Raw genomic sequence first — 144,179 nt, forward strand, 5'->3', positions numbered from 1 at the left:
TCCCCATGTTTCAAAATTGTTACTTTTGCTGCTTCAATGGGTCTCTGATGAACTCCCACACCCTTTTTTCATGTTCTCTCTATCTAAAATTCCCTCCCTGTCTCCCAGTTTTCCATGTCAAAGTCAGCTCATTCAAGTTGCACTATTGATTATACTTCTGTCATGTTGTGTTTTCTTTTTTCTTTTTTTAATATATTTTACTGATTTTTTCAGAGAGGAGGAGAGAGGGATAGAGAGCTAGAAACGTGTGCTGCAACCAATATACTGTACATGCCTTTAACTGGAATCAAACCTGGGACCTTTCAGTCCACAGACCGACGCTCTACCACTGAGCCAAACTGGTTTCGGCATGTTGTGTTTTCTTAATCAGCCAATATTCCACCTTTGAATCTTGTTTTATTTGCATTTTTATGTGGCATTTATGTTAATTGGCCCCAGGTTATATTTGAGTAATTTCCTCTATGTAACTAAGGACGCAAATCTTTAGTTTTTTATCTCCAAAATCTAAAAATACATAAGGAAGGATTTTAAGACATCAGAACGAGTCTCAATAAACTATGATTGAGAGATATTATGCATAATTCTTGAATTTAATGATGCATGAACATTTTGTGATTTCTCAATATCCAGCAACAAAATATGTTTTAGTACAAGAGAAAACAGAATATATACAAGGAGAGGTCTGTGGGAACAACAAGAGTCTCAGGGGGGTCAGAGGGGCACTAAGACAATAAACATGTCACCAGTGAACGGGTACAACATATGAAAGTAATCGCATGAGAAACAGATTCAAAGTCTCATTACCCTATTTGAACTCATGAGGATTTTCAGAGCTCTGTTCATTTTCAAAATAAAAGGCTATTTCCACCTTTAAGGATTAAGTATTCATGCCAGTGAGAGGATAGAGCAGCTTTGAACAAATTCAACCCCTTGTGGTTAACGGAGAGGATGCCCAGGTCTTGACCTAGCTTGCTTTGGGTTCCGTGTTCATTTAGGCTTCCAAACATTAAAAAAAAACACCCAGGAAAATTGTCAATTTGTGTATGTTTTAAAAATTAATTGATATCTGCCTCCTGAGATCAAATATTACTTTCAGTATTTTTCCAATCGTTCAATGTTTCACAGTTTTATCTTCAATGGGCTGTTTTTTAAGTTCTGTTAAACTTAATAATGTTCATTGTTTACAACAGTGCCATAACTCACATCTGGAGAGCTACAGGATGATGGAAGTCTTTAGAAACTGGTTGTTCTTTTAAAAAATCAAAACATGCAGCTGTGGTACTTACAGCACTATATTGTTCTTCTGAAACATGGGGGAAAAAACTGTTTAAAGTCATATGACAGGTTATTATTTTGGTTAATGTGAAATGTTCATTTGACAAGCTTATTGAGTTTTATTTGTGTACATAACCCCATAGCCAATCTATGGTTTATTTCATCCCCTTTCCCCTTGCAAACTGAAATCAACAAATGTGCCATCTAAAAACAAACCAAAATAACAACAACCACAACCACAATAGAAAAACACCTGGAGTATTAAAGTGTTTTAACCGGCATGATTTACGTTAATGGTGCAGAAGAGAATTTTTTTGGTTCTCAAAAACATAACATGCAATTGATGTGCCATATTGCAGTATGGTTTTAGCTATCAACATGTCAAGATTCAGTTTTGCTGTTAACATTTTACAATTTAGAAGGCTGTAAGAATATGTGCAGTGTAGCAACAACACAGGCTTCATTCCCTCAGCTATATTTATTGGGCTCTCATTCTTCCCACTTTCCCAGAAGAAATTGAAAAAAATAAAGAGAGCAGAAGAGACAGACAGGCATCCACTCACTATATTTCATTTTCTTTATTATGTCAAGTAATGAGAAATAAAGAGACAGAAAACCGAGTTCTTAATAGCCTATGCTCAGACCAAAGAAGATTCCAGACAGAGGAATCACAGTCTATTTTTATTGGTTTATTACCTCCAACAGATAATTTAACCATGTCAAAGAATATACCACTTGATCCCAGACCCTCATCAATTACGAATGCCCCAAGGTTAAGGATGTACTGTGCATGCTACTGGATTGAGAGTTGACAGTGATGTCACATATACAAGTAACAGTGAGTAAGATGTAGGGGAATATCACCAGAAGTCTCTAATATTGTTCTTTAAGCTTATTTTTAATAGATAATGGCTTCACATGACAGGACTAGGCTGCAGGAAGCATGGCTAAGTTGATGTATAAAGAATAAATGAACGTAAAATATTAATTGTACACAATCTGGACAATCTGTAAAGAACAAGCCTCTTTTGGTCATTATTTTCTGGCTCTAATCAGATAATGTACATTCAATATTGGTGATACTGAGAGCATTGTCAGTATCAATATTCATGTAACCATCAAAATTCAAGTTCAATAGCAGACACAAAGATTGAAATTGATATTATGTACACATATGCACTTCATGATCAAGTAAAATACTTTAGACTGAGCATACAGTTTTAAATGATCCTGCACAATGAGCCAGATGGAGCTATTTTTAAAATACTTCTATTTTACAGCTTTTTGAAAGGAAGGATTTTCCTTTTAAAATTGAATCAACTATTCATCATAAAGAGAGAACATTATGTTCTTGGCTTAGTTTTTCCATAAAGAACTCAACATAAACAGAAGAAAGAAACTCTAGAAGGTGTGTTTTATTTCCTGTTCATGCAAGGTTGGAATCATATAGACTTAAGAGAGAAAGAATACTTTTTAAAATAATGGGTATATACTATTAAATGGATCCTCCAATATAAAATTAATACCTTTCTTATCAGTAAAACCACCCACATTTTTTTAGTTCTTTACATCTTACTCTTTTGTAACATCTGCAAAATGCATGTTAGAGCATTTATTTTCAGGTAATTAAGTGGTGGCTATGTCAGTAATAATCACATCAGTCTCAAAAATAATCTAACAATAAGTATAAAAACATGTGCGTGTGTGTGTGTGAGAGAGAGAGAGAGAGAGAGAGAGAGAGAGAGAGAGAGAGAGAGAGAGAGAGAGAGAGAGATAGTGCTCTAATCATAGGGGGGTTAGGGAAAGAGAAAGGAAAAAGGGAAAGGGGGAGGACAAAAGAACACTAGGAAATGTTTGGAAGTGATAGATATGTTTAGTACCTTGGTTGTAGTGATGGTATCATGGGTATTTGAATATGTCTAAATTCATCAAGATATAAACATTAAAAATGTGAAATTTTATATAATAATTATACAATATCTCAATAAAAGTGAATGAAATATTTTCTCCAACACAGTGATCAGGATAAACAGGAGAGTGTCCACCTTTGGGACTAGGTCTATATAAGATAATAATATGAGGCTGAAACCGGTTTGACTCAGTGGATAGAACATCGGCCTGCAGACTGAAGGGTCCGGGGTTCGATTTCAGGTAAAGGGCATGTACCTTGGTTGCGGGCACGTCCCCAGTAGGGAATGTGCAAGAGGCAGCTGACTGATGACTCTCTCTCATTGATGTTTCTAACACTCTATCTCTCTCCCTTCCTCTATGTAAATAATAATGATGATAATAATAATAATAATAATAATAATATGAAACTAGAGCCGAGTATACAAAATTCATGCATGGGTAGGGTTTCTAGGCCTGGCCAGTGATCAGGGCTTTCCTTCCCCTGACAATCAGGCAGGCAGGCAGGCAGGCAGGCAAGCAGTTGGGAACCAGCTGTCCTGGATTGTGAAACAGATGTCCTACTGCTTGTTTATTGGGCCTAAACGGGCAGTTGGACATCCCTCAAGGGTTCCCAGATTAGAGAGGGTGCAGGCTGGGCTGAGAAACACCCCCACATGCACGAATTTTGTGCACTGGGCCTCTAGTAAATAAATAGTACACTGATATTACATGTTGTGATCAATTAAACATGATGCCAAATTATATAAAGTCCGTAAATAGTGACCCCAGGTTTTAAGACTACACACATACATGTACATATATAAACTCATACACACACACACACACACACACACACACACACACACACATTTATTTATATACATATATAAGACAAACTATAAAGTACGGAGATTAAATATATACCTGGAAGGAACTAACAATTCTGCCAAATGTCTCATACTACAGTACATAAAGCAGCTCATTGTTAAATTATTTACAAATAATAAGCCATTAGAAAACCAATGTGGCATAAAAATATTATTTCAATGAAAAACAAAATTCTTCAAAGTGTTAATATGAAAGGCGTAGAAGTAGCCATTTCATAAAATGAATTCTATCTACCAGCACAGCAGCCCATAAAATGAAATTATGTTCTCTCTGTATATGTCAGCACTGATGATATCTAATCAATAACTCTGGCCTGTCAAGCTCAGGTTGAATTTGTAGGGAGAAAAAATCATGTTATATAGTACATCTATATTATTTCATTAATAAACATTCATCTATTTAAAACTAAATATACTTGCAAAAAAGGTAAAGAGAGAGAGTTATATATGCTTTTAGGTGAGTTATACTTTCAGTAACTTGAAATGTTTTTAATATATCTTGAAATAAGCTGAATGGAGGATTGAAATATTTGCATTTATATTACACAACAGTTTAACCATCTTCCATTTACCTGGTTTGTAGCATCTACATAATAATAAAGAAAAAGTGGAGGAAGAAGTTCCAGTAACTATATAGTGATTATAGTCAACTAGAAATATCAATTCTGATATTTTTTAAAATTTGAGAGCAGTAATATTTTTTAAATTCATTGTCTTTAACTATATAGAATCAAATATTGTTAATGTTAATAATAATATTGCTATGTAGAGCTTGACAGTTTACATTGTTTATATAATTATAGCACTTATTCAGTCTTGCTAGTATCATAGGTATGTACTATTGTATTAGGAAACTGAGATTTTAAGACTTTGAGAATCTTGTTCAAAATTTTTAAAAAATATGAAGTGAGCTTCATAATTTGTACTTGGGTGTACCTTATCTTAAGACCCAATGCCCCCAAAACTTAATGGTACATTCCATGAATATTATTTCATTAATTCTGATGAAAATGATTCCCTGTAACTAAGACACATGTCCAAGTTATTGTTCTCCATATATTTTTAACTATTTTTATCCTTGAAGACCCAACAGAGTAATTTTGTTTTGTTAAGAAAATGACATGATGTCCCCAAATTCAAATGCTTTCTGGCTCTTTATCCATTTTGTCATGTGTTTTTCTTTTGCAGAACTTTCATAAGTCCATTTTTCAATTTTGTTTTTTGAATTATTATTTTTTGTTAATATCTCCCTAAAAGGTAACAGAAAACATACTTGACACTTAATTGCCTTGATACTTCTCAATTATAATTTCCTACATCACACTTATTTGAAGCCTTCCTCAACCACATGACACACATCCAAACAATTGAAGATATGAAAATACGCTGTAGAATGTCTCTTGAATATTCCCTGTAATCCTTCACCTGTCACTGCTTTAGTTCTACCAAATTGGTCAACTCCTTTCTGTTCAACTGCTGAAAGATTGCTATGAGAGTTCTAGCCTCGTTTTAACCTTCAATGTATTGTCCAAATTGATGCCAGATATATCACTGATAAATATCACATCTTGCTACCAACATTCAGTTGCGCTCTACTATTCTAAACAACAACAACAACAAAAACAAACAAACAAACAAACAAACAAAAACCCTTTAAGATCTCTATCTGAAATTGCATAAGAGGTCCTGGCCAGGTAGCTCAATTGATTAGATTATCATCCCAATATACCAAGGGTGGAAGTTCGATTCCTGATCAGAGCACATACGAGAATTAACCAGTGAAAGCATAAGGAAGTGGAATAACAAATCTCTCCCTGTGTCTCTATCTCTATAAAAGCAATACATAAAAAAATAAAAATATAATGGCATATGAAACCCTCTATAATATGACTCCTGTGTTGTTCATAGTCTTCCTTCCCTTCTTCTCTATATTCCTTTCTCTCTGTAGTCTGTGTACATATTAGGTCAAACACATCTGTGGCTTTTTAAATTGAATAGTTGTTTTCCAGAAAGAGCAGAGAAATAAATATAGCAATTTGAAGTGGTGCAGTGTGTGTAGATGAGTGCTGTGAGAATGTAAAAATATGAGGGTTGCCATGATATTGAGCCTTTCCTGATATTGGTCTGATAAAATTATCTATTTATTTGTATCATTAAAGGTGTCATATGATTTTTCATTTATTTATCTAGTAAAACTGAGCTTCCAGGGCTCAATTTACTTTATATTTGTTTTTGAAAAGACTAATGTGTATGACTTATTATAGGCACTTACTTGCTTTGTTCAACTATTAAACAGTTGAGAGATGATTCAAAAAATGTATTAATCCACTTCAGTATCTCAGATCTTTGAAATATTTTAGAAAAAAAGTCTTGATAAACTTTTATATATCACAAGGTGGTGTGCCCTGACATTTCAGGCATCATGAAATATTTTTACTGAACTTTGTGAACCCAGGGGTCACAGGAACAGGGATTTCAATAAATATTAACTTTTTAAAAGGGAAATTAAAATTAATTGCAAGCATCTATTCTCAGGTTGCTGTAGGAAATAACTAGAGGAGGAATCAGAGTCACTGGGCAGTCACAAAGAGAGGTGGGCCATTCCTGGTCCAAGGGCATTGGAGGCAGGGTACTATTATTTAGCTTAAGGAAGTGGAGAGCTTGTCATGGTAGAACAGAACATACATTAAAACACACAAAAAAAATTTTTTTTTAAAACAAAAAGCCAAAAACATTTGCTAGACATAGGAGTGCCTTATGGGGAAATCCAGTTAGACAATGGTTAAGCAACATTAGGGATGAAGAATAAGTAGGCACAGAAACAAAATCAAGAAATAGGCAGGAGTCAGGAAGTATACAGATAGTATATATCAAATGAGATGGATTCCTATACTTACGCTATAACCAAAGATTATAATTTGGAATAGTTTGCTAATATTCAAAATTTATACTTACAAATTTAAAAAATGAGGTAGATTTACATCCACTTGTAGGACATATATTCAAATTATTTTAATAGAAAATTTTACATTCTTGAATAGTTTCTAATCATAATTTTGAATAGTAATAATAGCTTTGCTTTTTTTGGATCATACTAAATTATGGCAAGTATTTACTTTATAGTGTAAATTACCTTTCCTTTCCAACAACTATCAAATTGTGTTTCGCCATTGTAAATATTATTATTAAATTAACACATCTTTCTCACCAGGCTGAGTTTTCATGTGAATAGGGAAAATTTCTCTTCTTCCTTATTGTTTTGAGGCAAGTGTCTTGCCTAATGCCTAGGGCAAGGGGAAACACAGTGTTTGCTAAATGAATACAGTATACACATAGCAAAAACTGAAATGAATACATTATAACAAAATCATATTAAAATCAACTATTTAATAAAGCCTCATTTTTTATATTATGCATTTCATCATTGTAAAATTTCAACATGCCTTTTGCAATGAACAAGTTATCAGAGAAATGCCAAGTAAGACAATGAGAAAGCATATGATATGAAGCATCTTTTCACATGCTTGACATCTGTATATATATTTTTTGGTTACATGTCTCTTAAGACCTTTGGCTCATTTTTTTTTTTAAAGTAGGTTGTTTATTTTTTTAATGTTGAGTCTTAAGAGTTCTTTGTGTATTTTTGGAAAACAGACCTTTATCAGATCTGTTTTTGCAAATGTTTCCTTCCAGTCTGTGGTTTTTCTTCATTGCTTTCAGTTTATTTTAAAATATTTTATTTAATTAGTGTAATTTAAAAAAAATTACGCTAATCTCAATTATATTAGTATACTCTGTATCATAAAAGGCCTGTGGTCCTGACGCTGTAACAGTGTCATGACCAAATGAGCAGTGGCTCTTTTGGTGGGTGGGGTGGTGGGAGGGGTGAGGTGGTGGGCAGGGTGGGGCCCCAGCAGTGTCTTCAGAGTATGCAAGGTATCACGGGGTAGCAGACATGGTCAGATGTCAAGCTAGGCCTAGAAGACCCTATACACGCTGGGCCTCTAGTTTTAAATAAATCAACTGTTTTCTGCTTTACTGTATGTCTTTCTATTCCCAATTGTGTTTCTTGGAACATTTATCTGTTCTGTTTCTTTTGCTAATTAGTTCTATATTTCTAAAGAAAATATTTTTTAATCCCAATATTTTAATTTTTGAAATTATCTATATTCTTATTTTGATACTTAAATATATAACATTACCTACATTCAATCCAATTATTAAATTTTAGTGGCTGGTGCATGAAATTCGTGCACAAGGTGGTGGTGGCGGGGGAGGGGGGGGGGGTTTGTTCCTCAGCCTGGCCTGCACCCTCTCCAATTTGAGACCCATTGAAGGATGTCCTACAGCCAGTTTATAGGGATCGGGCCTAAACTGGCAGTCAGACATCCATCTCACAATTTGGGAATGCTGGCTCCAGGTGCTCAACTGCCTCCCTGTCTGCCTGATTGCCCCTAACCACTCTGCCTGCCAGCTTGTTTGACCCCAACTGCTTCCTGAGCCAGCCTGCTCACCCTCAATTGCCCCCCATGCTGGCCTGTGCATCCCCATCTTCCCTCTCCACAGCTGAGAAGTAGTGAATCTAAGACATGAATTATTTATCTTCTATAATTGAAACTTTGTAGCCTTGAGTGGAGGCCAGGGCCCGCCAGGGTGGGCGGGAAATTTAGCTTCCTACTTCACCAGGGAAACCCAAGCCTCCTGCTTGATCCAGCTCTATGGCCGACCAATATCTTGGTTGGATTATTTTGCATACTCTTTCCTTATTGGTTGGTGAGCATGGCTTGTGGGTGTAGTGGAGTGATGGTTAATTGCATGTTTCTCTTTTATTTGTGTAGATAGGTGCTTCTATCTCTTTCTAAAGTGTTTGTTTCTGGGGAAACTCAAACTAACAAGACTTAAATCTAAAACTTGGATTTTTTTTTTCTAAGTGTGTTAGGAAGCAATTGAAGACCTTTTAAGCAAAGGAATATCATTACCTGAGTTACTTTTTAAATAAAAATTTAGCTGCTTTTTAGGGAATTGAGTTGAAAGGAAGGAGGAAGACCTGCTAGAAGAACATTCCAATATAATAAGTCCCATATGCAGGTATATCAAATTTGTTTAATTTGAGGAAAAAATATGATGAATTTATATGTCTTGAGAGCAAGTTGACAATATTTAAGGCTTACATTGGATAAAAGGGAAAGGGAGGTATCAAAAATTAATTTTAGATTTTAGGTTATTTGTTGTTTAAATGGGATGAGGAAGGCTGGGAAAAGGGCAAGTTTGGAGGTAAAATCAATATTTTTTGCCTATGTTAAGATTAAGATGTCAAGTATTAAGTCAAATATATTTCAAAGTGCATCTGAATTCCAGAGAAGTTGGTACTAGAGATCTAGTTTTTAGAGTTACTGGCATAAAGAAGTTATTTACAGTCATGGGTCGAAATGAGATCATGTGAAAGTATCTAGAAAAGGAAAAGGGTGATCTCTATAGAATATTGAATCCTTCAGAGGATGACATACCTCAGTGGAGACCAGGAAGAAGGGCTGTTGAGGTAAGAACACCACCAATGAAGTGCCAGAGGAAAACAGCTTTCAGTAAGGAATCTTGTTCAAGGGACATAAGTAGATGCTGGTAGATATTAGTTATCTTTTCAAGATCTGGCTCAATAAAGTGGGGAAGCCTGACTAAAGAGGATTGACAGATAAATAATATATGTGAGGTGGGAAATGGAAATGGGAATTATAAATATTTCTTTCAAGAGGAATTTGTTGTGAAGCAGAGTTGGGAAATGGGAGTGTGTGGTATGATATGGGGCAATCAGACTTGGAAGATTGCTGAGTGTTTATAGAAAATATGCAGTTTTTAGAAGTTTCTTCCTTCCATTTATTATTTTTCTGATGTTATGGACTGAGTGTTTGTTTCTCCATAAAATTTGATATAGTGAAACTCTTATCTCCCAATGTTAAGGTATTTGGAGGTTGGGTCTTTCAGAGATACAGTTAGATGATGGGTCTTGTACCTTAATAAGAGTCAACAGAAAGTTTGCTTCCTCTCTGCTCTCTACCATGGGAGGTGTCCCACCACTACCACTAAGACTGACCTTATCCTTCAACTCCATAATGGCTTATTGACATACTCCACTTGCACCATTAGTAAGCAAAGTGAATATACCACTTAGGTTTCTGATAAATGAATGAGGTAATAATGCAAGTTAAGAAAAATGCTCCCCCCTGCTATTCTGTCTCTTTAAGACAAGCCTTCCCCCTAATGACCAAGGAGTAACAAAAGTATATTGAAAAAAATTAATTTCTATAAACCATAAAAGACTAAGCTGTCCAATATTTATCAGGACTCACTATCTGGGCAGTGACCAAAGTCCCACCTCCCTCCATTTCTCCTCACAATCTACATTCCTGTTCTGTGTTTCATTTCTTCTGTGTCAGCTTTTCAAAATAAAAACTATTAATCTGTATAATTAATTTCTACCGAAGTGGTAGCAGTATTAATTCTGCCAGCATATTTGGCATTTTGTTAAGGGTTTTCAGGAGTGACAAATCTTTAACAAAAAGGGAGGCATCGCTAATGATAATGAAAAATACATTGTTACAGATTGGCAGTAAAGACATTACAGCTCCTCCAAAAATATTTTCTGAACACATGGGAGTTGGGTCAGGAGGATTTCTCAGCTGACACTTGAAAAGCATGCCGCATGATAATTAATACTTACATGTAAGCAGGCCCTGATTGAAGTAGCTACAAGTTGAACATTGCTAATTCATGTCTTACTTTGTTGGGACACCTGCTCTCCTCCTATGTTAAAATAACAACCATAACAATGACAATAAGCTTTTAAAAAGACAATAAAACTACCAACCATTAATAGAAGCATTCCATGCTGATAAAAATATGTTGATGGCAGGAGTCATACTTTGGATCACATTGTGGAGCACCTATGTGTAATTTGTGAAACACATTCCAGAGACAATAAATTGTAATTATGATGTTGGTTTTGAATTTCAACCTCTGATATAGGCTACTGATACCAAAAGACTAGGCCAGAATGGATTTGGAAATTGATATTAATGCAAAGTGGTTAAAAACAGTATATTGCCTGGCTGGTGTTGTTCAGCGTTTGAGTGTTGACCTAGATACCAGGAGGTCAGGGGTCGATTCCTGGTCAGGCCACATGCCTGGCTTGCAGGCTGGATCCCCAGTAGGGAGCGTGCAGGAGGAGCTGATCAATGATTCTCTCTCATCATTAATGTTTCTTTCTCTCTCCCTCACCCTTTCTCTCTCTGCAATTACAAAAATAAATAAATAAATAAATAAATAAATAAATAAATAAATAAATAAATAAAATAAAATAAAATAAAATAAAATAAACAACAAAAACAGCATCTTTATTGGGCCCACAGAGCTACCCAAATTTCTGGCCGAGGAATGAGGATGCTGGAGGAGGAGATCCTGGTGAAATTGCTGTAGCTGTGGACCAGACTGCTGCTTCACACCTTCAAAGTGCGCCAGCCCATCAGTGACACTGTGTGTGAGAGGCAGTGTCCACGCCCCCCTCAGAGGCCTTTGGGGGTGTAAGTGACTGCTGGTTCACTTCTATTTCTCCATTCCACATCTTGCACAAATATTTTCTATGGCGATCTCTAACCAGGAATCCTGCAGGGAAGGAAATTCTGGGGAAATGTAGTTGCAGCTTAGCTAAGCTGAAACAGTACAAAGCCACCACAATTGGTGGTAATGGAAATTTGTAAAGCTGCCCAAGATGTGCATTCTCCCATGTTTATGGAGCTGCTGTGCTGAGCAGTTGCTGAGTAATTAAAATCTCACCATCAGAGGTGTCATTATTAGAACCCTGTTGGTGCTCTCAGATGTGAAGTCAGGCATGGGCCTTCACTGCCGAGCATCCCCTGGATGCTTGCAGCTTATCAGCAGCCAGTGATTCTTTTGATGGCACAGTAATACAAACATACATTTTATAGCTATAAAATGAATAACATGCTTATGTCTGTAAAAGCTAATAACTCCTCACTCCTCCCATTTCTTTTCTATGCATGTGCACACACACATACACACACACACACACACACACACGGATACACACAGAACATAGCCTGAGGTAAAACCATACATTCCCTCAACATTAAAGAGAAAAAAATTATTCTGGGTGAGTGTATTTAAGAACCTGTGAATGTGCATAGAGAAGACACATCTGCAAATAAAATGGAAAGGAATTTGGTTTTGATCTAATGGCTTCATCGATTTTTCCTAAGCAGGATTGTAATTACCTGCACGGGAGCTTAAAATAATATGTGCAGTAACTTTCGGGAGTTATCTGATTAAATGAATATGTTATTTGTATTCTATATGGAAATGAGCTTGTGTGTTTTGACTTTATGCATGAGGCTTGGACCCCCTGGGTATCCTGTGGGGACCAGGCACAGCTGATTTCTTCATCTGCAAGGCAGAAAGCCTGACAGCCACAGATGTGAGCTCTCCAGCTTTAGGTGTGAAAGCTGCTTTGTGAAGCCAGAATTCAGGCAATTAAGCAAGTTCCCCTCCTGGTAAGCTGGTGGTTAGCCAGGCCACTGTCAGTGCGGCCCACACTGCTCCAGGCAGAGGGCTTGGAGAGATGGAACACTTGAAACTTCTTGCTGGAAAAGAACAAAGACTCAAAAAAGAAAATGTTAAGGACCTCCTTTTTAAAATTTCTTTAGCCTTTGGCTCTGTATTCTACCGACAGAAACAAATAAAAATAGAAAGAACCCAAGAAAATATAATATCATCAGTAATCATGAATAACTCCTTAGAGTTGCCAAGCACACAAGTTATGAATTGCCTATGGTTATATATTAATTATATATTATATTGTATCTAATGTAATTCTTGCAACAACCCTGTAAAGCCCATATCAGTATTGCTGGTTAGAGATTAGGAAACGGGCTCAGGTTGGTTCAGTGCCTTATTATCAGATATACAGACTGCAAATGACCACACCAGAACTGAAACACAGATTTCCCTAATATCAGTCCCAGCCAGGGTCCACTTTAAATCCTTTCTAAGCAGACAGGACACACATGAGTTAGTAAAATAAATAGCCAATTTCACTTGGCTCTCCAGCGCAGCTGTCTTATATTATGCCATGGCTTTAATGCATCATTTATAAAACCAGTTCTACCTTGTCTTTATTTATTCATTACTTTAAAAGTTACTAATATTGTGAATTGGCACATAGCCCTTTGCCAACATTTTGAAATAAATATTTAAATTGTGAATAATTTGTATCCTAGATGAGGAAGATGGAAAGGGAAGACGAAATTATAAGCAGCCACATAATCAGGACTTCTGCTAGGGGTTTATACCTTTGGCCACCAACAAGGAGACTGTTTTCTCCAACAATGAGGCATATACTGCCTGAAGAGGCGACCCGCGTCAAAGTTAAAGAACTTTTCCGAGGGACAAGGAGAAATTAAGTGGCTCTCCTGGGATTCGAACACGGGCCTCTCTGATTCTAAGGCATGGGCTCACTCAGTACTTCTCAAGCATTGTTTTCTAACTTTATAACAGCTCCATAAAGTCAGAAGCTATTCACCTTATTTTGCAAATGAGGAAAATGATACAAAATAACTTAAATTGCTTGAAATCCCAAGGATATTAATTGGCAGAGAAGGAAACCAAATGTCTGACTTCCATGCTTGTGCTCCTTCCACTAACAGATTTCCTCCAACTTGCTGAGTAGGCAGGAGGTCCTGAAAGATGCAGCCACACTGTAATAGCTGATAGCTCAATGTTGAAAAGGGAATGTATTTTAGCTGAAACCGGTTTGGCTCAGTGGATAGAGCATCAGCCTGCGGACTGAAAGGTCCCGGGTTTGATTCCAGTCAGGGGCACGTACCTTAGTTGCGGGCACATCCCCAGTGCGGGTGTGCAAGAGGCAGCTGGTTGATGTTTCTCTCTCATCGACGTTTCTAACTCTCTATCCCTCTCAATTCCTCTCTGTGTAAAATTAATAAAATAAAAAGAAAGGAAAAGAAATGTATTTTAATAAGCACTGCCTTGATAATTATTCAGAGCGCATGTGTGCATTTCTTTGGGACAACTTATATACATGGGAATATAAACAAACCATAGAAAATAAATTACTTTTTTAAGACAATGGAGTAGAAATAACTCATAGAGCTGTTATAGACTGCTGAGCCCTCCAGTACCTGCCACTAAAGCCTGACACAGTGTGGAGAGTTCTTTTTCTATTAAGCTTCAAAAAATACTGCATTTTGAGAGTTTTCATCTTTTTTTGCCCATATCCTCATAAACACAAGCTTAACTTTTCATTAGAAAAAAAATTTTTTTTGTAGTAAACAGAAAATATAGCTAGATGCAATGTACTATAAATTGCATGCTGTGTTACTTTAAGTGGAAAGAAAAGAACCGCAAGGACCATGAAATGAAATATACACGTCACTATCAAGAAAAACAAACAAACAATGGAACAGTAAGTTTACTTAAAATGTGTTTCATTTGAAAAAGTCTACACCGAATTTTAACCTCACTTAATCTTACCTAGAATTATGTCAGTTAATGTTTACCCCTTCAATTACTCCATGAGGACCAAAAATTGAAAAAGCAATATTAATTTAATACATTAATACTATTTTGGGTAATAATCATGGGAATAAAGTATCCGATGCCACCCTTTTAGAACTGAGTTGCTTTAATTTTAGTTGTCTTTCAGAAGCACTTTATGTAGCCACTGACCCAGGCATACACACATGCGCCAGGAGGTGGAGCTTAATTTCCTGCTGAGACAAACCTCTGCATCCCAGGCCACTGTCATCAGACTTGAGGATGGACTAGGTTCTCAACTCCTCACTTCCAAAGACCAGAGTAGGGTGTAGAGGGCCCCCTGGGAAGGCACATGGGCATTACTTAATTATTGTCAGCTGAACCAAGTGGTGTCAGCAAAGCCACGCCCTGAGAACACGCCTTGCCAAAAGGGCAAGGGTGTTGTCAGCTTGACCTTCATTTCCGCCCTTGGTGTCGGGAAAATGGGTTTGATATCTAAATCTAGCCTAATGCCAAGAATGCTCAGGGCCTACTCAAGAATGCAAATAATCTCCTTTGTCTTGACCTTTTGGTGAAACTTCCTGGTATTTGGGGGTATAAAATAAACACACTGCATTGGCTCTGAGTCACTGTCTTTCCATCAGAAGAGCGCAGGGGTTAACCCAGCCCAGCTTTTCTTCCTATTTCTGTGTGTCTTTTTTTTCTTTCTCTGTCCTCCCCCACCACCCCACTCCCCCACACACATCCCCCACCCCTGCCTCTATTCAGGAATTGGACCAGCTCTCTAGCCACGCTGGACGCGGAAAAGAGAGAAAATAGTTACACCTGGTGCCCAACAGTAGGGAAAGCAAAGAGTAACTGTGTAGTGTAAAACCTGTGAAAAACTATCCTAACAAGAGATGAAAAAGAAAGATAGTAAAACAGTGCAGTGACATGTTTCATGTGTACCAAAATAATGTGAACAGGGGGCAGTTCATCTCTACACTACTTCTTCCAAAAATCCACAGCCCTGGCTTAACCATGGAGAAAATATCAGACAACCCACATTGCAGAACTTTGCAGAGGAGAGTACTTCTAGACTCTCAAGGTCATGAAACAAAGGCAAATTGATACCAGAGACCAGGGGAGATGACAACTGAAAACCAATCACAGCTACGTCAAACACCCTGAATTAGATCCTCAAACAGAAAGAGACCATTATGGGAAAACTGGTACATCCAAAATAAAATCTCGAGTTTAGTTAATAGTAATGTGTCAATGTCAGATTTTTTTTTTTTGAGACGCACATCTCGCTTTGTATATCAACAGTACAGTGAAGCACCACGTTTACAGTAGTACTCCCCAATTGCATCTTTATTCATTTCATAGTAGTAAATATTAAAATACAATCTATAATATTTGTATGCATATTTTTATGCCTTTATTGAAACTGTAAGATTTTAAATAGTTTTATATTTCATTTCTTACTCTATAAAAATGGTATAAATTTCTACAACTTTATTTTGCACGGGGTATAGTATTAAAGCTTCATCTATACTTACATGAAAGCTTTCATCCATTTATTAAACTGTTTGTAATATTCCAGTATAATAATGTATTTTATTTCTCTATTTACCTATAAATGAATATTTTGGGTGTCTCTAATTTCCCACTATTTATAAACAATAATGCTTAGGCACAATCCTGTATAGATTTCCTCAGTTATGAGAGTTTCCCTAGAATGGAAAAAAGGGAAATACTAAATGTTTTAGGTTTTCCTTTCCAAGAGGCAACATCAAGACTATTATATAGGGACTTGAATAATGATTTAAAATAGTTCCACAACAAACAAGCAGAAAGGCCATAAACAAAGTGGTTAGATTTGGACTGGGACCAGTTTTTCTATTCTAGAATTGAATTGTTTTCTAAAATACATGGTGGGGCCAAAACCGGTTTGGCTCAGTGGTAGAGCATAGGTCTGCGGACTGAAAGGTCCCAGGTTCGATTCAGGTCAGGGGCATGTACGTTGGTTGCGGGCACATCCCCAATACGGGGTGTGCAAGAGGCAGCTGGTCGATGTTTCTCTCTCATCGACATTTCTAGCGCTCTCTCTCTCTCTCTCTCTCTCTCTCTCTCTCTCTCTCTCTCTCTCTCTCTCTCTCTCTCTCCCTTCCTCTCTGTAAAAAAATCAATAAAATAGCTGGGACTGGTTTGGCTCAGTGGATAGAGCGTTGGCCTGCGGAGTGAAAGGTCCCAGGTTCAATTCCGGGCAAGGGCATGTACCTTGGTTGCGGGCACATCCCCAGTAGGGGGTGTGCAAGAGGCAGCTGATCAATGATTCTCTCTCATTGATGTTTCTAACTCTATCTCTCTCTTCCTCTTTGTGAAAAATCAATAAAATATATATTTTAAAAATCAATAAAATATATTTAAAAAAATAAAATAAAATACATAGTGGGCATAGAATTTCATAGGTTATTTAAATATTCAACTACATAAAATATTACAAAGTAGATTAATGAATTTCCTATCCTCTTAGTATCAGATATAATTGTAGGTTGCTCTATAGTCTCCCCAGCATTTAATAATAGGAAAGTTGTCACTATGATTTTAATTTGCACTTCCCTCATTGCTATTAAGTCTAATTGTATTTATATGGTTAGTTGCCTTTGTGTTTCTCTCTATTGAAATTGTCTGGTTATATCTCTTGTCCATTTTTTTTTTCCTAAGGAGATGTTTCTCTTTTTCTTATTTATATGGAATTCTTTACATATTCCATATACTAATCATCTTTTTAGTATGTGTATATGAGCAGCAAACATCTTATCCCTATTTTCATCTTCTTCTTACATTTTATGTAAACCTTTATGCAGTTTTCAATTTTTATGTAAGTTAATAATCTTTCCTTGCCAGTGTCTTAACATTATTCATTATATAGTTTCCTAAATGTTTAAAGATTTACTTTTCATGTTTAGGATTCATCTACTCTTAATTACTTTATATGTATGGGATGAGGAAGAATATCATTTTATTTAATTTTATAATAAGTATAACCACTTTTTCTAGCACCATTTACAAGTTCATATTTCCTCACTAATGTGCAATGCCCACTGTATAATATATCAAGTTCTATAAATATACAGATGTTTTATTTTATTTATTCTGAGTTGTGGTCTTTCTGTTTATTTCGTAGCCAGTTTTACTATTTTATAAAAGTATTTGAAAAAAGTTTATAATTTTTTTCATGAAAGCCTTACGTGTATCTTTTGTCAATTCTTTTGCTATCTTAAATGGTATTTTAAAAGGTGCACTTTATAATTGTGGTTAGTGTTTAATACTACAACTAATTTTTGTATACTTATTTAGTGCATTAAATACTAACATACTTGTATTGTATAGAATACTAACTTCATTCAAATAATTATTATGATTTATTAGTATAGTTTTTTAGAATTTTCATACAGGGAATCATATTGACAATATTATTTTTTTCAATACTTCTATTTCTTATTTATCATCATCAATATTATCTAAATGGTTCTCAACTGGTAAAAAATTTACACCCAGGAACATCTGGAAATGTTTGATGATATATTTGCTAGTTACAATTGGGAAGTGGGCTACACTAAAAGAGTGGGTAGATGCTAAGGATGCTGCTAAACATCCTGCAGTTCACAACTCTCTAGGACAAGATGTCAAACTTGCAGTCCATGGGCTGCATGCAGTTCACAACGAATATTTGCAGCCCAGCCAATATGACAGAATGTAAGAAACATTTTAATAAAAATGTCATAGCTTAATTTTTGCAATATTCTGTTATATATAAACCTATATAATAAAAGGCTAATATGCAAATTGTCTCCTTGGGAGTTCAACTGGGAGACCAAGATCACTCACTATGACATGTGCTGGCCACCAGGGTGACAGTACAGAACATGGTGGGTGACTAGCGGTGATGGCGGGGCACCAAGGGAGCAAGGGAAGGAGGAGGCAGGGAACCTGATCGGCCCTGATCACTGGCCAGACCCACGAACCTACCTGTGCACTAATTTTGTGCACCGGGCTTCTAGTTATTAATAAAGAACTACAACATTCACTAATGACTAAGTACTATGATTGGTTGCATTTATTTCCCTTACGCACCTTACTCACAGGTGTACCATCTATCTCCACTAATACTAGCAGCAAATATTTTAGCAGCAGATTGCCATGTCATTAATCTTTGACTGACTTGTTTGATGTGTGCAACAGGAAATATTTCACTTTTGGAGAACAAGAAAAATAGATTTATTTGTGTTACCCTTATTCGTTTGTGCAGTTGTTCAGTGTCTGGTAAGTTAATGTTTAAGAAAAATACTAATTTTTATTAAAATGTTCTATTATTTTATGTTAATGATTGCTCATTTATTTTATTCCTTTGTATTCAGCATTTCTCTATTGAAATAAATCTAAGTTTCTATAAAAATTAAAGCTTTTACTTTTTTGTAGCCCTCATAAACTTAAACCTCATTTATTTAACCTGTGTTAGCCTTTGAGTTTAACATGCTTGTTCTAGGACAAAGAATTATCTGACGCAAAATGTTGGTAGAGATGAGATTGAAAAACCCTGATCTAAAATTTCCAGTACACACTTGAATGCAATCATTTTATGAAAAGGAAATGGGTGTTTTTCAATATCTTACAGCTAAATGCCATGTTTCTTTGGGTTTTTAAAAGATGTCATTTATTAGGAATGGTTGTTGACTTTCACAAATATTTACTCTATATTTATGAGATGTCACTTTTTAATATATTTATGTGGTGAATTGCATTAACTGATTTTCTAGTGGCTAAACTCCCCTTGCATGCCTGGAATAAACTCAACGGGATTATGATGTATTACATATTTAGTATATTTCTGTATATAGTTTGGCATTATTTTGCAAATATTTAGTAAGCCCTGTATGTAAACTGTCTCCACCTTATTATGTGCATTAATTATATCCTGTCTTTAAATGCATATTGACCTGGTCTTTAGGCAAATCCACAACCATCTATTTAATTGTTAATGTCCTGAAATGCAATTCTCAGCCAAAAGCATTAATTAAAATGGTGTTGAAACAAAGTCCATACTGAAACTATTGCTTGTGTAATGAGTAATTATGTGACTGTGTATAACAAAGGAGTAATTAGGGACTATTCTTATTCCACTTTTTTGTGTCCCATAGGTTAGATTCTCTGGAAGCAGATGTTAAAACAGAGTTTGTATATACCTATTTTAGTAGTGGTCAATAGCTATGAAAAGAAGAGAGAAAAACAGAATCTGGCATAGGAACAAAATTCAATGCAGGCCCAATAAAGCCTTGGCCTACCTGGAGGAAAGTGAATCCCGTCCATCTCCTGTGGAGTTAACATGGTTGAAGGACAGGCTCTCAGGAGAAGGGATATTTGCAATTGAAACAAACTCCAGGAGCTAAGAGCTGAAGGCTCTGGGTCAAACAAATTCCCTGGAACTGGAATACAAAATCCTCTCTTAAAGAACATTCTGTGAGGCTAATCTTCTGGTCTACCATACCTTTTATCCCTGAGAAGGAATTCACACACACACACACACACACACACACACGTGTATATAATTTAAATTATTGTTGAAGGTATTACATATATCTTTTCCCCCCATTAACCTCTCCCCAGCTGCTCCCACCCTGCAGCACATGCCCTTGCTCCTCTACTGTCTTTGTCCATTGGTTATGCTTATATGCTTGCATACAAGTCTTTTAGTTCATCTCTACTCCACCCAACACTCCCCTACTCCCTCTAAGGTTTGATGGTCTGTTCAATGCATCTATGTCTCTGGTTTTATTTTTGTTCATCAATTTATGTTGCTCATTATATTCCACAAATGAGTGAGATCATGTAATATTTATCTTTCTCTGACAGGCTTATTTTTCTTAGCATAGTACTTCTCAGCAGATGAGTGGTATTAAAAAACTGTGGTACCTCTACACAGTGAAATACTATGTTGCTGTTAAAAAGAAAGAAGTCTTACCATTTGCAACAGCATGGATGGACCTAGAGAGATTATACTAAGTAAAATAAGAAATTCTTGATATAAACAAAGGTTATGGAGATATAACAAAGGAGTTAAGTAAAGATTTATGATCTCAAATTTGGATCAAGGTGTGTCATATAAACTTGAAGTGTTTTACCTCTGGGAAGTAAATACACCTCTTAGATTACTCTCAAAATATAAAACTAAGAAAAGATTTTCTGTGGAAAATTGGTATTTATGTGAGAGTTTTTGGTAATTTTCATTAGTGTTATTTGTTTTTAAACAAACTTACTTGAAAAAGCATTTTGGATTAAAATAATTGTTATAGGGATATGACAGTAAGTTTTCTTATTCTCCACATCTAGTATGATGGATTAAATCATGTCCTCTCCAAAAATGTGATTTAGTCCTAACCCCTGGTACCTTTGAATATGACCTTACTTAGAAAAAAAGGTTTTTGGGCGGTGACCACGCTATACAATATACAGATGATGTATATTAGAATTGTACACCTGGTTGAGGAATTCATGAAAATGTCCTGACTTTTACAACATGTTCCTCCTATCTGTTCTCTTCAGAGGAAGCATTTCTTAATGAATGGTTTTAAAAAGTTCAGGAAAACAAATAAGTAGAAGAAAACAAAGTCTGCCCTAAAAGTTGAAGGGTCTACAATGAGGTTTTGGATTTAAAGGAAGCAGCATGCTATGTGCTGTGAGGCTCATTCACTATCATATTTCAGCCAGTTGATGCGCAGCATCTGGTACGTGACCTCTAATAAACCCTCAGGGCTCTGGGGTTGAGTATCGAGAGCTGCCCCTGCACAAGGCCCTCATTGTGGAGAGCCTGGAATTTCTGGAGGAGGTTGGAGATTGAGAAAGTTAGTAAACACTGTGATATTTTTGTGCTTGAACCCCCGAGTTCAACCAAATTTGAGAAAATCAGACTCTATCAGAAGCAAATTCAACTTATTTACAGTGTCTGCTTGGGGAGGGGAGTACATTGTTTAACGATTGTCTTCATACGCACAATCTGTGCTAATGAACACTTCAGAGACAAGCGTGGAGGTAAAGGAAACAATTTCTGGGACAATCTCTAACCACCATCCCTGCCAGAGGAACTCAGTTAAGACGAAAGAAGTTGAAGAATGATAGGAGTTGAAGAATGTGACCATCTACCCCTGAGGTTCAATGACTTGCTCCCATCTTTATGACCTCAAAGTTGCAGCTCTGAATCTCAGAAACTGAACTCTTACTAGAGTTCAGAGGTAATAACAATGCTCAGGACACCGCAGGAGTTCAATTGATATACATTTAATTAAATTAATGACAGAGTAGAACACAATGAAAAAATTATAAAAAGTCTCCATGTTCTACATTCTAGAATATGTACATTGAGCAGAAAATCATCCAGAAGTGTGTCCAGTATGAAATGTCAAAAATGCTTTTCTCATACCACTACTTTTTTTTTGTTTTTTCAGAAATTATGATCTAAGACTGTCTCTCTGCTTTATTTTAATTCAAAATTTAGACCTAGAGAGATTATACTAAGTAAAATAAGACTTTTGTTTTATGGTATACTAATACATAGGACTGTAATTGCATGTGCAAAGCTTCATCTTGGTTTCATTACTCTTTTAATTCATAGCTACCCATTTATATGACTCTCAATTTTCATAAGCATATTTATATACCAGAATTTTTGTTTGCAAAGACATGTCACAGAAAGAAATATTTGCCCTTAATTTAAGACTCAAAAAAATGCCAGTGCATTCAAATCTCTTATTTTAATTTTTAAAATAATTTAACATTTGTGGAAATATGATAGTAGGAAATTAATTCAAGTAAAGGTAGTTGTGTATGGTAGTTTATAGATTACTTAACAGAATCAATAAAAACAAAAGAAAGGAGATTAGAAATTTAACAAAAATACCAGTTGTAATTGTTCAGTATTATAAAGATAGAACTAAATGATTATTATGACGAGTTCATAAATATAAACCTAAAGGGTAAATGTTTTAAAATTGTTTAATGCTCACAATCATGTGTTTGAGGTTTAGGATAAAATATGTCGAAGAATGTCATATTTTAATTAAAATTAGCATATCTTTAATAATATGGTGACAGTGAACATAGCATTCTCTCAGGTGACTCAATAAATGAGATAATGATGACACCAATTTTTAAAATGTGAAGTATGGATACTATATGTCAGAATTAATAAATTATTTTATACAGAATGTGATTATAAAATAGGTGCATGTACCTAAATTTAAAAAGTCAACATATATAAAATCTGTCATAATTCTATCTATATCCTAAAATGTACATATTTAAATTGATCATCTCACTAGAAAAATAATGAAAGTCTTATGTCCATATACTAAGTGTACTGGTTAATAATGGCAGATTTTGTAATCAATTTAAACATGGTAATTTCAAGAGAAACATCAAAGTAATGTCCATCGCTAGCTACACATTTCCCCTATCTTTCAGGTAATTTGTGGAAACCATCCCAATAGAACTTTTTTTGTTTTGAGGCAAACTATTCAGAGATCCACTTCTTACATTTTTAAGTGCTGCTCAGAAAGTGTGTGTGCCATCAATCAGAACCCTTGGTAATCTGAAGGAGCAAGATCTGGTGAATAAACCCATGATTTTGTGCATTTGGGATTCTCAAAATAAATCCACTTGTTATGGCCAGTCACAATTCGATGCAAAAAAGACTTGCTTTCTTGCCATTTTACTGATGACTTTTCGGTTTTCCATTTGTCTTTCATTCAGTTGATGTGGCACCCATTTTCCTTCCTTTAAATCTTTCCCATTGCTTGTAAATGACCAGAAATTGTTTGCTGAGCAATGTTTAATCTTTCTGCAAGTTGTTTTTGAGTTTGTCATGCATATTCATCCAAAAATGCTTGTAATTGTTGGGTCTTCAAACTTTTTCAGTTGATCTGAACATTCTTTGTCTTTCACATTGAAATCATCACTTTGAAAGCATTTAAACCAGCGTTCACAAGTATCTTGAGATGGAGCATCTTCACCATAAGCTTCCCGAAGTATACGATAACTTTTTCTTCAAAATAATGATTTAAAACTTCCAGCAAATGCTCCTTTTTTTGGCACTGAAATTTGACATTTTTAAGCATAAAAATATCTATGATGTTAACACTTTCAGCAAATTTGACATATGAAGTTTTGAAGCTTGCTGTCAATACAACAAATTAGCATACATGTCAAATCACATATATATCAACATATGTGTAACTCCATCTATTGAAAAAAAATCTATTTATTAATTAGTACACCTAGTATTTGGAATACATCTTTGATTCTTTGTATTCCACTTTATACTGGATTGGAATACAATAAATGATGACATATTAAAATAAATATGAAAATTTAACTATCAACATTGTAGACACTTTCATAATATATACTATACCTTAGTGTTATATTGCAAGTTACTTAAATATTTGATGTGCAACTATATTGTTCTTGAACCATAAATTATGTTAATTTTATATGACTAATGTCATGTTCCACTGGAATGAGACTGAAATTCTAGTTCAAAGGCCACATATTTTATTTTGTTATGTAGCTGTTAATTTGGTGCATGAGAGTCAGAAGATCAAGCAATATTAAAAAATAAACAGCTAGTTTCTATGCATTTTATAAGAAGAGTTCATTTTTAAATAATATAAAACATTAAACATTTTAACTTATTACACATCTGTTTCTATATATCTCACAAAAATTGTTTTTGCAATCACTATAACAGACAAGGGTCATGACTGGGTCTCTTTTTTCTTCTCCCTCCCTTTCTTCTTTCCTTTTCCCCTTCTTCCATTCCAATGATTCAATAGTTAGGTCTCTCTCATTTCCTTTTCCTAAAGCAATGACATCAGGCTAGTGAAAATGATATGTTACAGCCAAAAGCATTTACTAGTATTTGTTAACATTTTCATTTTTATCAAAACATTTAGATCATCACTGTAAGTTTTAAAAGACCTGCTGACATGCCAAGGAAAACTTTGAATAGCCATTCTGCTGTATTTTCTCTATATTACTCAAAATTCTTGTTTGAAAATCTTTCCTTATTCCTCAGGATATTAAAAAACAAAAACAAAAACACACAACCGCAGTTTTTTTTTTTGGTTTTGATTTTAAAGAGCTCATCAATTCCTGCTTATTTTCCACTTGAAGTTTTAATCCTGTTTCAAATCTCACAATTGGTTGCCCTGGGGGTGATTAAAATGTCACAAGTATAGGATTATTGTAATTCTGGGCAGAGAATACCCCATACATGATTTTCTAAGGAACAAAGGTGTCATTTTCATGTAAATCTATCAAAGATTTCAAAGCAAGAAAAATGGAATGAAAGACTTAAATATGAGATCTAATAGTACCAATTATAAAAGAAATTGCTAAAGATAAAAATCACATATAAAATATTAATAGCCCTGAAAAATTCATATATACTTTTTGGGATTTTTTTTTTATTTCTTTGAATATATTTGCATGTGAATCTTCAAATTTAATGTGTGTATATATGGATATACCTTCCTTCAAAGATATTGTTGAATGATTAGGGTTGTAAGGGTTGGAAAAAAAGGAAAAGGAGGATGATATTTATGTTCCAAAGTAGGAAAAATAAATAGATGTGGTTTAGTAGGAGCAGATGAAGAATTTGGAACATATTAACTGTGAGTAACCTGTAAGATAACAAAACTCAGTAGGACACAATTATACAAACTGGGTGAATATCAAGAGAAAGGTTAGAATACATGATTTTCTAAGGAACAAAGGTGTCATTTTCATGTAAATCTATCAAAGATTTACATGATTGCCAAAATTGACCTTGAGCAATGAAGACCAATTCCTTGTTTGGATTGTAGAAAACAATGTAATGTTATAATTGTACTTTATATCCTCCCTTTTATTTAAAAGAATGGTATTTCAAATATTAGAATGCTTATGAAGTTGTATGTCCTACGTTGATTACATATTAGATGGGAGATTCTATTGATTTTTTAGTAAATAATTTAAATATGGAAGATTATTGAGCAGGCTCTCTCTCTCATAGTGAGTACTGGAAGGTGTTGCATAAGGCACAGAGTAGGATTTCACTTAATACTTATTACTGTATAATAGAGAACACTTTTCTCTCTGTAGAAAAATGCTGCCTTGACAAACTTTTGGACTGTTTTATTTAAAGAGATATTTTCACACTTCATGCTGTACCATTTTATATCTCTCCTGATGAGCACACAGCTCCATCTGGGGGTGAGGCTGGCTGGGAACATTTTCTGGGTGCCTATGGTAACTTGACTACCTGGCTGTCATCTGCGTGCATCAATTAACTAGCTTTCTGATTCAACAATACGGAGGTGCTCATGGAAGAGACTTTGGTAAATCCACCAAAAGTATCTCCAGTGAGTGCATTTCATGGGATTCCTTTCAGGTCACTGGTGACATCCTCATGGCCAATTCTAAAGGACACTGCTTAGGAATCCTAGAACCCTAGACCTCACAATCTGCCTGTCTTTTCCTCCTGTGTCCTGTTCCTGGACCATTTCTCTCCTCTCTTTTTCATTCTAACTCTTATTTCACCTCAAAATTCTAATTTACACATCATTTTGTCAGCTATCCCCAAATGATATTTTTAGCTAATTTTTTACTATAATTTTGTTTATAAAATTATGTCCACACTCATATCTTCAAGTACCTGCACTACTTTGATGACTATTAAGTCTCTATATAAAACCCTAACCTTTCTCTTGATATTCACCCAGTTTGTATAATTGTGTTCTACTGAGTTTTGTTTTGTTATCTTACAGGTTACTCACAGTTAATATGTTCCAAATTCTTCATCTGCTCCTACTAAACCACATCTATTTATTTTTCTTACTTTGGAACTTAAATATCATCCTCCTTTTTCTTTTTTTTTCAACCCTTCCAACCCTAATCAATCAACAACTACTGCCAATTCTAAGTCCTCAAATAGTCTCAAATCTGCCCTTTATCTTCACCACCATTACCATAGTTATGTTCTTATGTTTGACTGCCTGGAATACTGCAGCAATAACCAGTTCCTGATATTTAATATATCTTTTCAAATGCAGAGTAATTGTTCCAAGTAGGTAAGTCAGTTATATTATCTTCCTAAAATTATAAAGTCTTCCCCATTTCTGTTCCTCTGATCTGATTGAGTGGTTAATGTTATAACTTGGCTTCAATACTGGATTCTCCAGTGATTGATTGGTAAATTTGGTCAATATACAATACTTAACCCCTCCATGCCTCATTTCTCTTAAAATGATATTAATATTAGACTTATAGTACTAGGGAATAAAATTAATTTATATAAATCTGCAGCACAACTGTTGGCATATGGTAGTACATGATAAACATTAATTGTGGCTACATTATCACCACCATAATCAATATCATTATCATAATCGTAGGGGGAAAAAACAAAGGCATGGCATTTAAGACATTTTATATCTACTCTTTTGCCTTTTCAGCATATTCCCCCATAAATAAATCTTTAAAACCCTTAAAATGCTTGTTAACTCTCTCTTGTACTTGAAGACATTTCATTCAGTTCAAATGGGATGTATAGTCTTCCTTCTAATCTTCTTCCCTTTATTTGCCTATAAAAACTACAATTTATCCTCCAAGCCACTATTCATATTCATTTTGGGAAACCTTTTCTCATGCACACACAGGTAGTAAAGCACTCTTTTTTCCTCTCACACATATGTATATGGCAATACATATTTCTAATATTGGATTGATTCATACTTATTCCTTCCCTATCTTTCTTCTAGGGTTATGAAGGTGTTAAAAAACAGAAATTGAGCTTTATTCAGATCTCCAGGGTTTTGTAGAGTGTCTGGAATATCATAGGCACTTAAAATTATTTTTAAATAAATGGTATACACTCACTAGTTTTACATTATGAATTAATTGTTTGAAATAAGCATATTTTTTATTATAGCAGAAAATCTAGGTGAGCTTTAGCAAGAGCTTTGATTTAATATATGCCTTCTAAAATGCTCTCTTTCTCTCTTATAGTCATGCTCTGCTGATATTCTTCTTTATGACTCATGTTTGTTCAGTTATTAAATGTAGAGTCTGTCTAAAGTGCCTTGAAAATCTAGCGTTTTTTTCTTCATCCCAACTCATCAGTTTTCCCCAGCTGCTAATGTTATGTTCTTAAAAGGAAATCTGACACTGTCCTTCTTCTGCTTATAAATTCTTTAGAACAGGTGAAAATATACACAATCTACTGTAGTTCTGAATGCAAAGCAATCTATCTCCAGAAACTTTTATAATCCATCTATAGCAATGTTCTTCAGTCTTATTTCATCATTTAGCCTAAGCTACTCTCAACTCTTTGCATCTGATACTACTGGCTAAAGCCAAAGTATGTTACTCTTCTTCATCTTTGTATGCACTCTTACATTTGCCTAATTTCCCCTTCATTCACTTTGGGTATACGAGTTGTCCACACATCTCCAGTTCAAATAGTACTCATTAGTCACTCTTTAAATGCATGCATTGCACAAGAACTATCTTCAGTTCCTTGTGTTGGTACACCTCTTCATTTCTCCACATTTTTACCCTATCCTTCTCATCACAATACCCTCCCCACCATCATACCCAGGCCTACCTCACTCAGAAAATCCTGAGCCCATCTCTGTTTCCATCCTTAATTCTTCCCTCTAATCTTTTGTTTTGAAATTCATTTTCTCCTGCTCATCATGGACCACTCTATCAGCTATACTTTTTCTTTCCCATATTTTCAACTATATATTTTTTCTATTAAATGTTTCCAGGCAAAATAAAATATACATGTCTCTTACACTCTTAAGAAAACAAAAATTTAAAACCAAAATCTTTCTTCAATCCACAATGATCTATGTCTTTTTTTTTTTACTACCATAGTTCTTGAACTATCAGTCAACCTCAAAGTCTTCATTTCTTTCAACCCACCTAGTTCTTAATCCAGTGAAAAAAATCCACCTTGTCACTAAATCAACTTTCATCAAGACTGTCAAAATGTGTTTATTGTAAATACAATGGTTACTTATTTATCTTTAAAAAATTCATTTTATTTAGTTTATTAATATTGATGATTCTCTGTTGAAACCATTCATTTTCTCTTCCCCTTGGCTTCCAGAACTCAAGGTTCTCTTGGCTCTGTGATTGTATTTTGTTGTTGTTGTTGTTTTATTTCCTGAAGTCACATTCTTAACTTCTCTTTTATTATGTACTTATTCCACCTTAACTCATCTACATAGGTAGCTATTTACAACTGATTTATAAAATTTTTGCAAACCTTATCTCCTGCAATGACTTTTAAATGACCTATTGAGACTTTTACTTGCATAAGTTAAAGTACTTAAAGTTTAACATGATTGAAACAGAACTTAATATCTTTTTAACCCAAGCTTGCTCCTTTTTTTTATACTTTCTATTTTGGTGATTGATCTAATTATTCATTCTTCCTCCCAAGAGACTACTTGGAATTCAGCCTATATCCTATCATTCTCAGTATCCATATCCTGCTAATTTCCACATTCTGCTTATTCTAATTCTGTGTTACAAGCTATTTCTCCCCCTCTCCCCCTTGTCTTTTCTTTCTTTTCACCTGAGTTTAGACAATCATCTTTCTTTCTGGATACCATCAACAACACTTCAACTCATTTATCTGTCTGCAATATTTTATTTTGTTTTTTTATTTACTAAACAGTCAAAAACAATTCTTTTGAAAATCATTGTGTCACTTTCTTGAAAAAAAAGTTATCCTGCACCATAATTTTGCTTTAATCCCCTTAAATCTTTTAAACATTTATGGAGAAAGTGGTTGCTTCATGCACCCTCCTAAATTGTCCCTGTCAATACTTTCTCTACATCAAGTGCTTCTTTTGTGTTGTTCCCACCTATTTCCTGGTTCCCTCTATCTCTTGGTTGTACTTTCCTCCAGTTGACCTTCAGCAATAAGTCCATGTTACCAATAAGATAGCTTCTAGCAGGTCCTAGTCTAGAATATAATAAATTCAAACCCAGATTCTTCTTGGTAACATTTGTGCAAATGTTGTGGATCTCTGTATATGAATTAATTTTGTTCCTATGCCCATCCCTGAATCAACTAGTATAACTGGGCTGCTGGGATTATAGACCTGGATAATATGGTCACTATTGAAAGTCAGTCACTGTAGGTCATAGGATTTAATGCAGTGATTAGCTTAGCTGAAGGCACTATATATTCCTTTGGAGTTCAGATGGAGTACTTCTTAGACCAATGGTCGGCAAACTCATTAGTCAACAGAGACAATTATCAACAGTACAAAGATTGAATTTTCTTTTGAGAGCCGAAAACTGACTTCTGCACCTGGGCCACAAAGTCTCAATCACACTGTATGTGCGTTCCTCCCCGTGGTATTGTGTGGAAGAGCCACACTCAAGGGTCTGAAGAGCCGTATGTGGCTCTAGAGTCGCAGTTTGCTGACCACTGGCTTACACCATGGATTTATAGGGCAGGGAAGTGGATAAATTGAAGTGTTATTATGAGAGGAAGTAGAAATCTCTCAAACTAATCCTAATCTTGGATTGGTAAAACACAATTAACACATGTTTCTGATGCCTTTTTTGATCTCTGACTTCTATCTTGGGTTGGATGATCCAAATCTATGTCTCTACAATCTGTGCTCAGTTAGATATAATATGTTGTTGTTAGTTGTAAGCCACACTATTAATGGCAGAGGCCTTCTTGCAATAAATTTTGTATCTCTAGCACATGGTCCAGTGCCTATCATAAGTTTGGCACTCAATAAATGCTTGAGTAAGGTATGGAATAAATAAATGAATACCATAGTCCAGGCCTTATGTTAAGCTTCAAAGTAGAAGCCTCTCTAACTGCTTTAAAATTAGTTGTTCTATCATTTGTACAGATTTTTAAAGGGATTTATCTATATACCTACTAGTATGTATCACTGGAAGGTATTTTATTAATCTTTGAGCAAATATGCTTTGCTTGATAATGTTTGGTGAAAAATGAATGAATTTGTGGGTTAGGGAATAAATGAATGATGAATGGAGAGTAATTTACTTCCTCAGCTCTCCTGTGCCTCATTACACCCAATGGATTCAGACAGGAAAGATTAAGCAAGAATTCCATCATTGTGCAGTTGAGAAACTAGAAACCCTGGAAAAGCCAAATTACATTTGTCATGGAACTTTCTTCCTGACCTTGACAATGACAGAATAGAATTCAGGCCTCGGACTCTTCATGCAGAGTTACTTTTGCTGAGTTGCATTGTCTGAATTCATACTCAAGCATCTCAATTTTCACTTACACACTGGAAAATTTTGGCTGTTTTAAGTAAGAGAATCAGGGTACATAGTTGATTTCTTTAAAGGACATACAGTGTCTAATAAACTTCCCTCTAATTTCCTATTACATACCCTCAATTTAAAGGTAGAAAGAGAATTTTATTTGCTAGGCTCCAGTAGGACACATTTAATTTTTAATTATTTAGGTTTTAAGTTATATAAAAACTATTGTCTATGTGTCATATACTGCTTATTAAAAAGAGACAAATCCATGTGCAGAAATAGAAGACATAAATCAATACACAAACATTTGTTTTTATTTAAATGTCAACTCCAAAATCATCCGTTTCCTCAAGTTCTCACATAGTGAGAAATCATGACTATTTCTGGTTCCTTCCAGTAACACTTGTAATATTCCTAAATTCAAAAGACCAGGCAGCAAACACATGGGCTTGCACGTAATAAACACTTAATAAAGATTTGCTGGAATGAACTAAATATTAAATACTAAAATCCCTCCATCCTTTTTCTTCTTCTTTTAAACCTCACTTTTAACATCTTGTTTTTATCTTCACTTTTGAACTTCTTTTACTTTTGCTAGTTTGTGACCTTGGATAGGACCTTCCTTAATTAGTTTTAGAGTTAACTCTGTTAAATGGGGAAAATAATTTATTCCACATATTTGCGTATATAACTATACAATTCATTATAGGCATTATGGGATATCCATTAATGAGACAAATATAGCTATAACTACATTACATCTATGTCTATATCATCTATAATCATCTATATATTGCTTGATAGAGCAATCAATACTTATACAGAGATATGTATTTGTCCATCCAAAAAAAACTTTTCAGCCCATTGAGAAACGCAACCATTAATAATGTTATTTTATAAATTTAATACATTTAAAAAGAAGTGTGAAGTTTAATAGGAATATTTAACAAGGATGAGTAAACTAGCCTATAGGAAGCAAAAGCTTCCTTAAGAAATTGGTGGAAATGGGTAGTTTTTATTTTTCTGGACAATACCCCCAAGCATAACATTATGTTAAATTTTTTACTATGGCTGAAAATTTGGAGACTGGTTCTCTAAATTATCTGGATATGATAGAGAAGGACCCTTTTTGCTTTAGTTTTCATTTGATATTCAGAGTGTTTGTGTATGTGTATGTTTCCCTAATGCATATCTGCTCAAGTAATTCATATTTAGATTTTTATTTAAGTACTAATAGTGCTTATCTAAGACAGTTAAGTGAAATCAGTAGCTTATATTATCTAATTTCTGCTGATTTATAATTCAGTTTTCTGTGAAAATATAATTTTAATAATGTAGAATATACTAAGAAACATCTGTTACCTTCCACCTTTATTCTGAAGGAGCACTACATTTTAATCTACATATCATACATATATCTTTTTTTTAATATATATATATATATATATTTTAATATATTTTATTGATTTTATACAGAGAGGAAGGGAGAGAGATAGAGAGTTAGAAACATCGATGAGAGAGAGTCATCGATCAGCTGCCTCTTGCACACCCCCTACTGGGGATATGCCCGCAACCAAGGTACATGCCCTTGACCGGAATCGAACCCGGGACCCTTCTGTCCCCAAGCCGACGCTCTATCCATTGAGCCAAACCGGTCCTGGCTCATACATATATCTTAAATCCTAGAGGTCTTTGAGATAGTCTGCCTTCATCATATTGCTGGTATTTTTTTTTCTAATATTTTCTTGTGATATCATTCAGGCTCTAAAATTAACTTTAAAAAACTGTGGTCAGTCTTTAAAAATCTTTTTGTTTTGAAAATTTAATTTCTAAAATCTATTTTCAGGCTTAGAGAGTTTATATGACTTCCGTAAAGCTCTAAAACCCAAATGGTGGCTGGGATTCCAAACTGTGTCTTGGCTATTCAGTTACTTCCAGCGTAGTGTGTCCACAGCAGTGTTTCGCCTCCCCAGGTCCTAGATTCCCCCTTTGAAATAATTTTAAACAAAACAAGCTATAAAAAAATATAGAGAGAGGTTGTATTTACCTCCCATCCAGTTTTTCTCCAATGATTACATTTTATATAATTATACTAAATTATCAAAACCAGAAATTGGGATTGGCAAAATGGATATGTATGCTTGTATGCTATGTCATGTTCTCACATCTGTATATTTGTGTAGCCACCACCTTGTCAAAACACAGAACTATCCCATCACCACAAAGAACTCTGTCATGCTATACCTTTTATAGTCATTCATGAACTCTGGCAACCACTAATCTGTTTTCCATTTCTAATAATTGTGCCATTTTTACAATATTATATAAATGGAATCACACAGTGTCTGACCTTTTGGCATTGGCTTTTTTCACTTATGGCCTTTGAGATCCATCCAGATTTTTGCATGTGTCAGTAATTTGTTCCTTTTTAATATTGACTAGTATTTTATGGTATTTATTTGCCACAGTTTGTTTAACCAGCTACCAATTGAGGGATTCTTTTGTTGTTTCAAGATTTGGGCCATACAAAAATAAAACTTCCCTAGCTCCCTGTTTTAACTTAAACGCTTTAAAGGCTTTATTTATAAATTCATTCACATTCTGAGGTACTCAGGGTTAGGACTTCAACATATAAATTTGGGGAGACACAACAGCCCACACAGTCCTGGTTCCTATTCTAGCTTTATCTGATACCACCCAGCACAGGGGAGAAATATGCCTATGAGAGCCTGGCATCTAAGCTTTCCACTTAGCCTTTGCTGGTGGCATTGGGGCTGGAGGCCACAGTTTGCTGACGATGTTACACCATATTTTTGTCTGTACTTGTTGTGTTTTGGTCACCGACTTTACCAAATCCAAGTCTGGAACATTTGGGCTAAAGGAAACCTCAGGGAACTCCCTTGTGTTTTTCCTCTGTCCCTGAAGTCTTGGTCCGTCTTCCTTTTTCTATCCAACTTCCCAACTTCAGGTTTCTATGGCAGTTAATAGGAATAATGGGGGGAGAATTACTTATTCCATGTTTTCAAAAGTGGAACTGCAGTACTATTTTTAAATTATTTTTTTTTAAATCCTCACCCAAGGATATTTTTCCATTGATTTTTAGAGAGAGTGCAAGGGACAGGAACACAGAGAGAGAAGCATCATCTCACATCGATTGGTTGCCTCCAGCCCAGGATCATGCAAATAAGGAACAGATACCTTTGACCAGGATGGAACCCGGAACCCTTCAGTCCACAGGCCAATGCTCTATCCATTGAGCCAAATCAGCTAAGGCTATATACAGTCTTTTCAATGATAATTTTCTACAAAAATGTTTATTTGCAACTGAAGTATTTACTTATTTTCTATTTTGACATTGGAAAATAATTACACTATATTATTTATAGATTATTTTCTTAATACTATATAATTTATTTCATTTTGCATAAATTATTTTTATTATATTATTAAAGTTTAATATTGTTGATATTTTTAACAAAATAAAGATAAATTATAATGATTAAAATAATCCAAAGTAGGGTTAATAAGATATTCTAAAATATTATCCTAATAATATTTTAATAAAAACTTAATATACTAACTGGTCATCCAGTTAGTCATTCAACCAATCCAAGCATAATATGCTAATGATATGCCAAGGCTGCTCAACTTGCTATGATGTACACTGACAACTAGGGGGCAGACAGTTGACCAGTCGCTATAGCATGCACTGAACACCAGGGTTCTTATGCTCCAACTGATAGGTTAACTTGCTGGTGGGGTCTGGCCAATCAGGACTAAGCAAAATGGGTCAGACATGCCCTTTAGCCCTCCCAGGGTCCCTCCTGGCTGGCCAACCTCCCGCATCCCTCCCTGGCCCAATTGTGCACTAGTGGGGTCCCTCTGCATGGCCTGCAATCTCTCACAATCCAAGCTGAGGGACCCCCCTCAACGCAAGTATATGAATTTCATGCACCAGGCCTCTAGTTTATTTTTTTATTTTTTTCTTTCATTTTCTTTTATTAACATATTATATGTGTATATATCTTACCAAATCCAATATATGCCCCCCCTCCCCAAAGTTTTGCATCCATTGGTTATGCTTATATGCATGTATACAAGTCCTTCAGTTGATCTCTTATCTCCGCAATATCTCCCTCTCCTCCCCACTGTAATTTGACAGTCTGTTTGTTGCTTTACTGTCTCTGTATCTATCTTTTTGTTCATCAGTTTATAATGTTCCTTATTATCCATAAAGGAATGAGATCATGTGGTGTTTTGTTTTGTTTTTTATTGACTGCCTTATTTCACTCAGCATAACGTTCTCCAATTCCATCCAGGTTGCTGCATATGATAAGAATTCCTTCTTTTTTATAGCAGCATAGTGTTCCATTGTGTAGATGTACCATAGTTTTTTGATCCAATCATCTCCTGATGGGCACCTAGGCTGTTTCCAAATCCTAGCTAATGTAAACTGTGATGCTATGAACATAGGAGTGCATATATTCTTTTTGATTGGTGTTTCTAGTTTATTTATAATTTATATTTTCTCTTATCGCATAATTCTCATTATACACAAAGTTATCAATAAATATAAACAGAACAAATTCAGTAGAGAAATACTATTTAGATGATATAAGGAAAAGTCAGCATGAATAATATTTTGCTAGAGACTCTTCTACTACAACTTTGTCTAAGTTATATTTACAATGTTTGACTCTAATTGTAAACTATCAAATCTCATATTTGAGTACTTGGAGTGCTTTTCACAGTAGGTGTTCCATAATTATTTCCTCTGTTCCTTTCTTGAATATATACGATATTGTAAAAAATATACAGCTTTATATTTCTTCACTGTGTTGAAGTTGATACCATACCAAACATGCCATGTGGAATACATCAAGATAATATCAATAATTTTAGTTAAAAAAAATACTAAAGAAGGATATGAAAAGTAACCAGATTTTCCTGGAAGAATTTTACACTAATTATTTTATTAAATACCCACATCACTCTAATGTTAACTAAGACTGGTAGAGTGTTTTGCTATGATCTATTTCATTAGTTTTTTAGTAGCTAACATTCTTATCCTGGGATCGTTTGCTACCTACCTTATGCTTGCTCTTCCAGATTGCTTCCGCACCTCTTCCATCCATCCTGCCCTAGTACAGGGAGGTGATCATTATAAGTACAAAATCTTGGAAAGGCCTTTGACAGGATATTAGCGGATGGGAAGAGAATGATGCTGCATATTTATTCCCTTCCCTATGTTGCTGCACGTTTTTTATATATCTGTACTCATAACACAGCTCTGGTTGATTGGGCTTTGGGGCTTTTCCATACAAGTACATGTGCTAGAGTCTAGGAGTTCTTCTTTCCCTTTCCCCTTGAAGACGAGTATATCAGGTGCTTCCTATTGTTGCTACCCCATTTCTTATTGGTTTCATGTATAACTATACAAGATTACCTCTTTAATAAAATGTCCTGAGTTACCTCATTTGAGTGTGTCATCTAGATCAAAGTTTTTAAATACAGATTAATTTATATTTGTAATTTTAATGTTAATCCCTTATATTTACAGTTTCCAAAGTAAATTTCAATGTATATAGTTTATATTTTACAACTCCATGTAGAGTACTTTGCATTTCTCTCAATGTTCTAGAGAATATTCCACTTTTAAAATATTGTTATTAAGAATATAGTTTCCAAACATGGTTCATAGTGCAAACAGCTTCCTTGCCTTAATTCAAAGAATAGTGCTTTGAAATTCTGGACTCTAACCTTTTCATAAGTTTAGCCAATTGAAGCCAGCCTACTATGTTAAATATGACAAAGGTTGATAGTTAAATACACACAAACAAAGCAAAAAAAAATTAGGCTATTATATTTTCCCTTTCATGCTACTAGCTTTAGAGTTCTATTTCTAATAATCAATCTTGACTGTAACCAGGAAGAATGTAAAGAACTTTGATAAATGTATCCACCTGCTTGATGAGTCTTCATTGACTTAATTTGTTCGATGTAGATGTAAGCATTTGCTTTCCTTTAAGTTAATAATGCCCTGTGTTTGATGCTTAATTGCATGTAACTTGGCTTGCACAGACTTCTGTGTAATTATTGTTCCAAAAATTAATTTGTTTTGCTCTTTCTGTTTTCCAGAAATCCAGAGTTAGGCTGCTAATTGTGCTTCAGGGTGTTCTTAGGGCAGGTCTTCTGTTTTTGACTAGACTTGTCTCAGTTTCCTATATGACCAGCTGCTCAAGTATACAACCACCATCCATCAACTCTGCATATCCAAACTAACAAAAGCGAATTGTTTTCAGGGTTGCTTCTAAACTGGTAGCTGGCTGACATCCAGCTGCTCTTTGATTATATTATATGCTAATATTCCATAGGTAAATGCCATTGAAACCAGTTAAAAACTATCCTCCTGGTTTTCTTCCCATGTGTTTTGTACTAAAGGAACATTAGAAAATTTAGACCTTTGATATGGTCAGTGCTGAGAAAATTCAAGCACTGTTGTTGCTAGTGAGAAACAAGGCCTTGTAAATAGCATAGCTTCCCAACATTTGAAATGGGATTAATAATTAAGTACCTCTTTTCATTATCACATATGTCTATATAATATGAACATCACAGGCAGCTTTCCCAATCCCTCAAATAACTCTTTGACCCTAGAGGAGACTCAGAATATAGCTTCTCAGTATTTCAGTATTTATTTTATTTGTCATCATTGTAACATTACAAAGATAACCTTGTAGTTTTGGGCATTGAAAAGAACAAAGGTAATCTATCTATATAAAAGTTTAAGTGACCATCACAACCAAGCAGATGACAAAACAGGCTGCATGGGACAACCAGGCTGGCAGGGGGATTAGTGAGGAGCAACCAAACAACCAAGCAGCAGGCTATGGGGAGACAAGGCTAGCAGCAGTGGGGAGCACTTGAGGGCCGCCAGGCTGGCGGGGATGGGGCAATTAGGGGTGATCAGGAAGGCAGGCAAGTGAGCAGTTAGGAACCAATGGATATCCAACCAGGATTGGGCCTAAACTGCCAGTTGGACATTCCCTGAGGGTTCCTGGATTGGAGAGGGTACAGATTGGGCTGAAGGGACCCTCCCTCCTACCCCATGCATGACTTTTGTACACTGAGCCTCTAGTTAATTTGTAAGTGATGGAGAGTGATTAGAGGTGTTAATGTCAAGTGTTTTTTTCTTCTGGATACATATTTTAGCTAAGCATTTGAAATGCGTTCTGTGATTTTGTATCATTGTTTATTTCAGAGGGAGGACACTCTATCCACTGAGCCAGTCTGGCTAGGGCTTCAGGTAGTTCTTTTTAAAATTGTTTTTTATTGATTAAGGTATTACATATGCATCCTTATCCCTCCATTGCCCCCCCCCACCCTACCCCTATTCATGCCCTCACCCCCCTGGTGTCTGTGTCCATTGATTATGCTTACATGCATGCATACAAGTCCTTTGGTTGATCTCTTCCTCTTACCCCTACCTTCCCTCTGAGGTTTGAGCATCTGATAGATACTAATTTGTCTCTGGATCAGTTTTTGTTCATCAGTTTATGCAGTTCTTAATGATGGTTTTTTCCATAGTTTAGTTGTAATTTTGAGATGATTGTGGAAAGATGTACTACATTTCTCTAAACCACCATCTTGACTGGAAGCTGCTATTTCCTATTTATTTATTTATTTATTTATTTATTTTTAAATAATATATTTTATTGATTTTTTACAGAGAGGAAGAGAGAGAGAGATAGAGAGTTGGAAACATCAATGTGAGAGAATCATCAATCAGGTGCCTCCTGCACACCCCCTACTGGGGATGTGCCCACAACCAAGGTACATGCCCCTGACTGGAATCAAACCCGGGACCTTTCAGTCCGCAAGCCAACACTCTATCCACTGAGCCAAACCAGTTTCGGCTGCTATTTCCTATTTAAAAGTTATTAAATTTGAATACCACATGTGTACCTCTTTCAAGCATTTATCATAACATCATTATCATGTTGAAAGACTAGCCACTGCAAGTATCTCCATTTTTCAAAAAGTAGCATTACACCACTTCCCTTTTAGGAAAGACCTGTATAAATACCCATTTTCACTAAGCAAAATACATCTAAAAAGGATTGTTCTTTTCATTAAAAAAAAAAAAAGATAAACTGTGAAAACAGCGTTCAGCTTTTGTTTTCTATTGAGCCATTACAGAGGCCGCACACACCAGGAGCAGTGAGAATAGCCTCCCTAAACGCCTTCCCAGGGAGGCACACTCAGGATCTCAGCATCAAGCCCAGTAGCTTTGAACTGTGTCTGTGAGCATCTGTGCTTTACCTCAATTTATCTTGTACATCTGTTAGCAAGATGAATCCTAGTGTATCAGAAAAAGAGCTCATAGTGGCGTTATGCTCAGTGCAAAGCTGGACAAAATTAGGTTTCTTGATCATGGCACACAAAATAAAGACATTATATTGTATGTGCATTGAATTTTGGATCTGGGAATGCTCAAAAAATTTTCCATATAAGTTCATGGTAATTGCTGCTTCACTTTTTGCCATTTGGGCTTACAACAGGTTTCATAGGAACACTCTACTTTTGTATATTGTGAGAGATTTGTATTCCTTCTTCATCTTTGAGTGCACCCAGACTGTTGTTGCTCTACTTTTAGTGGATTAATCCTTAGTTTTACATTCAAAGCAGGTAGCTGAGGAAAAGAAAAGTGAAATTTATTATTATTAGTCTTTTGTTGATGGCATCTCCATATTCAATCCCACCGTTTTTTCCTTAGTCATGATGATGAAAGCAGATCCTCAAATTTCTCTGCTCTTCAAGGTTAACTACATTGTTACTAACGGCTGGTGATTTGAGGAGCAATGGTAGTTCTCTTTGTATGTGATTAATGAATAAGTGGCTTCGTCATGCTTTGTGTAACAGGGTCCTAAATTTAATTATAAAACTGAATTTATGGAACATGATGTTGGAGGTGTCTGATATTGGAACCATGCGCCATCAAAGCACCAGTCTCCCAGAAACCCATCTTGATAGGCCTGATGCCAGAACCATAGATGACTAAGAGCAAGCAGTATAAATAGAAGGGTGGGGGTAAGTTCTGGGTGAGGCTGAACTCCCAACTCCCACATACTTTACTTTTGTCATTTGCATGGTATCCTGTTGAAAGACACCTCATTTTAGTAAAAATAGTATGCATCTTTTTGTGATTTTTGTAATGGATGTCTGTGATTATTGATTTTACATTGGCAAATCCATGAAGAGGGCAATTTGACTGAAATATTTAGGAGAGATGGAAAGACTAGGTAATAGTTCTTTTTGTAAGTAAGCAGGAATGAGGAGAACAAATCTGTCTGGGAACCACTGATAGATGCATCGAGATGAATTTTCAAATAATTGTGAAGTATTAAGAGGCAGCTTGATCAATCTTCCAGTTCTTTAGTGCATTGGCTTGAGTAGTTATGTGGGAAAATAATGAGCATGCATCAACTCAAAGGGGTAGATGCATATTTTAATCACATTCATATAATGGGCTCTACTGAGGCATACTTTCCCTGATAACTCATTAGGAGGGAACCTATTAGACACTATGATTTCCTCATAGAACTTACATTCTAATGATAGACAAATGAAATCCAATAATAAAAAGATTATATACACTGAATGGCCAGATTATTATGATCTCTAAATGCAGAGATCATAATCTGGCCACTCAGTGTATATCCTATATAATAAAAGGCTAATATACAAATTGTCTCCTCAACCAGGAATTAAACTAGCAAGCAGGCCAGCCAACCACCCATGTCCCCTCCCCCCGGCCAAGCTGGCAGACCCCACCCATGCACGAATTCATGCACCAATATATATATATTAGAGGCCTTTACACACATATACATATACACACACACAAACATTGAGTGGCCAGATTATTTATTATGTGTTCAGAGATCATAATACATAATAATCTGGCCACTCACTATGTCACTATATATTATCAGTTGGTGTTGACTTCTAGCAAGAAACAAACAAACAAAAAAAGCCAAGTCAGAGAGGGCAAAAAGAGATTTTTTTTTTAAAGTAGGGAAAGTTGGCTAGGGAAGCCTCTTTGAAGAAGTGGCCAAGTGGATATCTCAGGGAAAAGTAGTTTGTACCCATAGAGCAGCATGTTCAAATTCCCTGAGGCAGGAGTGTGGTTGGTGACTGCAAACAGCAAGGGGATCAGTATGATGACAGCACAGTCAGCAGGTGCTGAAGAGAAGGATCATCACTTTGTTAATGTACCAGGATTGAGATCACTATAGGGTTTTATGAGTCAGATTAAGGATGTTAGTCAAAAGGGGAAGAAAAAGCAGTTGATAGTTGATGGGAGGTTTTAAATAGTAGTTGGGAAGATCTATAGCAGGGGTGGGAAATATCCCATCATTGGCTATATAAGGCCCATGAAATCATTCGGTCTGACCCTGCCAAGGCAACTGTAGGTGGGGCTCAAAATTCAATAAATCTAGGAGACTTTTTTCATAGCGACATAAATTTATATTAAGTGAATTATATTAAGGAATGATGTTATAAATAGCCAATTGCCCTTGGCAGAAAAAAGGTTCCCTGTCCCTGATCTATAGACTCAATCTAACTACTAGGTGAACAATAGACTGTAGAAAAGTGAAAGTGAAGCAAAGAACAAGTTATGAGGAAATTCAGTAGTCTAAGCAAGATATTGTCCTGCCTTGGGCTAGAGGATCTGCTTCCGTTATTGGCCATACTAATGGCAGGTTTTGACAATCCTCAAAAGATAGTTAAGCACATTACAAAACGTTTATGCTTGCAATTTTAGAAACATCTGGGGATCTGGGTGTCAGTAGAAACTAGTTATGCCACCAAATATTAACGTTCTCTTGGGCAGAAAATGTAAACTTCCTCTAATTTAACATCCAATTTCAACTTTCAGGGCTTGAGCTAAATTATAACAACCTCCACCTATGATTTTCTGTGTTTCCCTGCAGAATAACATAAAAGATGCAAAACATGAAGAATGTATTATATGAACATTAGGCATCTAATACACATTGGAGTGTCTTATGTTAAACTCCTACTAAATCACCCCAAACTACAATTACATTGTAGAGTAAGGTTAGGAGACTCTTTTGTTAGCTCTTTTATTTATTTATTTTTTTACATTGGATAATAAATACATAAAATAACATTTTGTTCAAATCTATTCCAAGAATTTTTTTGTGACTTGTGTTTGATTATCTATCCAAAATCACCAAGTGAGTTAAGCATACCATAACCATTTTAATGATTCAGGAGAGGAAGGAAAAAAAATTGCAGTTTAAATTTTATTTTAATATGATGACTCTTGAGAATTTTATTGACCTTAGTGGACCTTTTGGAATTTGAATTCATTTATAATCAACATAGGGGGAAATATTTGGAAATATATTTAGAAGCTTAAAATACTAGTAATTATTGGACCCTGAATAACTTTACTTACATGACATTTTGATAAGGCCATTGTAAATGAGTCAGAAACACAGATTACATTTCCTTTTGCTTCATGACAGATTTGGACCAAATTCATTTTGGTTTTTGCTGAATCCCAAGCATTTTCCTTCTATTTTTTTTTTTTTTTTGTCTTTAAAATCTCCAATAAACTTGCTAAACCCTTAATCTAGGTGAGCTCACCTGCTTCTCGTCCCCATTGAGTTTAGCCGCAGGCTTTCTTTAATAGCATGTATCTTAGAGAAGGGAGTTTTATACTGAGAATCAGCAGAAGCACAGAGTCTAATAAAAGCACGGGAATACTTTTTTTTTTCTTTTAAACTGGCAGAGCTCTAAGAGAATGATATTCCTAGGTACTGAATCAAATCTATCCAGTATATGAACTCTGTGATTATGAAATTTCAATTAAAGCCATAAAAAGCAACTCTCACAGACACCAGAGCATGTCAAAGAAAAATCAGATGTTCTTTTTCTTTTCAATTGGGAAATACTTATCTAAGTTCAATGACTGCATCCAGGTAGCTGAGTTTACATTTGTTTCCACTCATTATAGAAACAGTTGAATTATGGTAACATTTCCCCAAGCAGCAAAGCTGTCATTCAAAGTGTGATTTTATTGGGGTGCAAATCCCTTTAGCTATTGCTTTAGTCCATTTTTAAAATGGATTTGAAGCCTGAGGGAAAAGTACAAATTAGGACGGATTTTTCTCTTTATGCAATGAACCCAGCCTGTCTTGTGTCTGCAGCCCACTGTAATACCTGCAGGGCACTCATCCACCATGAGAGTCCTCTGTTATCTCATTCTTTACAGAAGCTAGATATAAACACAGGTATCTTTCTTCTTTCTCAAAAATCATTATGCTTATTGGATTATGTCTATGGCAACAGCATGGATTTCCTTACACATTTATAATTTAGTGATTGAAATGTGAGGGTCAGTTTTGAGGCGAAGTTGAAAGGCACTCAGAGAAGCTAAGAATGCAGAAATGTAGCAATATCAATGCCTTCCCAGACCTTCACTTTGGAGGCAGAGGGGAGAATGAGCCCAACTTTTTCAAATTTGAGAACTTGAGAAGGAGACTGTTAGGTAATGATCTGAGTAAGTTTGTGCATAATGGGAGGGTTATATCGATTTCCTTCTGTGTACGTTTTGTTCATTCCTAAATTCTCCTCTGTTGTTGACCAATGGTGAAAAATTGCTGAATCACTTTCAAATCATGTCTTAGTCTGAATGCAAAGACTGCTTTTTGTTATATTTTACATAGAGAAGTTCATGATTTTCTATTATGCCTGAGGAAAATAGTATGAACTGCAATTGTATCAATTTGGGAAAATATTTAGGTCAAATCATGTCTATAGGTTCTATCCCTTTGGATATTACAAAGCTTTATCTCCAGTTTAATATTTTAAAATTATGCTTACTATTTTTTTTTACATAGCATATTTTTTATGGAGTCAGATTTATCCATTTTCCCCTTCGATATTTCTTCCAGTGTTCTGATCTGGGATCAAATATATTTCATCCTAGTTATTCTATGGATTTTTTTTTTCTTGTAGAAAACCCATGTTACTTTTGGCTATAGACACAAGACCCTGCTAACCACAGTTACTTAAGGTGTAGAATTTGAATTAGACTTAACCACTTACTACATTCCACTTGGTTCTCAGCAAGCCAAAGTAGGTAATGTACGGTGTTTCCTCGAAAATAAGACATCCTCTGAAAATAAGACCTAGTGCATGGAAAGATAAGACATCCCCTGAAAATAAGACCTAGGGCAACTTTGGGAGAAAAAATTAATATAAGACACTGTCTTATTTTTTGGGAAACAGGATATTTAAAGTGGGGTCTTCTCATTCAAGAACAGTTATTCTCTTGATTTGTTCATAACTCAATTTATGTCTTTTAGTTAAATTTTAGCACATGCAGCATGTAAGTCTTGCTCAGAAGATCTGATTTCGTCTCAACTTTTTTGCTTGGTGAATGAGACTCCACTAAAAATTTTTAAATTGTTATTCATAACTCTTGGAAATACTTTGTGGTATGCAGATATATTTTCCAGTTATATTTCTTAATTCAAATATTCTAATAATAATTTTTGGTAATGATTTTTAAAAGAGAAGAATGTTTTTCTCACCTGCAAATAATTATGAGTTTTGTCCTTTTCTTCCCAAGATATATCTATATACTTATTTATTTTATTAGTCTTAAGCTTTGGTTTAAACCTACACAACATTACTGATTATAAATATTATTAGTTGTTGTTTTTTTTTCCTATTATGGGAAAAGTTTCCAAAGTATCAATATTTAACATAATGTTTGCTGAAGTCCTACACCCCAATGATGAGGGTACTATAGAGATAATTCTTATTAGTAAGTTTATTTTTATTCAAAATGAGATTCTTTAAGAGAAATTTCTGTTCAATTTTATTTATCGAAATTATTTCAGCATTTTTGAGATGATCAAACAATTTTTTTTGTTTTCTTTCCTATGGTCCTTGATCAAAATCAAACCTGGGACCCTATGGTCTGCAGTCCGTTGCTTTATTCACTGAGCCATGTGGGCTAGGGTTTGTTTTCTTTCTTTAGTTTGAATTGCATTCACCGATTTCCAAATGTTGCTCCAGATAGACATTTCTGTGTAAATGCTCCTTATTCATTAAATATTATTTTAAAATAATGTTTAATGTAAATTATACTTCCAAAAAATAAGGGCTTTTTAATATTCACTAAAATATAAGCTCCAAAAGGGGAAAGAAATTTCTGGTTATGTTCATTGCTGTATTTATTGCTGTATTTCCAATATTTTGAGCTCTGTTACTATATCACATCAAAACATTTAAAGAAAATGAGACTTGAAAAATATTCTATTACATGAGATATTTAAATGTCTAATTCCTTCTAATCTGATCTTTACATCACACAAAACTACCTCACATTAGATACAAATTAAGGAATGTTATTGATCTTTCAGAAAGCAATTATGGATGGTCCTGAGCAGATATTTAAAAAACTACCTTTAATTGTACAGTGATTGCATTGGACAGTATGAAGTACTCTATAGCCTTCTGTTCAATAAAACTGGGACTCATAACATAGTCATTTCATTTGTCAAATTATAATATGGTACCCTATTAATATTGGCTAGATCTCAACCAAATGACTGTGTAGATGTAAAAGACTTAATAACCTATTAGCAATCCCATGATTCATCTAGTCCCCCAGGCTTGTTTCTAATCATAGCTTCTAATATTACATGTAATATTGGAAGTGCATATAAAAAATTTACCAAATTGAAACTGGAATGGCTGATATACATACTATAATAGATAATGCTCTCTTGCAGATTACAATTTATTGCATTTTATTTGTATATACCTATGAAATTCATGTATTACATTCAACTTAAAAATACACACACATATTTTATAGCTGTCAGATCAACCAGTGAACAATTATGTTTGCAAGAAAAATATGTTATTATAGAATAAACATAAATTGACTTCTAAAAATACAAAACTATTTAAGTCAAACTATTAGATAAATTTGCTTTAAGAAAAATATTATTTGCATATTTATATTATCTTTACATGCTAATACTTAATTTAGAGGAAATTACCCAAGTATAACAACCAAGAAGATAGGGAAGTAAAAAAAAATTGTGAAGGGTTTCCAACCTATCAGAGGCATATATTTATGAATAGCATATATCAAGGTAAAAAGACTCCAGGAACATTTGAATAACGTAATTTAACATTTTGAAGATACACTAAGAATAGCTTTAAAATGAAAAGTGTCCACATATCTAAAAAAATTCTTATAGTAGTTTCAGATACTGGAAATAAACTTTGAGAACCATAATAAAATAAAAATTTTCTATTCAACTATATTCTTCCACAGTCAATGGGTGGATCAAGAAAAGTTTCTGCTCTCCTTAACCCACCCACACTCTTGCTAAATGTAAAACATAGTAGGGAATATAGAAAGAAGGATTAGTGTATACGGCTTTTATAAGCTAAGAGAATAAAATACTACACTTAGACAAAGACAGTGATAGTATAAAATCATGCATTTTAATGAGATTTTGCAATTTTTTTTCTCTCACACCTGGAAATTAAAATGATTTATTATAAATATGTCAAATCAATTCAAAGCATTCTACAGTCTTGCTACTGAGATTACAGGAAAATACTCTTTTCTAATGAAAAGTACATACAATAATTTGTAAAAAAATATTTGCAAAATCATGCTTGAGTTGCACTCCAAAAAACCAATTTATCTTAATTATTACAGATTCAATGCTACATTCTCAGTAAAATTTTTGTTAAAATATTTATATGGTTTTGAATATCAAATAGAAAGTCTTTGTATATAAAATGTAAACTTGAAATTCAAACAGTCAGAAGAAGGGAAATCTAGAAACAATTAAGAAAAAAAGACTTCTGGAAATAGCAAGCAATATAATTCAATTTATTGAGGGAAATAATAAGTTGTCACTGTGTGCAGATGGGTACTGTAGTATGTGAGAGGGCCCACAATTTGAAAAGAATGTAGCTCATGATTTAAATATTGCGGGTGATTTTGAATTATGTAAATTATTACTGATGGTCAAATAGGATATGATCATAAATCTTAGCTAGGCTAGTAGTGAAGAAGGGAGTAGGAAAATACTTATCATTTTATGCCTTTTAATGGCTGATACTTACTTTGGAAGAAATTATCGAAATATAATAACCAAGAAGATAGGAAATTAAAATAAATTGTTAAGGGTTGCTTCAATTAAGTATGATTGGTCAAATCATACAGGTTTTATGGGACAATGAAATATGTATATAGTAAAATAAGGCTTGTGAACTCATAGATACGTGATTTTCAATACTTATTAGGGTCAAAATAGTATTCTAATTGGAGACACTTTTGAGATTATAATAAAGAACATATTTCCCATGGCCAAAAGTTATTGGTTGAAAAATATTTGCTCTTCAACACAATGTTTCTCTTGGGAGAAATGTGTTCAAAGTTTGAATAATGCAAATTGTTTGTAATACCCACATAAAAAAAAAAATCTCCCCCCAAATAGTCATAATACTTTGTCATTAAAGTATGTTGGTCAAGTCATTAACCAAGTGGTAATAGTATCCTAACTGCCTATTGTTAAGAAGACTAAATTTAATTTTTGTTTTTTGGTTTGTTTGTTTTTTGCTATATTGTAAATTATACTTATTTTGTGAAGCTTCTATAGAACCAAAGATGCCTTGTTTATAAATAGCATTACTTAATTTTTTTGTAATTAAATATAATATGAATATGTCAGTATACAAAACTGTGCAGAACAACAGAGAAACTAGCCAAGGAATAAATTAAAAATATACAAAATTAAACTATCTATATATATTAAAAACCCCACAACCAGAATGACCAAAATGACCAGAATGACTGGTCACAATGATGCCCTCTGTGACAGCCAACTGGCTCTACCAGGGCCCCAATTGCACCCCCTCCAAACCTCCCACGTTCCCTCCCTCTGCTAGCTTGGTCTGATCAGCCCCCCTTGGGATGGGATGGCTGTGTCCCACTTGTGCACAAATTTGTGTACTGGGCCTCTAGTGCAATATAATCATTAACTTGCAATACATGGAAATCTAACAATCATCATTTTCTATGGATAATGTTTTGTGGCTAAGATAGCTACAAGAATACCTTTCAGCTGAAACTGGTTTGGCTCAGTGGATAGAGTGTCAGCCTGCGGACTGAAAGATCCCAGGTTCAATTCCAGTCAAGGGCATGTACCTTGATTGTGTGCACATCCCAGTAGGGAGTGTGCAAGAGGCAGCTAAGTGATGTTTCTCTCTCTCTATCTCTCAGTGTTTCTAACTCTCTATCTCTCTCCCTTTTTTCTCTGTAAAAAATCAATAAAATATATTTTTAAATAACAGAAAATTATGAAGGCTTTCTAGCAAGACTGGTAGTTTATAAAAATCACCAATAAAGCCATTAAAAAGTAAGATACTGATCAATTCTACTGAATTGGAATTCCTATGTGAGAATCCTGAACACTTTTATTAAAAATAATAGTAATAAGTTATCTGAAGATTATAACATACAGAATTTAAAATGTATACCATGACAGATTGAAGATATATTACAAATGAAACTATAGAACAATTATAGAGTTTTATTTCAATGTCTCAACAGTGAGCCAATCTTGCCATTAGTATTCTCATTTGACACCACATCACATTGATTCCACCACTGTATTATCTGCAAGCTTGTCACTTATCTAAAATTTGTCACATAGATAGTAAATGTATTCCTTTTTGGGAAAGTCAGACATATTCAGATCATTTCTTTACCCTAAGGACCAATTTCCTCATTTTTAGATCAAACAGTATAATGTTTATAAGGATAGGATGTTTCTAAAGGAAAAAAAAATGACAGTGACTCCTCTCATGGTGAAGTTCCTTATTTCCAACTTGTCTCAGATATTCTACTTTGGCAACCAGTCACATTTTTCAAAAGTTCTGACATATAATATGATGTACCTGAAAAGGAGTCAGAAGACCTTCTCATGATTTATGGCAATAGAAAATATAAATTCAACTTAATAATTTGGGTGGTAACTAGAGAATTTTACATATATATATATATATATATATATATATATATATATATATATAGTGACTGAATGATTGAATGACTAGTGGACTGGTTGCTATGACACGTACTAGCCATTAGGGGATAGAAGCTCAATCACAGGATCGGGCTCCCACCTATCTGGATCAGGCCTGTGGGGATCGGGCAGAAACTGGCTATTTGACATCCCCTGAGGGGTCCCAGATTTGGAAAGAGCACAGGTCAGGCAGAGGGACCACGCTGGTGTACAAATCTATACACCAGGCCTCTAATGTTAAAATAATTTAATAGATATTGGAAATCTACTATCTCTAATCCTCATAAAAACATTAACTATGGTATTATATAAACATCAATAAAATAGCAAAACCTGAATTTGAATTCTTATCAAAGACTGAATGAATTTTATAATTTACTTATTATATATATATATATATATATATATATATAATATATATATATTATATATATATAATTTAATCTAGAACTAATACCATTATCCTGAGTGATCATAAAGTACAGAAGGCCTTACTTTGATAGTAATGGATTTTTAAATATATTTTTATTGATTTCAGAGAGGAAGAGAGAGAGAGAGAGAAACATCAATGATGAGAAAGAATCATTGATAGGCTGCTTCTTGCATGCTCCACACTGGGGATAGATCTTACAAACCATGCATGTGCCCAGACCAGAAATTGAACCGAGATCTCCTGGTTTAATGCTCAACCACTGAGCCATGCCAGCTGGGTGATAGTAATAATTTTGATATCAGTCTGTTTAGGCTAGGTCATGAGGTGGGAGTAATAATTATTCACCATCCACTCAGGTGTTTGTCATTAATACAACAAATGTTTATTTTTTGCTTATAGAAAGTCTACTGTGGGTCCATTCTATTATATTATGCAGTTATCATCTGTATTTTCAACATATCAGTGATAATGTCAACTCAGACTGGTAAAGTCTCCAACATTTTGTACTTGTATAATTTAAAAGTTATAGCCTCTTTATTTGGTATGATACAGGAAGAGCACTAGAGGGTCTCATTGAAAAAATCAAATATTATATTTCATAAGTTCTTATAAGAATTGAACTGTAGGCAGTCAAAAAGTTTGTAAAAATGAATATGGTAAAAAGATATGGTTACCAGTTGTAGCAAATAAAAATACATGGTGTATACCTATACTAACAAGTATTTGTTGTTTGTTTTCTCTGAAATTCAAATATAGGTGACAACCTATATTTTATCTGGAAACCTACAAAGCTCAATAATATTAAATGTGGATGCAGTTTTTTGTTTTCTTATTATATAATTTAAGTGGTAAAAAACAACAGCACATTTTATTCTGCTATGATCTCTTCCCATAATATGAACTTTTCTAATTTAGCTTTATCTTAGTGTATTTTTTAATCTAAAGACAATAAATTATGTTACTTTAATAACTAATGGACATAGACACCAGGGAGGTGAGGGCATGAGTGGGGGTGGGGTGGGGGGTGGGGGCAATTTGGGGATAAGAACACGTGTAAAAATAAAGAAGAAAACAAAACAGATGATTGTTGCTATTGCTTGGTTTTGTTTTTTCCTCTTAAAACTGCTCATTTTTAAGGGGAAAAGGGACTGGGGAAGGTTGGCCCCTTCATTCTGATCCTTTCTGGGTACCAGGAGGCCTGGGGCCCACACCTGCTGCTCTCTCCTTGCCTGGGCTCCAGCCACTCAAGCCTAGGCTGGGCAAGGAGGAGACTTGCTCTGCTTCTCAGCAGCAGTTCCTTCTCCTGGTCAAACCAGAACACAGAGAATGGGGAGTCCAAAAACTAAAGTGCAGAGAGTTCCACAGACACTGACCATTGTGAAGACAGCCTGCAGGGCATGGTCCCCTTTCCCTGGGGCCCTGTAGACACTTCTATCTGAGACTGTCTATTGTCAGCAGCTTCCTAAGAAAAGCAAGTTCTGGTTGGTAATGAATAGTGACCTCAGGGGCCGGAAGGGGGCAAAGGGTAAACAGTGCATGATCTAAAATCTGGGGACCCCAGGTTTCAAGAGCAGGGATGCATGAACAGTCCAAAAGGCAGAGTCTCTCCTGGGGAAAGTTGGGTGAGGCTCAGGACCTTACCAGTGAGGCCTCCTGGGGGAAGGCACTGGCTCCTCTGGGTGTGGGAGGAGTCCCGGGTAGGAGCAGGGAGGGAGAAAGCCCTACTGGTAGTAGGGTGTGTAGGCCAGGGCGGCTGGGATTGGCTGATAACCTCATATTCCGAGAGGTAGGTCTCCTCCATCTCAGACAGCAGCTTCAGGGCTTGCTCCTCCTCCTCTGTCGCTCAGTGGCCTGGTGCAGAAGGTTGGCTGCTGGGGCCAGGACTGAGGCTCCGCCAGCTCCTGCCACCAGGTGGAAACGAATAGCAAAAGGTGACAAATACACCTGAGAGCCATGGTACTTCTTATTGCTGCTGCTGGGCCAGGCTAAGCTCGGAAGCCCAGAAGAAAAGCCGATGACTTAGCACACTGCAGGGTTGTGAGAGTGGGTCCCAAAGGTGGGTCCCATACTGATGGGTGACCTGCAGGGCTGGATGCTGGGACCCAAAGACACCAGAAGGAACACCATGTACTACACAGGATGCACAGGAAGCGGACGGCAGCACTGAGCGCAGGAGCAGCACTGTCTGGGGGTTCATGCAGACATCTTTCATCAGGTCCGGGTGCATATGGTAGAATATAAGAATAGGCATGTGGTAGAATATAAGAATAGGCAGATTGGTTGGGAGAAGATCATCTTTACACACCCAAGTGTGAACACAGTAAATCTAAAAATGGGTTCTAGAATGTGTGTGACTCCAATGCAACTGGGAGTTTAAGAATCAATTAAAACTTGGAATTATGGACCACCCTCACAGGTAAAGGAAGTACAATATATAAACAGAGAATATGACCAAATAAGAATACTAATAAAGCATGATTCTTGCATTTAAAAGCCTCATATGGAATTCATTAAAATAAAATGTAAGTAAGCATATACAACTACCATGGGAAGAAGCAAGGAAGGAACCTAATTTTTCTGTAGTGAGTCACAGTAGTCTTCTGAGAGGAGACACATGATGTCAGTCCAGAGGATAAATAGAGACAAAAGTGAGGGACATGGTATTAAGTATTTGGACACAGAAGAAATGCAAGAAAAGGTACTGAGATATTTTGTAGGTGAGGTAGTATGCAGTAGAGTTTTATCATCGTGTAACAATTTAGTGACTGAAAACAACATACATTTATTATCTCAATAGTTTCCACGGTCAGAAGTACAGGCAACTTTTATGTGGGTCCTCTGCTCAGTGTCTTACAAGGCTTCAGTGTAACACATGGCTGGGCTGTCTTTGTCCAGGGGGTCCTCTTCTAAACATTCTTGGTTGTTGTTAGAATTTATTTTCTTTTTTTTTCTTTATTGATTAAAGTATTAGATATGTGTCTTTATCCCCCCCATAGCTCCCCCTCCCTCCACTCATGTCCTCACCTCCCCCCGCCCTAGTGTTTCTGTCTATTAGTTATGCTTATATACATGCACACAAGTCCTTTGGTTGATCTCTCCCCCTTCCCTCCATCTTCCCCTGCCTTCCCTCTGAGGTTTGAGGGTCTGATCAATGCTTTTCTGTCTCTGGATCTGTTTTTGTTCATCAGTGTCTGTTGTTCATTATATTCCACAAATGAGTGAGATCATGTGATATTTATCTTTCCTTGACTGGCTTCTTTCAATTAGCATAATGATCTCCAGACCCATCCATGATGTTCCAAACAGTAAGAATTTCTTCTTTTTTACAGCACCATAGTATTCCATTGTGTAGATGTACCACAGTTTTTTAATCCATTCATCTGCTGATGGACACTTAGGCTGTTTCTAAATCTTGGCTATGGTGAATTGTGAAGCTATGAACATAGGGGAGCATACATCCTTTCTGATTGGTGTTTCTAGTTTCTTGGGATATATTCCTAGAAGAGGGATATCTGGGTCAAATTCGAGTTCCAGTTTTAGTTTTTTGAGGAAACTCCATACTGTTCTCCACAGTGGCTTCACCAGTCTGCATTCCCACCAGCAGTGCATAAGGGTTCTTTTTCTTCCCCATTCTCTCCAGCGGTTATCCTTTGTTGATGATAGCCATTCTGACAGGTGTGAGATGGTACCACATCATTTTTATTTGCATCTCTTGGATGATTAGTGACTTTGAGCATGTTTTCATATGTATCTTGGCCTTCCTGGTGCCCTATTTTGAAAAGTATCTATTTAAGTTTGTTGCTAATTTTTTAAATTGGGTTGTTTGCCTTCCTTTTGTTAAGTTGTATGAGTTCCCTGTAAATGTTGGAGATTAAATTCTTATTGGTGATAATATTCTCTCATGCAGTAGGCTTTCTTGTTGTTTTGTTGATGGTTTCTTTTGCTATGCAGAAGCTTTTTATTTTTATATAATCCCATAGAATTTATTTTCTTCCCATTGTAATACTGAGGTCCCTATTTTCTTACTGAATGTCTTTGCAGTAAGAATGCTTTATATAGAAGCAAATGTAAAACAAAAGAGAGTAGGACATATCTTAGTCTATTCTGATGCATAAAGGATGGAGTTTATGCTCTATTATAATTTTTAGGCACAGAGCTAGTGGCATTCTGATTAAAAAGCTAATTTTGGTCTCTTCTTTCCACTCCCAGCAATTCTGTGACTGGTTGTTTGGATGTATGTTGTAACCACTGTCTGTAGGTATATTGCAAATGTTCTTTTTCTGTTGAATAGTCAAAGCATAAAAGATAGGTAATATTACTCATTAATGAAATATGGGTGTTACAAACCATGCTTAACACTGTACTTAATCTAAACTTATTATATTGACATTTTTCATATAGATTCACTATTCGCTGAGAGAATATGGAAAACATGTTCCTTTTGTTTGCAAAAAATCATTAGTGCAATGCAATGTAGATCAAAGGGGAGTGTTCAACAGAACAGATATAAGTTATTCAAAATGCAGTTAATAAGGAAGGACCACATTTTTCTTACAGAAATTTTTAAATCAATGTCCTAATAAAGCCATTAATAGCAAAATCTTCAAACAGGATGGGATTTTACTAAATAAAAACTACTATTAAGTTTTGGGCATTGGGCAAAACTTGAGATGAAAACCTACCATTTACTAAGTGAAAATGGGGAGAAAGTTTAAAATCAATAACTGTGAATTATACTGTTCCAAAGTTTTCCACTCTTTAATTGTATGTACCAATTATAAAATAGACAAAATTTTTAAGGTAAACATTTATTTCTAGTTTCTAGGCTTATATTTTTATCAATAATAGGTAATAACATCTTTCCACAGGGAGTTGATAGAGAAGAAACTTCTTTTAAATCATTTAAAAACCAGAGAATCTAGACACTTTGATCCTGGTGTAACTCATAGCAAACTTCCTCTTAATATTTTATATAGTAAATATTTTACATTTTCCTATAGAAACCGCACTCATTGATGTCTTTCTTAGAGTATGCTAGTGTAAGTATTGATCACAAGGAGGCTTAAGTCAGGTTAAGTTTCCCACCCCACTTACCCCCAAAATGCTCTTAATTATCTTTTTATAAAATATAAATGACCTGGGAGTGCATATAAGTATCAAATCATTTTTTAAAAACCCTCCCATTTTTCTGTGATAATAAAGCCCATGCTTTATTCCATTGCATCCTCCCAGTTCTCCCATGTTACAGACATTTTATCACTCCTCTCTACTAATCAAGAGCTTGAAGCACAAGATCTGCCATTTTATATCCTGCAAAGCAGGAACTTCACTCTAGGTCCATTTGATCCAAGAGCCTATTCTAATTACTTCCCAAACTCTATTCTTTACCTGAATAATTGATCTGAATAAATTATAAAAGTACCAAGATATTGATACTCAGCCGGAGGGCTGGCCAGGCATAGGTAGTGGTCTTAGGCCCCTTGAGCTGGTCACTTTGGTAGCAATCCCAGAGGTATGGCAGAAATCTTGTCATTCTTATGTTAGCCACCACATTAAAACTTGGGCAAGCATTATTCCTAGCTCAAAGAATACCACTGTGAGTTGCACAGATAAGAAATTGGATATTGTGGAATTTAGATCTTAGGATGGCATGGGATATTTTTTTAAGAAGTAAACAAAAATATGTCAGAAATATACAAAAGTAAATATTTTAAAAGTGCAAGCTCAAGTGTTGTTAATTATTAAGTAGTATCAGTTTCAGAAAATTTAAGATTAATAAAATAGCATTATCTACTATGGAGCCCATATTAAAATTTCCTCATTTATGTCATTGATGTCTTTTATAGACTTGTCTCAGTATATTACATATTGCATATTAATTGAGATGCCATTTAACTCTTGTTTAAAATGGAAAATGTTTACACTTTTTACTTTATTTTTTATAATAGCTTATTGATTTTTTAGAGAAAGAGGAAGGGAGAGGGAGAGAGAGAAAAACATTGATGTGAGAGCATAAAATCAATCAGTTGCCTCATGCCCCCTGCTAGGGATTGAGCTGATAACCCTGGCGTGTGAAAACTGAACCATCAATCTTTAGGTGCACTGGATGATGCCCAACCAACTGAGCCACACTGGCCATGGCCCTACTTTTTTATTTATATGACATCAACATTTTTTAGGAAACCAGACCAGTTGTTTGGGAGCATGTTTATCAATTTGAATTTGTCTGGTTAGTTTCTCATTATAAACTCAGATTAATGTTTTTAAATAAGGATACTGCTTAGGTTACATTGCCTATTGTATATCCTTTCCAGCGATTCACAGTTGGAGGTACAGAATGTCAGTTTATCTCAGTTTATCAAGATACCAGCCAGCTGCATCGAGAGACTTCAGCTTCCAAGCGCCCTCAAACCAGTTGGCAGAATTCATTTCCTTGGAGCTGTATTGCCACAGTTCATTTTTTAGAAAACTGTTAGTCTGAGATCACTCTTAGCTCCTTGAGAGTATGACATTGAAAACAAGGAGAAATGATGCCAGGGCAGAATGCGAGATTTTACCATGTCACTAAGAGTAAGTCACAGTCTTGACAGGTGTAGGTTACCTAATAATATTTCTCATGGGAGTCCAGTATATACCTAATGGTAAAACTGGTGTGTTATTCATCATCTTTAAAGGTATCAGTGTATATATCTGTGTACCTATATTTATACCTGTGTAGATCTGTTATTTTTATATCGCAAATGCACATGCATGCTGATAGAACATAATATAGTCATATAAATAAGAAAATATAAAGCCAGTTAATAATAATATCCAGGAAATAAAATAGTTAACTGCTCAGGATATATTCCAGTTACTTTGTTTTCTATTTATGTTGACACACATACTGATTTGATTGAGAATGTTATGATTCTAAGTTTTAGCCTCCTTTTTTTAAAAAAATCCTCAACTGAGGATATTTTTACATTGATTTTTTAGAGAGACTAGAAGGGAGGGGGAGAGACAGAGAGAGAAACATTGATGAGAAAGAGATACATCAATTGGTTGCCTCACCCAGGCACCCCAACCAGGACCAGAATTAAGTGTGCAACTGAGGTATGTGTTCTTGACCGGAATCAAACCTGGGACCCTTCAGTCTGCAGACTGACTCTATCCACTTAGCAACACTGGCTAGGGCATTTAATCTCCTTTTTAACAGCCTACGTTTTATATTGCAAATCTCTCCTGTGTCATGTGGTCTTATATTTCATTATATAAATGACTTCATGGTGACCCTCTAAAGCAGAGGGTGTTCACTATTCAAATTCGCTATTCTGGACATACAGGAAAATTACACTGTCCAGTCTTAAGTATGTGCCTAATTTTGAAATACTGCATATGCCACTAGGGTCGTGGAATAGGTAAACTGGAACTGATGTTTCGGCAAATGTCAAGGCCAGTAATGTAAACAGATTGAATAAAATTCTTGTTTGTGTACTGCTTGGTAAAAGAACCATCCTGATTTGTCATTGTTATTAACCAAGCAATAATATACAAACAAACCATGTGGCCTTCAGACAAGCGTTTATTAAAACGTAAGCTCTTCTTCTGGGAGGTGGAACTTGGGAAAAGTATAATTGGTGCTGTCATCTTTGTTCTAAACCAGTAGACTATTTGTGTTCTGTGGTCAATTATTTCTGAACTTCCCAATTCAGTCCTCACTATATGAACCATTGATAGGTCCAGAAATAGCAAGGTGAAAAGCTCTGGTGACAAATGAGGCAATATATAAGGACCATCCAGTGGAGTAATAAAATAACAACAAAGAAAAACCCTAAATCCCTCATGTTATTCTTGTGAAAAACATGAACTCACGCATGTGACACATTTTCCCAAAAATATCCTTCAACGAAAAAGTCAGGAAACTGGCAAGTTAGCACTTCTGTGTGCTTTAGAGAAATGACCTTACTAGCCTTTCATTTTCTTTCCTACAGTTTCACTCACTGTTTTCCAGCGATGGTGTTTTTTTAGTTGGCATGCCATGCAAACCAATGTTGTTCCTTTTGCTTATGATTTCTCCTTGACATTTACCTTTCCATCCATGATCTGTTTTCCCGAGCAGCAGGGCTTTCCTCTCCTTCTGTGTCACAATAATAAGATCAAAAGGGTGGACATGGGATGCTCAGAGCCTGGTCTTCTATACCGAGTTCAGCCGCCAAGGTTAGGTCTATTATTATTTTACATTTACCATCTTTTGAGTTGTGCCTGTGGAAAAAGAAATAAATGTCTTCTAAATTCACATTTTCCTTCTACCTTCCCTCGCCACCTTTCTGCAGCTATAATGGCCAGGAAAACAAATATTATTTTGACAGCATGTTCCCACTAATATACATAAGGCTGGGTTTTGTACACAACAATTATTCTCGAGTTAGCCAGTTTTAAAGGACAGTTAACAGAGAAAATCACACACCTTTAAAGTGATAGAGTTAAACCTTTTTTCTTCAGCTGTTTCTTTCTCTTGCTGTGAGCAAACACTTATTATAAATGTCAGAGAAAGAACATGTCCTAAGAGATTCTTGTCCTTTCAGTTTGAATGTTATGGCTGTTCTTCTGAGGAAGACTGTTGCAATGTTTTATATTCAGACTAAAATATGAATTTTATTTGACCTGAAATTCCCCAGAAGCCTTTTGTGTTTCATCTTGGAGAAGTACTTTATGTAGATAATATAGCTATTATTAACTTACTTTAACAAATGTAAGTTGCTCCCCTAAGAATTATCAGTTTATATTTTATAGTATATCCTCAATGGTCCAACATCCTCTTATGTTAGCTAGAACACTGTGTGGGCAGCTATGTTAGTCAGCAGAATTACTAATCCAGGGGGATGAGTAATATGTCTCAACATTTTCCAAAATCTATATACACATAAATAGCCTTAAAATTCTCTTGGATATTTTTCAGAAAAATGAGGAAAAAGTAAAATGTGGAGAACATTTAGAACTTGTGTTAATTCCAAACAGTTTAAAAATAACACAATGAGCTACATGGGAATTTCAATTTGGAAAAATATATAATAGTGGAGGAATTTATATATTTCAATGTATCATCAGTTTGTATTTCAACAATAATAGCTGAGGGCTAATTTGAGATGATTGTACAGCTAATTGAGGAGGATGCCAGGGTACATTTTATTTTATTTTTGTTTTTCATAGGATCAGGTACTTTGTAATTTTAAAATAATATTCTCAGGAATTTTGTTATAACTTAATTGACATATTTAGCTATCAATTTTATATTAAAACCTCTTGATTATGATTGATATACAAAGTTTTAGGAGATGAGAGTTACAATAAAATGGAAAGTTATAAAGATAAGGAGCACTATGATTTCCTGTTTCTTTGAAGTACTTTTCAAAATATATTGGCCCTTTTGAGCAAAATACTCTGTGTGTGTGTGTGTGTGTGTGTGTGTGTGTGTGTGTGTGTATGTGTGTGGGGTGTGTGTGTGTGTGTGTGTGTGTGTGTGTATGTTAGATTGCTTTACTGGCTTGATTCCTCAACCATCATTTCAACCATACATTTACTATAGCCTCGTGTTGAGTGAAGTATATTTTCTACCCTTGACTTTGAAATGGATTATGTGACTTGTTTTAAGAAGTTGAAGAGTCAGGAATGACTGTGTCATTTACAAATCACAGATTTAAGATGCCTTGCCTTGTTTTGTGTGTGCCTTTTTTTTTTTCTTTCATGTTTTCTCACTCTACCATTATCATAAGAACCTGGAGAGTGTGGATAGAGAGACATATGAAGCATAGCCACCCGATATTACCCATAGTTCTTTAGTAGGATGCATATCAGTTCTAGCCACTCCTTATGAAATGGATTCATCCAGTTGGTCCTTGCTTAAAACAGCCTAGCCCTACAAAGTTGTGTATATGTGAGAATAAATAATTCTCACTAGGATTGGATTTAACAGTTTTTATGAGGTATAATTGACATGCAAGAAACACCACATATTTAAAGTGCACATTTGGATAAGTTTTGACATATGTATACGTCCATAAAACCATCATCACAAATTGCCAATCCCAGATAATGAACATAATCACATTCACAATTACAGACTTTTCTCACACTCCTTTTGTTTATTTGCCCTTCTCACAGCTCATTGCCCACCTCATCTACAGGGAACTACACATCTGCATTTTATAACTATAGTAATATTTCCCACAGTTTTATCTAAATGAAATAATGGACTAGCTACTCTTTTTTATCTATCTTTTTTTTTGTCAGCAAAATTATTTTGATAATCATTGATGTAGTAGCATATAACAATAGTACTGAGTAATTTTATAGTAGTGTGTGGATATTCCATAACTGTCCTATTCATTAACCTTTAGATCCCTGTTTGTGTTGTTTCCAGTTTAGGGGCTATTAAAATTAAAGCTGCTACAAACCTTCAAGTACAGTATTTGTATAAATATATTATTTCCTTTCTCTCAAGTAAATGCCTAAGAGTAGAATGACTGAGGCATATGGTAAATGTATGTTTAACTTACTTTAAAAATTGCCAGACTGTTTGCCAAGGTGATTTTACCAATTTACATTCCCAACAGTAATGTAGGAGAGTTCTAGACTATCCATATGCTGGCTAAATTGACATGGTCAGTCTTTTTTAAAATTTTAGACACCCCTAGTATATAGTGATATATCTGTGAAATTTTAATTTACTTTTCACTAATGAACTGGGAAGTGTGCCTATTTGTCATCCATATATCTTCTTTGGTGAAGTGCCCAAAACTTTGTCCACTTTAAATTATTAGTGAGTTTTCTGAGTTCCTTGTATATTCTGGATACAAGTATTTTGCCAGGTATGAGATTTGCAAAATTTTCTCCCAGTGTCTGACTCATTTTTATATCCACTTAGTAGTGTTTTATGAAGAAGAGACATTTTTTAATATTATTGAAGTTAAATTTATCAATTTGTTCTTTCATGAATAGTACTTTTTTTTTTAATCTGTTAAATTATTCCAGAAGCCAAGGTTCCATTTTCCTCTGTTTTCAAGTATATTTTTTTTTGTTTGTTTGTTTGTTTTTTGTTTTAGGCATTAAATTTGAGGCTATGATTCAGCTGAGGTAAGTATTTTGTATGTTATAGGTTAAAGTTTTTTTGGTTTTTATTTGTTCGTTTTGCATATTGTTATACAGTAGTTTGACAGCATTTGTTGAAGATATTGTCTCTTCCTCATTGAATTGACCTAACATTTAGAAAAAAGTCAGCTTGGACTTTATTTGGTATTTTGGCATTAAATGAGACTTTAGTTGTATTGCCTGAAATCCCTTTGTCAGGTTTATACACTGCTTCTATTTTCAGTTTGCCGAGAGATTTAAACAGAATCAGGTCCTAAATTTTGTAAACTAATTTTTTTTCTGTCATCTCTTGAGATGAACAGTTTTCTCTCTTAAATGGTGAATTGTGTTAATTGACTATAGAATGTTAAACTTTATATTTTGGGAATAAATAATTTTATTTGTCAATGTGACAGGATCACAGGGTTCTCAGATATTTGGTCAAATCTTATTGTGGATGTTTTGATGACAGTGTTTTGGATGATATTAACATTTATTTTATTATTTATTTACTATTATTTATTATTTTTATTTAAATCACCTATAGTCTGAGTCAAGTAGGTTGCCCTCCCAACTTGATGGAACTTGTCCAATCCTTTAAGGGCTTGACTAAAACAAAAAGTCTGGCTCTTTCCCGAGAAAGAATTCCTTTTGCCTTATTGCATTTGAACTGAGACACTGGGTTTATCCTGCATTCCAACTTGAATTCAAACATTGGCTCCTCCTGGATCCCAATAATGCCAGCCTTTGGATAAGAACTATATCATTAGCTTTCCTGGTTCTTAGGCCTTCAGACTCAGACTGTAATTAAACATTACATTTCCTGGGTCTTCAGCTTGCTGACTCAGATACTGAAGCACCTCACAACATATGCTATTATTTTCATACATCCTATCTAATAAAAGAGTAATATGCAAATTGACTGTACCTCTGCTACTCCCACAAGCCGTGCCCACATGCCAATCAGAAGTGAATATGCAAATAAACCCAACCATTATGCATCCATGGAGAGCAGGAGGGAAGTTTGGGTTTCCCCAGCAATGGAGGAAGCCAAGCTTTCTGCCTGCCCTTGCTGGACTAGGCCTCCACTCAATGCTACAAAGTTTCAATGATAGAAGATAAATAAATCCCAACAGAAATGGCTGCCACCATGAAGAGAGCAGAAGACTTGGTTCTGCTCCAGGCTACAAAGTTTCAATTATAGAAGATAAATAAATCCCAGTTACCAGGGCCTCCACTTGGGTTACCAGAGGGTATGGCTGGCTTGCAAACAACAATAGGCCCCTTGCCCATTCCACCCCATTTTCCAAGTGAACCCTCACCATGATCCGGAACACCCTTAAGGGCAAACCAGCTGGCCCCCACTCACGCACCAGGCTTCTATCCTATCCAATAAAAGATTAATATTCAGATTGTCCATCACTCCAACACACAAGATGGTTGCCACCATATGATCAAAGATCCTGCCTCCACAAGATGGCCACCACAAGATGGCCAGCAGGGAGGGCAGTTGGGAGGCACCAAGCCTGTAAGGGAGGGCAGTTCTGGGTGATCAGGCCAGCAGGGGAGGGATATTGGGAGGGACCAGGCCTATAAGGGAGGGTAGTTGGGGGTGATCAAGCCTGAAGGGGAGGGTAGTTAGGGGTGACTAGGTCTGCAGGGCAGGGAAGTTAGGGGTGTCCAGGCCTGCAGGGAAGGGCAGTTATATTATTATATTTTTAAAACAATTATGTTAGAGGATTAAAAATATAAGAAATATTTTATATTTACTCACACATTTACATTTTTTGTGTTGATATAAACTTCCATCTGAAATTATTGTCCTTCTTCCTGAAGGATTTCTCCTTGATATTTATAGTATTGCAGATCTGCTAGTTATTATTTCAGCTTTTGTATATCTGAAAATGTCTTTATATTGATTCAAGTTTTTAAAGTTTATTGGTATAGAACATTAGATCACCAGAGGTGTGTGTGTGTGTGTGTGTGTGTTGCTTTAAAAATGTTCGTTTAAATCATGTGCTTAAGGAACAAGTAAATAGCAGTTCCAAGATTTAAAAAAAAAAGAAAAAAAAAGAAAGAAAGAAAAGAGATGCTGCTTCATTGTTTTCTTACTTGCATTGCTTGTGATGAGCAATCTGCTATTATCATTTTTGTTTCACTGTATGTAATGTATTTTTCTCTAATTTTAAGATGGATGTTTATCTCTAATTTTAAACAATAAGATTAATTGTACTTCTTGCATGAAATTCATTGAACATGTTGCATATGGGGGTTTATAGTTTTTAACAAATTTGGAAAATATAGCTAATATTTTTTCAAATATATTTTGTAGCCCTCCTTGTCCCTCAAAGACTCTAATCATACTTGTATCATCTCTTGATGCTGTATCACTGCTTACTGTGGTATTTCTCTAAACCATAGATTCACATGAGTACAAGTTAAGATATTGGATTGTGCCGAAACGGGTTTGGCTCAGCGATAGAGCGTTGGTCTGCGGACTGAAAGGTCCCAGGTTCGATTCCGGTCAAGGGCATGTACATTGGTTGCGGGCACATCCCCTGTAGGGGGTGTACAAGAGGCAGCTGGTCGATGTTTCTCTGTCATCGACGTTTCTAGCTCTCTATCTCTTTCCCTTCCTCTTCTCTGTAAAATATCAATAAAATATATTTTTTTAAAAAAAGATATTGGATTGCTTATGTCAACTCAGATTTTTGTTATTTCTCTTTACACTATTAAACAAAGCAGTAATTACTTAAATACATTGGGTTATGTTTATTTTAAGACTATATTTATTATGAATATCAGATCTTTTTATTTTCAAATAAATATTATTCTGAATAATAGTATTAATCAGTATGCATTTTATTGTCATGAATATACTTCAGTAAATGAGTAAACATATTTTTTTATTAAATGAATGATAATGTTACTGGCTTGGAAATCTGCTGTCGCAATAAAACACTAATACCATTAAGCTATATTGGCAATATTTTCAGATTATCAGGCTGTCACAAAGAGATAATATATGAAATGCACTGAAATATAAATTACTGAAGCTAAGAACTCCAATATTTTTTATTTTGTTAGGTCTGAATACAAGAGACTTATGATGCTAATTACACGCTTAGTGCTGGATGTTTGTGCTTACATTGTCACTCTCTATGCTCCTCAGTATTGTTTCTTTGTGTGTTTTTGTTATTGTTTGTTTGTTTGTTTTTTATCCTCAATGTCTTTATTCACCATGATCATTAGATATGTTCTTTCCATTCTGAGGCCAGAACCAAGTCACTGAATTCTATTCTATCTGTACATTTGAGAGAACTACACAATATAAACAATAAGTAAGGCAAAAATGGGAAGGTTGATTTATTTAATCAGATATATACTATTATTCCTCTGGAAAGAAATGATGTCTGTCTTGCCAAACAGTAAGTATGATTTTAAAACAAAACACTGACAAGGTTTCCACATTCAAATGCAACCATCAGAGTTTTCTGGACTAGAAAAATGTTTGTTGATATTGAATGAATTCTACTTATAGAAACAAATAGCATGGTATTGTTTTAGCTAGCTCTCTTGGTAATAGCTTTATTCTGTATTCTTCCTCAATGTAACAATACCCTGTAAGACAAGAAAGAGTATCAGCGTGTTCAATCTTTTGATTTCACCTGAAATGAAGTTGCTGTGGCCCTAATAAATATCTCTGTGTTGAGTTGATTACATGTTTGACATTTGTAAAGGGATGAAAGAAGCCTGAGATATTGTTCCTGTGATAAGTGGAAATGTGCAGAGAAAACCCAACTTATAACTATACAGAATTGTTATTTTTTCTTTTCTTGTCAGACTATGTTGTACTCAGAGCTGTTTTGGGAATCTGACTCCTGTTGTAAACTATAATTAGAGAAAAAGTCAAGAGAATTGAGAGGGCTTGGTTAGGTCAGAAAGAAGTAATAACAAAGGCTGTCTTCTCAAGAATGCAAATCAACACACAACATTAACTATCTTTTGACTCACTTATAATCCTGGGTTAGCTATCCAGAGGATTGCCAGCCCCTTTCTTCATGAAAGAAAAACATACTTTTATATTATTCTTGTCTATAGTTAGAATAGAGGGCAGTGTTGCTAAGGCAAGGGACAAGATGTGCTAACATTTATTAGTTAGCATTTATTGGCTATGGAGACATAGAAAAGTCTATGTCCTTCTTGAGGCTGAAGGATAGAAAATAACAGCTCTTATATACCCTGAGTGGCCAGATTATCATTATTATTATTATGATCTATGAACGCATAATAATCTGACCACTCAGTGTATTTGTATCTCAACTGGGTACCAAAAATATTCTAGACTTTTGCTGGAGATCAACCACTTATTTGCCCTGAGCTTTCTATCAGCCAGTGCAAAGGGGAAAACTGATCAGGTGCACAATTTATAGTATCTTTGATATCAAATAAATGAGGTACTCAGGCGTCCAGAGATCATAATAATCTGGTCACTCAGTGTAGATTAACTTGATAAAGGAAATCCTGTTCTCTTTTCTTCTGATACAATAAAACTTGACATGGCATAGTCTGGGGAACATATAACTAGATAGCAGAGTTGGGAGAACTCTGATATTTGGATATTTCTGACTCAATACATCCAAAGCGCCTCATGTTTTGGTAAGTTATCAAGAATATTGTCATATATGAAAGAAGGTTAAATAAGAATTTCCCAGACAGTCATTTAGAAGGATGTTCTCAAAGCCTCTCCAACTGATCTGCCTCTTCTAACCTTCAATGTATTGGGTCTAGTAATAATTAATGTCGTTTTTAAACATTCGTTTAAAATCTTGCTTGGCGTTGACTTGTATTGACATAACCTTCAAACACGTGGTATCTACAGAACGTGTGAAGTGCAATTAACAAGTTTTGCTTGAAAAAGTTTGTGTTTGGTTTGGTTTTTGTTGCAAAACTAGGGCTAAGAAGATGGCGGATGAAGAGCATATTCGGCACTGCATGCTTTACGAGTTCCAATTAGGAAGAAAAGCAAGTGAGGCTGCAAAAAACATCTGTAGTCCTCTTGGTCAAGATGCAGTTAGCGCCAGAAAATGCCAGCATTGGTTTGAGGAATTTCGCGAGGGAAATTTTTTGTTAGATGACTAGAGTGGTTGAGGCCGTGTGTCCAATTTTGATCAAGAAGCTCTTCAAGCTCTTTTGGTGCAAAATCCTCAAATTACCCAACAAGAGCTTGCGACAACTTTAAATTGTTCACAAAAAACAATTTCCAATCAATTGAGTGCACTTGGCAAAGTCCAAAAGTTTGGAAAATGGGTTCCTCATGAGTTGACAGACAACAACCGTAATCAAAGAGTCATAATTTGCAGTTCGCTCCTCTCTCGTCAAAACCGTTTGCTGTTTTTAGAGCAAATTGTTACCGGAGATGAAGAATGGGTGCTGTATGTTAATTTGAAAAGGCAGCCTCAGTGGTTGGACAAAAATGAGGCTCCGCAGCCCACGCCAAAACCTGACTTGCATGCGAAAAAAGTGATGTTGTGTGTTTGGTGGAATTTTAAAGGAATTCTTCATTATGAACTTTTACCATCTACCCAAACCATTACAAGTGCAGTGTATAGTGCCCAATTGGAAAGGTTAGCCCAAGCTTTAAGAGAAAAAGAACCCGCGCAGATTAATCGGAAGGGCGTAATTCTTCACCATGATAACGCACGACCACATACTGCAAGAATCACTGCTGAAAAACTGCGCCAGTTGGAATGGGAAGTTCTCCCTCAACCTGCATATTCTCCTGATATTGCCCCTTCCGATTACCATTTGTTTCCTTCTTTGCAAAACTTTCTTCTTGGAAAAAAATTTAATAATGAAGAATGCCTCAAAAATGCATTGACCGAATTTTTTGCATCAAAATCACAAGAATTTTACAACAGAGGGATTAAAATGCTTCCTGAGCGTTGGGCACAAGTAGTAGAAAACAACGGCAACTATACTGTTGATTAAATTTTGTTGTATTGTTTAAATAAATTTGATTTAAAAAAGTATTAGAAAATGACATTAATTATTACTAGACCTATATAATTGTTGATAAATATGATTTCTCTATAAGGTCACTATTAATTGTCCTTTTGAAACTTGGGAGCAGGGTATTTAAAATTTACTTCTAATTATGCATTATTTTTCATATTTTTTAGCTGAGTGATTTTCAAACTAATTCAACTGAGCTTAGTTGTTAAGACAAGGACAGCTATTGTAGGCAAGGTAGAAATCAATTGCTGGCCTTATACTTCTTACCTATTTTAATAACAGCTGTTCAACTCTTAACAATTTATGTTTTCTTATATCATTTTGACTGAAAACTCATCAGCTCATCCTGTTCTGTGATATATAGATCAGGTGCAGAGGAAATATTGAGAAGTGGAAGTAACTGTGCTTTCATTCCTTCTTGTACTCAACAAATCCTTTTTGAGTGCCAATGTAGCTTAAGATAGCAGCAAGCCACAAAAAGGTTTATCTGTTTTTTAGTGGAAATAAAATAAATAGACAGAAGTAAGGTTTCTACTGTGGTGATCTTGGTAGGGTAGTAAGGGATGCAAAAGAGCAAATGGAGCCATAAAATTAACCTAGTATCTGCCCTCACTAGAAAAAAATTAATGATTTCCAGTACATGAAAATGCATCCTAGAACTGTTTGTTTGGCTTCTGAGTTTTTTATTGGTATCGTTTATACCTTTAATATAATTAAGCAAAAACATTCTTGTGAGACCTCAATAACCCCCATCATTCAGCATTGAATCATATATATAATGGTGTTCATCAAAGTGTCAAATATGAAATATTTTACATAACAGTTTTGATCTCCTGAGACTTGTAACAAAACAAAGTCTGGCCTAATTTTCATAATAAACCATCTGCATTAATACTTAATTTGCATATAGTTCCCAAATTATGGGTATTAACTTCTTTAAGGCATATTAAAGGCTCATAAGTATAAATGCTTTATTTTTGGCATTATTACTTAAAAAGTGATGTTAATAATACTTTTTTGTTAATGAGGTTAATTATTAGAATAATTTTTTTGCAATTTCAATAGGATTTCCCACTTTAGGGGAAAATAAAAACAAGTTCAAACTTTAGTAAAATTTTTCAAGTCGAATATTTTGATTTTACAATAAAACTAATATACTTTCAATTTATTTTTAAAGGTTCTTTTATATTAAGCATTCAATGTCATGCAGAAATTAAATATTCTATTTAATAAAGAGGGAATATGCTAATTGACCACCATTCCGTCACAAAGATGGCTGCACCCACAGCTGAGGCCAAGTTCCCGTAAGGAGCCTTAAGGACAATCAGCAGGGACATGAGGCTACGCCCCCACCACCACCACCACCACCTGACAGAGCTTGACAGGGACCTCAGGCAGCGCCCCCCCCACCTGGTGGGGCTTGACAGGGAACCTCAAGGTGCACTTCCCATCCTGGTGCTGAGCTAGGGACCTCAGACTGCTTCCTCCACCAGGTGGGGCTTGACATGGAACTTCAGGCTGCGCCTCCTGCCAGGCAAGGCTGGATGGGGGACCTCAGGCTGCTTCCCGGAACCCCAGCACTGGGCCAGGTGGCCTGAGGCTGTGCCATCCTGCCTGCTGGGCTTGACAGGGGACCTCAGGCTATGCCCCCCACCCAGCAGTGTTTACCAGGGGACCTCAAGGTACACCCCCAGTGCTGGGTCAGGGAACTCAGGCCGTGCCCTCGCCCAGTGGGGCTTGACTGGGAACCTCAGGTTGTGCCCCTCTGCTGGTGGGGCTTGATGGGGGGCCTGAGGCTGCACCTCCCCACATAGCAAGGCTTGACAGGGGATCTCAGACCATGCTCCCAGTGGGGAGTGACAGGAGATCTTAAGCCATGTTCCACACTTGGCAGGGCTTGACAGAGGACCTAAATGCATGCCCATGGCCCTGGTCTGGCCTGGGGGACCTCAGGCTACACCCCCTGTCCTGGAGACAGGCTAGAGGATCTGAGGCTATGTCCCCTGCCTATTAGGGCTTAATAAGGGTAGGACTGGCCAGGTCTGCATCTAGTCCAATGTGGGGGGTTGGGGGGAGAGAAGCAGCTGGGTCTCAGGTGATTTTGAGGTGCATGTGGGTGGGAGGGGACTTGACTCTGGGTCCCATGGTGCACCCCAGACTCTGATAGGAGGATGGTTTTCATATACATTTTACTAATTTTCTTTTATCTCTCTAATACTTCTATTATAGAGAAAGGGCAAATAGCAATATTAAATTATTTCCTCTAATTAATCCCTTTTAATGTGCATGAATTTTGTGCACAGAGTCACTAGTATTCTTATAATACAGATTAATCATTCTGATTGCTGTTTTAGTAACTGTCTTCGAAAACTGTTAAATTAAACATAAGTCTATACTTGAAAAATAGAGAATTTATATATTAAACTAGATAATTTAAACCAGAAAATATCAATATTTTTTATATTTTGATATCAAAATATTTCTGACTCAATACATACCACTAATTAAGAACAATATTGTGTAGTGAAAAGGTTCACATGTCATGGTTTATAGCCCTCAAATCTAATTCATGACATTGAGAAGCTGACTGGACCTATGTAAGCCTCAGTTGCTACAAATTTATAATGAGGGGACTGTTTATGGATATAAATGCTATGTGTTGGGATAACTGCTGACTGTTTTCTTTTTATCTTTATGATAAAGTTAATGGTTATACAAAATGTGCTTAACTAAAGATATTTTCTTTTGCAGATACATGTCAAGCATATCCAGCTGAGAATGATTTTAAAATTATGTTGTGCTTACTGTGATGTCAAACAATAGTCCAGGGACTTTTAGAAGTTGTAACTTAGTTCATGAAAGCACCCCTTCCCTTCATTTTTACTTCAAACTCTCTTTTCTAATGGGTGTGAGCAATAAAACTTTGTATGTCTACAAAGACTTAAATAGATCTCTCTATTTTAAAGAGATCTCATTAGACAATAGATGATAGATAATAGATGGATAGATAGATAGACATATATGGAGATAGATACAGTGGTGCCTCGCATAAAGAACGCCTCGCACAGCGAACGCTGCACACAACGAACTTCATTTCATGATTCATACAACGAACTTCGTTTCACACAACGAAGTCGCCCGAGCTTCCACGACCGCTTTGCCTGAGCTTCCACGACTGCTTCACCCGAGCTTCCACGATCGCTGCCAATGTATTGCATCCTTCCGCGCAGGCACTGCAGGCAGTCGTTAGTCACTGCGCTTAACTTAAGCACGTATCGCGGCAATCGTTCTTCATTACGAATTAAATCATGCACGTATCACGGCAGTCGTCCTTTTAAGTTAAACTCAATATTTTTTTTATATCATGATGTATCTAAATAAAAATAATAACAAAAAATTTATCTTTTTTTATGTCATCTTAGCATATTTTATGCTACAGAACGAATTATTTTTTTTAACATGTATTGTTATGGGAAAACACGTTTCACATAACGAACTTTTCGCATAACAAACTTGCTCCTGGAACGAATTAAGTTCGTTGTGTGAGGCACCACTGTAAATGATTATCATGCATGATAACATAAACCATGGAACTTCATCAGAATGGCCTGGTAGTAAATCCTACCTGAAGCAATGAGGATCCAAAGATATGTTAACCAAAAATCCTATCTAATAAAAGAGTAATATGAAAATTAACCAGAACTCCACTATACCCACAAGCCACGCCCACCAGCCAATCAGGAGCAAATATGCAGATAAGCCCAACCAAGATGGCTACTGCCACAGAGAACAGGAGGAAGGTTTGGGTTTCCCCTGGCAATGGAGGAAGCCAAGCTTTCCACACACCCTGGCTAGCCCAGGCCTCTACTTAAGGCTACAAACTTTTACTTATAGAGGTTACACAAGTCCCAACAGAAATGGCTACTGCCATGGAGCAAGCAGAAGGTTTGGCACTGCTCCAGGCTACAAAGTTTCAATTGTAGAAGATAAATAAACCCAAATATCAGGGCCTCGGCTTGGGTTGTCAGGGGAGATGGCTGGCCTGCAAACCACCCCATGCCAAACTTGTGTGTATTACAAGATGTGAAGTTGCCAGAAATAAATGGTGACAGTGGAGAGATGGCAGGTTATAAAGTCTATTCAGGGTATCTGGTTAAGGTATGACAATTTCTGGCCTAGGGCTGTTAGTTTTGAGGAGAATTCACCAAGAATATTTGTATTGCCTGGCCAGCATGGCTCGTGGCTGAGTGTCTACCTTGGAACCAGGAGGTCATGGTTTGATACCCAGTCTGGGTGTCTGGGCACATGCCTGGGCTGTAGTTGGGGCAGATGAAGGCTCTCCATCTCTGAAATAAATTATATATATATATATATATATATATATATATATATATATAAACGTATATATATGTGTATATATATGTTAGGTATTCACTCTCAGAATACCTAATAATTTGTTGTAGTGTAGGAAAATATTAGTTTCTATATGTACATATTTCATTTAAAGTTCTAACATGCACTTCTTTAAAGTTTTATAATGCAGATGTATACCCCTTGATTTAGTAATATACCTATTTCCTTTACTTTTTAAAACATTAAATGTTCTTAAATGCCTTTAAATCTATAGGTATTCCTTCTGTCCTCTTTTCTGTACAACCTATATGGTAAGCATTATTATAGTTTCTTAAGGACTTGATATTTTTTCTTAAATGCCTTTAGTCCTACTTTACCAAGCATACTCATCTGCAACAAATGGGCAACATATTTTTTTGCTAATGAAGATATTAGACTTGGTAAGTAAGATTAGTTATTTGTAGATAAAAATAAAGTTATTAATATAAATTATTTAGAAGCATTAGTCACACAAATTGATGAAGTATTATTAGAGTATATTCATATCAGTCAAATTAATTTCATGCACTTTTCAGCCATTAGGAAAAGACATCTTTAATTTCTGTTCTATTTCTCAGCTTTAAAATTAGCATGCAAATTTCATATATTTCCGTATAAAGACACTAAGTTGTCATAAAAGCACGGAGGTCATAGCAGCATAATAATCTCAAGGGTATTAAAAAGAAGTAGACATTTCTGTCAAACATTTTTTCCCCGTTTTTTGTGGCCTGCTAATTACTTAATACAAAATGAGTGATACACTAACTGAATTAATTAGTCAGTAAGCCAAAAAAATAAACACAAAAAACCATGATAGCTAAAATGGCTAGATAAAATTTCTGTTATTTTTTTCTGTTCTTTTTAGTTTTAACTCATTATAATCCAATTTTAGGTATTTATTATTTGTTGAAGTAGAATGTTTAAGATATCAGAATGTTGAGTATTGAGTCATAATTTAAAGTTGTATTCATATTTTCTTGTTAGAGCTTATTTGTCTTTAAAATCTGTATTATTATATTATCATTATTAGTTCTTTTAGGCTACATGTATCTTTTAGACAAGAAATGATATTATTTCAAATATATTGGTCTAATACTTACCAAGATTTTACAATTATAGCCAAATTCATTGTGGTATTTTTTTCCCCTATTTATAACAGTTAAATGCTAAGTAATTTTAAGACTGAAAGTGTTGTCATTTCCTTCAGAAAAACACTATTATAATTCACCTCATCTGTGTTAAATGTTCTCCCTTTGCTTCTCATAGTAACCTGGTCTTGTTCTATTATAGCATATATGATACTGAGTTGAAAATTAGAGTATGAGTACCATGAAAATGTCATTCACCTTTATATCTGAAACATCTGTCACAGTTTATGCACAATAAATGTCAAATGAGTGAACTTATTACATTTTAGAAATTTTACTTTCCTCCTCATTTTTAAAGTGGGGGGGAAAAAATGGGCCCATTCCAGGTGTCATGATTTTTCCCCTAGGAATGTAAATATAAGTAGGAAGATTCAGAGTCATTGTCAAAATTCAGTTATCCCGATATCCACACATTGCACACCGAACTTTATTATTTTTGCAGAAAGCAGTACAATGCATTTGACCATACGGAGACCTATTTGCTTCATATCTACATTGATGCAGATTTTCTTCGGTGGTGGTAGAATATACCTCCAGGTGCAAATTTCCTTGCAAATAAGGAAAACTTATTTTCTAAGTGTCTGTGCTTTTGTCTAAATTGGTCAGCGTGCACATGAATGAATATGAATTCTACTTGGATTAGGAAACACACCAAGGAGAGATCAGATGGCTTTTTTTTTCCTGCTCAGTATTTGGTAGGCTCTCAGGATTATTAAGAAGATCAATTGACTGAATACATGTGAGGAGCTTAGAACAGTGCCTGGCACATAATAAGGCTAGGTAAATGTTAACTATTATCATTTTCTGTATCTGCAGTTAGGCATTTGTCTGTTTGCTATTATGGAAACAACTTTGAAGATGCATAAGAAGCACATGATGTATCTTTTAGCAAATGTATGCTATGTTGAGATGGGGAAAAGGTAATACATTAAGCTTCAGTAGTAAAATGATCATGATGAAGAATGAACAATGAAGCTTAAATTAACACCAATCTCTTATTGTCATTGTACTCAGGTGTGCCTGGCAAGTTGGAATGGATACAGCTTAGACTATAATGCCTCACTCAACTCCTCTTATGTTCTCTGCTCTGATTGTAAAGAAATTGTTACAATGCTTAGTTGTCATTGATTGCAAACAAGAGTGAGATTAATAAATCATAAAGTTGAAGGCTGAAATGGCTCTCTTTTAAAATGAAAGATTAAGAAGTGCCAATGTCTCTGAAAACTTTGAAATGTGCAGTTTTTATCATAAAGAGTGAAAATTAGCTGAGAAGTATTATATGCATGCAAACAATTTTCTATAAAAAACATAGGGAGTCTGATATCTACATCAAAGAACTCTTAAAAGGGGTAATTCTCTTCTCTTATAATTTTTCTGTAGAACTTTTAACATAACATGCATTAAAATCTTAATTTAAAAAAATGTTATGTATTGTACAAACCACAGCAACACAAATCCTATTTAAGCATGATATTGTGGTTTACTCTGGAAGAGGGCTGGATAATTTTCATTCAGCTTCCAATTTGCAACGAAATGCTAATTACTCTACCAAATAAAATAGGTTTAATGACACATTGATTTGTATTATTGACTAGATGAAATGTTTTTATTAAAAACCGTTTTCAGATGACCTATATTAATTAGTACTCTCCTATTAAAAATTGTTTCAGACAACCTATTTCTTTTATACTGCACACTGCAATTATTATAAATGTATTTTCCCAGTGGTTAATTTAAGTTTTTGTGATTGATAGAATTAATTTTATAATTTAATTTTGGAGCTAGACTGTATGCTATAACTTTATTCATTGCTAAATGTTATTTTGCAATACAGGTTATTAGTTTCCTAGGGCTGCTGAATAAAAATACCACAAGCTAGCTGACTTAAAATGACAGAAATTGACTGTCTTCCAGATTTGGAGGGTAGAAGTCTGAAACCTATAGTGCAGATCCTGCTTTTCTCTCCTGGCTTTGCCAGCAGCCAGCCTCTCTCTCTTTCCCAGAGGTCAGCAGTTCAGCTGCTGACCAGCAGCCTAGGGCAGCTGCTGATCAGCCCGACTCGAAGATCAGGCTCAGAGATAGGCCTGGAGATGCTGACTGGCAAAGACACCTACCAATCAGAACCAAATCTAGGTGAATTGTGAGGAGCCACTGGCTGCCTAGAAGCGGAGCTTTTGAGGCTGACTGGCATAGAAACCAACCAATCAGGACCAAATCTGGGTGAACTGAGAAAGCAGAACTGAAGGTGAGGGATGAGGAGGGGTTTTAAGGGAAACAGCTGTAAGATGTAAGAAAGTGATTCAATTTTTTAATGGCTGGCTATCAGTCCAGATATAGGGATTATGTGTTTTGTCTGCCAAGAGAATCTCCTCCTGCTGAAAAAGGCTCCTCACCACCATTTAAGCAATCCTATCCTATATAATCTATCTATACTAATAAAATGGTAATATGCTAATTAGACTGGGTCGACCAGCCATCTTTCAGACGTCCATCTTCTTTCCAGACAAAGCCATAGTGGTGGGGGCCAACACAGAGGCAGTTAGGGGCAATCAGGCTGGCAAGGGTATGCATTTGGTGGGGGAGATCTGGTCTGCAGGGATGGGCATTTGGAGATGAGATCAGGCAGGCAGATGCAGTAAGGGGTGATCAGGCTGGCAGGGGAGAGCAGTTAGGGGCAAGATCAGGCCATCAGAGGAGAGCAGTTAGGGGTGATCAGGCAGTCAGGCAGAGAGGTTAGAGGCAAATAGGCAGGCAGGGGGGCAAGGTAGGGGTGATCATATCAAACAAAAAAGTTTTTTTTCACAGCAAAAGAAGCTGACAACAAAACAAAGAGGCAGCCAACCAGTTGAGAAATGATATTTGCAAACAATAGCTCTGACAAGAGATTAATATTCAAACTATATAAAGAACTCAGACAACTCAGCACCAAACAAGCAATCCAATTAAAAAATGGACAGAGGACCTGAACAAACACTTCTCTCAAGAAGATAAACAGATGACCAACAGTCATATAAAAACATGTTCAATTTCACTAGCTATTAGGAAAATGAACACTAAATTATAATGAGATACTACCTAACACCTGTTAGAATGGCTATTAACAAAACAAGTAATACCAAATGTTGGAGAGGTTGGAGAGAAAAAGGGACCCTAATTAACTGCTGCTGGGAAGGTAAACTGGGATAGCCACTATGGAAAACAATTTGGAGGCTCCTCAAAAAATTAAGAATAGAGTTACCATATGACCCTCTTCTGGATACCCACACAAAAGAATTGAAAATATTTGCAAAAATATGTACATCTCTATGTTCATTACAGCATTATTTAGGGGGCCAAGACATGGAAACAACTGAAGTGTTCTTCGATAGATGAGTGGACAAAAAAGATTTGTTACATATATACAGTCAAATATTACTCAACCATAAAAAAATATGAAATACTGGCATTTGTGACAACATGGATAGAGCTTAAAATATCACGCTAAGTGAAATAAGTAATACAGAACAATTTAAGAACCATATAATTTAATTCATATGTGTGGTATGAAACTGAAAGCAACAAATGAACAAAGAAGAAAATCAAACAAATAAAAACTCATAGAAACAGACAATAGTATGGGGGTTACCAGAGGAAATGGAGATGGGGAGATAGTAATGGTTAATGGAAGATATGAATTTGTGTAGTGGGAACAAAATACAATAGGAAGATCATGCATTACAGAAAAGTACATTTGAAACCTACATAAGTTTATTAATAAAAAAAGAAAAGCAAAACATCTTCTAATTAATTTTATGTCATTCTTATCAAGACATAGAAGCATGAATAAGCTTGCTAGGTTTTCTTCAGTAGATATGTTTGATGACATAAAAATGAGCATAGATCATGAAAATATTATAATTCATACCAAAAGGTTACCCACTTTTTAATTGAATTTAATTTCTTGGTATAATATAGTGGCGTAAGCATTCTACTCTTTGAGATTTGTGTTTTATAGCTGGACATGTTAATTGTAAAAGCAATTGGTCAAATTGTAATATAATCCTTCTTAATCTGTTGACTCAAATTTACACATTTTTTGGTCAAAAGACATTTGGTATACAAGTATATATTCTCTAGCTATATACTAGAAAATGGTTATTAGATGATATTAAAGTTTTTAGGACAATACTCTGTTGAAGCTTTTTAATAGCCTTAATTAAAAACACTTTTTTTTATTGCTTTGGTGGTATTGCCTACAAAACAAGTTAACTCCATGCTACTATTCCAACACAGATGGAATCACTGTCATTAAAGAGCTATCTTCTAAAAGCATGTTGTTAAGCCCAGCCAGGGTTGCTCAGTGACTGAGCATAGACCTGTGAACCAGGAGGTCATAGTTTGATTCCAGTCAAGGCACATGCCCAAGTTGCAGGCTGGATCTCCAGTGAGGGGTGTGCAAGAAGGTGTGTCTCTCATCATTGATATATCTATAATTTTCTCTCCTTCCCCCTCTCTCTCTAAAATCACTACAAGTATACTTTTTAAAAGATGTAAAAGCATGTTGTTACAAAGTAAGAATGATTTAGAGAGGATTAGATGGGTACACATTTATAAAGGCCAGAAATGGGGGACCTCTGTAATAGTGTCAACAAAAAATAAATAAACATGTAAAGAAAGAAAGCATCTATAATAATATTTTATAAAATTTTAAGAGATTATACTTATGTGAAACATATTGATTTATCTGAACATGACTGATCAGTAAATTTTTTTAAAATATATTTTATTGATTTTGTACAGAGAGGAAGGGAGAGAGATACAGAGTTAGAAACATCAATGAGAGAGAGTCATCTATCAGCTGCCTCTTGCACACCCCATACTGGAGATATGCCCACAACCAAGGTATATGCCCTTGACCGGAATTGAACCTGGGACCCTTCAGTCCCCAAGCAGACGCTCTATCCGTTGAGCCAAACCTGTCTCGGCTGATCAGTAAATTTTTGAGATGATTTAACAGGTTTTAGTTTACAACAAACTCCATAGAAATAAAAATGATTTTGCTGCCTAAAAATTTCCAAATATGGTACACTAACATTAATTTAGTTTCTAGAATATTCACTTATTAGTACTCAACTACAATATGCCCTTTGAGTCTAATGAGCTATTATAATATATGAGGAATCTATTGTGTTGCAATTTTTCAAAACAGGATTCTTTCACTGCTGGGTTGCCAGCTAGTCATCCAGACCCATGTGGAGAAGGCCATTTCTCTCTTGGAGAACCTTTAATCCCCAAGGTATGTTTGATAGGGCTAAGAATTAAATAAAACTGTAACTTGTGTTGGCTTATATAATTTCTGGGCATCATGTCTTAAAAGTCTACTATTTGTTTTTCCTTAAATATATGAAAAAATGCAGTGTTTGTGTCATCTTGGTTTAATCTAGGATAAACCAAAATGCTGTTTTCAAAAGATATTTTCATTCTGACTTTTTCCTGTGGTTATCAAATTGGATTCAGATGCCCTATCCAGGCTTAGCCATATGTATGTCTTTGGTGAATATCTTTGGTTGCTGAGCTTGTAATAAGCAGAGTTGTAATGATCCTATTCCAAAGGAATTATGCATAATTAGGTCATAACAAGCCCTAAGTATCTGGCATGGAAAATTACTCAATGGCAGGAGAAACTTCAAGTTAAAGCCAAAGCCTTTATTAGTTCTCTTTGTTTATAGAATGCGGTCACTGTGGCTTTTATGTGAGGCCTAGCAGAGGCTGCTTAAAAGTTATGAACTGACAGCTGCAATGTAAGCTATCTTTTCATGTTTCATGTTTGTATGTGTGCATCTATGTATATATCTATCCACTGATCTGTCATTTAAGTCATTTTTTTTTTCTGGAAATGAACTCTAATTATTAACAATGGGTTATTGTTCAACAGGTCTTATGAAAAAACATGTAGTCTGATTTAAAGATATTTTCTGTTGTGTTCTAGAAATTAGAACTGCATCTTTGAATCTTGTCATCTTAAGCATTATAAAGTTGAAAGTTAATTGATATTTATGGGTTTGAAATTGAAAAAAACACACGATAAAACAATTACCTATCTCTCAACCTTAATTACTCTAAATTACTAGTCTTGACATCCCCATGTGGTCTTTTTTTAAGTGTTTAGAAACTTATTTTGTCAGGAACCTTTTCTAGAGGTCATTTTCTGTTTCTGGTGCATGAAGTCTATTCCTTCATTGTCTTTACGACCATCATATCCAGGGGAAGTCTGTTCACTGATTCTTTTGAATTGGTTACTGATTTGCTTTTAAAAATTCCAAACTAGATTAGGAGCTACTGTCAGACAGTGACAAAATTTTAATGATCTATTGTCTCTTGCATCTGACATAGTGCCATAGATGGAGTAGACATTAAATAAATGTTTGTTGAATACTATTTTTGTGTGCATGATTAGTATATTGGTTACATTTGGAAGAGAAAAGCAATAAAAACCATTAAAAATGTTTCTCTTTGGTGTTTTAAACAAAACATTGGCTGGCTAATCTTCAGATTTCATGGAATGAAAAAAGAGAATGCAATTTCTTAAAACTTTTTAAGACAGAAACATTTTGAAAGTAGAAAAATGTATCATATAGTTAGACATGTCATCCAAATCTTTTTCAACATTCCCCCCCAAATAAAACATTTTACAGAAAGCATGTGTCAATAATTTATATATAGAGGCCCAGTTCATGAAAATTCATGCACTTGAGTGAGAGGTCCCTCAGTCCAGCCTGCCCCCTCTCACAGTCCGGGAGCTCTCAGGGATGGGAGGCAATCCAGTGATCAGGGGAAGGTGATGCCCCATCCCGCCTCTGCTGCTTCCACTGCCCACAGCACAAGCCTCAGCTGGCTCTGGTTAACTGAGCCTCAGGTGGCCCTGCCACCATCTGAGGCTTGTCTGCCTTGGGCTGGCCCTGGGCAGCTGGGGTTTGAGGGGACTGGGGGACTCTGGAGACAGGTGCGTGGGGCTGAGGGGACTGGTACTGCCATCTTGTGGCTGTGGGTGCTACCATCTTTGGGGGGGGGGCAGTCAATTAGCTCATTCCCTCCTTATTGGCTGTGGGCACCACCATCTTTGTGATGGTGTGAGGGTCAATTAGCATATCCCCTCTTTATTAGATAGGATTATTCCTTCTTCTATGGGTATCTTCAGTTCATTAACATATCCCAACTAATGAATTCTAAGCTGGATAAAGATATATTCATCACTCAGGAAATATAATTCAGGTTTATAAAATTTTAAACTTTTCTTTATATATTATTTATTAGTTGATTTTTTTATTATTTATTACAAATAATAAAATATCCTAAAGTATATATTTTACCATATAAAAATAAAGAATACAAAATAAGAACTTATTAAAGATAAACATGTATGGAAATGTTGTCTTCATTCTGAATCTGCATAATATTACATATTATTTCAATTTTTATTAATTTTATAATAACATTTTTATATTAAAATACACTGTGTATTTTGTGTCTCATTAAATGACATGTTTTATAATGTATTAATATGGGTTTTTGTGTGTAGACATATTGGATTTATTAAGTCCTTTCTTCATGTAACACTTTCTAATTTGCTACAGCTTTTATGTGATAATATAAATAAGCTAAAACATACATAGCTATTATTCTAGTTATTTTATTAAACTATCTCAAACTTGGAGATATTGGCTTTTTAAAATTCCACATATTTAAAGAAGTTTAATAAGCATTTTCTGAGAATTCATGATTTATTTTTATGTGTCTTATAACTTTTTAAACTTAAAATGTGTACACATTTGAAGCATTGTGAATAACTGGTTATATCATAGATACTTGTAAAAATTCTACAAGTCACCTCCCAAATTGTTACAGAATTTACCAGGCGACCAAAAAATACACAGGAGTATCCAGAGACACAGGGGAAAACCCATTTATTTCCAGATGTTTTACATGTACTAGTACAGTGACTCAGGGGGTCAATTCTCCAAATCCTAAGCCAACCAATATGGAGGAAGCTTTCTCTTTATACCCTTTGGTTTCTTTGCCACCGCCCCTACCACCCCACCCCACCCCCCATGCATGGATCAGACTTCTGGACCTTTCCAGGGCTTTGCAAAAAGCCCCTGTGTGTTGGGATGGGGGCTGTGAGACCACACCTAAAGGCCTGGCCTGGCGCCAATGCTGATAACCCTCTCTAGGGCTTGTGTATTGTTCATGGTTTATGGCCTCTGTAAAATGTGAGTATTTAGGTAAACAGGTCTTGCAAGACCAGATAATTAAGAAGGGCAGTGACCAGACTATTGGCTAACAGGAGTGTGTAGTAGGCATACTAATTAACTAGGTTCAGAGTTAGGCTGCTGGTCTCCCCCCCCCCCCCCCCCCCAAAATTGTCTTCTCTTCCCCATCAAAATGACTATACTGTTGTCTCTGTTTGGAAAATCTCATACCTTCAGTAACAGTCTATTTTTGCAGTTATAAAACAGTTTGGCCACAACACAAGTAGGATGACTGAAGGCTTGGGTAATGGTCTATAAAATCTTTCCCATCTAGGTCAATGATTGATTTGAGGATGTCACCAAGGTAGGTAAAAAACAGTGATTGCTGCCATATAAGAACTGTCAAATCATGTGAAATAAGAATATGGTTTCAATTCTAGTAGACATATTTCCCATTCTAACCTATCTAACACACATTCACAAGTGCAGGACAAGCACACACATGTGTGCATTACCCCTTCACTCCCCCATATATACAAATGCTTAATGATTTCTTGGGTTGCTTTAGAGCAGAATAAAATTATAAAATTATTCTAGGGTGGTACCTCTGTTCTGAAACTGCAGGGCAGAACAGAAAACATTGTGCTTCGTGTGTGCAAGCAGTGTCATCAGGCAATTTCTTTGGTAGAATTAAGTGGTTCACTTTACCAGGGAAAAATCTGACTTTTATCTCTTTTGTAGTCTACAGTGAAGTGAAGTAAGTTCCTTTGTTCTTTTACTATATGGCTCTTCAACGCTGCTTAATATTTCAAGGAAGCAAATATGTTGTCTGAGTGTTTCTACCAAATAAAAATGAAAAAAGAATTTAGTTTGATCAGCAAAGAATGCAGAAATTTACTTAAGTAGTAAAGAATGTGGCAGTCTGACTATGGTATTATGTTACACCTCATGGCGCAGGCATCTTGTTTGCCTTAAATGGTTTCACAAGCAGGCGGGTTGACCCAGAGCAGATTCGCAGTGGCTGCACCCAGCACAGCTAAACAGCAGATTTAATGAGGTTGGAATTTCACACAATGCCTTATTCAAAGAATTCAGGCAGCAGGGAGAGCAGTTGTGATGAATTGCAGTTGCCTGTGGCTTTGCATCAAGAAGCAAAACCTTTTTCCACAAATAGTTTATAAAAGATCAAAAATAGATGCCAATTACATTTAGCTTTAAGATTTAAACATTGGGGGTGGGGAAATGGGTGAGAAATGGGACTTTCCTTTGTTAGAATGAAGAAAGTCAGTTCATGAGCTAAAGATATATAGCTCTCTTTACTTCTCTAAAGCCAGAAAGGATCAAACTATTTTTCTAAAACGTTTTGAAATGATGGAAGTTTTCTTTTTGTTTTCCCACTTTATGTTGTTGTAGCACCTACCAACTTTACTGCATTTCTTTATATGTTTGTCTGCCTCCCCTACTTAACTTTGAACTCTTTGAAAACAGACATTGGAGAATCTGTAAACACTTAATAAAAGACTGCAAAATGAGAGTTGAATGAACATAAATATAACCCATTCATGTACTCTGTGTTTAACTGAAACATAAAAAGCTCAGACATTTTCAGTCTCTTATTCCCTTAAGGAGCATCAATATAAAAGCTCAATTCAATGCTCATCTTTCTGTGAAGCTAATCACCAGATTTAATTTTGCAAATTCCATATCCACTTCTATAAAATCCCCCTTTTTTGGCCCTTTGGAATATAGTCTTAGGTGGGTAAGTTTTATAAAGCATTACTTTAGACGTAGGAATAAAACTACAATTACAGAAGGGGACCACCTCAGCTGTAAGGGATGAGAACATTCTCCCCTTACATTAGAACTGTGTAGCTCTGGACTGTTTTACATCACTAGGGTTTGATCTTGAACAATACACTCAAAAAGTCATATGAACTGAAGGAAGTTAAGGTTGGAGTACAATGATTATAAAATGTATCACTTAGATTTAGATGGTTTTGTCAGCAAAGTAATAATAATAATAATAATAACAACAACAACAACAACAAAGATGGGGAGGATAAGAAGAGGGAGAGAATGGAAAAGAGGAAGAGGAAGGGAGGGAGGGAGGGAGGGAGGGAGGAAGGAAGGAAGGAAGGAAGGAAGGAAGGAAGGAAGGAAGGAAGGAAGGAAGAAAGGAAGGAAAAGAAGGAAAGAAGGAAGGGTTATGATCACCAAAGGAGGAACACACCAAACCAAAGTGGTAAGGGATTATACATTTATTACGTCATCTGGATACTAGATGGGCTGAATCCCCAAATGTCGCCAATAGCCAGGGACAGGGAGTCAAAAATTTTAAAGGATTCTAGAAGACTTTTTTCTGGGCAAAGAATTCTTTGAGCTGGTGGGGATTCTGGGAAAGTCCTGAGGGGAGAGATATTGGTCTATAAGGGAGAGGACAGTCACTGAGGAGATTAGGTATTTAGGATCCAAGAAAAGGCTGGATTTTATGGGGTGGAAGTGAAACCAAGGTAGGTAACTGTGGTTCAGGACCACAAGGCTTTATGAGGGGATGTGCAGTAGCCCCGGTCAGGCACCAAGATAGAAAAGAGAAAAGAGTGGATAAAGGGGATATTTAGTATGAGGCAGTGTAGAGGTGAGGTGGATAATAGCTGTGAGATTAATCTGTCAACCCCCATAATAGAGACTGAGGAGGGGACAAGGTTCCCAACAAATTTGAGGAGGTCAGAATAAGTAGTCCCAGAGTCAGTTAAAGAGGAGATCAGCTTACCTGCCATCACAATCGTTACCGAGGCTCTGTCCTGGTGATGTAAGTCTGTGGAGCCTTGTCAGGGCCGGGACAACTTCTGTTTTCAGTGACTAGTATCAGGAGGTCTGGGAGCTCCAAAATGGATCCAGAGGGCAGTTTTGCTGCACTGACTGAGGTCTGAATTCCAGTAGCCTTCCCCTTTGCACCTTGGGCAGGGCCCAATAGTGAGTTGTGGGTTTGGGTAGGACTTGGCCTTCCTTGTTGCATTTGAAGCACGGGCCTAGAGGAGGCTTAGCCCCTGGCTCACCCTTGTTTGGAGTTCATGAGAGCAGTGGTCAGGAGCTAACAGGCCTCCTTCTGGACCTCAGATTTGGCCTGATCTTGCCTTTGTTTTTGGATTTGGACCTCCTCATCTCCATAATTGAAGACCTTAAAGGCCAGGTTAATAAGGTCTTCCTGAGGGGTTTGTGAGCCTTTGTCTATTTTTCAAAGTTTATAGTGTAGGCCAGGGGCTGATTGCAATATAAAATGGGTGTTCAGAAGAAAAGTTCCCTTTGGAAAAGAGGGTCTAAGGTGGTAAATCTCTGGACGGCCTCTGTGAGATGGGAGAAGAAGAGAGCTGGGTTTTGGTTAGGGCTGTGAGTGATTTTTATTGTTTGTCATATTTGACCACCTTAGGGGCAGACTTTTTGGGTCCAGAAATGAGACAGGTGATTATATAGCTTTGGAGTTGGTGCCCTGGAGAATTAACCTGATAGAGCCACCTCTGGTCAGTTCAGGACACCACGTTAGTGGTCACTGGGTTGGCGGCTGCCTCTACAGATGGAATGGGAATGGTCCTGAGCTGATAGCCCAATGTGATCCTTCTCCTGTGGGTGTGAGAGGACAGGATGACATAGATATTGTACCAGCTTAGCTCATAGGACTGGGTCAGGTACTCAACTTCCATAGTAAAGGTGGTTGGGTCAGTGGAAAAAGACCTGAAGCACCTCTAAATCTGTGTGAGGTTGTACATAGAAAATGGGATGTGTACCCAGACAATACCTTCAATAGAATGAGCATGGGAATGGAAGCGGCTATTGAGGAAGATGGTCTTTGGGTGGCCTCAGAGTGAGTGTGAAGTGGAAAAAGTCTTTATTAAAGCTTGAGTTCTCTGGATTTGGGCTCTCAGATGGGAAGAAGGTGGTTGCTGGTTATGAGGGTCTGGGTTTTGGGAATCTACTGCAGGTGAGGGAGGGATCACATAAGGAGGTGGAGGTTGGTGGTCTGCTGGGTCAAAAGTAGATTCAGAATCAGAAGTAATAAGGGTATGATGTTTTGTGTGAAGGAAAAGGATCTGATGGATAGAGCAGGACTGAAGGGTGGAAAAAGCTTGGATAGAGAATCTAAGATGGCTGCACAGATAAACACCTAGCCGCAGCCCCACACAACAAATTTAATAAAATACAACTAAAATATAAAATGGACATTACCCAGAACTACAGGAAAGTCGACTGACTGGAAATTCTACAACGAGAAGCAAGGAGAAGGCCAGAAGGAAGAGCGGAGGAGCTCTAAAAGCCTAAGGTACGGAGACACACGGTGCACGGAGAGGATGGAGCCGGAGAGGAGGGAAGCTGAGTGCCTGGCTAGCATTCCCTAGCAGGAGGGAGATAAAAGCTCCAACTGTGCTGGGCCCCAGTTTCGACTGCTCTGAACCCCAGTTCTAGGTCAGACCCTGGGGACCCAGGCTCAAACAGAGGGAGCTGGGCTGTAAGGTGGAACCCGGGGGAGTGGGGAAAGGAGGTCCTGGCAGCACGGACATTGCGTGCAGAAAAGGGACAGTTGGCTGTGCCTTGGGATTGCCCTGGCGGGAAGGAGACAGGGGCTCCAGACTGCTCTGAACGCCACCTCCAACTCCACTTCCAACTGAACTGAACCCCAATATGGGGCTCACTGGGGGAGAGCCTAGACTGTTTGGTAGCAGGTGAAAATCGAGGGCACCTTTCTCTCAGAGGTGCTTGCAACGAATACTGAAGGACCCTGAGACTCAGGAGCTGCATAGGGCGTGGCTGAAGCCAAACCTATAGGCTCCACCCCATCAGGGAAGCTGTGAAAATGCCAAGATGAAATAGATCACAAAGGCAAGAAATGGAGGACAAAAAGAGACTGGATATAGAGTTCAAATCTACGCTTATAAGGTTTTTCAAGAATTTCCTAGAAAAGATCGATAAGACCTATGAGGATATGAAAAGGGATCAACTAGAATTAATAAGGAATCAACAAGAAATGATAATGGATCAACAAGAAATAAAGAATACATTGTCTGAAATAAAAAATATTATACAGAGTCCTAAAAACAAAATGGAAGATCGCAAGAATCAAGTCAAAGATTTGGAACATAAAGAGCCAGAAGACACTCCTCCGCAGAAGCTAGAAGGCAAGAGAATCCAGAAAGTTGAAGATAATGTAAGAAAACTCTGGGACAACTTCAAGTGAACCAACATCAGAATTATGGGGATCCCAGAAGATGAGGGAGAGCATGATATCGAAAACATACTGAAAGAAATAGTGACAGAAAACTCCCCCCACCTGGTGAAAGAATTAGACTTTCAAGTCCAGGAAGCACACAGAACTCCAAACAAAAGGAATCCAAAGAGGACCACACCACGACAAATCATAATTAAAATTCCAAGAGCAAAAGACAAAGAGAGAATATTAAAAGCAGCAAGAGAAAAGAAGGTAGTTACCTATAAAGGAGCACCTATACGATTGTCAGCTGATTTCTCAAACCATGCAGGCCAAATGAGAATGGCAAGAAATATGCAAGGTGATGAATAGTAAGAACCTATAGCCAAAGATAATCTATCCAGCAAAGCTATCACTCAGAATCGAAGGTCAGATAAAGAGCTTCACTAAAAAAAAAGCTAAAGGAGTTAATCAACACCAAACCAGAATTATATGAATTGCTGAAGGGGGTTCTTTCAGAAGAGAAAGTAAATAAAGATAAAAATTATGAACAACAAATACGTAACTATCAACAAGTTAATCTAAAAACCAAGGAAATTAAAAAAAAATCTGATGAACAATATTAACTGTTGAACATAATAGAATCAGAGGTATGGAAGGGGAGTGAACTGACGATCCTTGGGGAAAAGGAGAGAGGGGGATGTGGGTAGAGACTGAACATAAACTGTGCACCTATGGATGAGGACAATGAGGGTGGGGAAAGGGCAGAGGGTGGGGTGGGAACCTGATGGAGGAGAGCAATGGAGAAGGGGGGGGGATATTTGTAATAATATGAACAATAAAAATTTATTATTAAAAAAAAAAGGCTTGGATATTGGGAATCTTTGACCATTTTCCATTGCGGTGACAGCAATTACCTAAATTGCACAATGTGTTAAAACTGAAAGTGTCATTTTTAGACCACTGAGACTTATTTTTTAGCTTATATTATAGCCAGTGTTACAAACGAAAATGAGATGCTTGGGCCTGATCTCCCCTATGAGTGTGCAGAGGAGTGTAGCATGGCCCACAAGAGAAGAATAATGAGTGACAGACCACAAATCCAAAGGTGACTAAATTAGGGCAGGCAACCCCACTACTAAAAAATTCACCATGAGAAACAAGGGGGTGACCCTCCTGACTGAACATCCCCAATCTATTGTAGAAGGACCCAAAGCTGAATGGCTGAGGAGTCTTCTGGACTAGTGATAGGACTTTTGAAGTGAGAAACTTTTGAGATGATGTTCTTAGCAAAGAGAAGGTAGTCTAAACAAAATGGAATGTGGTCTAAGCAAAAGGGAATGTCCATTGTGAAGTGGCCTAAAGGTCAGTTCCCAGGGAAGTGGTATTAATTCAATTATTTTATCTGACCTAACAGGAAGTAATGGGAAAAAAGATAGAGGAGAAAGGAAAGATATGCTGGGACAGTACGTAGGTATAACATACTTTCAGCAGGAAACAAAACCAGAGCATCAGGTCATCCTAGGTGGAAGAAATGATCTAGTGAACAACACTACCCTCAGTGTAGTTTAGTTTGAATTCCAACTTTTGCCATTTTAATGTTTATATAAAGCCTGATTCAGACTTGTGTAAGTACGGTATGCCTAGTTCACTTTTACCTGAGGATATATTTTCCATTGAATTTTAGAGAGAATGGAAGGGAAGGAGTAGAAGGAGAGTGAGCTATAGAAGAAAACATTGGTGTGAGAGAGCCCCAACCAGGTCTATAGATGAACCTGCAACCCAGATACATGCCCTTGACCTGAAATTAAACGTATGACCCTTTGGTGGATGGGCCAATGTGCTACCACTGAACCACACTGGATAGGGCTGCCTTGTTCACTTTTGATAGAAAGAAGTAGGATGATTTCTTCCAACTGTATCATTGAAGGTGGTCTTCAAATTGGGATTATTTTCAAGAACAAAATTGCATTGTTTTAATGGAGTCAATTCATAACTCCTCACTTTACTATAGTTACTCTTTTATAGCATGGCATAGATTTTTATTTAATTTTCCCTTAAAATCTTTTTTTAAAAATATATTTTTATTGATTCATAGAGAAAAGAGAGGGAGGAGAGAAACATCAGTGATGAGAGAGAAACATTGATCTGCTGCCTCCTGTATGCCCCCTTTTGGAGATGGAGCCTGCAACAGGGGCATGTGCACTTGACCAGAATTGAACCTTGGACCCTTCAGTCCAGAGGCAGATGTTCTACCTACTGAGCCAAACCAGCTAGGGCTAATTCATTTTCTTAATGTAAAAGTATGAACAGCACAAGAAAAAAGTTTTCCACTCATTCATCCAGTCAGATGTTGCAAATTACTATTGTTTTCATGGATACCTTCACTAAACTACCTTAATCCCACTATGGAAGCTTTTGATTTTCCCTGTCTTATATCTATTTCTGTTAAAAAAAGATGTGAGGGAGAAAAAATTCGTACATTTCCTTTTTTGCAGAATGGTCTAAATTAGATATACAGTAGATTGCTGGTGGTCAGGTTGATGGTAATTTTCATTTATTGTCCTCACCTTTGCCAAATCCCTACTATTTTAAAAGAATTCATTGCTCTTGAGAAAATATATGGCTAGAGTAAAGCAGTATGCTTCAGAAAGAAAATATAAACTCTTAAAAATGGCTTTCATTCATATACTTAATGCAATTTTTAAAAGTTATTTTCAATCCCTACCCCTAAGATTAATCATTAGAAAAGAATATAAAAATATCCAATGTAATATAGATTACTTTAACATCTTAATGTGATTAGAATGCTATTAAAGACAGAATATTTTTCCAATTATACTAGATAAAATTTGCAGAAAGGTATTTATTTTGGATGTGTTAAACCTTATCTAACAATGTAGTTAAATCTTACAAATGCTGTCTTGAAATATTTAATTCTAAGAAACCATCATTTTACTTTATTTGAATTATTACATGTTAAAATATTTTCTCCTTATTAACAAATAAAATTATGATGCTAATGTTGAACTGATTATTTTTCTGTGTATTTAATGAAGGAAACAGAATAGTAGCATATTCTGTTTCCTTTATTAAATACACAGAAAAATTTTGATCATGATGTCTAATTAAAATGACATAGTTATTCTCACTTTTAAGAAGCTAAATGTCAGAACTGAACACATGCATAAGCATATTTACTGAAAGAATATATTTCTCATCTCCTTTGTTTCCCAACTAATATATAATTTTTGCTTTTCATTACTTTAAGTAATTATAAGTTAATAGAGATATAGCATACAATTCACTTAAATTATGTTAAATTTCTATCACTTTAATTTCATATCACTTTTTAAAATTGTTTATTCTGGATTGTATTTTCTCTTTTTTTATATTCATCAAATGCATATTAACAGATGCATTTGAGTTGAAAAAAATAAAGTGCAACTTTTTCTAGTACAAAACATCTGGTTTGACTAATTAGTATACTAGCGAGAACAAGTATTACTTCTAAAGTTATGATGACAAAGACAATCCTTGAAATGAGCTAAATCAGGAAACTCTTAAGTTTGGCAAAACAAAGAAGCAGAAAGCTTAAAGCACATAAAAATATAAATATTTTTATCAGAAAAATAGGATTGTCAAAGGTGCTACTGTATTTTAATGACCCCAATCCGTCAGTTCTGAGAATCTTATATTAATAAAGGTGTCTATAAGGGGAAAGATTAATAGGTTTAATTAATGGCGATGTGATAATATTAGAAAGTAGGATTTCAACTTGGTGAAACCACCTAAGAAAAAGTTGGCATTGCCTAAGTCCTTTTAAATTTGAACATTCATGTGCCTTGTTTCAGAATTTGACTCCTAGGTATGCACCCTAGAGAGACATTTGCACATGAACTGCCAGAGACTTGTGTGAGAATATCATAACAGCAAAATTCTGTAAATAATGCGGATACCCACTGTGACAGACTAAATGAATAAACCCTGTGTTATTCACACATTGGCATATACCACAGTAGTAAAAATAAATGCAATATCACAATGTGCCATAATATGGATGAATCTTCTCAACAAACTCTCTGTAAAATTTTATAAAACTGTTTTACAGAAATTGAGAAAGCAAATGACATAAAAAAAAGCTGAACCATCAAAAAAGCCTGAAAAATAAACCTTGTACAAATCATTGGTTTCGAATTCCTGGATTGCAGAATAAATAAAGAGATTGTTAACTGAATTATCTGTTGGAATACATAATGAAAAATAATGTTTGATAATAGAACACTATGATATTCCTAGCATTGGTTGTATTAAAGAACTGAATGTCTTTGCTAAAAAACAAAGTAACTTACCTTGGAATCAGACTCTAATTGTGTCTATTAAGATCATTCCAGCTGATTCAGATCAATATGGAAAATATGACTATATTAATAATCATGTTTACCAGCTACGTGTATAATATTTTAGACTTGAGTCAGTTTCAAGGCATCCATTTGCCCAAATTAGGATGTTTTTATTGTAATGAGATTGCAAACATTCCAGAAACAGTTTACACATGACACAGTTCATAATACAGAGTAGTGGTTCAAAAATGTTTCTTCCTGGCAGAAATTTAAATATACCTACAAACTACACATTCATACCCAAAACACAGGTTTTTTTAAATTCAAATAAGCATGTTTATTAAACTCTAAAGCTATTGGTTATTAAGAGCAAAAATAATTTAGGCTATTTAAGAACTATTCAAACTTCATCTACTTGATCTGAGACCATATTTTTTTTTCAACACATGAGAATTAGCAGTAAAATTCAGAATGCTTTCAATTAATCTATATTTTATACTCTTTTTGAATGCATAGCAATATGAATTTTAGAAAAACAAACATATAATTTAGTTTCTCATTTTTCTCCAAAATTTTCTTTATTTTACCAAGGTGTAAAATAAAATGCTACAGCACTACAGATATGCCATACAGATGTCATCATATCTGCAGTGTTGGCAGAACCAGCCCCAGGCAAGATTGTGAAGGAAAAAATTGACATTGACATCACCAGACCTACTTTAGGCAGTTTTTCTTCCTCTTCAGGATACTTTTCTTTGTATCCTTACGGAGCTCCATATCTTTGTGAAATCCCTGACCCTTGCCAATTAAATCTTCTCTCAGCAAAGGGTTCAGTCTCACTTGTTCATCCCTCACTGTCAATTTAAGGAAAGGTATTTCTTTACCAGGGTCCTTGACATGTTAAGCCATCTTTCTAATTGTGGAATCAGTGGCGTGGTCCCCTGGAAAGCCAGATCAACTACTGAAGTAGACTGTCTTCTCTTGTAAAAGTCAAAGCTGCCCTGACATTGTGTGTGTGTGTGTGTGTGTGTGTGTGTGTGTGTGTGTGTGTGGAGGGAACTTACCAAAGAGTCATTTCTGTAAGCAAACATGGCTGTTTAAAAGATTAGTGCCTAATTAGTGATTCCGAAGTCACCAATTACACATCTGACCACTCATTCAACGATGATGACAGTTACTGTATACAGGGTTTGCCATTGTTTGCAGAGCTGTCTCTTAGCTTTATGACCAGAAAAACCCATTGCTCAAAGCAAGCCCTTGCCAACATTAATTGTTTCACATGGAAGTAGCTCATCTGCTGCTGTCATTCCTCAGGTATTAATATTGATTAAAGCTCACTCCATTGTCTTCTAGATGTCTTTCTTCTTCCCACATCTGATAGGATTTTTTTACTTTATTTCACTTTGTCATATAACAATGTTTTTAGCATTCAACAATTTTCTGTGCCCATCATGTCATCAATATTATATCTGAGATCCTATGTGGAAAGTTGGCCTTGGCTACACCAATACTTTAACAAATCCTTTCCTAAGTGGCTAGATTATAAACTTCATAGAAGCAAGATTTATGGCCCAGGATGGGCACTTAATGAGTGCACAATTTTTAAGTAGCCTAGGGGAATTTAGCAGTAGATTTTCCTGAAAATGAAAGGCAAGGAAATATACACCATTTGCTGATACTTTAATCTATAATAATAAAAGTGTAATATGCTAATTAGACCAGATGTCCTTCCAGATGAAGCCGGGGCTGTGAGGGAAGCCTGGGTCCCAGGTGCCAGAGGAAAGCCAATGCCTGCAGCCTAGGGAAGGAAGACCTATTCTTGCATGAATTTCCTGCATCAGGCCTCAAGTTTTAATATAAAATATGCCTGAAGAAGAGGAAAATCTACTTACTACCATAACTCATTCTACAAAAAGTAGGGGTAAAGTCTGGAGGTTGCAAAGGATTTTAGGAAATGCACATTTGGTAATCAAGGGAGGGTTAATTAAGCTTAGGAGGAACATATTTTTAAAAATCAATAGGAAGATATGCGTGATTTTCTGCTTTCATATTTGTATTATTCACAGGGAAAATATGTTCAAGTTTAATTATATATGAACATATCTTTGTGGAATGGATGTAAATTGCTATCATAATAAATACCTGTTTTCTTTTTTTAAGATATATTTTATTTTATTTTTTACAGAGAGGAAGGGAGAAGGATAGAGAGTTAGAAACATCAATGAGAGAGACATCGATCAGCTGCCTCCTGCACGCACCCAACTGGGGATGTACCTGCAACCAAGGTACATGCCCTTCACCAGAATCAAACCTGAGACCTTTCAGTCTGCAGGCTGACACTCTATCCACTGAGCCAAACAGGTTTCGGCATAAATACCTGTTTTCTATCTGTCTGTCTATTATCTGAAAGGTTCTGAGTGGGCTGGGGTTGTACACCTATACATGAGGCCATAATGTATCAAAAGAACTTTTATTTCAGACACCTGGATGCAGGTGGGCTGAGTCCAAAAAAGGGAATCAAATGGCCAGTGAAGTGGGCGTGGACAGGCTTTTATTAACTTCTGCTGGCTGCAAGCAGTTCTGCTGATGTACAGAGCTTGACTTAGCAGTCCAGTCCATCCTTGATTCCTCCTGACACCAGATGTCTAGTGGTTATCTAGGCTATGCCAAGCTCAAGTCTGCAAGCTTTCTGCAAGATATCTCCTAAGCACAATAAGCTTCCTCTGCCCAGTTTTATTCTCTTTAATCCTTTCATTATCTATCTTTATTTATCACCTATCTATCCATCTATCATCTATCTATCTATCTCTCTATCTATCTATCTATCTATCTATCTATCTCTAAATTATCTATCTATCTCTTCTGTCAGAGAATGCAGACTACAGTACTAGAGTACTACTTTTGGAAAAAAAATGTCAAAGATTTGAATAGATGTGCATTTCTGCATACTTTGCCTACTTCTTTTTATAGACACACATAAACAAAACTGTTGAGTCACATTATGAAGTTATTGTTACCACAGCTATTTATTTATTTTTTCTTGGTTTATAATATGAAGTTCATTTTGAACTCATGACCTAAAGGCAGGAAACTTTGCAATTTTATTATCAATCTCCTAAGCCATTCAAGTTTCTGAATATAATTATGTATACAATTTTATTAGAATGCGTAAAAATTAGTTTCATTTAAATTATTTATTTTAATATGCTTTCAACAATAAGATTAAGTCTAAAATGTTCTTACACATAGTGTCCAGTTATACTCAGTATAAAATTGATAAAGTAAGAACATAATTAAATATCTGTTCTTAAAAAAGATTACAGAGAGCAGTAGCAATGAAAATGATTGTATTAAATAAGGTCACATGAGTAAAATAAATAATAAGTCTAATGAAATTATGATTATAAGCACTGAATATGCAACAAACTTCTTTAACATGTCTATAGCAATCCATTTAAAGATTGCTATTTTGATGGAAAATTATACTCAGCTATTCACTGACCTCCTTCCCTGGGCCTGCCTCCAAGTTGAAGATTCATGACTGATGTGTCTGAACTTGTCAGTTTTGAGAGTAAGAAATTTTTATTTTTCTAGTGTAACCCAACTGGCTTTGGTAATTATAAAGCTCCACCAAGACTAGAGCATGATTTAGTGCATTTTTAATTACAGTGTGTTTTGACGTCCATATTTGTGCAACATATATTTCACTACATCAAGTAATCATCATTCTTTCTGAGAGTTACCACCATGTACAATGCCAACTGCCAAGTGAAAAATATAGCATGTCATCATCTCATTTGAAATTTATAAACAGAGTAGGTTTAAGAATACCCTTCTTTTCTCTAGGAAACTTAATGTCTGAAGAGCCCACCTTATGTACATGGATATGTACCATGACCCTTGCTGTCATAATCTTTTTTGTTTACATTTGCAGAATCTTTATTTTAAGAGGCTTTAGTAAATAGTATGTGGTAGAGCTGATCTCTTTATAGAGAAGATGTCAAGATGAGATACTTGCATAATAATTTTAGACTTTTAAAGAGTTAAAACAATATTTAATAATTTAGGTAATTCAGAGCTTTTAGCAAAACAAAAAAAGTATACCTGCAAAAATCTTACTAAAGAAAAAAATTTTGATATTCCAAAGATAATCCAATCAAAGGTGTTGAAACTAGTGAAGTAGACATAAATATAATAAATCAAATATTTTTCATTGTTCATGTATACATGCATACTGAAAGAGACATTCAGTTATGTACTCTCATGAAAATGGCTGCATTATAATGATCATTATTTTAATTTTTAAATTGTGGAGATACAAAAAATATAATTACTTTAAAGTCAGGCATATTAGTTTGCTAGGGTTGTCAACCCAAAGTACCACTATAATAAACAACAGAAATGTATCATGTCACAGTTCTGGAGATCAGAAGTCAAAAACTGAGCTGTTGGCAGGGTTGATTCCTTCTGAGGGTTGAAGAAAGAATCTGTTCCCTGCCTTTCTCTTCGGCTTATAGATAGCTGCCTTCTTCCTATCTCTTCATATCATCATGCTTTTATATGTCATTGTGAACAAATTTTCCTTTTTTATAAGAACACAAGTCATTGGATTAGGGTCCACCCCAATCACCACATTTTAATTTGATTGCCTCTGTAAAAACCCTATTTCTCTATATGATTACATTCTCTGAGGTACCTGGGATTAGGACGTTAACATAAAAATTTTGAAGTGTCACAATTCCACCTATTTATTGAGGTGTGATTTACATAAAGTAAAATGGACTAATTTTAGGTATATCAAAAAGTAATCACCACCACAATTTAGATATAGAAGATTTCCATGTGTTCAAAATATTTTTCTGACACCCATGATAGTCTACCCTTCCCATAATGTTAGTGCCTAGAAAACACTGATTTTTAATTGGTGAGATAATAAATTCTTGTTGTTTTAATCTTAGTTTGTGGCAATTTATTATAGCAACACTAGGAAACCAATAAACATAGTTAATTATATTTTAAGGTTATTAAATGGAAAAAGAAATCTTGTAAATATGGTAGCAGAAAATAATTAGTTCATAATACTAGCTAGAAACAAATGAAAAATTATGTTCTTGAGGTGTTTATAGATTTTTGACATGCCTAACTTTAATTACTTGATATTTACTATAACCTAAAGAACAAATAATAAAAATTCACATCAAATACTAACCAATCAAACAAAATCAATTCACTTGACCTAGAAAGAGTATTTTATTTGAAATATAAAGGTATTCAAAAAGGAAATCACATCAACTGAAAATAAATTGCAAAACAGTATAAATAAATTACAACTTTCAGTAAATTGCCTTAGTTTTTGTCTTAGAGAAAATTAAAAGTTATAGCAATAGTTTGATTATGTATATATTCTCACATATTGCTATTAATCACATACTATTTCTTTTCCACTGTCTTACCAGAATTTTTCCATTTCTAGTGCTAGTATAGATGGGCAATAGAAACTCAGGTCAAGAGTATTTATCCCCCAAATGGGCACCCAATTTCTTGCCAAGCCATTAATATGGAGAGTTGCCAATCTAATATGTAGTTGAGCTAGGTTTTGGATTTGTACTTAGTAGTTTTCATCTTTAATATAGTATAGGCTTCAAATTCCTTCTGTTGTTGGTTTTCTCTTCATGTCTGTCTGTACTCCAGTCTCACCTTTTAGTAGTTCCTGTGCTTTTGCTATAAAAGGGTCTTTATCTATACCACATGTGTCAAACACAAGGCCCGCGGGCCAAATCCGTCCCGCCAGGCCTTGCAATGTGGCCCGCACCGCGCTGTCATCACTGCACTCTGCTGCGTTTCCATCACAGTGACAGTTTATGACTGTTCAGTAAACCATTCGGCCCACGATTTAGGCTGGATTTTAGATTTTGGCCCCTTCTCTGATTGAGTTCAACACCCCTAATCTATACTCTTATCCTTTCTATCAGTAGCCTGCTGTTGCTTGTTATGCATTGCAAGGTTTATGATGAGGGCAATTATTTTGTCTTAATCTCATTCTAGGTCTTCTTAGCATTACTTCCCTTTCCCATTATGACATCCAAACTCCACTTTGTATTTCTAGTGTGTTTTAGAGAAGATAGAGCTTTCCAATTCATTCCTAGTGACAAAAGACCCATGTTTTGCGCTAGGTAAGGATAATGGGCTCAGTACTTCTTTCTAGTGATCCCCAATGGCAGGAACTTTTATTTCCCTCTCTCCCTTAGTAGCTCTTTCTCACTGACATGCAGACATAGTCCACAGAAAGGAGATTGACTATACATTTAAAATCTCTTTTTGTTCAGGGCTCCCAATTATTTGAAACTAATATATATATTAGCACACAGTCTGCTCAGATTTCATCATAATTTTAGCTAATTTTATTTTTACCTGTTTTTATGAAGGCTTTTTTTCCCCCCCATGGCTACCAATGGTGAAAGAGTTAACATATCTCATTCATCTTTGGAAAGACTTGTCACTCTTTGAAACTCAGTTAGCATGGTGTGACCTCGGTACTTTAAAAGGTTTAAAAGAAATAGCTTTCATAAATTATCATTTTCTTTGTAATAGTATTCTCTTGTGTCTTTCTACCTCTGAAGTAACAAAAGTTCAATAACTTTAATTACTTGATATTTACTATAACCTAAAGAACAAATAATAAAAATTCACATCAAATATTAACCAATCAATTAAAATCCATTCACTTGACCTAGAAAGAGTATTCTATTTGAAATATAAAGGTATTCAAAAAGGAAATCACATCAACTGAAAATAAATTGCAAAACAGTATAAATAAATTACAACTTTCAGTAAATTGCCTTAGTTTTTGTCTTAGAGAAAATTAAAAGTTATAGCAATAGTTTGATTATGTATATATTCTCACATATTGCTATTAATCACATACTATTTCTTTTCCACTGTATTACCAGAAAGATGTTTCTAAAATAAAAATATAATTATGTTATCTACTGGTTTCTCATTTTAAATAGTTCCTCACTGCTCTTAGAACAAAGGCCAATATCCTTATCATGATTTTTAAAACACTACAAAAGCCCTGGACATACTTAGCTCTTCAGAATTATTATCTCTTTCCATTTCTCTTCATGTTACACTTCATATTCTGACATACTGATCTTAGTTTAGTTCCTAAATTCTATCCAAATTTGTATCTCAACCATGGAGTATATCAGTTGAGAAGAAAGTCTAATTTGTGGTTCTATTTATCCTGTTGAAATGAAATATCAGACTATTCATTTTTAATGAAAATATCATATTTCACTGAAAATCTTGTAAATATGGCAGCAGAAAACAATTAGTTCATAATACTAGCTAGAAACAAATGAAAAATTATGTTCTTGAGGTGTTTATAGATTTTTGACATGCCTAAGTAAGATTTTACCTCTCTGGAACCACAAGAATTTTAAAAAGCTATAAAAAACAGAAGTTTTAAGATTATTTAGCTTTGAGAAAGGGGCACTGATACTACAAACTGATTCAAGGAAATCTGATTATGTGCAACACTTAACTTGTCTGTCATCTGTCTGTTTGTTTGTTTTTTAGTAGGGATGGGGTTTAGCTACACCCTAATGAGGGATGGGGTTTAGCTACACCCTCTAAAACTCATCTCACTACTAGTGAAAGCAAATCTTAGACTTATTTCTATCACACATGCAATCATTTACTAATAATATTAATTAACAAACCACTACAAAGGGGTCTATATAACCTGTCCTTTAATCTTAATACAATCCAGCTCTTTGTAGTTGTATGTGCTCTTTCAGCAGATTGCATAAATGATTCAGTTGAGTAAAATATGACAAGATACTAGGGGCAGGCTTAGATTTTCTTTCTATTCAGCATAAGGCAACCAGAAATCTTTCTGTGTTTGGATATAGAAATGTTAGCAATAAAACTTTGGCCACTATTCCTAAGAGTAAAGGTTCTAGGCCTAGATGAATTCTTGATTTACACCCTATTTATATACATTTTAATAGTGCCTGAAAGTAAATTATTGAATCCACATAACTTACTAGTATGTATCTTTAATTTTATATAAAAGCACATTTCTATTAATAAATATGTTAGTCAGTAGACCAGTTTACCAATAAAGCCTATTTTTGCTATAATTTTGATGATATTACTAGAGTAAGGATTCTCTGTTTGGGAAACCAACTACAATTGGACCTAGATCAGTAAAGAAAATAGCACAATAGCTTAATGAAATCCTTTTGATTAGTAGAATTGATTTGCACAAACCTTTGAGATAAATTCATAAGGGAGTTGAGAGAACTTCCCATTTTTTTCCATTTTTAGTTAATTATGTGTGTTTTATAAAGCACTTTTTATATCTTCCATTGACTTCAATAATTACCTTAAACTTTGTGCAGAAAGTCCCTGCTTAATTGCAGGCATTTTCATTGTCAAGAGAATGTGTGTAATCTTTTAGGGAGACATAACTGAGATTTATAGTGCTCTGCTTTGAAAGTGCAACAGCTAATTCTAGTTCTGCTTTATAGTCAAATGACCAAAGAAAGCTTAATTTTAGAGAATTTGATGTTAAGTATGTCAATTATGTCACTAGAAAGTTATATTTATAATATAAAAATTTTTGTAAGTGGAAATATGCAATATATGTTCCTGTTTGAATATGGTCATACTTACATTTTGGGAAGGCAGCTTAAAATTGGTACCTCATGTGAAAAGTACTTCTTTTTGAGCTTTTCACTTTTCTTATTTTTTAGGCTTAAACCTCCATTGTAATGGCTAATATTGAAGTCAGTATGACCCATCTATACTAATAAAAGGGTAATATGCTAATTAGACCAGTTTGACCAGACTTCTTCCAGATATCCAACATCCTTCTGGACAAAGCCATGGTGGTGGGGGCTGAGGCAGAGGTGGTTAGAGGTGATCAATTGGTCAGGGGAGAGCAGTTAGGGGTGCAATCAGGCTGGCGGGGGAGCAGTTAGTGGCAAGATCAGGCAGGCAGGCAGAATTGGTTAGGGATAATCAGGTTGGCAGGGGAGCAGTTGGGGGAATCAGGCCAGCAGTCCAGTGGTTAGGGGAGATCAGCCAGCCAGGCAGGTGAGTAGTTGGGAGCCAGTGGTTCCAGGTTGCGAGAGGGACGTCTGGCTGATGGTTCAGGCCTGATCCCTCAGGGGGATCAGACATCCCCTGAGGGGTTCCTGGATTTGAAGAGGGTGCAGGCCGGCTGAGGGACCCCTCCACGCCCCCCACTCCCACACTCACAAATTTCATGCACTGTGCCTCTAGTAAGGTGATAAGAAGGTATAATTACAAGTTAGAATGTGAAGTGACAGAAATAGCCTGGCTTTCTGAAACCTCTTTGTATCCCCATATCAGCTTTTTCATATATATACATGTATATATATATATATATATATATATATATATATATATATACACACACATGTATATATATGATTGATTTCAGAGAGGAAGGGAGAGGGGTAGGAGAGATAGAAACATTAATGATGAGACCAAAACATTTATGGGCCTCCTGCATGCACCTTACTGGGGATTGAGCCTGCAACCTGAGCATGTGCCTTGCCTGGGAACTGAACCTTGACTTCCTGGTTCATACTCAGTGCTCAACCACTAAGTCGTGCCAGCCAGGCTCAGCTTTTTTTCACTTAACCAGATTAATTCAGGAAGAAACTCTAATTTTTAAGGCTATTACAATATTTTTAAATTTTTATTTTAGAGAAAGAAAGGGAGAGAGGGGAAATAACACACATCCATTGTTGTTCCACTTATTTATGCACTCATTGGTTGCTTCTTATATGTGCCCTGCCTGACCAGAGAAGGAACCCACAATCTTGGTATGTCAGGATGATGCTCTGACCAACTGAGCTACCTGGCCAGGCCTAGCTACTACAATTCTTAACTTGTTAACAAGACTAGAAGAATTCAGGGATTTTCTAAAAGTTCACCAAATTCTCTCTCTCTCTCTCAATCTCTCTCTCTCTCTCTCTCTCTCTCTCTCTCTCTCTCTCTCTCTCTCTATATATATATATATATATATATATATATATATATATATTGTTTTCCTGCACAATAGAAAAATGTTTCCTTTTATGCGTAGAAATTTCAAATCTCATTAGGGCTTACCCTAATTGATCATACCTCAACTTAACTTAAATACATCTTCAAATATGGTATTTTCAATAAGGACACATTTAAAAGTTCCAGAGGGGAAACATTTCAACCCACAAGACTGACTGACACTATTTCAGACAAGAATGTCAGCTCTGGATCTGCCTAAAGTTTATCTGAGAGTAACAAGATTAATTTTTAATTGTTGTCAAGGATATATAGTAGTTAATGATTAATGGAGATGTTACCATATGACAGAAAATGTACTGAGCTCTTTCTAAGAATCATTCATTATCTGTCTAACATTTGTAAAAACCAATAAATCTTTCTGTAAAACATTGTAAATAAGTCTAAAATTAAAAAGTATGGAAATAAATCAAATGACTTTTTTTAAAAAAAAAACACAAATATTGAAATAAAAAATAATGAAGTGAGAACTTAAAATTAAATGAGACTAAGAAATATATTCGTCTACAGTTGTGTAGGGACCTTATTTGATTCTGATCAAATAAAATGTAAATAAAATTATTAAATAATTGATGATTTGAACATTCATTTATATTTGTTGGTATTAAAGTAATTATTGTTAACTTGATTTACTATAATAATGGTTAAATATAATTTTTACTAAAAATTTCTATTCTTTAGAATCACCTACTAAAATATCTACTGACGTTATGTTCTGACTAGAATCCTGTTGCATGAAATTAGTGCATGGGGGGGTGGGGGGGGGCGTGGGTTGCCTCAGCCAAGCCTGCACCTTCCATAGTCTGGGAGCCCTCAGAGGATGTCTGACTACATTTAAAAAAGAAAAAACACTCTGTACTTAATTTTCTTACTAACTCCTCCTTTGAAATTCCACTCTCACATTCTGTTCCTGGCCTCACCCCATTTTAGCATCCTTCCTTTTCCCGCTTTTTTCCCCTCCTTCCCTTTGAATCTCCCGAGGCCCCTCTCCCTCCCTTCCTCCTCCCTTCACTCCCTTCATTCCCCTACTTACTCCCCCCCCCCCCTCTCGTTCACCTTTCTCTTTTGAGCCTAAACCCTGCCTCCCTCCCTTCTTCCCCTAACCCCCGCCATCCCCCTGCCATGGTCACTGGTTTCTCTTTTAAACCTTCCCCTTTCCTCTCTGGGACCTGCTTCCAGCCCCACCTGAGTGCACTTTGATATTAAAGCTTCTGTTCAAGGGGCATTAAACCCCAGCCCAGGGCCCAGCCCTGGGCATGCCTACCTGCTCCCTCCTCCCCCGCCTTCTCCAGCCTCCCTGCCGCTGTCCTCCTCCCGTTCCCTGCCTGGAACACCCCAACTTCTAGTCAACAAAGTACACTTAACATGCCAACTTAACTCTGGCCAGTGCCTTTGGGGTCCAGCCCTTGGGGACGAAAGAGTGTCCGACTCTGCCCCAACTAACTTGCACCTCCCCTCCCAGCACAGGCCATCCGGCCCAGTGAGGGTGGCTGAGGCCCTCACAGCCTAGGCACTGCTGCTGTGAAGGAAGAGCGCCTCCACCCAGAAGGCCTTGGACCTTCCACCCCTCCATCCCCAATGCCTCTCACCAGGAGCCATCGCCCTCCTCCCACATCTGGGCGGGGCTCCCCACTCCATGCTGCTTATGCCCCACCGCTCGCATGGTGCAGCAGCTTTGCCCCTCCACAGTCGCCACCCCCTCCCACATGCAGCCCCTCGTTTCATTCCTGCATCTTTTTCTTATTCCCTTTCTGTATTTCTGTTTCTCCGCTCAGCCTGTCTGCATGCAGGCCTGCCTTCCTCTCCCTCTCTTTTCTTATCTCCTCCTATCATATCCTATCCTACCTACCCTGGGCCTGAGCACTACTACACAGCTGCCTGAGCAGGGGGTGGGATGCAGCCTGCCTATTGGTCCATACATGACAGACAGTGTCCCAGACAATTTGCATATTATCCTATTATTAGTGTAGATGACTGGGTTTTGCTTCAGACAATCTTGCCTGGGGAACTAAAGATGCAGAAAATTGACCATGAATTGATCATTGCAGACATTAAATGATGACTACATGGAGTTTCATTTTACTATTTTTCAAATTTCAATATATTTGAAATTTTCATAATGGATAGGAACATTGGTTAGAAAATAACTTTTGAGCCTGGTTTGTGTGGCTCAGTGGTTAAGCATCGACCTGTGAACCAGGAAGTCACTGTTTGATTCCAGGTCAGGGCACATACCATATTTTCCGGTGTATAAGATGAGTTTTCAAACGAAAAAAAGCCTGTTCAAATTGGCCAGAGTCAGAGAGGCGGTCTATTAAATAAAGAGCTGGTGTTGCCTCGGAAGTGGGGGGTAGTCTTATACAACAAATATAGGCCTAAACCTATGTTTTAACTGTAAAATTAGGGGGGCCGTTTTATACGCCGGAAAATATGGTACCCAGGTTGCAATCTCAATCCCCAGTATAGGGTGTGTAGGAGGCAGCCCATCAATAATTCTCTCTCATCATTGATGTTTTTATCTCTCTCCCTCTCCCTTCCTCTCTAAAATCAATAAAAATATATTTAAAAATATACAAAGGGAAACAACTTTTGATGAATAGTTAAAAAACTAAATGTTTTTATAAAATCTATTTTATTTACTTAAAAAAGAAGAATAAAAACATGTCACGATTATATAAAGTTTTATAACTTAAAAAGTTTTAACTTACTTTGCTGAAACCGGTTTGGCTCAGTGGTAGAGCATCGGTCTGCGGACTAAAAGGTCCCAGGTTCGATTTTGGTCAAGGGCATGTACATTGGTTGCAGACATATTCCCAGTAGGGGGTGTGCAAGAGGCAGCTGGTCGATGTTTCTCTCTCATCGACGTTTCTACCTCTCTATCTCCCTTCCTTCCCTCTGTAAAAAATCAATAAAAAATATATTTAAAAAATAAATAAATAAATAAAAAGTTTTAACTTACTTTAACTGATATTAGATTAAATCCACCTAACATTACAGGAAAAGAGGCAGTGTTGTACTGATTTTTTTAAAAGTATCAAAAACTAAGTTGATTTTCCCCATTGTATAATCAAGTTTCAAATTCTGTTCATCAGGATTACTAAATGGATCAGCAAGCCTTGAAACTATATTCCTAGCATCTAAACTCCCATTTTTCATTTCACTTCAAATAAATCAATATTTTTAACACCAATTGTGTGTGTGTGACTTGACCTATTGATATAAGAATACATGTTGGCATGGAATGCTCATTAATAACTTACCACTTACCCTTATCTCCAGATATCTAAGTGTTCTTTTCATACAATTAAGTGCTGCTTTCACAAGAAATATTTTAAAATTTAAGGAAAATTTAAAAATTACTTCAAATCAAGTGAAATAGTAACTTGTCAGGAAAAAAAATGTGATGTAATATTGGTTACTAGAAATTTGAAAATAATGACTATGAATTACTGAGAAGAAAATAGTTCAGAATAAGTGAAGGTTATGAGGGATGGAGGATGCCAAGGTCAGGTATAAGTGAATAGTCATACCCTAGGTAAGGTATGAAGTAGCCTAGTTAGACAGGGACATAACCTTCTGGCTTCTGTCACTCCCTGGGTTAGCCAAGAATACACAGACTTAAGGAGTAAACTATTTTTTTTTTTAAATCACAAACATTATTTTTGCCCTAGCTGGTTTGGCTTAGTGGATAGCAGAGCATCAGCCTGTGGACTGAAGAGTTCTGGGTTTGATTCTGGTCAAGGGCACATGCCTGGGTTGAGGGCTTGATCCCCAGTTGAGGGCATGCAGGAGACAGCCTATCAATGTTCCTCTCTAATCATTGATGTTTCTATTTCTCTCTCCCTGTTCCTTCCTCTCTGAAATAAATAAAAATATATTCAAACAAACAAACAAACAAGCCACAAACATTATTTCCTTAGGAACCAGAATAAATAAATACATATTAAAGAAGAGTTTGTATGTGATGTCTTGCTATCTGAAAATTTCATATGGAGAGTTCTGTAATCCTTTTCTCAAATCTTATTCATTTTCTCATAAAAAAAATTGTTGATATTTCAAGACCAAGAAACATAGTGCAAATGAAATTTGTTGTGTACTAAATTCACTAAGAATCAATTTGTAAGGCAAAAGTCTTTAAATAAACAAAAAGTACCTCTCTTTAAATAATAAAAAGAAGAAAAATCTTCACACATAAAAATAGGAGAATCATTCTCCCATTACCTTGGCAAGAAATATAAACTAAAAAACATTTTAAAATGGTAGATCTTAAAGGAAATTTTCAAATAGATATTTCTGACACTAGAGATGGAAACAAGAAAGGTTCTGAGGCCTAATATTCTTTATATTATATAAGGGAGTTATAAACATCAAAGAAGACAAATGGTCATGAGTTACTGTAAATAAAAGATCTACAAGAACTTCATCAATTACTCCCTTGTCTTAGAAGAAATTCTGGAAAGTCCACACATTTTGTGACTGTAAACAGTCCTTTTGTATAGAAAGGCTAAGATGCCATGATAAGCCACTGAAGAGTTCCATTCTGTCTTGTTAAAGAAAAAAGTGTGTGTGTGTGGTGGGGGGTGGGGGGGTGGGGATAAAAAAGTAAGTGAAAAGAAGCTTATACAAGTAGATACATTATTTTAAGGTTATAAGAAAACAGCTAAGAGATAATCTGATATAATGAATAGGTAAGAGTGTAGTATTTAGAATAAGATTAGCTAGCTTCAAATTCTATCTTGTGTTTCTAAGAATTGACCTTTTTAGTTCTGAAACTAAACTAATATGGCTTGTAAAGAAATTTAGCTGTGATAATACATATAACATACTTAGACTGGTTTCTATCATATATAAATTGTTCAATGCTTTATCATTATATTGTCTTACTGTTGTTTTTATGTGGCCCTTATAATAGATGTTAATAATCATGATAACAAAATTTGTAATGAAATTTTATTGTGATCAACTTAAAATGCCTTCTTTATTTCAGCAAGATACTCAGAATTTGGATATTTATTGAAGTGGTTATCAAAATGACTTATTTTTTACTGTACAATCAATGCCATCTAACATTTTACATGGCAAGAGCTCACTTCCCAGCCTCTCTGAGTTAGAGTTATGGCAGATATATATACAGAATTTTATAGGCTTACCACTTTTCCAAAATATAATTTGGAAAATGTCAGAATGCGTCTGGAATATGGATCCCTAATTGTCAATGATGGATGAGAAGCAGATTTATAGTCACAATCTCTGACCACGCCTTCTTTCTTGAAGATCACAAACCCTGGTGGTCTGGAGGTATCTCACTATGCATGGCTAGAACAAAGGTTAATAAAAGAAACTTCTATGTTTGAAATATTGGAAATCCTTTAACAAACAGAATCCCATGCTACTAAATTATCACTTTGTTCCCCATCCCTACCATTCCATAGTTACATTTCACTTTAAAGATATGAAAATTGGTGAGAAATACAATGACTCCTTCAACACCAATAGTTGGGTACCACTGGTATAGAGCGACCCATGAAAGAGATAAACTGTAAATTGAAAGCAGTCGAAATGACTTTTCCATGGATTATTCTGTTAAGTCAAGGTTTGTGCTAATTGCAGAAAGTAGTGTGAAGCCTCATAGGCACCATAAAGTCAGGGTTATTTTTCTATACAACAACGTCATCAGTTCTTAAATGGCTAAACCAAACAATCCTTACAGGATTCAGGATTCAGAAGGAACCTCAAGAGACCCACAAGTAGTTTATTGGTGTTTCTATGGATGTTCAGCGAGTTTGACAGTTTACCTGGGATATTTACAAAAAGTTGTCAGAGGTCTCTCAAGATCCATAAAACTCAAATTTGCATAGAACACTCCTTTGCAAATTAAAGGGTTAGAGTGGGTCCCTGTGACCTTTTGCAGTAGCCAGAACTTCGGCTAGCTGAGCAGTACAGAGGGGAGGGATTTCACTGGTCCTGGGAATTAATAGGTTTCCCCTGATTTGTATTTATTGCTCTCTTTGAAGAAGACACTGAAAGATTACACATAAGACAAGGATATGACTTTAAAATTGGTTTCACCTGAGGGAAAACCAAAGAACCATCGCTGAACTTAAAAGAAGGTTCAAGAACAAGATAATCTTTGAAAGAATCGGCGTTATTACTCTATATTGAAAAATAATGTTTCAGTTCCTCCCAGAAATAAATTAATATATTTAATTTTATTCATATGTCTATTATTTTTAAAAACTAGTATTATTAAGTTAATTAAATGCATTATTACTTTTAAAGTTAGTACTGTTTATTATTATATTTGAAATGCATTCAATTTAATCATAAATATTAAACTTTTAGAAAGCTTCATTAATAAAACCCACACAAATTATACTCAAGTAAATGCAGAATAATAACCCTATCTAATAAAGAGGGAATATGCAAATTGACCATCACACCATAGCAAGATGGTTGCACCCATAGCACAAGCAGGGATTCTATAACATGAGATGGCTGAGCCCACAGTGGACACCGAGGTCCCATAATGAGCCTTAATGAGCAATCAGCAGGGACCTGAGGCTGCACCCCCTCCAGGTGGGATTTGACAGAGGACCTGAGGCCATGTCCCCCACCCTGGTGCCAGGGCCAGGCTGGGGGACCTGAGGCCATGCCCTCCTGCCAGCTGTTAGGCTAGGGTACCTCAGGCTATGCCCGCCCCCCCCCCCCCCCCCTGCCCAGTAGGGCTTTACGGGGAATCTCAGGCCAAGTCCCCTGTTCCCAAGTCCCCTGTGGAGCTTGACGAGGGACCTCATATTGCATCCCTTGATCCAGCACTGGGCCAGGGGACCTTAGGTCGCACCCCTTGCCCTGGCACCTGGCCGTAGGACCTCAAGTTGCGCCGCCCACCTGGCAGGGCCTGAGAAGGGCCTCAGATCATGCCCCCCACCCAGCAGGGCTTGAAGGGGACCTCAGGCCATGTTCCCCACCCTGGTGCCATGCTGGGGGACCACAGGCCACACACCCTGCCCAGGAGCAAAGCCAAGGTACCTGAGGCTGCACCCCCCACCTAGTGGGGCTTAATGGGGGACCTCAGACTGTGCCCCCTGGCTGGGGCCAGGTTACCTCAAGGCATGCTCCCCTGGCCTGGGGCTGGGGACCTGAGGCCGCACACCCCTCCCTGGCACTAGGCCAGGTAACCTGAGGCCATGTCTCCGCACCAGGCAGGGCTTGATGGGGTTGGGGCTGGCCGGTTCTGGATCTCGAGTGATTTTGAGGCACACATGAGTGGGTGGGGACTTGACTCTGATTCCCATGGTGTGCCCCAGACTCTGACAGGAGGAAGATTTTCATATACAATACATTTTACTAATTTTCTTTCATCTCTGACACTTCTATTATAGAGAAAGGGCAAATGGCAATATTAAAATATTGCCTCTAATTCTCTTTTAATGTGCATGAATTTCTTGTACTGGGTCACTAGTAGACATATATTTCTATTCCAAACTCACATGGAATTTTTAATCTGAAGCACAGTTTAATAAATAAACCCTTGAATGGAAACTGTAAAAACACTAAATATCATAAATGTTTAGCACTTTCTGTCTGGACTATAAACTTCAGATGCAGAGATCATGTGTGATGTATCTACAATGCTATTTATGAGATATAGGACTGCTTTTTATCCAGAAACATTATGGACAATGCTTGATTTTGCATGAAAATCCTATTACATGAAATCATATTAATGAAGATTAATAAAAATCTTACAAATATAATTTTCCATCATATCACATTTTAGTTTTTTATCATTAATATTGTGCTTATGCCTTTAGCTAGAGTTGCAAGAGGGATTACTAATAACTTTTAACTTTTCTAACTTTCACATTGTTCTACATGGTCTCTTTAGATACCAGCACATTTGCCTTAAACATGAAGAGAGAAAAAAGAACCTTATGTAAGACTGTTTGACATAATATGCATGACTTGACTAAGTTGTCTAAATGGTCAACTGAGAGCTATAAAATGAAAATTAAAAAAAACAAACCATGTGATCTCATATAGTTAATGGCTGAGTATACCAATGAGATTAAGTAATGTATTATTTTCATTCTCTGGAATATATATTTAAAAATAAAAGTGTGATGTTTACAATTTCTTCCCCTTTCTCTCCTCTTTTTCCATATTCTTTCCTCTGTTGATTACCTGCCCATCCTTGTTTTTCAATGTCTTATTCTATTGGGTTTTAGTTGTAGTTTAATACTGTCCTTGTCCATTCAACACTATATATGTTATTGATTTTGTATGTCCTTTACCTATACTCCTTCATCCTAGCATTCTAACTAATTTCACTCATCTTAGTGGTAGTGACTTGCCTCACTGGGACAAAAAAGGCTCAATAACCCCAGCTTTTGACAATTCTGAGGAGGTGCTAGGGAACATGTGGATATTGTTCTCAGAAGTGAATGAGTCCATATGTTTTGTAGCCAACCCAAATATTCCAGGGTAGCATTTCTTGTCTTATTATGCAATAGCGTTAGCTAGTAATTTAGCATTATTTTGTTCATTTTTTAACTAGAAAAATATTACGTACCCAATATGATCAGAAATCATAGTAGTACTAAAGAAATCTACAGAAATGAAATGTATATCAACCCCACCCCGCACACATATCACAATGCTTCATTTCTAAGTTATTTCTTTTCATGTTCACTCATTTCAAAACAAAATACAATTTGACATAAGATTTTAAAATGTTCACCAAATTTTAATCTACCCAGTACAAGGAAAATAAATTTATCATTTATTTAGTCATTTTATTGTAATGATTTTAATAGGTATATGGTTAAGTAGAAGTTAAATTCTAATTTTGCTATGTACATAACAATACAATTAAGCTTATAAACACTATTTTTCATAGTAGAGAGATGAAGTGAGGCTTACTTCAATACTTACCTGTTGATTAGATCTCTGTCTTATCTCATCTATAAACCAGCAGTATCAGTATCTATTACATACATTTTTTTAAAGAGTGAATGAGTTACTGGACATTAGTCTTATAGAGCAATGCCTGATATATAACATATTCTCAATTAGTATTTCTTATATTATTGGCATTAATACATTTCATGAATTTTATTAATGTTGTTGTTAACAAATTAACTTATTTGAATCTTGAACACTTAAAAAATTGAGTTGACATAGAGATTAAAGTGTCATGTGAAAGAACAGAGAAACAAACAAAAAATAGTTCAGAATTCTTCGAATGAGGTTAACAGGGTGAACTAGTGTGTACAGTGAGATGATTGTAATTTAGTTATACTTCCTGATAGTAAATGCAAAAATGAAACTTACTATATTGTACTGTTTTTCCATCTGCAATGAAAAGAAAGCATTTCTTTCTAGTGACTGACAAGAAGATATTGAATGATATTTTAAACTATTTTATTCTTGATTTTCACAGAGCCATTTGCCATGGATCTCAGTTTTTATTTATGTCATTCAATCTTCAATCCTGGTGATGTTGGGAATGAGAAGAGAGCAAACTGCCTATGCCTCACTGGCACATCATTAGTATTAATTAATGAAATTCTTTGACCAGGGCCACTGTCACATCAGCCCTTTAAATGCAAAAGAATGGTAAACAACCACTCAATAATATATATGCTTCACCGAGCTGACAAGCCTCAGTGGTTGCGCATTTACCTATGAACCAGGAGGTCCCAGTTCAATTCCAGGTCAGGGCACATGCCCAGGTTGCTGGCTTGATCCCCAGTGGGAGGCATGGGGGAGGCAGCCCATCAATTATTCTTTCTCATCATTGATATTTCTCTCTCTCTCTCTCTCTCTCTCTCTCTCTCTCTCTCTCTCTCTCTCTCTCTCTCTCCTTTCATCTCTGAAACAAATAAAAATATATTTTAAAAAATAATCTATGTGCTTCATTGAATTTTTAATAATTGTTGAAGTTCTATTTTTAATCTTATTACCAAATAATCTGATTTGCCAGGGCAGAATCTTATTGATATTACTAGAGGGCCAGTGCATGAAATTCTTACACTGGGGAGCAGAGGTGTCCCTCAGCCCAGCCTGCACCTGTTATGCCTCGATTTCAAGATCCCCAAGGACCATCAGGGAGCCGAGTCCAATGCAAGAACAAAGAGCCTTTATTAGCTGGCTGGGTGAGTGACTAGCCGGGCTACTGCTCTGCAGGAAGACCAGAGAGCAGCAGTGACCCTTTGTGTAGGATCACTTTTAAGCCCATTAACCACATCCTGTTTTTGCAGAACAAGTAACCAAAGACAAACAGTTTTTCCCAAGCAGGGTCAGAGTCATGCCATTGATGACCATGTTGTTCACAGGGTCATCCTGTTCTTCAGAAAGTTGATAGTGATCTATGAAAAAAAGCCTATGTTCTGGGAAGGGGCCATGAGACTATATCTCAAGGCCTGACCTGGTGTCAGCACTGACAACTCCATCTGGGGCATAATCCACAGCCTCTCTGGTAGCATGCTCAAAAATTCCCACTCTCTAACACACCCTCTCCAATCTGGGACCCCTTGGGGGATGTCCAACTGCCGGTTTAGGCCCAATCTCTGCCGTATCTGGCCTAAAACAGCAGTCAGACATCCCTCTCACAATCTGATACTGCTGGCTCCTAACCACTCACCTGCCTGTCTGCCTTATTGCTTCTAACTGCTTCTGCCTGCCAGTCTAATCACCCCCTAACCCCATGGTTGGCAAACCGTGACTCACAAGCCACATGCAGCTCTTTGGCCCCTTGAGTTTGGCTTTTCCTCAAAATACCATGGCCTGGGTGAGTCTATTTTGAAGAAGTGGCATTAGAAGTTTAAGTTTTAAAAAAATGACTCTCAAAAGAAATTTCAGTCATTGTACTTTTGATATTTGGCTCTGTTGACTAATGAGTTTGCCGACCACTGCCCTAACCTAACCACTACTCTGCTGGTCTGGCTATGTGGGGTGACCAGGCTGGCTGGAGGGAGGGGACGGGCAGTTAGGGGTGACCAGGCCAGCAGGGGGAGAGGATGAGAGGCAACCAGGCCAGCATGGGGGGCAGTGAGGGGTGACCAGGCCATCAGGGGTTCAGTTAGGGGTGATCAAGCAGGCAGGCAGGTGAATAGTTAGGGGCCAGCAGTCCCGGTTTGTAAGAGAGATGTCCAAATTGCTGATTCAGGTCTAATCCCTGGGATCAGGCCTAAACAGGCAGTTGGACATTTGCCAAGGGGTCCTGGATTTGAGAGGGTGCAGGCTGGGATGAGGGAACCCACCCTTCACAAATTTCATGTACTGGGCCTCTAGTCAATATAATAAAAGCTCAGCAACCATTATGGTGGAACAGCCAGAACGACTGGTTGCTATGATGCATATTGACCACTGGGGCAGACACTCAATGCAGGAACTGTCCCCTGGTGGTCAGTGAGCTCCTACAGCTTCAGTGCTACTCAGTCAGAAGCCAGGCTCACTGCTGGTGAGCACAGCAGTGGTGGCAGGAGCCTCTCCCACCTCCATGGCAAGGACTTTCCCTCCAGTGCATGCATTTTCATGTATTGGGCCTCTAGTATGTTTATAAGAATCCTAGAATGAGTCATTATTCTCTGGAAACCAGATTCTCCCCAGTGGCTTCCTCATGGTTGGGTACATTTTTTTTTTTTTTTTTTTTTTTTTTTTGCTTTCATGTTAACCATTCTAGGACACTGATGAGTCATTCCCACAAATAACACTCACACTGAATCCCAGTTAAACTTTAAAATACAAAGAAAACATTAGGAAAAAAAAATTAAAAAGAGAAAAAAATACTGCAATTTGCATATTCTGGAAAGCTTCTGTTTAAAAACTCTTTAAATAGCCTCCAGGGCTTCACTTTCATGCCCATGAGTTACAGGATCCCTGAGAATGAGGCCACTTGTCTCTCAAATCACAACAGACTGGAGCAATTTGGACTTTTCATGCATGACAACCAACTTCTGCTTTTCGCCTTTGTTCCTGCTTGGAACACATACTGTCAAGGCCCATCTCTTAGTTCCCCCAGACATGGGTTTGACACTCTGGGTAGTGGCATCACAATAATTTAGTGATGGCAGTGATAAAGTCTATGTGCTATATTTTAAGAGATACAAGTGTGTGTGTTTTGTTTTTTTTTGGGGGGGGGGGCGGGAAACTTCTTTATTTCTCCCTCAAACCCATAGTTATTTTAGAGTTAATCTTAGTTGTACACAGAAAATTTCTCTGTGCTTGGCAAGAGCAGAACATTTCTATGTGAACTTCAAGTACACATATCAGCCGTCTACCTCACTCACTTTCTGATTCTCTTTCCCGCCCATAACAAAATAGAGCTGATGAGTGTGCTTGGAAAATCATCATGGGTAGGAGGCTTGCTTTTCTTTTCCAAAATACTCAACCCACAGTCTATCTTTGTGGGTGACAGGCAAACAAAATTGTCTATTGGTCAGAAGCTACTGCCAGGTGTTTCAGCTCAGAGATGGAGTGTCTATTGTCTAGGAGTTCTCTCTTGTTTCTAGACCATCACCCCCACCCACCCGCTGGAAACTCTAGCTGAGGATTTCCATCTTGATTCTGTCATTCTACAGTCCCTTCTACATTTGCTGAAAAGGAGGATGGAGCCAGCTGGCTGCATAACATTTGCTTCATAATAACCTATTAGTTGTAAAACTTCTTCTAAAATAATGCCATTATAATAGTGTTTACTATCTGATATGCATGTGTATAATGGATATATGGACTTGATTGGATTCATGCCAGGGGCATTAAGTCCATTCAGGAAATATAAGAGCAACATCATACATGAGGAGCCTGGATTGAGTAAATAGATTGGGAAGCTGAATTTTGCTAGAAATTGGTTGTACACTTTGGAGGCAGGTGCTGAAATGGAAATGTGTTTAATCAGATCAATGTCTTGTGAAGTTTTTGAAAGCATCATTGATTACTTTTTTGATAGTTATAACATTATGGATTTATGTGGGTAAGAATGTAGATGGGCATACACTCATAAAACCAAATATATATCTAGGTATACGTTATAATAATCATATTCAATAACAGCAGGATTTTCAACACAATAGCAATGAAGATAAAAAGAAATAATCTCTAAATTTGTATTATACATTTAGGATTCATCATTATATCATTTTGGTTACTTGCACAGGATTTATAACTAGGTCAAGTATTACAGATTCAACTGTTTCTAGAGACCAGAAATCTCACACCCCTGAGGTGGATTAACCAAGTGTAAATTTATCTTCAGGTGTAGAGAAAAGTGGTAATCTTCATGCTTGATAATTCATCAAAACATAGATGCTTTCTGTGAACCATCTATGTTTTAGTTGATTTGTCCTACTAGGAAGTATGGGCTATAGCTTGATATTCTGGTTTTTATTTTGTGTTTGTTTTGTTTGTTTTCAAGAAAAGTCAAAATATCTGAGTTTTTCCTGACATGTACTCAATTATAAAGTAAGCATTTATTCAAATATACAATTACCAATTTAACTTATAGCCTTAACCGAGATCTTCCACCTTCCCCCCCATTTCTATGTATGTAGAATGAATAACCTTAGCCAGATTGGCTCAGTAGATAGAACATCAGCCTGCAGACCTAAGAGTCCAGTGTTTGATTCAGGTCAAGGGCCCTGGTCAGGACTCATGCAGGAGGTAACCAGTCAATGTGTTTATCTCACATTGATACTTCTCTCTGTCTTTACCTCTCTCTTCCACTCTCTAAAAATCAATGGAAAAATATACTTGGGTGAAGTTTAAAAAAAAATAGAATTAATACAATAATGTTTAATTCATGGAATTTTTCTGAGGATTTTGTAAATCAGTTGAAAAGTGCTGGTCATCTACTAAGTGCTCATTAAAAATTAACAATTATTATCTTGACTAAAGTATCTATCATTCTCAAATTGTATTACTTATCCAAATATTTTGTGCCTTTTATTTTTCTTTCATGCAAATTTCTAGGTGAATAGAAGAGACTCTGAAACACTTTTCTCTGGTATTTAGTTGTTGCATATCAACTACAACCCTGATTTGTGTTTATTGTAACTTTCAAATGAAGTAAACTCTTTTAGGATTTGTAAACTGCAATTTCAGAGATATGTATTAGTAAGTGTTTGACAGTTGACTTTCCAAAAAGAGAGAGCAAGAGAGAAAGTAGTTGAAAGAGCCCTCATGTGTGGAATCTGCCAGTTTCCCTGGTATAAATACTCCTACTATTGGCTAATTTAAAGTCATTAGTTTGAGGTCACTGAACAAAGAGCTTACAAGTCAGTTTGAAATGGCTACAGTATAGTCCTGAATATAAAGAGTGTGGGTGAGGCTGTGTGGCAATTTGAAAGAGAGCAATTTTTATGTTCATGATAACTAACAGAATACTAACAGAAGTGTCTTTGTACCAAAAGTCAAACATAACTTTAATAGGACACACAACATAAATTATACCAGTTAGTTAAAACTATCTCATATGAAAACTAAAAATAAATAAAAAGGGCATTTGTTTTTTTTACCAGAAGGAGAAATAAAAACATATGTATAAAGATGACACAATTTTTGTGGTTTTATCAGACATTTATATATCACTTCCTATGTACCAGGCAAAATTCTAAGAACTTTATAAATGCTAACTGATGTAAATAATAACTTATTTTAAAAGTAACTCATTAAAATGAAGAGACTTGAAATATAATCATACTCTAATAAAAGTAGCCATGATCTGCAAAAGACTAGAAGTGATTTTTATTATATGTAGAGGTTAGAGACCAGATGATCCATAAAACAGAAGATACAATCATCCCCAAGAAGAGCAAGGGTCTGAATAAGAAAAATTATGAATACAGAAGGAAGTAAAATTGTGGGTTTTTTTGTAAATAAAATAATAAATAATAAAACTTACAAAATATATAACATCCTATAAAATAAAAGCCCAATATGCAAATTGTTCCCTCTGGTGGTCATTCCACAGAGAGATTGGGAGTTTCCCCCAAGGGGCAGCATGGGACATGGCAGGCATCAGCATTGCGGCACTAGTAGAGCTTGGCAGTGGAGGCACTGCTGGCCCCGATAGGCCTCCATGAGAGCAGGACCCTGGTGGAATGGTGGAGCAGGTGGTGCCAGGGCAAGGTGGGTGTGAACAGGTACCTGATTGCCCAGTTGATTACCCTGTAGACAGCGACCAGCAACAGCAGCAGGGGGCCATCAATCTTTGCCTTGTCATTCAGTACTGTATGAAAAATCTCTAAAATACTTTCTAAGAATGTGTAGAACTTGATTAAATATCCTGAAGACATTTTAAGCAGTTAATAGAAATAGCCAAGAATATTGTGAAAAGATCTATTTTATTTGTCTATTTAGTTTTATTAGAAAAATCTGAATTTATAGGATATATGCACATATACCAGGTGGTTATACATAGTGAAGTAATTTGCACTGTAATAATCAGATACTTTTATTAAGCTCTTATACTTACTGCCAATCTATTTTCTTGGTACTTCAAATGGACCTTTAAGTTTCTTTTCTTTTTTGATAAGATGGCAGTGGGCACTTTAGATCTCAGATCAATAGATGGAAACACTTATTTTACATAGAGACAAGCAAGGATATTTTTATTGTCTTGAAATTCATTTTGCTATGTCATATAAACTCATTTTGCAGTCTCTTTCTTATGATGGAAAGTATAATTTTAATTCAAACTGAAGCAGAACATGTTTCTTTTTTAAGGAAGCATCATAAAGAGAGCAAAGTTTCAAAACTGTAGGTCTGACTTCTTTCATCATTAAAATCTCAAATTTTTGAAAAAGGATAAAAAAGAAAAGAGACTTAAATGTCCGTGTGAATAAATTTTGTAGCTCAAGTTTCCTACAAAAACAACTAGCTGACTAATGATGGTACCATTGTCTAGAAATTAGCACTGGGAAGAATATAAGCAAGACCGGAGCATTCTAGTTCATACCTCTTTCTATTTAAAGGACTTCCAAGCCCTTGGCCCTCTGATGTTGTCAGGAAAGAAGGGAAAATCCAGTTCCAATTGCCTAGTAGGTCTATCATTATTCAGGTTGAAAACACCGTTTAGTCATTCACTAACTCAGAATTCTCTTTTTAGCAATTTAATACAGTACCATGAAGCAAGTGCTCCAGACAGTTTATAACAAGACTCTGTGCCAAAAATACATCACTTGTAAGGAAAACAGGAAACATCATAGAAAAAGTCAACTTTAACCAGTTTTCTGAGTCATCTCTTCCTGTGAATTCAACTTGTCACAAAACTTCCACTTATTTTTGAGAGTTGGAAGTATGAATTAGAGAAAAGGTTTAGAGCCTGACACTGCAATTAATTGGTCTAAGACATCAGCTCTTCTTAGGGCTAGTTCTTGGCCAAATGACAAAGTGGCAATTACCTCTTTAACATATCTCCTCTTCCCTTTCTTTGTTTAAATCCCTCCCTTCAATGTAATCAGGATTCTCTTGCTTATCTGACTTCTCAGGCCAAATTCTTTAAAAGCATAAAACAAAACAAAACAAAAACACTTTATTGAGAGTATTACAGATGTCCCCCTCTTACACACCCTCCCTTCTCCCCAGCCCCTGCCACCCTCCAGCTAGACCTGCCCCACCCCAGGCCTTCACTACCCTATTGTCCATGGGTTATGCATATATGCATATAAATTCTCTGCTTAATTTCTCCCAGCCCCCTCCCCACTTCCCTCTGAAATTCTGCAGTCTGTTCCATGTTTATATATCCATGGCTCTATTTTATTCATCAGTTTATTTTGTTCATTAGATTCCTTGTTTGTTTGTTTTTATTTTTAGATTTAATTGTTTATAGATTTGTATCAATTGACATTTTACAGTTCATATTTTAAATTTTTTTTCATTCTTCTTAAAAGCCCAGTTCTGTACTCACTAAAACCAGTGTAGTTAACATGATAATGTCATTACCATGATAATTTAGTCAATTAACAAGATAAAGCTAGTGTAAATGCAAATGCAAATGGAGGTTTTTTGAAAGATGTTTTGGAGTTACACAAACTGTGTTGGAACTTCTTCAAGGGGGAAGATGGCCAATTGGTAATAGTAACCAAAAATAACAATCAGAATTTGTTCAGTGTTTACCATGTTCAGGCAGTGGACTAATTGCCTTAGATTCTCTCTTTAAAATATTCCAAGAACCACAAAAGCAAAACTTTAAATAAATATCTATACGTATATTCCCCCCCCTCTCTCTCAAGAGAGAGAGAGAGAGAGAGAAAGAGAGAGAGAGAGAGAGAGAGAGAGAGAGAGAGAGAGAGAGAGAGCGAGCGGGGGGGGGGTGGATATACGTATAGATATTTATATATAGGTATATATATATATCAGTATAGAGGATATTAAGGCTTAAATAATAAGCAGTGTTCCCAAAGATCCCCTGGTAGAGCAGGGAGTCAGTTGCAGGCCTGTCGGAATGCAGCCTGTCATGCTGATCTGCATGGTTATTCTTCATGGGAATGTACTTGGAGATGAGAATAGGAGCACAGTGGTGTCAGAACTCCCAGAGAGTGCTCTCAAAATCTATATACATGAATGAGACTCTCCTAACTCATGTCATCAGCATGACAGTCATGCATGTCATAAAAATTCCCCAAATGATTCAAACTCATACCCTTATTATGACACACATTAATGGGGTCACTGGTATGTGAAGACATGGGTGAACAGCAGGGTTATTTGATGCTAACTGGAAACCACAAGTAAAAGAGTAACTGGAGCACAAGTCTTCTACTTCAAGGATTCTAGTCCCACCTCCTTCCTGCAGGCACAAGTCCACTGAGGGCAGTCTGGATATTTTGGGAGTTTCTCTGGATAATTTTCAGATGTGTAGGGGTAAAGACCATTCTGGTATCTTTTAGGACAGCTATTGAATGAGGATGAAAGGCTCTGTGCTCTGGGATGATTTGAACCAGTCATGCTCTTTTCAGAACCCACATTCCTGTCATAGTTCTTTCCTAACCACTCCTGTTAGCCACCTGGCTCTTTGAAAGGAGTCCTAAAGTGGGAAATTTGACTCTCAATCTTGTCCCACCATTGATTTCTCTCTCTTCCCCCTCCCCCTCTCCCTCCCCTTCCTCCTCCTCCTCCTCCTCCTCCTCCTCCTCCTCCTCCTCCTCCTCCTCCTCCTCCTCCTCCTCCTCCTCGTCTGCTCTTGAGGGGCAACTTGGGCCTTTAGAATTCTATTCTGGCAGTCCAAGTACTTATGGCTATCTCTGCCAGACTCATTCCAATTTGCAAACATAATTTTTGAGGAATCTTTCTGGCTCAGGACTCCAGTTCTTCTTCCCTGGCTATGCAATTCAAAAATTCTCTCATTTTTATTATTTTCCAAATGTTTTTTATTGCAGCTTTTATTTCCTCTCTGATAATTAGTGAGCCTTGGTGTTGGCCTCCTAAGATGATTGACTACTTTGCTTTATTTGTTCATTTGATACCTTGCCTAGGAGGCAGTGCAAAGAGCAGTGGGAAGTTCAATGAATTCTGTTCTAAGCTAGTTATAAAGCAACAAAAAAAGCCTAATTCTAACTGATTTAGGCTCCAGAGAAGGACACTATGACCTCTTACATTCTTAAGGACTCCAGGTTTCATGGAGTTAAGGGGACTTTGACCATGTCTTCAAATACTACTAAATATTTGTGAGCATAGATATGCTGCTTCAGACTGCTGTAGATCCTCTGAATGAGGGTAGAAAACAAGTAGCATTCAAAATGCTAAAAAAAATATGTAATTATGAAGTGATGGCTCATAACATTTATGTTGAATTGAACCACAACAATAAAGGATTGAATTTCCAGGAATAATAACAGTTTAAATTTTATACCCTCTTCTAATTGATTGCTTTTGCTTTGCTTATTCAGGCAGGAAGGGACAGAAGGCTAAGGATGTGACAGATAATGGAGTACTTCCTTTCTTCTAGACTGTCCCAGTGAGAGTCCTAGGTCAAAGTTAAAGATCTGAATACACTGTGTTTGCCATTACTCATCATTTTGGGAGCAGCAAATGCTTCCAAACACCTGAGAGCACTAGAGGTTTAGACACTTTAGAAAGCACTCTCTAGTAAAAAATAAGGATACTTCATGAACTGCCCACCCAGAATCAGATGATTGAATGTACACTGCAGATGATAATGCGGACAAAAGAGGACCTCAGACCTTGTGTACATCTGCCCATTCCTTGAATTATTCTCATAAAACATTTTCAGTAATTGGTTGATGAATAGTTTCCAATACCTAGTGGAATTAAATTCATTAAAGGCATTAAGAAGGGATATACAATTTAAGCTAGTTACTTTTTATACACAGTTGATTTTTGGATTAACATCATTAGAGAACTTTGCTGTTGATGATAATGACAAGAGATATACTCACACTCAAAGCCACATACTGTAAAACTGCAAAGAGGGGAGGATGAGCTTAAAGTACATCTAAGTTAGATTCAGACAAGCTCTTTGTATCTAGGAATAGCTTCAACTTTACCCAGGAATCTTTACCAGCACATTTGTTTTTGCTGCTGAACATTTTTCCATTAAGATAATACAATCCAGGATTTTCATGTATGCATTAAAATATTTCATTATATATTATCATATTCAGAATTTTTAAATACTTTAAAGTAATCATTTCATGTTTGTCATATTTGTGTAGAAAGGATGAATTTGTGCTCTAATATTCATGTATAAGTTGTGAACAAAAATTCAGACACATTAATAAGTATTTATAATTATAATAATAAAAGTCATCACATTATGCTGAAATGCAGAAGTAGACTACAGAGAATAAATATGAATGAGAATTTCAGTTACTTACAAGTCATTTAAATTACAAAATATCTTCTTTGTTACCAGAAACTTAATTTAATTATTTAAGAAATAGCCCACCATTCTATTTTTATTGTGATATTATTCCTCATAATGGGTTGAATGATTTTCTTTCAACTTTTTCCCCATATTAGTATGTGTGATTGGCTTTTATTAACTATTCATAAACTACACTTATTAACTTCAGATATATTACAGATTTCTAGTTAATTAAATATACATACAATGTAAATTGACTAGGAATATAAATATATCTTTGCAATTGTTTTTAGATTATCACTTTCATGGTATAATTAACATATTATTTCTAAAGAAATAATGAAGCAGAATAACATAGTGAAGGACACATTTGAATTTTTCCCTTACCTTAATTTGTAATGAAATATTTAGGTGACAAAAAGAACGTCCTCTACAAGTTTCTGCTCAGCTTTCAATGTACTCTATCATGCTACCTGCTTTTATTAATCTCTTTGTTACATTCCTTTTATTAGTGAGCTTTTCTAGAATAAGAACCACATCATATTAACATTGAAATTGCCAACATCTATTTTCAGTGCTTGGAACTTAGTAGGTATTCAATAATTAGAACTCTAATTTCTTCTATTTGTACTAGAAATAATACTTATAGTATATTGTAGTGCCATAGCAGGAGAAAGAAATAGAGCATTATATAAATTAAAAATATTTTAGCTTATAAAATAATTCAAATCTTATTATATATTTTTATGTATATTCTACTCTTTAAGATTTAGCTTAAATTACTTATTATTTCTGAAATGGTTCTCATTACCTCATCTTATAATTATTCCTTTCCCATTCTCCAATTGTTATCTTTAAATATAGGCTTATATAATCTTAGAAGAAAGAGAGACCTTAGTCCAATATATGTATAGTATGGGGCGAGAAGTTGCAGCCTCAAGAAACACAAGTAGGAAGCCCTGGCTGGTGCCTCAATTGGTTGGAACATCTTATATACCATAAGTTTGCAGTTTGATCCCTAGCCAGGGCACAACAGATCAATGTTTCTCTCTCTCCCTTCTTTTCTCTCCAAAATCAATTTAAAAAAAAAAAAAAAAAAAAAAAACATGCTTAGGTGAGGACTAAGGAACACAGTAGGATGAACTGGAACTTTGGATTCTCTGGTGATGGTTCTTTCTATGATGAGGAACTGATTGACAAGCCATGTTTAAAAAACATCTTAATCTGTTATCAATAAACTCAAAGGACTGCAGTTCCCTGGGGAAGCTGCCCAAATGACATGCTATAATGTCTGGCCTTCCCTTTTGCTCCTTTCCTATTATTAATATCTGATTGCAGTGATACCAAATGGATAATCTGGGACCCCTTGGGGGATGTCTGATTGCCAGTTTAGGCCCAACCCAGGCCTAAACTGACATTGGACATCTCTCTTGCAATCTGGGACCACTGACTCCTAACTATAGGTTGCCTGCCTGCCTGATTGTCCCCTAACCATTAGCTACCTGACTGATCACCCCTAACCACCTCACTCTCAGCCCCCACAGCCAGGGCTTCATCCAGAAGGACATCTGGAACGATGTCTGGAAGGTTCTTTTGCTGTCCAGTTTAATTAGCATATTCCACTTTTATTACTATAGATACCTTTAGCCCTCTATCTGCTATTCAACCCTCCACTTGTGGGGGGGGGGGGGGGGGGGGGGAGGGAGAGTTGTGAGATAATTTCAGCAAAAATGTAGTAGTTATCACAAGCATAAATTTTATATTATAATTTATATTACAAACATACAGAGTAAGCAAAAAAATAGTTCCACACAATTCATTTCAGACAATGTCCTTGATTCTCAAAAGCAAAAAATGAACTATTTTTATTAGGCAGTTAAAGAAACAGAACCAGAGACACCTGCACTTAAATGATGGAAATGATCTTTTTCTCAGATCTACAGCTCAGAAAGGTACATTAATAGACATAGTTACTGGTCTGATTTCCATTGGGTGTATATTCTTCTACAGATAAATTATTACAGATTCTTGTTTCTCTAACCCCTCCCACACATGCAGAAACTGCTTCACCACTTCTCCCTTCTACTTTCTGACACCCAAATTTTCTGGGAATGATAAGCCATTTATGAAAATGAAATGTAATGAAAATTAACAGCCCCGCTGGTGTAGCTTAGTAGTTGAGCAATGACTTATGAACTAGGAGGCCATGGTTCTATTCCCAGTCAAGGCATATGACTAGGTTGTGGTCTCAACCTCATGTGGGGTGCATGCAGGAGGCAGCTGATCAGTGGTTCTCTCCTATCATTGATGTTTCTCTCTCTCAATTTCCCTTCCTCTCTGAAATCAATACAAATATATTTTTTTTTAAAAAAGAAGAAAATTTAACAGATTTGGCTATTTTAAAATGACTGTAATAGAACAACATAAAATGATGAGCAAAAATAGATCTAGAGACATAGAAGCACCGAATAGACTGTCCAACCTCAGAGGGAAGACAGGGGAGGGAGGTGGGTAAGAGATCAATGCATGTAATGTAAGCATAACCTATGGACACAGACAGTAGCAGGGAGAGGGCATGTGCTGAGGATGGGAACAGCTGGGGAGAAGTCATTGTGGGGGGAAAAAAGGAGACATATGTAATACTTTAAACAATAAAGAATTAAAAATATTGTGATAGAATTCAGTGGAGTTCTAAAGTCTGGGTCTTAACACTAGAGGTTGGGCAAAAAGTTGGTGACAAACTGGCTTTCCATGGCTCTGCAATGTGGTGATTCTCAGAGACCACCGACAAGCCAGCACTCATTACCAATACAAATTGGCACTTCAGGTTTGTATATCTTACCAATAATGAAAATCCTCCCCAGATTCTGCTAGCAGTTTAGCTTCTATTATTGAGAGTCATTGTTAAAGGCTACATGTGGTTTTTACATCTGAAATATTTTAAGTGTATTTTGGAATGCTGAAAATGATATTCAGGCAGAAAACTGAATGCATGATTTTGCCATAGAACTTGAAGGATATCTATAGTTCCAACCTACAGGGATGGGAGAAGAGTGAGGATACCCCAGGCCATGGATGTCCTGTGAGCAGAGATTAAAACAAGTAGGTTTAGGAAGAAATCTGGTTAATTCTGTTTGACTGCGATGTAGACTGTATGTGGGTTTTAGTGGGAAATAGAATGAAACGTTGCTGCCATGTGAGAATATGGGTTGTGGAGCTGTGGTGTGTTTGTGTATGAGGTGGCAATAGGAAGTCATTAAGGGTTTGGAGATCCGGAATCATGGTCAGAGATGGGCTTTGGAAATCCAAATCTGATTATTGTATATATGCTAGACCAGGGAGAGGCTGCAGATAGGTAGTTCATAAGGTAAACAACGGTTTTGCTCTGAAGTTATTGTATAAAAAAGGATAATGTTTTGGAGAAAAAGATAATTGATTGATGCTTTATTTCCTGTAAATCTTTTTACCCTATAGGTTTTTACTTATTGAATAACTGCCATGCATGGTGTCAGAGGGCACACGGGTACTGTCTGCTTAGAATAAAGAGGTCATTATTCAATTTTGGGTTTTAAATTATAAAGATGCTTCAGATACAATTTAGAGTTATTGGTACCTCTGTTTTCTCTGAGAATTGATTGGACAGTTAGCAGTCATAAATAGGTGGGCATACATGCTCATCAGACTTTCTAAGGGTGTTTGTCTATAGGACATATGTTTAGAAGTTGCAGCCCTACGTACTTTTAAAGAAAGCTGTGGTATTTCTGTTGTTTTTCTATTCCGAATCTGACATTTTCTTTCAAAGGAAGTTTGTATTGGCTCACTCTCACCTTGTTATTCAGAAACAGAGCTTCTGAGAGCTCCACTCCCCAGAGAGCTATAGATCAATGCGGGAGCTCACGTTAGTTTGAATGTATGTCAGGTAATCATAGTACAGCCCCTGACTATTAACTGAGCAAAGAGAAAGTGAAAAATCCTGGTATATTTCATTGCAATCAGAAATTCTATGGCTATTTCTGCAATAAAATGAAAATATGAGGTTTTGGCTAATTTTGAAAACCAGCTTATTAATCCATGACCCATAAAAATGAATTGTGGTTTGGGTGATCATTAGACTTAAAAGGCTTTATTTGCACTGCACTACTTAATTTCTATATTGTAATTTTCCCATGGGAGGCCTAAAATTACTATTAAACGTTGCTCATTTCCACGCTGCCAAGTTCTCTAAATATGCATTACTTAAATATTTTTATATATACCAACACTACTGCTTTCATGTTTGTAGATATCCCAAAAGGAAACCTAAAAGATGACTAATAATAGGCCGTAAGAAAACAGAACAAAGTTAATAAAACATGGGATTTTGTACTGTGTCTGATTCCCAAGGCCAAATATAAAGGCTCAATTATCAGCGAGCTGGTTTCCTTTTGATATGAGATAATTATTAATAATATTTAACTACTATGTGAATAATGCTTTGTAACTTTCAAAACGCATTCGCATGCACTGTAATATCCTCCTGATAGCCCTTTGCAGTAGCTTTTGTTCATTTTCCTCTTTGTTCATTGCGCCCCTGGGAGATGGTTACTTTCCCCTGATTACAGTTAGAAAGATAGTGCTGGAACATTTTTCCATCTCTGTCTGGCTGCGTCTGGGCTCCTTCTATGTTGCCTCTCTTCATTCCTGACCTTTGGAGTCTTTCTGTCAAGTCTTTCTCTAGTCGCTTGCCTCCCATTGCACCTCCTGGGCACAGATGGGCTAGTAGTCAGGTGAGCATCCATAGAGGAGCCACCTCACAGCCATCTTTTAAATATTCTCTAGCAAGTCAGGAACGTCATGGAGGTGCACGGCATCCTGTCTGCTTATCTGTTTCCGGAGTGAAAGCATCTCCTCGGCTTTTATGCAAAATTGAAAGGATCATTAGGAACACCAATTTAAATTAGAGCAGGCAGAGTAAATCTGTAGAGGACCAAAAAAATTAATCACCTGTGGCAACTGTCATTTGAAGTTATCCTTCCCTCATTCCACTCCAGCTCATCCACATAAACACAAAGAGAGATCATATTGTTTACTGGTATCAAACTGCAGGATTTGGCTCGCCTGAGGCATTGCTCCAGCCCAGAATCCAAGCAGCCACAGATAGCAATTTGGAGTGCAGCTTCAGTGCCAGTGGAAAAGCTGTCACAGGCAGGTCTAAAACACTGAGAGCGCTGAGCTACTGACATTGCTAAAGATGATCATGAAGACATTTATCCAGCCTCTCCAGCCTTCCCTTCGCCCAGCCCTTCAGAAGCTTCTGTCAGGTGTGACAGGCGAGGTGATGAATGGGTAGAAAGTTGACAGGTGACGACAGGCGGCTGAGTAAGTGAAATCCTCCATCGTTAATACTCGCGATGTTACCTTCCTGACACAATGAACTGGTATTAGAATGTGTGGCTAAATAAACCACATTGAGGAAAGCCATTCACTAAAAAACTAGAGTCCAGAGCAGAAAGCCATGCCCTCATTTCTGTCAAGATCCCCTCCAATGGTTGGACTTTTGTTACATGCTACTTAATCAAGTCTGCATTATCCAGAGCTTAAGTGGGATGCTCCCCTGTGTTGATTTTCTCTGGAACTAGATCCAGAGAAAATACATCCAGAGAATGTAGCTTGAAGTCATGAGTCAGAATAATCCCATTTCTCATAAATCTCTTCTAGACTAGACTAAAAAAGAAATCAGCTCATTGGAATTTTGATTAATGAGAAAAAGGAGAAAGGTTTCAGGGTGAGTGCCTTGTTCTATTGATGTCCATGAAATGTTGGTGACTGCCTGACACATCCCAGTCCAAAGCAATTGAAAATCATCTTAATGTTGCTTTGTTTTTAGAGGCTTAGGGGTTATTGAGTTGAGAGAAATTGGACTGAAACAAGTAATTTTTTTGACACAGGCCACTAAACGGCTTGGAGAGCATGAGCTTGAAGGCCGCAAGCAGGGCATTTAGGATAGACTGGTGCCTTTCTCAGGGAGAGAGCTTACTTCTCACAAAAAATGTCCCGGAAAACAGAAGTCTCCCTGATCCGAATTTCCTCACGTGGGTTTATATTTGCAATTAGCAACCAATGACAATGAGGATTTTGCCTGCAACTCTACATCACAATTAGGATCAGAATGGGCAGAGGAGCTGATAAAGTTGTACCAAGAAAAATTTAAGGGAGAGAGAAGAATTGCATGACTCAAGTTTAGGATATAAATTCCTACTCTGGATAATATTTTATACTCTTTTAAAAAATTATATTTGACAGGGTTTCTTAATTTGGTAATATTGGTGGGAACTGAAAATGATTCTTACATATTTTTCTACTTTTAAATACAAGTTTATGGCTTCAGGAATTTTTTTATATTTTGAAAATTTCCATTCTATTTAAAATATATATTTCATTTGCTAAAATAAAAGTGACCCATTAAAACCAATTTAGTTTTTTTTCTGATACTATACTATGATTTAATCACTTGCTGATTCTTTCTGCTATGGAACATTTTATTTTTCTAGAACCACAGTAACATTATAAGCTGTTTATCTTATTCTTTTTATTTGGGGTTTCTTTAAAAATACAATTTGAAAAAGATTTGGTACTTATGAACTTACATTCCTCTATACTTAAAATTTTTTAAATCAGTTTTCTGTTTTTCTTATATTTTTGTGTCATCCTCTTAGGCCAACTATAATTATGTCCCAATAATTAATATGTTATAGTATATGTTATAATGATGAGACTTTTTTTTACAAACCAATTCATTAATACTCTTGAGTGTTGTTAATACTTAATTTTTTAATCACCAAAACTTATTTTCTACTTTGTCTTTTTAAATTTATTTCCAAATTCACATTGTCCTACCATTAAGGCAAAGTTTGTTATATAAAGTTTAAACGTGAAGAAATTGAATTTTAAGCATTCCTCTCAATTTATGCTTCCTAGAATCTCAGTGATTTTAATTTTATGATTCTTTTTATTCCAGCTTTAATCCTTACCGCTGGCCCCACAAACAAATTGTACATCTTAGAATTTGGCCAAGACTGTCAATGCTTCAGAACATCAAATTTCTCATGTGGCAAATGGGCTTAAATGAGATAATGCATACACAATGCTTAAGAAATCTCAGAGTGAGCCCTCAGTAAATAGCAGCTTTTACTTTTATTCTAGGCTCTAGGGATGATTTTTAGACCACACGATAAAATGTATTTTCTCAGTTAAGTTTTAGAAGTTTATTGTGAACCAATTCTGTTTCTGGTGTTTTGCATGGAATTTGGTTGTTGATAGTAAGGAAAATTAGGCACTCATAATCTCAAGGGGATTTCAGCTACAGGAGAGAGATGACACATTCTAATAAATAATAACTCCAAGTGATGTATACATGACAAAAGCATGTAGCATAAGGAAGTAATAATGAAAAAACAGTGATTCACTACTTTTGGGGAGGGGGACATTGGGAATAATGTAAGCTGTTCATCATGAACAAACTTGTCATGAGCAAGTTTGAGAACAAACATATGTTTACCAGCTATCAAGAGATGGAGAGAAAAAGAAAAATTCAGGTCAAGTAACATTATGTAGAAAGAATATGTATAAAGCCACATAATATAAATATTTTACATATAAAATACAGCATTATGATATTACAATAAAAATTTATGTCAGAAGAACATGTAGAGAAGTATTTGAAGGTAGATATTGTTGGGGTGGGTGTACAAGGTTTGAGTATTTTTTTTCTTAATCAACAATTTTATGAATATAGTGTCATAAAAACAGAGAAAAAAAGAAATGTCAATGTTTTATCATATTTGTTTTATCCTTTTTAGTATAATGATAAACATGCTCACAGTAAAAATAGCAAAACTGTTCAGAGGAGTGTAAGGTATAAAATTAAGGTCAGCTTTCACCATCTTAGCAATATTCCAAAATATTAATCTCTAAGAATTTCTCTTCTAGAAGTATTCAACGAATCAGAATGTTTCTATCAGTATTTATCCCTTAATAGTTTGATGCAAATCACTTTTGGTTTCATTTGGTCAATATGGTACTTTAAAATTTCTAAAACCAAATTTGAATGCGTTTAAATATAAAATGCATCCAACAGCTATCATACAACAGATGTTGATGATGTTTGCCTGGTCTTTGAAGGACAGTTCCTGAATTGTGACCTCTGAGGCAAACATACAAGATAAAAGCATAAGTGTGTGTGTGTGTGTGTGTTTACAAAGAATTATGTTACACTTCTTGCATTATATTTTGCTGTTTTTAATAATATCTAATTATCATCTTCATATCAGTACATAAAATTTATATTTATACTTTTAAAATAACTAATAGTGTCCTGTTTAAAAACACACAATAATATAACCAGTCAAGAAAAATAAATATTGTTTTATTTCCTTATTATTATAACAGTCTTGGAAGTAAGATTCTGTATATATACATTCAGGCAGTTATGTGAAGTATCTATTAATAAATATTTAATTGGAAATTTGGTTTATTAACCACTTTTCTCTTCCATGTGTTTTGATTGATGACAAAGAATAACACAGCGGTAAATACGTACAAATAAAAAGAAAGGGCTTATTGATGATGGGAAATGTCGCAAAACACACAAATTCAAGATTTTTTGGAAACAAGTACTAGGTTGGGATCTTAAGCCAAATAGGCATCTCCCTCTATTCATTACTATCTAGATCTCAATACCACTTGATAAGAGTTCAGTGTTACCAACTTTGACATGACTCAGCTAGATGCATGGTGTATGGCAAGCCTGTAGAGCTTACCAGCTTGCCTTTGGCCACTGGCCATAGGCAATAACCATAGACACACAGAGACTTGGGCAAGCCTTAGGCTAAAGAATTAGAGCAGATAAACTCTGGGGCCCGTGGTCTGTGCTTCTGACTGGTAAGGGAAAATATCTCTACCAGCTAAGAAAGAGATAGGTGCTAGCTATATCTTTGAGAGTTATCAATGAGTTTTTTTTTCAAACACTTTGCAGCAATATAGGGTCAATTTAAAAATTTCAGCTATATTTGTTATTATTCAAACCTAGAGGCCCGGTGCAAGAATTTGTGCCCTAGTGGAGTCCCTTGGCCTGGTCTGCGGGATCAGGCCAAAACTGGGTCTCCAACATTCCTCGAGGGGTCCTGGTTTGCAAGAGGTTGCAGGCATGGCAGAAACCGGTTTGGCTCAGTGATAGAGCATCGGTCTGCAGACTGAAAGGTCCTGGGTTCGATTCCGGTCAAGGGCATGTACTTTGACTGCGGGCACATCCCCAGTAAGGAGTGTGCAGGAGGCAGTTGATGGGTGTTTCTCTCTCATCAATGTTTCTGGCTCTTTATCTCTCTCCCTTCCTCTCTGTAAAAAATCAATAAAATATATTTATTTAAAAAAAAAAAAAAAAGGTGCAGGCCAGGCTAAGGGACCCCAACAGTGCATGATAGGTGTTGGGAAGAAACATAGGAGGTTGACCAGCTGGGCTGGGGTGGGGGAACCAAGAGAGGGCTCAAGGGTGTGTCAGCCATCTTGCTCAGTCCTAATTGGCCAGACCCCAGTAGCAAGCTAACCTACTGGTCTAAGTGTCTACCCCCTGGTGGTCAGTGTACATCATAGTGAGTGGTTGAGTGGCCTTAGCATATCTTTAGAATATTATGCTTTGATTAGTTGAACAGATGGCTAGATGACTAGACATTTAGCATATTAGGCTTTTATTATATACAATTTACCAATTTTATAGGCAACTGAGACTTTCTTAATTGTTTAAAATTAAATCACTTTAAATATAAATAAAGTTGAGGGTTCTTTTGAGTATTTTATTGTTTACCTCTACTTTTATATAAATGAATTGCCAATTTCTAGTGGTAAACATGAATGATATTTATCAAAGCAAGTATAGCTATTATTTATTGCACAATTACTCCATGCTAAAAAATTTTGCTTGGATTATTTCATCTAATCTACAAAACAACTCGAGTGAAAAACAGATACTTGAAAAGAAATTTGCAAGTGTTCACACATAACCTAGAGTAGGGATGAGGTTTGTATCTGTGCTCCCTGATCCATAGTCTCTGCCTTTACTGTTTTTTATATTTTTCTCATCATGGCTATTTAAAAATTTTATTTTATCTAATTTTTAAAAATGATCTATACTGAGTTATAATTTATTAAAGTTCAGCAGTTTTATACATACAGTTAGCTCAGTTTTGGCAAATGTATATAGTTACATAACCATTACCACACTCAAGATATAGCACAAGGAATACATTTAATTATTTGTGAACATCAAAAGAATATGATTATCATTAGTCAATCCTCTAGGTCACGTTTATCATGCACTAGGTTTGATTTCGTGCATTAACTCATTTTTTTACAGATAATTTAACTTGATATTATTGAGCATATTTTTAGTTTTCTACTTTTCACTAATTAATATGTTTTAAGCTTTTTCACACTAACAAAGATGGATTATGGGTTCACAATAATAAAAATTGTGTTTGGGTACATGATTTAAATGCTTTACAAAGCTCTATTTTAAATTGACTGCTCTGAGATCATTAGCTTTTATATAATACATCTAGCAAACTTTTTGAGAACATTGAATATTCTATTGTAAAATGATGTGGTAAAACTAAAGTTCTCACATTTGTACTAGAGAATAAGTTTTCCTTAGTAGGGTAATTAAGCTCTACTCATACACAACTACTATACATGACATAAAATGTTTAGTTTTAATTAAAGTATAGTTGACATACACTATTATACTAGTTTCAGGCTATACCACATAGTGATTTAACATGCATATACCTATGATGCGATCACCACAATGAGTCTAGCAACCATATATAAACATATTTCATAGCCTTTTTTTACAGATTCAGGTATTACAAATCAAGGAAAATTAAATTAAATTTCCCAAACCCTCCAGGACTTTATGAAAACATTCAGTGTCTGTCTTTCACTAGTTTTTTTTTCTTTCTTTTTTTTCTTCACATTCTGGATAAATTGAGACTTTATTTTTGGGCAAATTTCTCTTTTTCCTTGAAAAATAAATCACTCAATTACCTTATATAAATAGTTGTATTTTTCAATCACTGTTACTCCTAAAATATCCTCAACAATAATTACTTATAAAGTTTAGCCCAGGCTAGAGAATATAATAGACATAAAGCTTTGCCAGTCACATCTATCCCTTTTATAACTTCTGAAAATGACAAAAAATATACCAATTTATTAATAGCTTTCAAAGTTTTAGCCTCCTATATCACCTAAAAATAAGAAGCAAATGTTTATAAACTTTTTGCTTGAAATCTGCTTTTGTAAATAGTTTTATTTAATATAGCTACAGTCACTTATTTTCACACTGAATTGCCTGCTTTTGCAATGGAGATATTATCACCTTCAAAGCCATAAGCATTTACTATTTGGCCCTTCACAGAAAAAGTTTCCAAACACTTCATTTAGGTATCAAAGGATTTTGCATTTGTTAATTCATGTATCCTAAGGTTTATGTCATTACTTATGAATTTTAGAAATTACATCCAAGAGGATATGCAGTCAGTTCCTCTCCAATACTTGCTCTGAAAATATGGATTTATTCCAGTACATTTGCTGTATTAGGAAACAATTTGAGCATACTGCAAATTTTGCTTTTCTCATGCACAATTCCTTCTGCAACACTACCTGAAAACAGAAAAAGAACTGCATCCTGATGAGCAGAGCTGCATATGAATACTCAGAATAAATGCACATATGTCTCAAACATCTACCTGCTTCCTCTGTTCCCTGTGTGTGCTGTGAGCCACACTTCCCCAACTAGTGTTACAGCATTCAATAAATTTCATAGAACCCTTCTTAATCCAATCCTAATAACCACAAACTACAGTCTCTTTCATGCCCACTTCTCAATCAAACTTCTTGTTTTGTAAAGAAAAGTGCCAAATTTATTGTGATATTTACTTATTTATTATTCCATATGTGGAAAACAGTACTATAATTTTAATAGCTTCTTTAATAGGTTTCTCTCTTTCATTACCAACAAAATATTTGCGTGTTATGTCCCTAACTCCATTTTTCTCATAAATCTTTTTTTAGTGTGATTTTTGCATAGCACAGTGATTTTTAGGAATATATATGTTCTGTATATCAAACTGACTATCTATCTTTCTATCTATCTATCTATCTATCTATCTATCTACCTACCTACCTACCTACCTACCTACCTATCATCTATTATCTATCTATCTATCTATCTATCTATCTATCTATCTATCTATCTACCTTCCTACTTACCTATCATCTATCTACCCATTATTATATTTAGTTGTCATCTATCTCTCTAAGATTTCAATATTGAGCAAGTATTTCATGGAAGACTGTATCTAAAAGATGTATAAGATCATTCAATATCATAAGTAACTAGAAATACATACATTATAATTATAGGAAAATTCAATTACACAAGGTTTTATTTAAAAGCATAGCAATGCCTAGTGATGGCCAAATGTGGAGTTATAAGAATGCTTATATGTTGTTGGAAGGAGTATCAAATGAATAAAGCACCATTTCTGTATATGTACTGTATGACTCAGCAATTTTTGCTAGCTATATATTCAAGAGAAATGATTACTTACATCCATAAATATACTTGCATAGGAAAGTAATTGAAAATTTTTCAAAAATGTCCCAAACCAGAAACAAACCAAATGGCCTCCAATTTGAGGATATAATAAAAAACTATTTAGCAATCAGAAAGAATTGCTTATACATATGGTGACATGGAAGAACATTAGACATATTATGTCAAGTGAAGAAGTGAGATGACAAAGTATATGTACTGTATGTTTAATTGTACTTAGGCCAAGTTCAAGAGTAGGGAAAACTAATTAATAATTGAAGTGAAATAGTGATTTTCACTGTGAGTAGGAGACATTGGCTGGACAAAGGCATGAGGGTTATTTGTCCTAAACTTTGATCTGGCTAGTAATCACATGGAGTAGCATACATGTGGAAAAAGTCATTCAGTTTTACACTTAATATTTGTAAATTTTATTGCATATAAAATTCATAGGCAAACATTAGTAAAACATGTTCAAAATTAAATCAGGGTCAGATTAAATACAATTTTTAATGAAACCTTATGAAACTCTCACAGAAAATATTTTTCCTCCTCATTTTCTTTTTTTCAATTAGTTTAGACATATTTGCATTTCCTGTATTTATATTTTATTACATTTACATGGGAGGGCTTAGTGAGTTTTCCTCCCATATAAAATTACAAGCTCATTCAGTGGAAGATATTCTATATATTTAATAATTGTAGAGCAGAGTTTTGTCCAGTGTGTAAATGCAATACACATTATGAAACTGAAATGGATTGAATAGAGGAAGTTATAAGAACACTTTTTCATATGGTATGGTTGTGTTCCTCTAAAGATCTATGCAAGCAAATAGTAATGTAAGTATAATTGTAGCATAAAATTATTTTTTAAATATTCCATTTAAAAATATTGTGGTGAATATATAAATTTTATTGCAAAAATTTCTAATCCTTATTTTTAATGATGCAACATAAAAATGGGGCACACAAATGTGAATATTATAACACACCTGCATTCTTTTAATGTTGAAATTAATGCATTTTCAATTCACTAGGAATATTTTTCAATAATATTCAAGAATATTTTATATTAAAGGCACATTCCAAATAACAAGTAATTAAGAAAAACTGATATTCTAGACATTCTTGATAAAATTTCCCAAATGTCTTAAAATGAATTTAGCCTGAGATGGAGTCCCATAAGCCTCTAAATTTTACACATCCTTCTTCCTCTCCCAAGGCAATCAAAATCCCAAGTAGGCCAAAAACCACTTCATGATTTGAGGTTTCCAAAAAAATCCTAATAATACCTTAGTGAAATAACTCCAAGGATATCTTTATTATGATTATTTTTAATAAAAATGCTTATATCCCTAGTTGTATTACTGTGAAGATGGAAAATCAGTTTTCCTATGAGCTGTAACATGGAAGCCTACAACAGGTATTGATCAGTATCCTGGGAAAAGCCTACAAAAAATCTAAATACTGAGATTTTACAACCTTTGGTGAGACTCAAAGGTAACAATAGGTACAGAATATATTGGTTAAAGCATTTTTTACTGGAGCTAACTTGTATTGCATGATTTAAACAAGGAAAAATGGTTCCCTTCTTACAGAGCATATTTAAATTGATTATTTAATTAGTCCTCTCTTAGTTTTGTTTTTCTTTCTATGAATCAGAATAAAATCAGTTGGCCTTCTTATAAACATTCATTTAATTTTGTACTCAGAGCATAGAGTTAATGAATAAAAAGTAAAAAATGCATCAACAAAATCACTTTAATATCCCTATAAGAAAATAATTATCAAAATTACAGGTGTTATCTGATGTAACAATCATAAATGTAGATTGAATTAATTTGAAGATTTTGTAGAAAGAAACCTTGAGTTAGGTAATTTTTCAACTGATTAAAACATATGAAAACTTAAAATACAATATATAATGCTGTTTATTGATAGTGGATTTCTTAGTAACTTCTATTCAGAGGTGAGTGATTTCTATGTAATTGTGAATTCATGTACATGTAGTTAAGAAGAAAAATAGTTTCTCAAATAATTTTGGTATGTGTTTCTTGGAATCCCAAATACTGCACAGATACCAATGCACAGAATAAAAAATGAGATAGTTTCTTTATTCAAAATCCATCCCATTTTTATTTTTTAATTCTTTATTGTTCCAAATGTTACATATATCCTCTTTTCCCCCCATTGACTTTTCCCAGCCTGCTTCTGCTCTCCTAGGACAGGCCCCCTTACAGCCCATATTTAACAGAGTGAATAGACAAATATACCAACTATCAGAATTTAAAAACTTGCTGTTTCTAAAACCTATATGATTGTTCCATTTTAGTTTTGTACATTAATGAGAAACACAAACAAAAGAACAAATGATCTTGAGTTATAGCTTTTAATCATGTTATTCATATAATGGAGCCAAGGAGAGCTCAGATTGATTAGAATGTAATGACTTTATTTTTTCTGCGACTCAACAAATTATGCTCCTGGTAGTTGCATTTCCCATAGAAAGTTTAAATGTTAAGAATGATATTTAATATATTAAATACGGTATTTATACATAAAGTAAATAATTTTATCAAATATGTCTATAGAGTATGTAGGTTGGTTAATGAAGTACTAGTATGTTGCTTAAAAAATTGTTGCAGCAGAAACCAGTTTGGCTCAGTGGATAGAGCTTCGGTCTGCGGACTGAAAGGTTCGATTCCGGTCAAGGGCACATACCTTGGTTGCCGGCACATCCCCAGTAGGGGGTGTGCAAGAGGCAGCTGGTCCATGTATCTCTCTCATTGACGATTCTAACTCTCTATCCCTCTCAATTCCTCTCTGTGTAAAATCAATAAAATATATTTTAAAAAAATTGCTGCATATGCTATGTTGAGGTTGACTTTAAAATATTTAAATATGTGAGGGTTTTTTTACATTAAAATTATAGTGAAAATTTTGTACTTTATTTGATAAGTTAGAAGAATTGTTAAGTCATCATGTAATTTATGGGCACTTTTAGGAAAATAAAATATTAAGCATAAACCTATATTTTTAAAATGTTAGACAGTATTTCATGTTGAAGAACATTTTAAGATGCCACTGTTGGTAGAGGGTAGGATGAGGAGTTGCACTATATAATATGCATAATAAGTATTTCACAGAATTCAGAGGCATAAAAAGAACGAAAGGATCATTTGCGAGTAATCAATAATATAAACTAGAATGTCTATGATGTTCTTTCCTCACTGGATAATCGATATAGCTCAGATTAGATAAATTATTCTTTTACAATCCACTTCTTAACAAACTCGATAAAGCCAAAATAAAATATAGTAAAGCCTGCTTGCTTCATAAGCTTGAAATTCCATGTCTTCCTTAAACTATTTTTTCAACTTATTTTTTATTAAAGGCCAAAATAAATAAAAATAATCAAAGTTTTAAAACGCATGTGCTCTTATTGGCTCCAATAAATATTGGAAAAAAATATTTGTCTAAATAGTGTGATATGAAAAGTATAATACTTGCATTATTTGCCCTCATAAATGTTAATGAAAATTAAGAGGGAAGGGTATTTGACCAAAGGCTGTAGATAATAATCACTCTCAATTTTCAAAATAGAAACTTTTAAACGGAGAGTCAAACTCACATGTAGTGTTCTTAGGTAACTAATTTGTTAATGGCAGCATTTATAAAAGGAAATCAAATTTCTGAATATGAGACATGTGAATTAATGTAATTTGTTCCATGCAACAGATGGATGATATTTGAAAATAGAAAACAAATTTAATTTACTCAATGATCAAAGGACAATTTAGAAAACAATCCACCAAGAGCTAAAGAATAAACTCAAAGAAATAAAACATAATCTAGTAGCTGATGAACATTAAATGTAAGAACTAACCCTGGGAAAACCATTATCATAACTTTCTTGACCTCTGAAAGGCCTGTTGACACAGTGCTATATATATCACCCCTCAACATTCTTTAAGTGGTCCTGGATGCCTGGAACTGAGGAACAGAGCTTAAATATAAAAGCATTGTCCTCAGAAATTAGAATACAAATGATTTTTTAAAATTTTTTAATTGTTAAGAAGTTATTTTTACTGATTTGCAGAGCTATCTTCAATAAGAAATATAAATCCATGACTATGCTTCAGAAAAATATATTGAGTAAAAGGTCAGTAAAACTATGTTTTTTTCATTTAAACCAATAAACCTTTAATTTGTCTTTCTAGCTGAAAGGTAATGTACATATTTCAATAAGTCTGTTCATTTTCAGCATTGGAAACTTTAGTGAAGAAATGTTGACCACTTATCAACCAGTAGACATAGAAATTCTACTTAGTAATAGTAATTTTTTAAAAAGTTGAGGAACAGTGGTGTTGAGTATAGATAAAGTGTGTGTGTGTGTGTGTGTGTGTGCATGCGCGCGCACCCATGCACATGTGCATATTTGTATGTTCATTTATTTGACATAATGTGATGCTGCTTTCTAGTTATTTTGTAAAATTTTACAAATTTCAAAATTATTATGATGTCACAAAGTAACGTAAAATATATTTCAGTATTGAGAAGCCCACCAAGGTTTAAATATCTTAAAATTATCTTTTTTCATGAATTAGCTCTTCTACATGAAATGGCTGCTGCTAAATCCACATACACATCTTTATAAGGTTTCAGAATTTCTGATTGTCCTTTTTTCATCTCTGCCTTTGCCATTTCTACTAAATGACATTCTTGCCAACTTCTATGCACAATGAATGCCCCAATTACTTAGTAATTGAATGTTTATGATAAGTTGTAATACCATATGGTAGCAAAGATAAGTAGCTCTTGTTTTAATGAAGGCCAGTGTTCATGCCAGAGACTTGTGAGACAAATAGCAGCAGTATTGATTCACAACTCTAGAGCACTTTGGGTCCCTTACGAGTCCTATTTGATACCTAATTATGTATCCCCAAAACTGTTTTTAATTGGTATATTATCTTAAACTTTTGTCTGTCTCTACAATTGCTTTTGTTTTTTAAAGGTCCAGTCTGTTTTGCTCCCACTCTATTTTTGTAAAATATATTTTTATTGATTTGAGAGTGGAAGGGAGAGGGAGAGAGAGCCAGAAGCATCAATGATGAGAGACAATCGTTGATCAACTGTGTAATGCATGGCCCACCCTGGAGATTAAGCCACAACCCTTGCATGTGCCCTTGACCAGAATAGAACCTGGGACCTGTCCTTCAGTCTGCAATCCAGTTGCTTTATCCACTGAGCCAAACCAGCTATGGCTTTTACCACTTTAATTTTCCATCTGAATCTTTCTTGTATATTTACAAGTTGTGTTGATTGAGATGGAATGTGGGAAATAGAGATGCAATAATAACATGACAATTAAAGTGCGTCACTATTTTGACAAGGATTTAAGTAAATCTCTTAAGCTTCAGTTTATTATTAATATGTTTCCTTTTCCTATGGTGGGGCAATAAGTGGGGAAATTTTCTCTTCTCCATTTATTTGTGAACCTAGCCTTAAAGTTTTTTTTTTTCCTGATGACTCAAGGAAAGAATTCTGAATCTAAGAGAAACCACTGAGACACATTTTATTATAGATGATGGAATGTTAATCATTGTTTCTATATATTTAATAGTGTTATTGGAATCTTAGGATTTTTCTCCCAACAGATACTGGTTTATCCATCCAAAGTTTATAAAAGATTGATCTCTATCTATCATCTATTTTGATATATCTAGATCTGTATCATGTGTCTATTCTCTGAAATTAATTTTGATTGTCTTGTAAATGTTATGTGACTTTTATCTCATAAACTCTTATAGCAGCCACCAACTGAACTAGTACTGACTTTGAATGCTATTCAAAAATATTTTAGCATTTAGCAGAGACTTATATTTTAGTTCTTAGTAAACTCTTTTTGTCCATATTAAGTATGTTGAGATAGATATTGAACTGTGGTTAGCTTTATCAAGTCATAAGATCTTGAATATTTATGTCCTATAAGTATATATACATATACTTATATATATACATATACTTATATGGTGTGGACTATTTCTCACTCTAATTTTACAATTTAATGAGGCTAAATCATCACGGTCTAAAACAGAGTGAATCATAATTATACAATTTTCCAGACAATCATTAAACTTTAAAACATTATTACCATAAAAACATCTCATATTATAATATTTAAAATATGGGGTATTTAAAACAGAGATAGTTCAAAGAGAAAACAGATTGCAGTCATAATATTTTTAAACTAAGCATTATTGGTCATTGTAGACTCAAACTACAATAGGTTCATAATATGTGATTGAGTAGTGAAACGCTCTTCATCCCATTATCAACCCCTTGAGGCAAATTAAAACAATTGAGAGAAACCCTGGAGCTCTGTGCATGATGCGTGTATGTGTGTCCTGTGTAAGGACGGATCTAATGTGTCCTGTGGTCGTATATATTAGGGGTTTGTATGGGATATGGAGCAAGTTATAATTCGGTGGTACTCACAGATTGTGAACCTTCATAAAATCAGTGGTGCAGGCAGTAGGCACCTCAAACATTTCAAGGGAATTGGTGTACTTATCATAAAGCAGTCACAGATGATAATCTGAAAACTCTAATTACAGGCTTATTGCAGTGTGAAATTTCATACTGAGAATAATGCCACTGTATATATTTAGTCTGTATGCACAAAGATATCAATAATATCAGTAGATGGAGCCTGTCCTCTTAATATTTCATATGCATTAAATATTCAAAACCACAACTAACCTTTTGCCATAAACACTGAATATTTTTATTTGCATAAGTAGGTACAAAAATAGCTTGTTTTAATGAACATTTATACTTTTTTTTTTTTTTTGCCCCAGAAGTGGGTCAAACAGGCACTTCAATGTGAATATATATATATTTCTATGGATTCCCCCCCCCCCCCAACACGTGTTGCAACTCCTTGGCTACCATATGGGAGCCTGACATAAGCTCTATTCAAACAAAGTGCACCTGTGTGCCTCTCCAGGCTGCCTCTGCATGTCACATGTGTTTGTTTCCCAGAGATACAAACGCTGCATAGTGGAGAGCAGTGCCCCTGGGTATTTGTTATTCTGGGTGATCACCTGGGAGTGGCCAATTTGAAACCACCTTAGCCGTGAGGAATCAAGGAGATTTGTATGGAGAGTGAGGGCTCCAGGGCTTCATTTTCTCTGGATGTCATTTAACATGGATGAACTGTTAAGTGTCTAAAATGGGAGCTCTTATCATGGAGAAACACTGGGCTTGTACAGCCACACAGAATGCTCCGTACATTATTGTTCAGCATAAAAAAAAAAAAGGCAGAAGAGCAGCAAGCAATGCAGGAAGTGACAAACCATTAAGCTAATCCTATAAAGATCTGGCCTGTCAGGTGGCACATTTCCTGAATACTTAGAAAGCACGGGAGAGGCTTATTAATGGTTCATCACAATTCTTACACTGTTTACATGGCTCATATGCAAACACTGCCCTTTTATAGCTGGGATTTGCAGCACATCAGGACGTCACTTCCATGGCTACTGTATCTTTTTCTTCCTCCTGGGTAATTGAAGCATTACCATAGAAGACAATGATTGATGATGTCTTTAAAGGTCTAAAAAAGCACAGGCTATTTTTGAAACTGTGCCATGTCTATATAAGGCGAGAAGAAGGAACAATCTGAATTCTGCAGCTTGCTAGCACAACAGCCACAAAGCCCTGAGGCTTATGGAGAGATCAGGGCTACTTTCATTTTTTTGTTCCCACTCCCCGCACCCTTTCCTCTCCCTGCTTTGAATTACTGACTGCTGCCCAGTTAGTGCAGGAAGAGTCTGGAGTTTGTCAGATGCTCAGTGTAATTAGACCATTGTGCTAGAAAGGCTTGACTCCACACTTCATCCCTGGGAGCTGCAAAACTCTTCTGCCCTTTGAAAGCTGCTTGACTGAGTTGAAAACAAATGACTGTGATAGTGAGATTAGCATCGTTTTGTGCTTAGCACACCAGCTTTCTTCATGGTGTTTACAGTACTTGGGAACTATTATCTTATGCGCACATGTACTTTCCCCTGCAGAGTGTGATTTTTCTCTTCCTCAGCATCTTCTATCAACCTCCAAACCAGTAAACACTGAGGTTAAATCTACAGCCCCTTGTTAGGCACTAGGAATGCAAAGCTATCTATTTATTCATGTCTGTACTTATTTCCTTCCGGGAAAAAAGACACAGTCTTGTAAGATGTGTATTCATGTTAACAAATAAATTTAATTCTAAAATATCTCTTTTCTTCTCCCCCCTCCATCCCTGTGTAAATAATGTTTAAATATACAATAGAAAGAGATAACTTAATTTTTTGAGGAATAGGAGAGTTAAAGGTGGGAACTATGCATTGGTTTATATCAGTTTATCTCTATTAAAAATTATTTTTAAAATATCAAAAAGGACCAAAACCTGTTTGGCTCAGTGGATAGAGCTTCTGCCTGCGGACTGAAAGGTCCCAGGTTCGATTCTGGTCAAGGCCATGTACCTTGGTTGCGTTCACATCCCCAACGGGGGTGTGTGCAGGAGGCAGCTGGTCTATGTTTCTCTCTCATCGATGTTTCTAACTCTCTATCCCTCTCTCTTCCTCTCTGTGAAAAATCAATAAAATATATTAAAATAAATAAATAAATAAATAAATAAATAAATAAATAAAATATCGAAAAGATAGGTTATAGTTATTAAATCATTTAACTGATTTGCAATATTTGGTTTAATACATATTTAGTACTTGACCAATATGTAAGTAAAGTAATAATATCTAACCAAAGCAACAGGAAATGGGTTATCAAATGTGGGTGTTTATTGTTGTTGGTGGCGATGTTTTTTTTTTCCTGTTAGAGTAATTATGGCCATGTAAGCTTGGGCAAGCTTACTGAATTTTCTAGAATTCAGTTTCTCATTTATAAAATGAAAATAACAATGCCTGGCTTGCATGATTGTTCTGTGTATTAGAAGAGAAAACACAGAGCACAATGTATGACAGATAGTAAAGTGTCAAGTTTTTAACATGATATATAAACTGTGCAAAGAAAAACAAACCAATAAACATTGCTGGGGTTCTTGTCCCAGCCTTACAAAGGGTTCAGCATTCTGGAGAAAGGGGCTGCATGTAGATGATTAAGAAGGAGTCCAAGGCCAAAACCGGTTTGGCTCAGTGGATAGAGCATCAGTCTGCGGACTGAGGGGTCCCAGGTTTGATTCCAGTCAGGGGCATGTACATTGGTTGCGGGCACATCCCGGGTGGGGGTGTGTGCAGAAGGCAGCTAGTTGATGTTTCTCTCTCATGGACGTTTCCAGCTCTCTATCCCTCTTCCTTCCTCTCTGTGGAAAATCAATAAAATATATTAAAAAAAAAAAAAAAAAAAAAAAAGGAGTCCAAGGATGAAAGATATTTTTGAGAGGCATTGGGGATCAGAGGACCTTCAGCTAAAGGGTACTGAAAACTCTTCCTTGAGCAAGGACCCAGGCTTTTATTCAACAGGATTTATCCTAAGAAAAGGTGGAAGGCATCAAAGGGTACAAGGCATTGTCAGTTTGGGGAATAGCCTACAGCTGTTCATTTTGGCCAACAGGAGGCAATAAAATGCTCTGAGCTGTCTGGCAGCAGACAATCATCCTATTAAGGTTTTGGGGAAGTGCAGTTTAGCCTTTCCAACAAGTAAACTACATAGGTGGCTCACCCTTGTTGAGCCACCCAAGCTTCACCAACCTTTTGGCGAAACTCTTGTAATTATTACATGCTGGAATTGGTTCTCGGCACATATAAAAAACATCCCATTTGAAATTGGGTAGCAACTGTTTCTTCTCAGCATTGGAAGATTTTTATAATTAGTACAGATTTGTATCTTCCCTCTTTATAATTATAAGCTTCTTATAAACAGGAATGGTATACTTTACTAGATTTGTTGGCTTATGCTTCCATAATCTTCATGCATAATAGAATATGGATGTGCCTAATAATATTATAAGTGAAAATTAGGATGCAGTGGAAACTAATTAAGTCCTGTTTGGCAGAGAAATGGAGGTAAAGAAAGATTAAGTGAATTGCTTAGTCACACTGAAAAATAAGTGAGTAGAGGAGAGAATAATAAAAGAGAGGAGTAATAAGGAAGAGTAAAGGACCAGAAATAGGTTCCAATACCTTATGACATGATCAACATTTTTTTCTCAGGTTTCACTGATACTTGCACTAAAAAGAGAGAAAAAATATTTTTTTCCCCCCCTGAGTCCTAAAATCCTTGAGCATGGTTTCAAAACAAATTAATATCATTTTAACATGTAATGTATCTAAAAACACAACTTCCTATTTCCATTTTGCTTCCTCATAGTTGCCCTGAGCTAATAATATTCCTCCTCTTCTGACTTCTCTTACTCCTTAGTTGGTCTGGCCTTCTCTATTGGGTGCTTATTAAATGTTTCAAAAATGGATGTATAAATCTGTCATCCAGTGCATGAAGTCAGCCCAAATATCTTATCTTCAGGAAATCAAAGATAACTAGAAAAAAAGTCTTCTCAGGCTTATACTTCTGGATTCTAATACATTGTTAAGTGATTATTGCATATTAGATGCCTGGTGCACAAAATTCATGCATGGGGAGGGGGTCCCCTCAGCCCAGCCTGCACCCTCTCCAATCCAGGACATCCCTCTCATAACCTGGGATCACTGGCTCCTAACTGCTCACCTGGCTGCCTGCCTGATCACCCCTAACTGTGCCCCCTGCTGGCCTGGTCACTCCCAACTGCCCCTCCCCCCCCAGCCTGGTTGCCCCTTACTGCCCCATATGCCCATATGGCCTGGTTACCCTCTACTATCCTCCCGCCAGCCTGGTTGCCCCTCACTTCCCCCTTGGCCAGCCTGGTTGCCCCACCCAGCCTGCTGTTCAGTCATTTGATCACCCCTCACTAACACCCCTCCTGGCCAGGTCATCCCATGCAGCCCTCTGTTCAGTCATTTGGTCATCCCTCACTAACCCCCCCTACCAACTTGGTTGCCCCATGGAGCCCGCTGCTCAGTTGTTTGGTTGTCCCTCACTAACCCCCTTGCTGGCCTGGTTGCCCCACACAGCCTGTTCAGTTGTTTGTTGGGTTGTTTTGCTTGCAATGGTCATTTAGGCTTTTATATATATAGATTATTTGTCTCTGACAGTAGTGCCCATAAAAATACTGTCAGGTTCACATTATTCTGCAATTACATTTATTTTCCCATGAAGGCTCTAAACCTAAAATTATTTTTTATATAATACTAATCAAGCTGATATAGTGATTTATATAATACTTTGCATTAACAGTTTGTTCTACTGTCAGTATACTGTACTTGACATGGCAATGTGAAGTTAAATTTGATTCAGTGCGCTAGGTTCTGAACTTACAATGAATGGGAATAGAGTTTCTCTTCTGGTTTAATGTACTGCACTGCAGGATGATCCTCTGGGTACTTTAGGGCACCCATTAAGGATACTTTATTCATACACCTCACCCCAACACACACACACCCCAAATCATTCTTCAAACTTCAAGGTACGCGTTCATGGTACATGACAGGAGTCTCCTTGGTTCCTTGGAAAGGAGAAGAGCAGCAAGTATAAAAT

At 35.9% G+C, this 144,179-nt stretch overlaps 1 long non-coding RNA gene and 1 pseudogene across 1 annotated transcript; both read right to left on the reverse strand.

Moving 5' to 3' along the window:
• Window positions 1-50,635: 50,635 nt before the first annotated feature.
• LOC118705508 lies at window positions 50,636-52,526 on the reverse strand (annotated as a pseudogene).
• Window positions 52,527-53,360: 834 nt separating this feature from the next.
• Window positions 53,361-90,060, reverse strand: LOC123651383. The gene is made up of 3 exons (XR_006740056.1): window positions 90,004-90,060; window positions 57,633-57,806; window positions 53,361-53,842 (listed from the first exon to the last, which is right to left on the reverse strand). It is a non-coding gene; the product is annotated as an uncharacterized LOC123651383 (long non-coding RNA).
• Between the last annotated feature and the right edge of the window lie 54,119 nt (window positions 90,061-144,179).

This window comes from Pipistrellus kuhlii, unplaced genomic scaffold, assembly GCF_014108245.1.
Source record: "Pipistrellus kuhlii isolate mPipKuh1 unplaced genomic scaffold, mPipKuh1.p scaffold_m20_p_5, whole genome shotgun sequence".
Classification (NCBI taxonomy): Eukaryota; Metazoa; Chordata; class Mammalia; order Chiroptera; family Vespertilionidae; genus Pipistrellus; species Pipistrellus kuhlii.